General features: G+C 39.1%; 3 protein-coding genes and 1 long non-coding RNA gene across 11 annotated transcripts; 2 read left to right on the top strand and 2 right to left on the bottom strand.

The window, feature by feature from the left end:
* Nucleotides 1-1,511: 1,511 nt before the first annotated feature.
* Nucleotides 1,512-32,189, bottom strand: AREL1 (apoptosis resistant E3 ubiquitin protein ligase 1). 6 transcript variants are annotated; one of them, XM_081313220.1, is made up of 22 exons: nucleotides 31,681-32,051; nucleotides 29,723-29,923; nucleotides 26,547-26,754; nucleotides 25,325-25,384; nucleotides 22,652-22,881; nucleotides 21,864-22,101; nucleotides 13,981-14,150; nucleotides 13,721-13,901; nucleotides 12,620-12,663; nucleotides 12,416-12,526; nucleotides 11,990-12,067; nucleotides 11,430-11,571; nucleotides 10,473-10,594; nucleotides 8,160-8,235; nucleotides 7,564-7,673; nucleotides 7,101-7,280; nucleotides 6,854-6,979; nucleotides 6,210-6,339; nucleotides 5,965-6,023; nucleotides 4,930-5,019; nucleotides 4,367-4,542; nucleotides 1,512-4,147 (listed from the first exon to the last, which is right to left on the bottom strand). In XM_081313220.1, exons 4-22 carry the CDS (start codon nucleotides 25,338-25,340, stop codon nucleotides 4,045-4,047), a joined length of 2,382 nt encoding a protein of 793 aa, XP_081169346.1. In that variant the 5' UTR covers nucleotides 25,341-25,384; nucleotides 26,547-26,754; nucleotides 29,723-29,923; nucleotides 31,681-32,051; the 3' UTR covers nucleotides 1,512-4,044. The 6 variants fall into 6 exon arrangements, with proteins under 6 accessions (XP_081169346.1, XP_081169343.1, XP_081169341.1 ...); XM_081313217.1 differs by having other exon boundaries at nucleotides 12,416-12,663; nucleotides 32,039-32,128; XM_081313215.1 differs by having other exon boundaries at nucleotides 12,416-12,663; nucleotides 31,681-32,049.
* On the top strand, nucleotides 32,176-44,705 carry FCF1 (FCF1 rRNA-processing protein). Of its 2 annotated transcripts, none has more exons than XM_081313221.1 (8): nucleotides 32,176-32,298; nucleotides 35,329-35,396; nucleotides 35,569-35,640; nucleotides 37,216-37,364; nucleotides 39,829-39,901; nucleotides 42,088-42,175; nucleotides 43,586-43,680; nucleotides 44,405-44,704. In XM_081313221.1, exons 1-8 carry the CDS (start codon nucleotides 32,296-32,298, stop codon nucleotides 44,451-44,453), a joined length of 597 nt encoding a protein of 198 aa, XP_081169347.1. In that variant the 5' UTR covers nucleotides 32,176-32,295; the 3' UTR covers nucleotides 44,454-44,704. The 2 variants fall into 2 exon arrangements, with proteins under 2 accessions (XP_081169347.1, XP_081169348.1); XM_081313222.1 differs by lacking the exon at nucleotides 32,176-32,298 and adding an exon at nucleotides 32,384-32,402 and having other exon boundaries at nucleotides 44,405-44,705.
* Nucleotides 32,863-39,820, bottom strand: LOC308659546. Of its 2 annotated transcripts, none has more exons than XR_014024552.1 (3): nucleotides 38,003-39,820; nucleotides 36,256-36,370; nucleotides 32,863-34,499 (listed from the first exon to the last, which is right to left on the bottom strand). It is a non-coding gene; the product is annotated as an uncharacterized lncRNA (long non-coding RNA). The 2 variants fall into 2 exon arrangements; XR_014024553.1 differs by having other exon boundaries at nucleotides 38,042-39,820.
* Nucleotides 44,706-46,952: 2,247 nt separating the features above from the next.
* On the top strand, nucleotides 46,953-96,811 carry YLPM1 (YLP motif containing 1). The gene is made up of 21 exons (XM_081313214.1): nucleotides 46,953-48,061; nucleotides 58,595-58,822; nucleotides 59,492-59,686; nucleotides 60,485-61,758; nucleotides 64,087-66,144; nucleotides 67,052-67,172; nucleotides 69,426-69,918; nucleotides 70,540-70,632; nucleotides 71,884-72,061; nucleotides 73,172-73,305; nucleotides 74,937-75,091; nucleotides 76,216-76,278; nucleotides 76,614-76,733; nucleotides 78,466-78,642; nucleotides 80,597-80,680; nucleotides 81,055-81,138; nucleotides 82,254-82,337; nucleotides 88,984-89,035; nucleotides 94,356-94,486; nucleotides 95,993-96,173; nucleotides 96,425-96,811. The coding sequence occupies exons 1-20, from the start codon at nucleotides 47,048-47,050 to the stop codon at nucleotides 96,137-96,139; spliced, it is 6,885 nt and encodes a 2,294-aa protein (XP_081169340.1). The 5' UTR covers nucleotides 46,953-47,047; the 3' UTR covers nucleotides 96,140-96,173; nucleotides 96,425-96,811.
* The last annotated feature ends 25,085 nt before the right edge of the window (nucleotides 96,812-121,896 follow it).

Here is a 121,896-nt window from a genome sequence, read left to right as displayed (position 1 = left end):
AGTTGGAATTAAGATTGCTGGGAGAAATATCAACAACCTAAGATATGCAGATGATACCACTCTAATGGCAGAAAGTGAAGAGGAACTGAAGAGCCTCTTGTTGCGGGTGAAGAAGAGTGCAAAAGTTGGCTTCAAACTTAACATTAAGAAAACCAAGATCATGGCATCCGGCCCTCTCAATTCCTGGCAAATAGATGGGAAAGAAATGGAGGTAGTGACAGATTTTATTTTCCTGGGCTCCAAGATCACCGCAGACGGGGACTGCAGCCAAGAAATTAAAAGATGCTTGCTCCTGGGGAGGAAAGCCATGGCAAATCTAGACAGCACACTAAAAAGCACAGACATCACCCTGCCAACAAAAGTGCGTATAGTCAACGCTGTGGTCTTCCCAGTTGCAATGTATGGCTGTGAAAGTTGGACCACAAGAAAGGCTGAGCGCCAAAGAATTGAGGCCTTTGAACTCTGGTGCTGGAGAAGACTCCTGCGAGTCCCTTGGACTGCAAGGCGATCAAACTGGTCAGTCCTAGAGGAGATCAACCCTGACTGCTCTTTAGAAGGCCAGATCCTGAAGCTAAAACTCAAATACTTTGGCCATCTAATGAGAAGGAAGGACTCACTGGAGAAGAGCCTAATGCTGGGAAAGATTGAGGGCAAGAGAAGAAGGGGACGACAGAGAATGAGGTGGCTGGATGGAGTCACTGAAGCAGTAGGCGTGAGCCTAAATGGACTCCAGGAGATGGTAGAGGACAGGAAAGCCTGGAGGAACGTTGTCCATGGGGTTGCGATGGGTCAGACACGACTTAGCAACTAACAACATCACCTAGAATCTTATGATCAGGCGACAGACACATTTTGGTAAATGAAATAAACAAAAAATATACTACTACTATTACTCAAAAATGATAAATATTTTTTACATCAAATACAGTCCCAAAATAAGTAGAACTCACTTTTCACTATAAAAAATTAACTGCATTTTAAATTACCTAAACCACAGGTGTCAAACTCGATTGTGTCACACGACGTATTGTGACTTTTTTGCCTTTGTGGAGCCGGGGTGGGCATGGCCTGCACATGACACATGCAGCCCATTGGCAGCCAGTTGGATGCCCCTGGACACATATTCGTAATTAAAGCAAATTGTAATCTCTGTGGTTACGATCCTAAGGATATGAGATAGTAGCAATTCATCTCTAATCATAAAAGTAACTTTTATCATAATGACAGCAAATTATCCAGTCCATGTTGGGAGAATGCCAATTAATATGAAATCCACTAAATGATACTTAGATCAGTGTCAGGCAAGGCACATGCACATTTTTCAGAAGGGGTGACAAATGCATGGCTTGCTGTTACTTTACTTGTGAAGTTTAGAACTGCATGATAGTAGTTAGCAAACCAAAGTATGATTGAAGAAATACCTGAGGAAAGATCTTCCCTACCCACCCATTCCATCATATCCCACTTCATTATTTAAAGCATCCTGTCTTAGAAACACTGAGAGACAAATCATATTTCAAATATTTTATTTATTGTACAAACTATTTACATGAGAGGCTAACATAATCTTGCTGAACCCTACCTGAAACTGGCCACTGGGAACTAGCCCTGACCAAGCTAAAGTAACAGGTCTTGATATTAAAGCATGCAAGACAGTCTTATATGTAGGGCATCCTATGGTATCCAATCCAAGAGACAGAGATCTATGGGAGCCTACGCCACAAACTAAATCTCTATCCCTGGAATTATTCCATATTGGGTGAAACAAACAAGGACCAAATAAACATTAAAACTTATTCAACACTCACATGTGTGTGCATACACACTAGAGTTGGTTTACAGCACAGCCTGCATCATGACACACAAGAAGAACTGGAGTATTATGACAGGTTTAGGAAAGAATAAGCAGCAAGGATTTAGGAAAATGCACTGAAATTATAAAGTACAGGGACAAACATGACCCCGTTAACTAAGGGAATGCTGAGATGCACAGAGTATATTATTAGCTAAGAACAAGGGGCGTCTACCACTGTTTTGACTCTGCTTACGTAAAAAGAAAATCCTTGGCTTCTGCAAAGAGGCAAGAAGTGCCAAATACATTTATTAATAGAGTGGTTTCAAACAGAAGGTGTCTGCTGAATATCCAGCCACTCAGTCCTCAGTTTAAAAAAAAACTGAGCTCTAGAGAAGAAACAAAGGGATTCCTGAGGAAGATGTAGCAGAGCCAGCCTTCAGCCATGCCTGGGAATGCCCTTGGAAGGTCATGGAGCAAAAGAAAACACTGGAAGAGCATCAAGAAACACCCCACCCTCTAAACCATCACCTGGCTGAGCTGTGCAGCATAGGCTTTGTTTGGTCCCCTGGATGAGCAGTGGGCAATGAATGTTTCAAGGCATTTACAAGCCTTAATTGCACTGTCCAAAGAATTTATTCCTAATACAATCAAGATGGTACCTACTTGCTTTAAGCACTTGCTTAAAGAAGAAAAAATGGCTGCCAATGGAAAAAAATACAGTGTTGGTCTCTAAAAATGCCCCCCAAGGAAGGGATCCCTGAATTGTTTCAATACTCAGTATTCCAGCAGTTTTGGCAAAATAATGGCTTGAACTTCTTTATAAATGTGGTACACATTCAAACTAAGAAAAAGTTTACAGTATTCAATGAGGCAGATTTGCAAATTGTCTTCTTTCTTATAATTTGCAAATGATTCAAATGATGATGGAGAAGTAAAGCACAATATTAAATAATATCATAAGATATGCCCATTCTTCTCCAGAAAATTGGAGCCTCAGTGTGTAGCAGAATGACTTATTTTAGCAGGTAATGACACTCTAATAATCTCTAGTCATTGATATCTGTCTCCTTTGACCAGAATAAATGCACTTTAGGTGCCAACAAAATACTCGGCTTTATTATCCAATCAGAGTTTGGCTTTGTTGACAAAAATTGGTTAAGTTACCAGCTGGGATCCCTGAATTCCCACTCATTATTGCCAAGGAAATGGGAGTGCTAAGAGTGTTGCAGCTGCAAAATACTCATCAATAACTTAGGACATTTCACACTGCTGTCCCATTCTAGTTCAAACAGTAGTGCACTGTGTTGCCTTGCAAGCCCATTTCCTCCATGTCAATAATAAACACCTTCAATATCATCTCCTAAAAATATCATGGAATGCTTCTGATGCAGAACACAGGAAAGAAAAATGCTGGAATAACTGCCTTCTTTAACTACTCTCTGCCTGACTCAAGACACAGAAATAACATTTTTGCTACCATTGCCTGAACAGAGGTTGCTAACAAGTGGCTCCCCAGAGTTTCTCAATTCAAACTCTCATGAGCCTTAATTTCCACAATCAATTAGTGAGCATCCACAGGAGAGATTGCAGCATCTGGAAGGCCACAATATTCTCTAACTTCACTGGCAAAAATCAGTGGAAACCCTTCCATCTTTTTACCAGCTTCTCCTCCACCTACTGGGTGGAGGACCAAAATCACTGTCAAGGATTAGCACTTGTGCTCCAGTAGTAGAATTCTTGTTCACCAACCAGAACAACAAGTGACAGCATGCAATGCAAGGTGGCTAAGAAAATTAAAAGCTTTCCTGTAACATCCAAGTAAAAGAGGATTGCTTACATGAAAACTTAGACCAACGCATGGAAAGGTATGAAGACTTCCTGTAATCTGGGGATTCAGGGCTCCCAAACTCATCTAGTCATCTCCTCAAAGTAATGAGTTATATAACTATCCTAGTCTTCTCCTGTACCAAGCTGCAACACTGGTTTGCGTGGTTCCTCCCTTCAGAAATCCCAGACACACCACGCCCATGAAATACAACTCCAATCTCACTCCATAGGGTGAACCCCTATTCATGACAGGTACCATGCTGAGAAGAGAGCGATCAGCATAAGACTCTGAATTGTTCCAATTCACGTGGTGCCTTTCTCTGTCTCTACTGCCTTTCGGATGGGCGAGAGAAGGATCTGTGAAGTAAGACTCAGCCTTGCCCTGAAGAATTAAGGAAGGTAGTGGGTTCCTCCAGTAGGTGTCAGAGCATACCAAAGCCCTCACAGCCCTCACTGATGGCCAGCTGCAACATCTTGTGCACCTCTTCATAAGAATCGTAGGTTGGGAGGCACAGCTGGTTAAAACTGAAAGAAAGAATACAGCTTATAGTATTTATAGTATAGAATGTAAAACATCAAAAGCTATGCTTTCAGTATTTCCTGTGCACAAGAATAGATATTTAACTACTCACAGTACAATACACCCCTGCAAATCTCTAGAAACACTCTAGCAATGAAAAACTTCTGATTATCAGAATGAAGCTTGCTACAGATAACAAAGAATCTCTTAGGTAAGATACTCACCAGGTATGGGCTGTAGGAAGGGTACTGTGTGTTGGAGCTGCAATAATTTGGAAAGATGGACAAAGTGCAGCAAATCCTCCAGGAGGCAGCTGAGAAGAACCAGTGGTAAATTGCAGCAGTCTAGCCAGCTCCTCTTGTGTAAAACTAGACACCACTGTCCAAAACCAGCGCATCACCTGGAAGGTTCAGGGAAACAAAAAAGAATGCCAAATTATTAAGTGAGGAGATGGGCACGTTACTAAATTTATAGCAAAATAAGCACCACAGGTGCCATGGACAGCCAATTCTGAAGATGATCTAACAAGTGAATTAAGATGTCATGCACACACAGATACATACATACAAATACATTTAAATTACAAAGAAAGTACAAATGTTTAATGAACATTTTTAGGTTTACACATAAAGAAGAAATCTATAGAAAATTCAGCAACACAGCTTATTGTTTAATACTTATATTTTTAATTATACCTCCCCTAATTTATGAAGTATTTTTCTCTTTTTTTATAGAATATCAACTTTGTTTTTATCATCACTGAGATGGAGGAAGGAATTCACGCTACCTTCTCTCGGAAGTGCCACGAACCACCCACTACCACAGCGTGTGCTTTGAAATCACAGACGTTGATATTCCCTGTGCCGCACATCAGCAACTGGAAGAAAAGTAAACATCTTCTTAAAAAAAAAAAACCACAAAAACCCTTCCGACATTTTCCTTTCAAACCGCACATTCGGTGAACTTTAAATGCTCAAAATTAAGAATAGGGACGTTTAATAGCAAACTCCGATGTCGAATTGCCTACATAATTATAGCCAAACAACATCAACCAATGAATAACAGAGAAGGTCAGCATTTTCAGAAGTATCTGTAATTTGCAAAATATTCCTTTACAAAAATCCTTTTTTAAAAGTATATATAAGGACCAAGCATAATAATCTCACTTTCTTCCTTACTGTAATAATTTTATGTGAAAGTTATGCTGAGCTAAACTACAGTTTTTTTCTGCTAAATTTCAACAGCACAAATTTTCAAAGTGTGGGGTGGAGGGCAAATGGGTAGCAGGGAAAGATTTCCCACTTGTGAATTAAAGCACAAAGAATGATTCAATTTTCCAGCTAGGAAATTACTCAGATGTCACAGAGATATATATAAAACTCTGTACTTTCCAAACCACAGTAGATTTTCTGCCATAAAGCACTAAGCATATGGCAATTTGAATAAATGTTTAAGTTATCTTCAAGGGCAGGGTTTTCAATTTTTTGCAAGTTGTAAAACCTGCACCCTTACCATTAAGCATTTGAAAAATAATTTAAAAGCCCCTGGCTCCATTTGAGAGATTTTATTTATTTATTTTTTAATCTCGTGGCCTTTCAGGAACCCAGGGTTCTATGGAATACAATTTCAAACACCTGAATGAATTTACAGTATAAAACAATACTACTAAAAAGCAATGCAAGGCAAAAATAATGTTGGTTAAGTCATATATTTTATACAAACAAGACAATCATTCATAAATGGGATTCCAGCACCAACTATTCTACTGTCTCATATTTAACTGAGAATATGCTCTTGTTAATGACAAAGTCCAATTTCTCACCTCAAGTTCATTTTCATCAAAAATAGCCAAGAGGTTTTCAGGAATCAATTCATTGAGACCTAAAAGAGAATAGCATAATAGATAAACAACAACAACTCGCAAAGGGCATTAAAACCCAGATCAAACTTCCTTTTTTTTCTTTTCTTTTAAACAAATAATACTAAACTCTGGAGGAAATAACAAAGCAAAAAAAAAGGAAAGGAAAGGAAAGCAAAACAAATCAAAGAACACATTTTGTGCATTACCTTTCAAAAAATGTTCAACTTCTTCTCTAACTTGGTTGGCTAATCGATACTGCGCAAGCAGATTCAGGTACAATATTTTATTCTCATTGGTCACTGGCATTTGAGCACCCCCAGTTAACAGTTCAACTATCTGGAAAAAATAAAGAGAGAATGTCTGGTGGGTGAAAAAAGTATATCTGTTTCATATGATATCCTTTCCCCACTCTAAATGGGAGACAACTAAACTGTATCTTTCTTGTTTCTTTGTTTGTTTGTTTGTTAAATTTATTTATTGTTGATCTCACCATGGGGCTACTCTAGGCCAGCAATCCCCAACCTTTTGGGTACCAGGGATCGGTTCCATGGAGAGAGGTTTTTCCATGGACCAGAGGGAGTGTGGTTTTGCATGCTGCCTGCATCCCACAGATGGGGCTTCGCTTGTTTGCGTGGCCCGGTTTTTGTCATGCCATGGACCGGTGCCAGTCCATGGACCGGGGGTTGGGGACCCCTGCTGTAGGCGGCTTACAACAATAAAAAAAGAGAAATGAAAAGAAATGTAAACATAGTGAGGTAATGGAACAGTAGAATAAACAATGGAAAAGAAAGCAATGGTACAGCAATATGAGAATAAAAGAACAACAGCTTATCAACAACTGATTTCTCACCTTCTCAAGCTGTCCAGCTCTGTTGTATTTTTCCTCAGCAAAAACTAACTCCATTTCATTCACATCATTATTCAGAATAAAGCAAACCTTAGATTTATAGAACTCTGGGTCATCTGTCTCAAAATACTGAAAGAGAAACAAAATGGAAAGAAGGACAAAATAGTAAACAGATTTAAGACACAGTGCAAAATCTTGATCTCTCCTTCATTTTCTAAAAGAAAATCAAAAGTTTAAGAGTGGTTTTTACCTTGTAGTGCATTCTTAATCCTATGATCTGAGCCAAGAACGATCTTGTAAATCGAGCTTTCACCAGCTGCTTATAAGCTCCTCCCAGAGATGACTCATAAAGACACTTTCCAACCAAGCGCCCTGCAAATTCATATATCTTCAGTCTTAGATAAGAAGGTCGATTAGGATTGGGGTGTACCTACAAACAAGAAAGCTCACAATCAGAATGACCATCAGTAGAGCAGGGATGGACAATTAAGCTTCTACATAAGAATCTAGAAATGTTATGTGGGGCTGCCCCCACTGCCCCGAGTCACCGCTGCCACAGGCCAGACAGGGACAGTCGAAGGGGCAGATGTGGCCTGTGGGCCGTAAAATGCCCATGTCTGAACTAGACTTAGAACTTGGGAGAAGTAAGCCTCTGAACAACAACAACAAAAAAGACACACTATTTCCATTATGATAAATAGAAAGATACCCACCAGTGCTTGATTATTATCACTGAAGCGAGTAAATAGTTGGTTGGTTGTGTCAAACAAAACTTTACAAATCAGTTCAAACCACTCTCTACGAGGACCTCCCCAATCCAAGGCTGCAAGGAAAAAAATTAATTAGATCTTAGGGGAACCTATGCATTCAAGAATGCAGTGATCAAAGAAAAATATATTTCTAAACATGATGTCTTTTAGCAGGGTCCAGAAGCAGGGCCTTCTCTTGCATTGCTCCTGCCCTGTGGGACTTTTTGCCCACAGTGTGAGGCCGGTTCCAACCCTCCTGACCTTTTGTAGGAGCCTAAAGAACTGGCTCTGCCAGTTAGCTTGGGGCCCCAATGGGGAAGCATCACAATGGAGGTACTTGATCAATTAACAATAGATCCCATCTCCTCCTCCCCACTCTGCCCCTGTCTTCCCCATCTGTAACTGTGGTAAGACAAGCAGCCAATAAATATTAAGTTATTTAAAAATAAATAAATAAAAACAATAAAAATAAAAAAATAAAATAAATGAATGCATTGCAGGAAGCCAAAACAGACAGACTTTAACTTTGCTTCCTTCAATATCACAACAAATTAACACACCTTCTTCATCCTGAAAAGTCACTTCAAAATTTTTGCTCCAATCAGAAACAGAAAAATTCCGTGTGGCTTTCAGAGACTATGAATAAAATAAAATCAAGACATATCATGAAATCCAATATTTAATCTATAAATACTGTCACTGTACGGATTTTCTCCAAAATTTCTATCTTTTATCTATAGGAGGATTGGATCTACCTGATCTGAAATTGCACTTTGTAGCCTACTGTGTGGTTTGGTTGAAGGAATGCATGATGCTGAAAATAACAAGGCTTTTGGAGATAGGAGGGCACATCCTGAGATTTGGGTGTCATGGACAGTTATGGTATGATAATGTCAAAGTTAATGTGGACCATTTTAAGTATACAGAATAGGTTGGGTCCAAAAACAACTTTGTGGTTCTCAGCCAAAATGCATTTTATAGACAAGAAATAATAGGCAAACACAAATGGCTAAGTTATTGTGAGATACAGAATTTTATCAAGGGGAATACAAAATAAAATCAAGAGAACAATTGGAGGCTGAGGGATATAGTTGCCAATGGGTTTTTTTATTTATAGTTATCAGAAAAATTTAAAGTAGACAAAGTTTTGTGATAATAAACAGTGTAAGATTGATTTTGAAATAGAATTATGTATAGAATTTGTGTAAAACAGAAAAAAAATCTTATGTTTTCATGATTAGATTATAGAAAGCAGAGTCATGAACTTGAAAAAAGACGTAAATTTATAATTGAGCTTATAACTGTTGTCAGTGCTTTTTTTCTAAAAAAAAAAAAAAAGTTCCCGGAACTCTCATCTTGGCGAACACAGGAGGCAGGGGGGCAGCACTGATGTGGCCGGCTGCTCCCGGGGCCGGAGTCGGTGCGTCTGGTGCTGTGGGAGCAGTGGGGGCCGCTCTATACGGTGGGGATGTGCAAGCTACATTAATTGAACACATGGCACACATCACAAATCAGATTCCTCTTTAATGCACTATTTCTTTGCATGACCGTAGGACATTTTGAAACGCAACTTCATTCTTATGCTTCCAAAGCATTCTTCCTTATCTTCCTGATACATTGATCACCATAAAAATACTCAAGGTCTCTTGGAATAAGAATAAGTATGGTATTTAAGGAACACAAGAGAAAGCATTCACAATGCACAATGTATTTAAATTTCATTTTGTTTGAGGCAACTTCTTATAAAAGAATTGCCATTAATTTGTTTTAATAAAATAATTTAAATCAATTTTTCACTTGATTTCAAATTAAATGAATTATATTGGTTGACAATGAGATAATTTTTTTTAGTACAATTGCCAAATGCAATAAACTGGTTTTAGGTATATGTGTGCACTAATTATTTCAACACCAATACATTTTAACAACATATTCTAAATGCAAATGAATGCAAATGCAAATTATACAATTTTTTTGTGCAAAAATAAAACAAAGTAACAGATTTAAGAGCTGTTATCATTAGTTATCCTTAGATAAAAAATAATTCCATTATCCAAAACTTTGTTATACTGTATTTAACGAACAGATGCTTTGGGATTAAAAAAAAGACTGACTACATTTGATTGTGTATCACCATGGCATTAAAACAAAATTTGAACAGTGTATGAAAAATAAAGGTTCCCTAAACGTCTGCTGGCTATATCCATACATTTTCCTTAATAGCACTCTATTGCCTTTTTTAGCATTTTTTTCAACTTCTCAGCTTAAAAAAGGCAAGGCATCCCGCACCAGGAGCTGAAAGTTTGTTTAAGCAGGTTGCTAGGCAACCTGTTCACACTCAGCCCTTCTTACCCTCCCACTTTTGAATTAGCCCGTACGGAATGCATTTCCTTCGATCTGAGCCATCTGAAGGCCCATCGCTGTGATTCATTCTGCTGCTCTGCAATCTGGCTGCCTCCTTGGTGTGCTGCTGAGGAGAATTTGGCTCTCCGGAACAGTTTCCTTCAGCTTTTTTTTGTGTGTGTGTGTGCAAAAAAAGGTGCCGGAACGCCGTTCTGAGCGTTCTATGGGGAAAAAAGCCCTGACTGTTGTAAAGAAAAATGAAATCATTTCTTTGTATCTTTTTTCTTTTTTAGTTTTCTTTTACTGTTTCTTTCTTACACTTCTATCTCTTTGTTCTTTCTTTTTCTTTTTTCTTCCTTACTTTCTATTAGTTTATATTAGTTTTTACCTTTATTTTTAAAACTTTTAAATAATTATATAGTTTAAAAAGAATATGTACTCTAAATAGTAATATATTTTAAATTATATATTGTTGTTATTCCTTCTCTAGAATAAGTATTTTCCAAAACTTCTACATTAGACATACTCACTGAATCCAGAAGATTAGGGCGGCTGACTTTCAAAGAAATTTTGGAATGAGGTTTCTTCATATGCACCTGACGCAATTCCCTCTGGAAGAAGTTCACTTTATCTTGAAAAGTCTCAGAGCCTCCTAAAATGTATAGGCCCAGAATCATATCTGGAACTTTTCAAAGTCCTCATGAACATTTTTAGTGCAAGATAGAGATTTCTCGGCCATAAGAACCTTAAAGCAGCAATTATGCTTTATCTCTGAAATATATTAACAGATAACCTATGGCAGGTCATACATAATTGTATTTAATTATCTGATTTATACAGCTGCCCATCTGAAGTAAATGACTGCAAACACCTCACAACATTAAAACAATTAAAACATATACAAATATTAAAATAAAACATAATTGAAACAATTTATTTTTCAAAAGATTCATTAAGTAAGAGCAAATCATGACAAAAATAGCCCTAAGCACTATCTTATAGAATAGGGAAATAAAATTTCTATTTATTAACATTTTCTGTCCCTTTTTTTCTCTTTCCCCATCTGAATTTTTATGCACACAAACATCCATTCACACACATAAGTTCTGCGTATTAGAGCAGTTTATATTCCCCATTATGGAACCACTAGATTTTTACAAATGCAGAGAAGAGATAAATAATCTCTCCAAGTAAAGAAATATCCAAATGGGATTAGAAAGTTTATATGGTATGCAGAAAGATATATAATTGGTCTATAATTATACATGTCTTAGTTAAAGCATTCTACTCATCTTTCACATTGATGAATTAATGTCATGCCAAGTTTCGCCTTACAAAGTCGCCTTGCAGCAAGATGGGCAGCAAATGAAAGAATGAATGAATGATGAATGATGAATGAACGAATGGTACAAAATCTATCAGTGGCACAAATGCTTATGATTCGTTACACACCAACCAGTATAGCCTTCTGCTCTGACTCCTTTTACCTATATTTTTATGCAGAGAACGTATAAAAGTGGCCGCCAAGATGTTCCTCTCTTTGCAGCTCAACTCCACAGGAGGCTGAATCCCATCATCCACCACCAATGTCAGCAATTTGTGTACAGGATCAGGCCCATGATAAGAAAACTAACACCAAGAAATGCAAGAAATGGGGGAGGGGGATGGAAGAAGGAACCATCATTCACCAGAAAGCATAGCACATAAAGCAAATGCAGTTAGCAGTGTTTGTGCATATTCTCTTGCCCCACCCCTTGTTCTGGACTGGCTAGCAAAAAAAGGTGATTTATAAATTCCACTTCCCACAGAATGAACCTGTTTGCTCAGGGAAGAAAGAGAAAGTTACAAGGAGAATGAAGTTGAATGACAAGGTGCAGGATGTAGTACCAGACAATACCACAGCAAGTTCCCCAGAATAATCTAAAGTGCCATCTAAAAATCTCATTTAGGCTTGCAAATGAAATAAGCTATTTGAATCCCCTCATGCCACAAACTTTCTCAAAACAAAACATGTCCCACCACTTAGCAAGGTGTTCCACAAACTCACTTTGGTGCCAGGACATACTCGGAAAGTAAAAAGACGCCAAGGAATAATCTTCAAGTAGAATTCCTTCACTGAGAATTGCTTTGAGGCAAAGAAAACAGAAATCGTATTTTCATGAATACATTATTCTGAAAAGATGTCAACAATGAACAAGTCTATTCTTTTTTTTTAATGTGACAAAGGTAATCTAAAGTAGGCTTTAGCCACAACTCAGATTTGTAACTAATATAGAGATGAGCCATGACAACGTGAATATTTCTGTCACCTTGTAGAAAAACTCTGTAGCACAATACACCTGCCCTCCTAACAACCACACTGAGACAATTCTAGAAGATAATTGCTAATTAGAAACATAACAAACAGTGACAATGAGAATCGTGTAAACGTAGTTATTGTCTGAATGGAAGACTGATAAAGCAGCATTCTTACTTTGGGTGAAACGTAGCAATAAACCTTTTTGGGTTTCTTCAATTTTTCAGGGGTCGGGCTATCAGAAGGAGAGTCTTCATCCTCATCCTCAGTAGCGGTGGAAAGTCGTCGCTGAAAGGAGCCCAAATGCAGGGGTGGAAGTTGCCACTGGGTGTTGGTATAGCTACTAGCATTATACAGGTAGGCTTCAAAGTAGATACTGACCCCTGAGGTAGAAACATTACGCTCTACGATGTTCTTTTCATCCTCTGCAAGATGGACAGGTGTAAAGTGTAACACAGGCAAAGCTCAGAATGGAAACACAAGTTATGCAGCTGGGTTTTCAAAAAGGTTGTGGATCTAAAATATTATTTTGCAGCGTGTATATTTTATTGTTAATGAATAAGGATATTTCATAGAGAGCCAATTTAGTCTACAGTGGTGGTTAAGGGATCAGGCTAGAAACCAGGAGACCATGAGTTCTAGTCCTGCCTTAGGCACAAAGCCACCTGAGTAACCATGGGCCAATCTTTCTCTTGGAACCTTAGGAAGGAGGAAGCAAAGCACTTCTGAAAATCTTGCAAAAAAAATGCACTTTTTTGAGTGGGTTGGTTTTAATGTGGGTTGAGTTACAGGCTGTGCCCACTACTTCTGACTCTTCCAGTCATTTTCTGTTTCAAATCTTGCCACTCCATGATGAAAGAGGAAGGAGTAAACATCCAGGAACAACTAAGGAACATTGAAAATATTTGCAAGCCCAAATATATTACCTTAAATTTCAGATGCATTCAGATGCATGTCTAAACAGTGCTGTACTGATATCAATGAAAAATATGTGTACATTTTCAATATTTTGGAAGATGGATTCAGAGAAGCAGAAGAGGTAAATGAGATGGAAATTCCACAAACCCACTGCTTTTCCACTATAGATTTTTTTTAACCAGCAAACTATAAACTATTTTGAAATCATTCATTTATAATTTGCCAACTTTTCTTTATACTTCATATGCTTTACTTATTCAAGGAATGCAGGCAACAAAGTCTATGAAGTTTTATTTTAAATATCTTTCTTTATCATTAACAATTTCAGAAAAAAACTAGCAAGGAAATAATGACAATGCAATTTTCAGTTTCTGTTGCTTGGAAGGTCTTATTTTTATGACAGGACACAAATTAATCAGAAGCCAAAAGGCAGAATGGAAGCATTAGATTTGAGAAACCCAGATTTTTAACCACAGTATGAAGTGCACAATGTTGTTTTGAAGATTATATACCAGGCTGAAGTTCTGGAAGAGCTACACAATGTATAAAAAACTGTTCACTTACCACTGAGAACAATTATGTCAAACTCTCCATTACTAATAGGCTGGTTTTGGTAAGAGATGCAGGCACGGAAGCAACCCCTACGCAGTAGGGTGAGTCTCAGGAAAACTTGGCAAGTCTGTTGATTGGACATCACAGACTTTTCAAACAAAACATCAGAAGGCTCTTCTTCCTGAGGGCCAAGCTAGACAAAATAAATATGGGTTAGGAGACATTGGTATGCTCTGAAGTTTTATGTGAGAAGACATACAGAGTCCACCTACTTCATGGATCAAGAGGCTGTAATTGTGCTCATCTATCAATGATACTGAGTTGCTAGTAGGGTTATCATATTCATCTCTGGGAACTATTTGCAAAGTGTGTGGCTGCCCACAAGTCAGCACCAGAGTGGAGAAATGGCAGGCAATTTTGGTTTTTGAGGGAACTACCATCCCTGAAATAAGAAACACGTTGCATAAATCCCTTATAAAATTACGGTATTTGCAAAGACGTAATGACATGTAGAAATAGGACTGGATACCAAATGAAGCAACCAGTGTTGGCTAACAAACAAAACCAAACATTTCTACACCCCAAAATGAATAGTGAAGAAATCACTATTTCTGGGTTATGGTAATAGGCACAGAGTCAACCCAATGTTTCATGGAGTAACACATATGATAGAACTAATTTCACATTTACATAGCTAAAAAATAAGATTATCTGAATGTGGCAGAATTTTTCGCTTCCTTGGATAAAATTATTCATGGTGATGTGCACCATAAATATTTAAGGACAGAATACGTACCAGGAGACCAAATGTGTAAATTATTAATTCCAGACAACTATAGCGAGTACTATGATTCAGGTTATAGCTAAGTTTGTTTCTGAACCTCTTCCCAGTGGATTGTATTTATTCCATCTTTTTAATTTACAAGGAATCGGACCCAATTAAGCAGATAGTTGACAGGCAAGATAGAGTGGTGAAAACCACAACATGAATCTCTGTAGTCATTGGTGCTCCCTGAACTTGTTTTATTGCAGACATCTCATTACCCAACTAGGTAACATCATCAGTGATGGGAGTGGGGTTTGCTCTGTTTATATAGTAATGGCTTGACCTATCGGTGTTGGTGGTTCCTCGAAAATGATGTTGGTGGTTCTTCTTCCTCCTTTAAATTTCTGGGAGTCTACCTCTGTGAAGATCTGACCTGGAAAGTTAACACAACCCAGGTGGCTAGAAAGGCCCAACAGAGGCTTCACTTTCTTAGGGTCTTGCGGAAGAACAGGGTAGAACAATGGCTAATGACCCTCTTTTACCGGTCTACTATAGAGCGCGTCCTCTCATATGGTATTGTGGTTTGGTATGCTGGTCTGACAGCCGCGGACAGGAAAGTATTACAGAGGGTAGTGAGCACAGCACAAGACATTGTGGGCTGTTCCCTGACACCACTGGATGACATCGCCAGGGCACGTTGCCTTGGAAGAGTGAGGAAGATTCTCAGGGATGATTCACACCCTGGACGGTATCTCTTTATTTATTTATTTATTTATTTATTTATTTATTTATTTATTTATTTATTTATTTATTTATTTATTTGTTCTTATATACCGCCCTTCTCCCGAGGGACTCGGGGCGGTGTACAGAGTAAGGTAGGTATACAGATTGAACAATAGTGAAAAACAATAGTAAAAACAACTGAGACCCCAAGAGCTATCAGGCCAGGCCGGACTGCTGGAACAGGTAAGTTTTTAAATCGCGCCGGAAGGTGCGGAGGTCGGGGGCCATCCGGATTTCGGTAGGCAAGCAGTTCCAGAGGGCTGGCGCACCCACTGAGAATGCCCTCCCCCTGGGGGCCACCAGCCGACATTCCTTGAGCGGTGGCACCCTGAGGAGGCCCTCTCTGTGGGAGCGCACAGGACGGAGGGGTGTTGACGTTGGCAGAAGGTGCTTCCGTAGGTAGTCCGGACCCATGCCATGTAGGGCTTTGTATGTCATTGTTAGCACCTTGAATTTCACTCGGAAGGCAACCGGAAGCCAGTGCAGCTCACGGAGGATAGGTGTGATATGGGAGTATCGGGAGGCCCCCAAAAGTGTCCGTGCAGCTGCACTTTGCACCAGTTGAAGCTTCCGAGTGGCTCTCAAGGGCAGCCCCATGTAGAGAGCGTTACAGTAGTCTAGGCGAGAGGTCACAAGTGCATGGGTGACTGTACGTAAGGCATCCAGGTCCAGATAAGGTCGTAGTTGGCGCACTAGTCGAACCCGGGAGAAGGCTCCCTTGGTCACAGCTCCTATGTGATCTTCCAGGGATAGCTGCGAGTCTAGGAGGACACCCAGGTTGCGGGCCCTATCAACAGGGGGTAATAACTCATCCCCGATGTTAAGGGATGGAATGATCTGAGTATCCTGGCTTGCCGGTACGTACAGCCATTCAGTCTTGTCCGGGTTGAGTTGAAGCCTGTTCCTCCCCATCCATTCCCGGACCGCTTTCAGGCAGCGGGACATCACGTCGAGGGCATCACTGATACTGTTTGGAGTTGAGATGAAAAGCTGGGTGTCATCAGCATACTGATGGTACCCTACTCCAAAACCACGAATGATCTCACCCAGCGGTTTCATGTAGATGTTGAACAGGAGAGGCGAGAGGACCGACCCCTGAGGGACTCCGCAAACAAGAGGCCTCGGGGTCGACCTCTGTCCCCCTGCCAGCACCGACTGCGAGCGACCCTGGAGAAAGGAGGAGAACCACCGCAGAACCGTGCCTCCCACTCCCAGTCCCCTGAGGCGCCGCAGCAAGATACCATGGTCGATGGTATCGAAAGCCGCCGAAAGGTCTAATAAGACTAGGACAGAGGAATGGCCCCTGTCCCGGGCTCTCCAGAGATCATTCATCAGAGCGACCAATGCCGTCTCCGTGCTGTAGCCCGGCCTGAAGCCCGATTGGCACGGGTCTAGATAAACCGCTTCATCCAGGACCTGAGGAAGCTGATGCGCCACCACGCTCTCAACAACCTTCGCAAGGAAGCAAAGGTTGGAGACTGGACGAAAGTTATTCAATGAGGTTGGGTCCAAGGTGGGCTTCTTGAGGAGAGGTCTCACCACCGCCTCCTTCAAGGCGGTAGGGAAGTGACCCTCACTCAGAGAAGCAGAGATGACCGCCAGAAACCAGCCTCGTGTCCCCTCTCGAGCTGCATAAGCCAGCCAGGAAGGGCACGGGTCCAGTAAGCATGTGGAGGAGCTCAACCTCCTCATAATCCTGTCCACTTCCTTCGGAGTCACAGGATCAAATTCCTCCCAGATGACGTCGACAAGACTGTCCATGTCCTGTTCCTCCAACTCTGCCCAGTTGGAGTCCAGGCTGGTTCGAATCCGAGCGATTTTATCCAACAGATATTGACCGAATTCCTCGGCTCGACCCTGTAAGGGTTCCTCTCTCACCTCTTGGTTCAGTAGGGAGCGAGTCACTCTGAACAAGGCAGCCGGGCGATTATCTGCGGACGTGATGAGGGTGGAAAAGTAGTTGGATTTCGCCACCCTTATCGCTGCGAGATAAGACCTGGTGAGGATTCTTAGTCGCAATCGGTCGGATTCGGATCGACTGGATCTCCAACGGCTCTCTAGGCCCCGTCTCCGACGCTTCATCTCCCGGAGCTCCGCGGTGAACCATGGGGCTCGCTGGGATCTGCGCCGGGTCAGGGGCCGCAGGGGTACAACTCGGTCCAGAGCCTCCGTGGCTGCCCTTTCCCAGGCTTCCACTAAGGCGTCCGCCGAGCTGTGAGCAGGGAGTGCATGTGGGTTCCCAAGTGCTGCCTGGAACCTATCAGGGTCCATTAGGCGCCTAGGGCGGTACCATCTGGTTGGCACCGTGCACCCACAGCGGGGGGTGGCAAAGGGGAAGTCTAGCCGTAGGAGGTGATGATCGGTCCATGACAGGGGCGTAACGGTCGTGGCGCCCCCACCGATATCATCACGCCACCGTCCAGACAAGAAGACCAAGTCGGGGGTGTGGCCTCCCTCATGAGTCGGTCCAGAAATTATTTGCGACAGGTCCATGGCCGCCATGGAAGCCATGAACTCCCGAGCTAGTTCGGACGATCCTCCCAGGGATGGTAGGTTAAAGTCGCCCAAGACCATGAGTTTTGGGAATTCAACCACCAACCCTGAGAGGACATCGAGTAGCTTGGACAGGGCTGCCGCTGCACGATTAGGTGGTAGGTACGCCAGCAGCAGGCCCAACTGCGCCCCTGGGCCGTATCTCAGAAGGAGAGACTCACACCCGGCTATCTGAGGGACGGTGGTCTCTCGCGGGCTAAGGGTCTCCCTGATGATTACTGCCACTCCTCCGCCCCTCCCATGGGCCCGAGGCTGGTGCAGCACCTGGAAACCTGGCGGGGCAGAGGTCAACCAGAGGGACACCACCCTCTGGGCCCAGCCAGGTTTCCGTGATGCAAGCCAGGTCCGCGTGCTCACTCTCCACTAGGTCACGAACAAGGTGAGCCTTGTTAACTACGGACCTGGTATTTAGGTAGACCAGCCTGAGCATAGGAGGCTGCACACCTTCACTCCCGGGTCCTCGGGGGAAGTACAGAGGGTCGGAGCGTCTCACCGCTTGTACAGAGCGGAGATGACTCTCCCGGTGACGATACGGCCCTCTGCTTGTGCACCTTCTGCCGTTCCCCACCATCCTGGGAATTAGCTGTTCGTCAGCTTGCCACTGGGCTTTGTCGGCGACTGGTCCTCGTTCTTCACCTTCGTGAACGGTCGTAGGCCTGGCCTGCGCTATGGTAGTTGGAAGGCCCCCCTTCGCCGAACAACCATAGTCTTTTCCCGCCCCCCTCCCTAACCCGACAAAGAACTTAGATAGGAACTTAACCAGGGGCCTCTTGTTGGACTTGTGCTGGAGGCCCCTGACCCTGCCTGGCCATCTCTCAGAGGCCCAATGGTTGGGCCCGTCATCGAGATTCGATGTATTGTAGGCGGGACGCACCCAGGAGAGGGGGGAACTCCTGAGGGCGTGCTCGAATATTGGAGAAGCATAGTCACAGGGTTTTTTTGGGGGGAAGGCGGTCCCCTGGGTGGAGAATTGGAAGGAGGGTCGAGTTGGGTAGGTGGGTATCTGGACCGTCACCCAGCCACTGCCACTTGGCTGGGTGAACCCCAGAAGCAGGCCACTCCCCATCCTCTCACGATGGGTTGTGAATCTGTTTCCGGGGGTGGTCCAGGACCCACTCTGGGTGAAGCATACCCCATAGAGCTCTCACCTCTATGGGGCTGCAGGTGTAAGGTCAAGCCACTCTGCCACCGTGGCTTGCACCCAGGCCCATCATGTCCTGTGGGGCGAGGGTGGGCAGGGGGGTTGAGAGTTGGTAGAGGCAAGATGATGATGGCCTCGGTGGTCCAGTCGCCGCTGTCTCCACTGATCAGCTGCATCGTGGCGTCTTTTGGTTGAAGGTCGGCACGGAGACATCGTCGGCACCCAGGGTGCGGGCCGGAGACGCCACGCCGCGTCTAGTAGTGCTGCCGTCGAGGGTTCTTGGCAAAGGTGGCCGACCGGGGTCTGGAGAAGCTTTCGCTGATGACACTTTCGCTGCTGCTCCGTTGCATAGCTGCTCCCCTGATCCGCGGCGTCTCCTTGGTGTAGATCGGAAGTGCCGCCGCCTAGGGCTAGGTCAAGGTGGTCGAGGAAGGACGAGGCGCTGGCCCTCACTCAAGACGGCTGCAGCGGTTCGGGGGGTGGGCCGGAGACGCCAGGCCGTTGCTGCTAGCGCCGCTGTCAAAGGCCCCTCGGAGGTGGTCGATCGGGCCTGCATAGCCGGTCTGCGGCGTCTCCTTGATCCCATGGAGACGCCGCCGCTATTTAGGAGCAGGCCAGGAGGCCGAGGCAGAGCAGCGACTCCGGTCCTGCTCAGGGTAGCTGCAACGGCTGCCACTTCCGCCGCCCAGCTGATCCAGCTGATCCGCGGCGCCTTTCTTGATCTTCGGAGACGCCGCCGTTGCCCGGGGGCATATCAGGGAGCCGAGGAAGGGCGGAGACGCCGGCCTCACTCCAGATGGCTGCAGCAGCTGCAGCGGCTCAGGGGCGGGTCGGAGGCGCCACACCGCCACTGCCTCCGCTGGTGTTCAGGCCCGTGGGGAGACGTCCGACTAGGGCCCCGCGGAGCTCTCACCGTCGCCGTTGTTGCCGATGCCGCTGCCTCCGCCACCCAGCTGGTCCGCGGCGCCTCCGTTGATCGCTCGGAGACGCCGCCGTTGCTTGGAGTCGATCAGGGGGCCGGGGCAGAGCAGAGCTGCCGGCCCCTCTCGGATGGCTGCAATGGCTGTAGTGGCTTAGGGGGCGGGCCGGAGACGCCTCACCGCCACTGCCACCATCGCTGTTAGGCTCCTGGGAGAGATGATCCGACTGGGGGCTGGAGAGCTGTCGCCGCCGATGTTGTTGTTCTCGTTGTCGGCGTCTCCGCCGCACAGCTGATCTGCGGAGACGCCGCCCTCGCCCGGCAGTAGATCAAGCGGTTGAGGCAGGGAGGAGGCGTTGGCCCCATTTACAACAGCCGCCAACGGCCCAGGCGACGGGGCGGAGATGTCCCGGCGCCCCTACAGCTGATTCGGGAGGCAGCGGGCGGCACAATTGCCCAGCTCATCTGCCCAAACTTCTGACCCCACCCCAGGGGTCAGATGACATCCCTGGGGGGCTCCTGGGGGGACGCCTTACCACTGGGGGCTACGGAGCTCTCCCCAGCACGTCCGCCATCTTTACTCTCCTACCATCTGGTAGGAGATATAGGAATATAGCCAGCCGTACCAACAGGCTGAAAAATAGCTTTTATCTGTGGGCTGTTAGGCTTTTAAATGGGACATAGTCTCTGTGAACTTATGCAGAATTGACTTGGGAGGCCGGTGTGTGGTGTAGTTGGTTCACATGGTGTGGTAGGATGGAGGGTTTGTTGTCACTGTGTGTTGGGGGGAGAGAGCACGGGGGGAGGCTCAGCTAATCTCAATGTACACATGTTGTACTTTGACAATAAAGGTTTATTATTATTATTTGGTAGCTTGTTTGTCTGAATTGATAATTCCTTGATTGGGATATTGTTTACTGCTTGACTGTTGGTCTAGTTCAGGGGTAGGCAACCTCGGTTCTTTTATGACTCATGGACTTCAACTCCCAGAATTCCTGAGCCAGCCATTCTGGCTCAGGAATTCTGGGAGTTGAAGTCCATGAGTCATAAAAGAGCCGAAGTTGCCTACCCCTGGTCTAGTTCAATTTTTATTTATTATATTTATGTGTGCCCATATCATTCAGAGGCGACTCTGGGCAGCTTAAAAACATAAAAATTAGTAGACATTAAAATGATAAAACAATAAATAACAACAAGAAGCAGAGTGAAAAGATGGGAAGGAAAGGAGCACAAAGTACACAGTCTTGGTGTTAATTTCTGCTTATCTGGGTGTTGATTGCTGGCAAGGTGTTTTGTTTGTTTAACAAAGAAATATATATATAAACAGAAAGCAAATCCCATTCTCTTCTATCACTGATGATAACTAGTTGGGTAACAAAATATCTTCAAGAAAAAAACAAGTTTGGAGAGCACCAAGGACCCCACAGCTCAATCCTGAGCTACAAATATTCTCTTCTACAGGTAATATGAATCTCAAAGAACACAAGTTAAGAACTCATTTTAGGGTTGTTCCATTATGAATATGATGGTAGCAGCAAAGAACTATTGCTCAGTCTTCTAATATAATTAGTTTATTATTTCCCATAGGCGTGGAATATATTCTACATTCATCAAAGGGAAAATATTAAAAAAAATCTTGAATTATATGCATCAGTTGGATTGTCTTGCATAAGGTCATTAATCAGGATAAACATGTTATTATCATGCAGGACAAAATGGAGTGCAGAGCTATTAAGAAAAATTCTAGAAAGTAGACTAGTAAAACAGATGAACAAAATTTGTCATTTTTAAGGTTCCACCATACTAAAAAAATAGGGTGTTTTCCCAAGTAGGTATTCTATATTTCAGTGTGTTCATTAATTAAATTTTACCATAAATTAATGGTTTAATCCCAAAGCTAGTAAAGATGTAATCTTCTGAGCATCATCTAATATAGCCATGGCACTAAATAAATATCCCCAACTATTTGTTTTTGCTTTAAGCAAAAACTTACCTGGTTGAAATACTTTGTAGTATGGACTATACGCAACATTCAAGCCTCCAAGTTTTACACTTATCTCATACCGCCCAGCTCTGCGCACAGTGAATGCCACCTTTACCACATTGGAACTGGGTTCTTGAAGCACTTCCTGGGTGACAGGAATATCTATTGCTAACTCCACATGGCAGATGTGAACTCGCAGTCCAACAGGATGATGAGCAGGGAAAGGCTGGCCATTCTTATAAAACAACTGTATGGGAATTAAGAAGCCAAGTGAATAGCAGACTGCAAAGATATTAAGTTCTTACATTAGCCATTAAAAGATGCAGTAAATTAAAATCTTCTTCGTGACATTACATGAATAGTGGTGAAAATCTTTGCTTCAATATACATATAGATACAGTACAAGATCCAAATTTGAAGTTGCCACAATAAATTAATAAAGAATAAAGAAAGAAATATTCTTACAAGGGTTTAATAAAGTCTCAATTCAGCACACACAACTCTTAACCAAATCTGTGGTTAAAGACATTTGCAGCACAGAGAATGTTCAATACGTATAATATCAAAAAAGAGGTGCAAGAGGAAAAGGAGAAAAAAATCACCCTTATTAGGTTTTTTTTAAAGTTTTGTTTTGTTGTTGTTCAGTTGCTAAGTCATATATGGCTTTTTACAACCAGGTCTCCCTTTCCTTCATTGTCTCCTGAAGTTTGCTCAAATTTATGTTTTTAGCTCTGATTGCCTGGATTTTTTGTTCTGCGCTTTCTCAAATTGTCATAGAAATGAAAACTTCCTCTTACGTGCACTCGGAAGGCCATACTACGTCCCACCTCACAGGGATCCTTCCAATCCCAGAAGACTTTACAAGAGCGGGGGTCCAAGTAATTGCCTCGCACATAGTCATAAATGGTACGTTCTCCTCGGCGTTCCCGGTCCTCATGCTGGAGGAAGCTGACTACACGTGCGGCAAGCTCAAAGAGGAATTTAATGGTGAAAAAGAAAGCTACCACAGATACCACTGTGATCCCACCTGCCAAACAGAAAATAGTAATTACAAAAAAGGTAAAGGTTCCCCGCACATGCGTGCTAGTCGTTTCCGACTCTAGGGGCCAGTGCTCATCTCCGTTTCAAAGCCGAAGAGCCAGCGCTTATCCGAGGACGTCTCCGTGGTCATGTGGCCGGCATGACTAGATGCCAGAGGCGCACGGAACGCTGTTACCTTCCCACCATAGTGGTCCCTATTTTTCTACTTGCATTTTTACGTGCTTTCGAACTGCTAGTAATTAAAGGATCCAACAAAACTCTTAAAATCCATCACCATGGCTATTTCGTGTTACAAGTAATCCTCAACTTACAACACTGTTCGAAGTTACAACAGCACCGAAAAAAGTGACTTGTGACCATTTTTCATACTTAAGATGGTTGCACCATACCCATGCTCAAATTATCAAAATTCACACTTGGCAACTGATTCATATTTATAACGGTTGCAGTGTCCCTGGGTTATATGATCACCTTTTGTGGCCCTCTGACAAGCAAAGACAATGGGGAAGCAGTATTACAATCATTTTACTAACTTAACAACTGCAGTGATTCACTTAACAACTTTGGCAAGAAAGGTTGTAAAATGGGGCAAAATTCACTTAACAACAGTGTCGCTAAGCAACAGAAATTTTGCACTCATTTGCAGCGTTATAGTAACTTTGGATGAGAATTTACAATATTTAACCTTGAAGTAAAAATTTTATAGGGAATCATTTCAATTAACAGGACTAAAATAAAAATCAAGCCTTCTGAAATATTAAAGTTCCAGAATATCCATTTTTTATTCTACTATTAGATTTTTATTACATCTTTATTTAATTATGTATAAAGAAGACAGCTCAAATGGTAAACATATATAATACTCCTGCCTCCTGTTTTACCCACAACAAGCAGCTGGCTTTCATGCCTATGGCAGGCCTAGAATTCACAATGAGACTTTAACAACTATACCAAACTGGCTCAAGCAATAGAACTGAATAGGCTCAATAGTGTTAGCATAACAGATTCCATTCACAAAACTACAAGTAGTTCTTGAACTATTGCCACAAGTAACAACATGGAATTTTGGTCAATAAGTAAGTCTTCAAGTGACCAATTTAACAATCATTTTTACTGCAATTGTTAGGTGAATCATGTGGCCATTAAGGGAATCATGCAGTCATTAAGCAAATCCAACTCCCCCAATTGACTTTGCTTGTCAGAAGCCAGCTGAGAAGTTCACAACTTGTTATGATCATAGTCACGACAATCATTTGACTACAAACTGGAAATACTGTAAACATGAGCCAGCTGTCAAGCACCCAAATTGCGATCACGTGACTATGGGGGGGGGCTGTGCAATGGTCATGACTTAGAGCAGGGGTCGGCAACCTTAAATGCTCAGAGCCACTTGGACCCGTTTCTCACAGAAAAGAAAACATTGGGAGCCACAAAACCCTTTTGTCATCTAAAATGAAGATAACACTGCATACATCCTTTTTTGCCTTTATGCTATGTATAAAAAAAACTATAGCGTGTTGCATTTATGAAATCAATGAACTGCTACAAAGAAAACAATTTTTTATGCCGGAGAAAGAGGGGGGGAAACCCCTTTCTCCTTCATCCCAACAGGTGAAAACAATTTTAGTAGCTTATCTACCATCTTTAAATACAGCATAAATATCCCCATACCTCATCTCTTAATTTTAAAAAATTGAAATATTTCATTAAACGTTCTTTACTAAAAGTCCAATAAGGACAACATATATTCATAGTCTCTCTCTCTCTCTCCCTCCCTCCCTCTCCTTCTTTCTCTATTTCCTCTCCCTCTCCATCTCTTTCTCTACTTCCTCTCCCTCCCTCTCCCTCTTTTCCTCTCTCTCTCCCTCTCCCTCTCTCTTTGGTCTCCCTCCCTCTCTCTCTCTTTCTCTCCCTCCCCTCTCTCTCCGTCTCTCCGATCTTCTGCTCACCTGGCCAGCTGGCCTCATGCTGTTCTCCAACAAGCTGACACACATTCTTATTGGGCTGGCTCTCTCCTACCCTTGGTTTGCCAGTCCTCTTCCCCCACTAAGTAAGTGTGTGTGTGTGTGTGTGTGTGTGTGTACGTACATGCACACTTGCGCTTGTGTGTGTGTGTGTGTGAGAGAGAGAGAGAGAGAGAAAGAGAGAGAGAAGAGAAGCGCAAGTGCCTCTCTCTGTCTCTGTCTCTTTGCAAATGGCGGAGGAGGACTGGGAGCCGCAGTAGAAGGCTGAAAGAGCCACATCCGGCTCCAGAGCCGCAGGTTGCCAACCCGTGACTTAGAGGATGGGTCATAAGTCACTTTTTCCAAGGCTGTTACAACTTTAAACAGTCATTAAATAAATGGCCATAAATTGAGGGCTACTTATAAGTTAAAAGAATGAAATCTTGAAGGCTCCTTTTAGATTCTATGAATAGATTCTTCCCTTACCAATAATGTAAAACATTAGGTCCTTTCAATGAGACACACAGCCGAGGATTACAGCTGCATCTAGAAAGGAAAAAAACAGATCTAGGTCAAATCAAAAAATCTAAGTGGATCTACAAAATGTTTAGTCTCCACAAAACACACTAAGCATTCTTTGATTCTTTAACTTGGATTTTTTTTTAAAAAAAGAAACAAGGTGAGGTCAGTTGTAGTTTTTGGAAATAGAAGTTAATAGTTTTAAGGGTTAAAAAAACTGACTACCAGCAATAATCCCTGAGAACTCTTTTAGTTATTTATTTATTGTTTTTATATACTACACTTTTCCAAAAAATGGCATCCTCCTCCTCCTATTCTATTCTCAGAAAAACAAACTTTGACCATATTGTGCCACTCATTCTTCATTCTACCACTTGAAAGAATATTCAATGATTAAGAAGATTTTAAGATGATAACTATTATCCAACAGACTTCAGAAGCCTAAATAAAACTTGTAAATCAAAATCACCACCTAGAATATTAATATTTAATATGCAGAAATGTCTGCCAGGTAGCTGAAGACTGCCAACAAATCAGATCTAGGAAAGAAGGGAACCCCAAGATATACATACGTAGAAGAGACCTCTTCCCATAACAGATTAAGAAAGGCACCAAACTAAGATTTTAATTTTTATGAAGGTCATTATGGGGAAGGCAATATTTTAGATATCCAAGTTCTGGATATTCGGTAGAATAGAAAATGTTTCACAAGCAACATTTTGATGGTTAAAATGTAAAACATAGACTAGCAGAATACTGTAGATTTCAGCACCCAAAAATGCTGAATGAAAATGCTTTCATCTTCCTTCTCATATAAAGGAAGGCTCTGGTATTTATTTGTTTGTTTGTTTGTTTTATTTATAAACCATGTACCCCATCCTCATCCAGAGAATATTTAAATCTTCAAGACACTAAAGCAAAGCATAGATGCCAGCAAATCCCATGGCAATAGGAATCTAACTACTTGCTATCAAGAGAACAGGGTTCAGATGTGTCAATTCAGGGGACAGTGAGACTTACCAATACATTATATAACCACAATATCTTACAATAATGCCACCTAGTAACAGTAACACCTTCTATTATGTTGGAAATCTGTACTGGACCTATTCCTATTCTCTTTACCAAGCCTTACTTCACAGATTGCACAAGCATGTTCCACATCCCTCCAGCTCATTGAAAGAATTACCTTTATTCAAACTCCCATGTCCAGAAAGTCAAAGTGGGAGTGCACATTCCTCTGCACCTTTTATTCAGGATAGACACCAGGCAGTATCCATAGGATCCTGGAAATTACAATAGGAGCTCAGAGCCAGGCAATCAAATGTAGCAATGAAGTGAATCATCTCAAGAAGTGACTCTGCATCATCAGACCATGAAGCTCTCAGATCATTTTCCTGAAATGAAAACAAGGAGTTGCAATCATTATGTATATTACATGTGATTTTAAAAAATTATAGAAGAAATTGGATTTAAAAAATGGTCATTCTTTGATTCTTAAACTGAGAGAGCCAAAGACTAAGCATAATATCAGTGAGAAAAAAGGCATTATGATCATACAGAAGCAGTATAAAATAAAGCAGATTCTCACTTGACTCTTATTTATAAGTAATTAATAATAAATTTATAAATCAGCCTCACAGTATTTTGGGTGGGGCAACTAAAAAAGTTAAAAAGTCCAACAAAAGGGCTACAGCAAACCACTTCAGACCTATTACCAAGAAACGTACAAGTGGGTCAAGCTTCACCTGAAGGAGGCATGCTGACAGATGTATCTGAACTGAACAGAGAGAGAAAGGCAGTTGTGTTATGCACACTCCATGCAAATAAAATGAATGGTGATGGTTCTTCTCCAAGCCATGAGCAAAGGACTCATCGCTTTAGTAACAATTTAACATATAAAATAATGCAAGGCAGAATGAACCTGTGGTTCCTTCTAAACAGCATTTAGAGTACAGGTAATCCTCGACTTATGACCGAGCTCACAATTGTGATCGTACGTCGTGATGGTTGTAAGGCAGGTCACCCACACGATCGTACCCAATTTTACAACCTTTTTGGCAGCAGTCATTAAGCAAACAAGAGTCACCTGGAGGCAAGATGGGTGACAATCAAATCAATCAATAACATTACAATCATAAAGAGAATGCCATAGTAAACAAATCCATTTTTCCCTGTGAGGCAGTTTTTGTTGGAAATTGGAAGTAACCACTGGTTTCCTGCAAAAACATTGTAAATTGCAGTCACATGACCACTGGTTATTGCAAATGGCTGTAAAGTTGCCAAGCATCGAAAATGTGGTCACATATGGGGTAGGGTGGGATATCTGGATATCAGAACTTTGAATCTGGGTCATAAATCCCTTTTTCAGGGTCCATGGTAACTTTGACTGGTTGCCTAGGAATTGGTCATGAGTTGAGGACTAGCTGAAATCAACTGTCTTCAATATTTGTTCAATACCAGTAAATAGGATAAGCATAAGGGCAGGAGGTTTGTCCTGTTCTCAGAGATTTCACAGTATTATTATAAAAAAAAACCTGTCATATATAATCTTTAGAAGAGCTCTTTGATTTAAAAATGTTAATTTCTGTGCTCTTTCTCAATTTAATAAAGTTAAAAAAATACTGATTTGTCAAAACAGAGTTATTACATGTTCCTCCCTAAGCATTTCCAAAAGTAAAAATACTTAGTTCTTGCTGTTTCAATAGAAAGGCCAATAATTTATCAGATTTTTTTCAGTTGCTTCCTATATCTTTGGTTGATGGTTCAATGAATATTCTGTGCTGATTGTCCAAAGGCAATAAGATCCATTTTAACAGAAATATAAACTTTATAAAATTCTAGATTAAGGTGTCTTATATATAACTCAAGAATTTCTTACCTTTAGTTTCTTACAACTAACAAATTTTATCCAAGGGCATCAGAATGCATACATGTATTTATTCAAAGTTATGTGTTGTGTGTGCCTATGTACACACACACACAACTTTGAAGGTTATTTTTGAACGCCAAAGCTGAATAAACGGTTAAATCCTGCAATGCCATTAGAATGATTTAAAGATTAAGATTGTGAATAGCAAAAATAAGGAATATAAAGTTAGACTATTGGATCAGGGATAAATTATATGTTTATATTTCTGGTAACTTCTAATGGATTGCATAAAGATAAAAGTAAGACTACAAGGGAGAAGAATATTTTTTTATTTGTAACTTTAAAAGAGGATGAAAAAATTATTATGTCAGCTTATGCTCAGCATGATGAAGGTTGGAAGTCACTTCTTTGTTATTATCTTTGTTGCCTTTTTCTTTTTAACATTTTTATCTTGTTCTTTTTTCTGTAACTTCTGAAGTTTCATTTTTTTCTTTTTTCTCCTACTTTACTTTGTATTAAGTTTTGCTATTAAAAAAATGTTTAAAACAGGGGTCCCCAACCCCCAGTCCATGGACCGGCACCAGGCCGCAGCATGTCAGAAACCGGTCCGCGCAAACAAGCAAAGCCCCATCCGGGGGATGCAGGCAGTACATGAAACCACAGATCTGCAGAAAAACCTCTCTCCGCGAAACCGGTCCCTGGTACTCAAAAGGTTGGGGACCTCTGGTTTAAAAAAAAAGTCCAGAGATTAAATTCCGATATCTCTCCAAGAAAGAATGATCAAATATAGGCAAGTTATTCCAGTTTGCCTGGATTTTTTTTTGTCTGTACACACAACCAAGGAAGCTAATAAAATGTTTGAGTCATTAGAAACAGAACACATTAAAGAATAATTCAGGATAGGCAGAAGATCAAAAATTAGATGATTGCAACTGTTATTTCTTAAGTGTAATTAACAACTGACATTATGGATCCAATCATAATATAAACAAACTGAATACTCCATTCAATAGAGAGAGAAAAATATTTACTATATGTAGGTAAAAACTTGATGCATTGATATTCATAATACAACAGATGAGAATCTACAGGCTTTAGATACTCAAACTAAATCAGAATCAGCACTGTGATGCAAAAGCTTAAACAAACTACACAGTTTCGAGATTGCATCAACGAAAACACAATGTTCACAAAAGATAATAATTAAATTGCACCAAACAAAATAGAATGTTATCAAGAGATCAAAAGGTCAGGCCTGTCATGCCATGCTTCAATTTCCTGCTACCTCAGTCATAAACACTCCTTTTTTTCTCTTTGAAAGTTATTAGAAACTAATAAAAAGGTTTATTTTTATACGAATCATTTTGAGAGGACATTGCCCAGATTAACGAATTGCCCAAATTCATTTCAAATTTGACCAACAAAAATGTAGGTTTAATTCACATAGCACAAAATTCACAGAAAGAGATTATTTAGGCCATCAAATCTAATACCTTGCTCAATGCAGGAATCCAACATGAAATATCAACAATAGATGATTTCTCAGCCTTCTTTTAAACATAACCAATGAAGGGAAGCAGGTTAATTTTCTGAGTAATAGTTTCCACTATGAAACTGTTTTTACTGTTAGGAAGTTTGTTCCAACTTTCAATTAGAATTTTTCTTGTTAAAAAGTATCTTTTGGGTCATACATTCTGGAATGACAGCAAATAGATCCTTTAAAGGTTACAATAATTGGAAGTTTCTATTGATACAATATTTACAATCAAATTCTACAAATGAAAAGTGTGAAATAATTCCGATGTTTTCTTCTACACACCCACTTTCTAGTTGACAACACAACACTCTTTTCAATATTAAGAGTTTTTCACAATTTTTGATAAACCTCTCAATGAATATTTATTTTGCATTACCACCTGCCTATTAGTAGCAAGCAGTCTGACTCCAGGCAGTTTCTCTACCATGCAGAGAATGCCGAAATCACAAGCATACTCTGACATATGCTATTCCACCATATTTCACCAGATATGCTGGGAAAACATTCCCAGTTGCATTTTTCTATTGAGTTTGTACAGTGATTATAACATTGATGCAGATTCCCTGTTAAAAATATTTCTGAACACAAAATGCAGGTTGCGAGCAGTCTGTAAATAAAGTGAGATTATGTCACAATAATGCAAGTGGTGCCAGGTCAAATCTGAACACTAAAATGGAAAAATACTATTAGATACATAAGGTACTTAAAATACAAAATTAAACATTTGTTCATACACTAACCAAGCCCCTTGTGGTATAGGCAATTAATAGTTCTTAAGTGAACAGTTGGATAAACATAATTAAGAGTTCTGCTGAATTGTCAAAATAGATCCAAAACTACCTGCTGCAAGTATCACTTCACCTGCCATACCACTGCTTACAAAATATGAAATATTAGGAATGTTTTCATTAATCAGTATTTATCACAATAATTTTACTTCAACCTATGTTTTAGACCCACCTTAGTAATTTGCCATCTTTAAAAAAAAGTGGGGTAGTTTTTAAATGGATAAAAAATGTAACCCTACTTAAAATCAATTATTTATTTAAAACCAATTATTATTTAGTACAAGTAACCAAGTGGATTATTTAGTACAAGTAACCAAATATTGCAAGAGTAACTTTACAAGTAAGAACAAATTATTATAAGTATCTAAAAATTATTACTTTATGAAGTAATATCTGACAAGGACCAAGCTGATACCTATATTATACAAGAATATAATAAATGAGAGTAAATTATAAGAAATCAATTGGAAATGATCCAATAGACTATCTAACTTCCTGCAATTTGTATGCTAATTTTTTCCTGAATGTCACAAAAACAAGATCAATGTAGGACAAATTCTATCTGGCAAGTCATAATATATGTCATACAATGAAATACCACCTTCATAAACGCTAATAGTAAGATAGCGTGTTGACATTCCATATAATACTTTCAAGAGGAAGAAACCCTGAAACAGAACTTTTAGTAAAGGTGTTTTCCACTCACTTACTAAGAAGTAAAACCGTTTTCATTACTAGCCTGACATGCAGGGCAATTTTGACACTAACCAAATTAGAATTGCACACCACTTTTCAGAAGGACGAAAAATATCTCACTGCATAAAGCTTACAGACCACAAGACAGAACTAATTATAACAGCAGTACACAATGAAACAATATTAAAGACTAAAGCAACACCTAACAAGGCTATCTGCAAAACATGGAAAGAACATAGTTTTCCAAATCAAATAATGAAAAATATTAACTGGCCTTTCGGGACAAATTAAAAAAAAAAGGAAAGTGATACTTTCCAAGGGGAAATTATGAACTGATAAATTTAAGGACACCTCTGCTTTCCAGTTCCTCCTTTCCTAAAGACACGAGCGGGAGAGGATATTATAATTATAAAATATTGTAGCAACACACCGCTTTCCCCTCTTCTCCCGGACGGAGGGAGGGAGAAGTACACTCGTGCGAGGGGAAGAAAAGAAAGCGAGAGAACCAAGTAACCCCCGAGTCAAATTTCCTTCTTCTTCCTGGCTGGTTAGAGAGAGAGTTTGGAAACAAACGAGCCAACTGGGAGGATTCCCATCTGAGATCCCTGCAGCCTCTTTTAACTCTGCGTGCGGTCGGTCCTAGCACCTGTTGCTTCCAGCAATCCTATTGCCTGCACTAACGAAAGCAAAAAGCCAGAGGCTGCCCGTTTCTTCCAGAAGGGCAGGATTTTCTTAAGGGACCGCCCTCTTCCTGCTGCAGCTACTTCCCTCTTCTCCCGTCCCCGTACCAGGTCCTCCTGTCTCTCGCTTTCCCCTGAAGAAAGAACAGACGAAGCGGAACAGAGTGGAAGCCGAGGTGAAAAAATGCAAACAGTCGATTCTGACGTTCCCTTAGCAAAACGGAACCAGGCTGCTCTAGCCTCCATTTGACAGCAATGACCGGAAGTGATGTACTAAAAGCGGGACACATGTGCCGCGCGGCGGAAGTAGCTGTGGAAAAGTTTAGTGGTGTTGCCCACAGCGGCTGCATCGTGGGAACTGGGAGATGGTGAGTATTGATCTTGGGTTTTAGAGCTATAACTGGCAGAGCTGTAGTCTTAATGGGAGGCTGGACATACGTGTGATCTTCAGGTAGTGCCTCCGTTGGAAAAGGTACAACAAAGCAGTTCCCTTAATTTCTTTTATTAGATTCCTACAGCTCGCTATTACATTATGTGGCTTGGTGTGAACTCATTTCCCCATCTCAGTATATTTTAGGGAGGCTCATTAGCGCTGAGAAGAAACGTGAATAAAAGAAATAAATTGGTGTGTATAAAGAAAATAGGCTTCGTAAAATAATCATGAACAACGTTCACCAACGCCGATCTCACCAGCCATAGTGGAGAATACAAGAAAGTTGCACTCTGGGGTCATTGTAATCAGTTTCCAAAGCATGAAGATAAAGGTGGGATATACTGGCCACATCGTGCCAAGATTGATTGACATAATATCTTTACTGATAATACAGAGTAGTATGGGTACAACTAAGAATGGTAACCTAGTCTTCACTTTTTATCATACTTAAAATAATCATGCAAAAGCTTTCAATTGACCAAAACCATGATGAGTGGCAGAGATCAATATTTATTGGCCGTTCTGATGACAAACATGGAAAATTATAGTTTGTAATGAAACACTAATATATGGAAAAGTACACAAATTAATGAATGGAAGGAAGAAAATAGATCTAACACTTAGAATATAGAATAGAAATAGAAATAAGAAGAAGAGAGTAGAGTAGAATAGAATAGAATTCTTTATTGGTCAAGTGTGGTTGGTCACACAAGGAATTCGTCTCCGGTGTCTGAGTCCCTCGGGAAAAGGGCGGTATATAAATCTAAACAAATAAATAAATAAATAAGCTCTCATAAAAGTAATACTGACAATCATGATCATATACAACATGAAATACAACATGTCATCATAAATTGTACAAGCAGCAAAGTTATAGTCATAAGATAAGGATAGGTAGGAAACATGAGGGGTACCATAGTAATACAGCTTTACTAAGTATTTTGACAGTGTTGTAGGAATTAGTTGTTAAGCAGTGATGGCATGGGAGAAAAAAACCCTGTCCTTATGTCTAGTTCTGGTGTGCAATGCCTTATAGCGTCATTTTGAAGGAAGAAGTTGAAACAGTTTATGTCCAGGTGGTGAGGGGTCTACAGATAATTTTACAGCCTTCTTTCTGGCTTGTGCAGTAGACAGGTCCTCATTGGAAGGCAGGCTGGTAGCAATTATTTTTTCTGCAGTTCTAATTATCCATTGAAGTCTGTGTCTGTCTTGTTTGGTTGCAGTTCTAAACCAGACAGTTATAGAGGTGCAGATGACAGACAATAATTCCTTTGTAGAACTCTATCAGCAGCTCCTTGGGCAGTCTGAGCTTTCTGAGTTGGTGCAGGAAAAAATTCTTTGTTGTGCTTTTTTGATGGCATTTTTGATATTAGCTGTCCATTTTAAGTCTTCAAATAATATAGAACCTAGAAATGTTAAGGTCTCTATTGTTGATACTGTGTTGTCTAGTATTGTAACAGGTGATAGTATAGGAGGGTTTCTCCTAAAATCTACTATGATTTCTACAGTTTTGCGTGTGTTCAGTTCAAGATTGTTCTGGCCGCACCACAAGGCTAGTTGCTTAACCTCCCATCTGTATTCAGATTTGTCATTGTATGATCTGCAAACTTCAGTACTTTAACAGAGGGATCTTTTGAGAGGCAGTCATTGGTATATAGAGAGTACATCTATCTTACTTAGCAACAGAGATTTTGGGCTCAATTGTGGTCATAAGTCAAGGATTCATATTGTATTTGAATTTTCTTTACCTTATTTGCATGTCCACAAAGCATGATAAAATGTTCTTCCATATTCATAATTTAAGCATACATTTAAAATCCATTTATACATTTTAGACAATTTCTCGTCTCATATGCCATTGATAATAATTTTACAAAAATTCTGTTTAAGATCATAACAGAATGTAAATTTCAACTTTTAACTACATAATTTCTCACTGATTCCTCTGTATATTATAACTGAAATTCTTAGCCTACCTTATCATATGCTTGATTTATTCCTCCCATTTCAAAATTCAAAAGTTTATAGTTTAGCAATTACATATTCATCATCATCTGTACACAATTGTACTTCAAATTTTGTGTTACGTTGCTCTATACCATAAGTGTTTTTATTTATTTCGAATATTTCTGATAACTGTAAATAAGAAAAACATTGACAACTATGACCATTCCCCTTGATAAAATTCTAGTATCTCACAATAACATTTATCTTTGCCTATTATTTCTTGCCTTAAATGCTTCTTATGCTAAGAGGAATGAAAGTATTTTCAAGCATAGCTTAGGTTTTTCAATGTGACACATCTAATAAAATGATTATTAAAATGCACATTAATTTCAGCTTTATCACCAAAAGTATCCATGCCATCCAAACCTCAGGTTGTAGTCTTCTAACTCTAAAAATCTCGTTTGTCAACTATACCCATTCTTTTATCCAAACCAAACCACAAATACAATTTCAATCTTCCTCTTTCCTTTGCATCTTGTAACACTTTATATTTAACTCTTCGCTTTTCCCCTTGCCATACAGATATATCTTTCCACCATTGTTTGAATTGCACATCAGTTTCAAAACAAGTACTGTTTGAAACAAATTATTCTAGCAAGCATTCATTTTTATCACAGAAATCCTGCCTAAAAATGACAGTTTTAATTTCTCCCATCTTATTGTGTCCTTAATTTCCATGTCTTAAAATAAAATAAAATTATTTTGAAATAACATAATCCATATTTGTCATAATAGCACTCATATTGTACTTTGTCAATCTTAAAACCATTTTGAATACTATTTCAAAAGAATTCATTTATTATGAAACTGAAGAATGGAATGAGAATCCACATTTAATCTGGGTAAAAGCTTGACTTTTGGAATCAATCTGAGAAATTAAGCTTTGTAGTATAACATTAGTGAAGACTTTTCATCATTTCTTCACAATATTAATTTATAATTAACTTTTCCTTTCTAGGGGAAACAGAAGAAAGCAAGGAAATATGCTGCCATGAAACGCATGATCAGCCTTCGTGATCAGCGCATGTGAGTTTTTTGTTATCACTTAATGGTGACAATTTTTGAAGCATTTAATACAAAATACTCAAAGTTTTATACTAATTATATGTATGATTCTATTTCTTCCCAAATTTTGCCTCTGAGTAATTCAGTCAATTTTTTAAAATAGTATGTATTTATAAATCTTTTGATATTTTAGTAAAGAGAAAGACAGAGCAAAACCTAAAGAAAAGAAGAAAGAAGATCCCAGTGCAATCAAGGAGACAGAAGTGTGAGTACCAAATGATTCCTACCTTTATTGACTGATCAAAGAAGTTTTATGAGATATATTAACATCTAAGTTCAAACAATTTTCTGTGCAATTTTGGCAGTAATACAGTATTTTAAACTCATTAGTAAGTTTTAAACCAGGGATCCCCAACCTCTGGTCCATGGAGCAGCAGCAGTCCGCGGCATGCCAGCAACTGGACCAAGCAAACAAGCGAAGCCCCATCTGCGGGATGCAGGCAGCATGTAAAGCCACGCCCCCTCCAGTCCACAGAAAAACTTCTCCATGGAATCGGCCCGTTGCCCAAAAAGTTGGGGGCTGCTGTTTTAAAAAGTTCATGATACACTGCTTAGATCTAGCACAACATTGTTTCACATAAAGGATTACACTGCAAGATTAATTAGTCTAAATCCCATTCCAATGCATGAACCATTCATACAACTCTTTAGATCATAGATCAATTTATGTAACAGTTTAGTTCATACAATGAATTGGGGTATCCTGTAGCTAAGAACTATATTATAATTTAGTCATAGTTAAGAACTAAATGAAACCCAGTTCGGTGTAATGATTAATGCAGCAAGCTAGATTCTGGAAGACCAAGAGTTTTAATCTCACCTCAGGCAGCTGAGTGACCTTGGGCCAGTCATTTTCTCTCAGCCTTAGGAAAGAAGCAATGGCAAGCTTCTAAAAAACCTCCCAAGAAAATTGCAGGGATTTGTCCAGATAGTCTCTGAAGATTTGACGCAAATGAAGGAAAAAGAAAAGAAACCATCACCAATGAAATACGCTGTCCAAAGCAAACAGTGCAGTGTATCAAGCCTTGCAAAGTATTAGAAATAGCAAATTGATATTGTGAAGTAAAGGTGCTTAAAAATAGATAGGTTGGGATGGCTTGAGCAGCCAACCATATTGTGCATTGTAAGAAAAAAAATATTCTTTCATCATTCTTTCAAGTGAGATCTAAATGGTTAGCTACATGACTCTGAAGGAGCTGGGATGGCATTGCAGCAGAGATGGGCCAGACAGCAAATTCTGGTCAGAAAAGTCCCTCTGAACAAGGAGAGGCCATGAGATCAGGAGACAGCTGCTTCTTGTGAGGAGACCACAGAAATCGTGGCTTTTGTGGTTGACTCAAGTGGCTGGGAGTCATGGATTTCATATAACTACAATCTGGGCTGTGATGAACATAAGGGTTGCAAAAGCCTTACCTCTTCTAATCACTCTAGGTAGTCGTAGACTTATGGCTACAATTGGGACTGGAATTTCTGTTGCCAAGTGATGTGGTTGTTAGGCAAAACATCATGTGACCACAGGGCTTAGTGAATGAAAAGATATATTCCAAGGAGTATTCTTATGGATTTAGGAAGAAAAGTAAAGACCACATTCTGTAGCATTTTAATACTACATTGAAGTCTAATATTGTACAGTAATTGTGCTTAAAAAACATCCAATTAGAATACTGCAATAATAGATAATGTGAACATGCAAAAAATTGATCAATATTACCCTAATTTACCCTAATAGGGTATATGTTTTATATGAAAAAGTATTAAAATCAGTGTTGCTCTTTTTCAGCCCCAAATATCCTTCATGCTTATTCTTCCAATATAACACACAACTGGGACCTCCGTATTATATCTTAGTGGATACCAATTTTATTAATTTTTCCATTAAAGCCAAATTGGATCTAGTACAATCAATGATGGATTGCCTCTATGCCAAATGTAAGTATCCAGATCTATATCATTTGTTAAGATTTACATTGATTTTAATAGTTGTTTTATATTTATATTAATATTTGCAAATATTTCCATGTTTCCTAAAATAATTAGACTTGAGTATTATAAAATATCCTGATATTTTTTTTAAAAAAAGGAAAGGGCAGCCAACAAGCAAGATGTTATAACTAAAATAATTAGTTATTTTTAATTGGTAAATGGAACTGGTAAATAACTGGTAAACAGAACTGTTTTGTTATTCATTCAATCCTGATTCTTCATGACAACATGGATATTATTTTCCCAGAACTGTACAGCAGAGGTCCCCAACCTTTTGGGTACCAGGGACCGGTTCTGTAGAGAAAGTTTTTTTCATGGATCGGAGGGTGTGTAGTTTTGTGTGCTGCCTGCATCCCGCAGATGGGGCTGTTTGTGTGGGTCAGTTGCTGGCATGCTGTGGCCCAGTATTGGTCCATGGACTGGGGGTTGGGGACCCCTGCTGTACAGTATGTGTGTAATTGCTTCTTTCAGTTTTTTTTAAGGGCAAAAAAAGTTTTGATTTCTGCATAGCATCAAAATAACTTAGCTTAGAATACATAGATTTGCTATCCTAATGAGACTGAAACAGCACTGATATTCCTCACCTGAGCCATATACTTTGACTTTGAAGTTCATATACATACTTATTTTCACAGTTAATCAATTTTCTTTCAATGGCATATCCCATCTCTTCTGTGAGGTGTTGGCTTTTCGTGCATCTGAGGTCACGGTGAAAAGAAGAGGGGCTCATCTGTTGGTAATAGGCTTGTGTGTTTTGGTTTCTCTAAACTTTTCACAGTGGTCTGTGGAGAAGGCATTTTGTTCGCTCTCTGTCCTAGTTGCAGTCAAGAAGCTCTGACCTTCAGCTAGTACCTGTCTCACAGTCACATTAATACGGGATGCTTCCAAATATCTGGCACACGTTTGCCAATCGTCATCGGAGCAGGGCTCAATCACAGAGTCTGCAGGCAGGTCAGCAGAGAGAGGTAGCTCTAAGGAAGATGGCAAAGGCTTTCCTTCTAGATTGGGAAGGATCTTCTTTCAGTTCTTGTAAGCTCAAGCTTCTGTCATCACTGATCCTATCTGTTGTTGTTAGTTGCGAAGTCGTGTCTGACCCATCGCAACCCTATGGACAAGGAAGGCCTGGAGGAACATTGTCCATAGGATCCTATCTAGCCACCTTCTATTTTCTACCCTTTTGCCAATTACCTTTGATTTTTCCAAGTGCAGGAACTTCTTTGGTCCCTCTTGCTCTTGAAGTATTTACTCCAAATATTTAAATTTTAGATTATTTATTGGTGTTGTCAGTGAACAGACTGGTTTTAGATTATATGTTTAATATTCATCCAATCGCAGATGGAGGGGGGAAAATTCAAGTCAGTCAGCATTTCAATAAGGATGCTCGGCAGAATAGTGTTGAAAGCCGAGCTATAATCAATGAAAAGCATCCTGACATAACAGCAGTTGTTTTATTTAATGGCTGCATCTCTGGAATGTTTGGCCCCTAGGGAGATAAAATTCTGTTCTATTTCTTCAATTCTTTCTTAATGTTTATCTTCTTGTAGTGGGTTGGCATGATCTCTTGACATATTTTTTTTAATAATAAGCAAACCAACTTCTTACAGTCATATTCAGCAAGATTCCTTAAGAGATCTTTGTTTCCATCATTAGCATATCTGAGACTGTTGTATTTGCCCAGAAATGTTTATTTGCTTTCTATATTAAATCACATGTACATTTTACAAGATTTTTGTAATCATAATAGGGAGCTCCAACATAAGAAATGTCTATTAGAAATTTTGAGCTTTCAAATAAAATTTAAGACGTCTTGACTTTTCTAGCACTAATAATGACTATTTTAAAAGTTTCTTTTAAAAGTTAAATATACATACAGAATGTGGTTGTAAGGCTTTTTTATGCCCTTTTGTCTCTAGACCAGGGGTGTCAAACTGCCGGCCCGTGGGCTGGACACATCATCCCAAAACCGCGCCTACCCCATTGCAGGCAATGGAGAAAAAGCTCCAATACATTGCGCAACATAACATGATGTTGCAAGTTTGACATGTCTGCTCTAGACTGTACTATTTGAATGTTTATATATCATTTAAGTATGTTTTTCCTATCTAATACTTAATTGTATAGTATCATCAAATTAACAGTTCAAGCACACTAACAAAGTTACTAATAAAATTAATAAAAAGTTTTCATTTTTAACCTAATTCTATATTAGTTATAAATCCCTCATTTATCTATGTACTTTTTCTTTATTGCTTGTTTTTTATGTTTGGATCTGTGTATATTTTCTCTTTTCCTTTTCATTAAAATGCTTACTAAAATTATTATAAAAACAATAAACTATAAATAGTTTAACTGCATCATATGTAAAATTTTGTTTCAGTGCTAGATAGTTATAACATGTACATTTCTGCAGGCATTCCTTGTATCACAGATTGTGTCATGGCTGAAATTGAGAAACTGGGACAGAAGTATCGTGTAGCTTTAAGGTAATAATGTAATAATTTGGCTGTTCTTTGATATGATTTATCTAAAGTAAAAATATGAAAAATAAAGATTCATGATTTGTTTAGAATATAAATCCTATACTCCCATTATGTTTTAATATTTTTTCCATCACTTTCTTTTTCCATGGGTTTCAACATCAGAAAGTTCTTAAAAGAGAATAAGCCAAGGCAGTAGATCTTCCTAAATTCCTGTAGTAAAGAGGCTCAGTTCTGCTTTCAGCTACATTTGAAAGAATATTCATGCCTGTGGAAAAGGTTCTCCCAATTTTTCCTGGTGCAAAGAGAAACAGGAGAGCATTCAAAATATACAGAATAACAGAGTTGGAAGGAACCTTGGAGGTCTTCTAGTCCTATCCCCTACTCAGGCAGGAAACCCTACCATTTCAAACAAATGGTTGTCTAATCTTTTCTTAAAAACTGGGACATTCACAACTTCTGTTCTAATTGTCAAGAAATATTTCCTTAGTCCTAGTTTGTTTCTCTAATTGATTAGTTTCCATCCACTGCTTCTTGTCTTGCCTTCAGATGCTTTGGAGTATAGCTTGACCTCCTCTTCTTTGTGGCAGCCCGAGATACTGGAACACCGCTGTCATGTCATCCCTAGTCCTTCTTTTCATTAAACTAGGCATACTCAATTCCAGCAATCGTTCTTTATATGTTTTAGCCTCCAGTCCCCCAATCATCTTTGTTGCTTTTCTCTGTACTCTTTCTAGAGTCTCAACATCTTTTTTACATCGTGGCGACCAAAACTGGATGCCGTATTCCAAGTATATACCAAGTCATTGTAAAGTGGTATTAACGCTTCACACATTCTTGATTCTATCCCTCTGTTAATGCAGCCTAACACTGCACTGTCTTTTTTGGTAGCTGCAGCACACTGCTGGCTCATATTTAAGTGATTGTCCACTAGGAGTCGAAGAATAGTTACTATTATTGAGCTAGGTACCATGTATACTATACCTGTACATTTGGTTTTTCTTGCCTAAATATAGAACCTTACTTTTTTCATCATTGAATTTCATTTTGTTAGATAGCACCCAATGTTGAAGTCTGTCAAGATCCTTCTGTATCTTAAATTTATCTTCTGGAGTGTTGGTATTCCTGCCAGCTTGGTGTCGTCTGCAGATTTGATGAGTTGCCCATCTATCCCCTCATCCAAATCATTGATGAAGATGTTGAAGAGTACTGGGCCTAAAACAGAGCCTTGGGGTACCCCACTAGATATTTCCCTCCATGTAGATGCAGTTCCATTGAGGATAACATGTTGAGTGCAGTTGGTCAGCCAGTTACAAATCCATCTGGTGGTGATGCTGCCTAACCCTCTAGGTTTTCGCTAATTCGTTGCTTGATTATCTTTTCCAGAATCTTCCCAGGTACTGAGGTCAGGCCGATAGGTCTGTAGTTTCCTGGATCTATTTTTTTCCTTTTTTGAAAATGGGAACTACATCAGCTCTTCCCCAATCTTCTGGTAGTTTTGAAAGATATAGTTCAGTATTCTGAAATGACATTTGCTATCCTATAGAGTTATACAAAATAAAATATGTTTCCATCTATCTTAATTATACAATTGAGATGTTTTATAGATATCATTGAATTCATATTCATAAAAATTGCATTGCATTAGATAGCAATTAACCATTTATATTGGAAGAAAATAGGACTGTGCCTTTCTTGAAAATAAGTGGTAGAGAGGTGTTGTGCTTATATGAATTTTAAACCACTTTTTCCTAATTATTTTCAAAGCATCCACTCTCCTCATAGAAAAGTATCTTGAATGTCTCCTGAGAAAACCGGCAGCAATAAGTTTCCATCTTCAAATTATATAATACTAAACCAGAAATTGGCATTTTTCCCCTTAAGGGTTGCACTTTAATTATTTTCCTAAGTCTTCCAATACCCCAGGAGATATGGCAAAAAGTTGGAAGCCTTTTTCTTAGTTTGGTACAATTGGGTTACGGAAAATAGATGAATTAAGCTCTTGCATATCTTGTTCATGAACCTCAGGATTTATCAGAAGAAAAAAATCAAATTATCCTCAGAATTCCTATTTTCCTGATGAACGTATAGCAGCACAGAGCCCGTTTAATTAAAGACAAAAATGTGATTTTTTTAAAAAAAAATTGTTTTTCATAAAAACTATTCTATTTTTTTCTGTTATCACTGTACAGGATAGCAAAAGATCCACGATTTGAGCGCTTGCCTTGTACTCACAAAGGAACCTATGCAGATGACTGTTTGGTACAGAGGGTCACCCAGGTTATTTCCTGTTCTATGAACTTCTCTTGTTGTTCTGTTGACAGAAGAGCTCTTTAATTTGTTTTCATTACAATCTTTTTCTTTGCCATCAGATATATTTTGCAGACCTAAGGGGTAAAAAGGTCTTTTGCATTTTCATTGTTATAGGGATATAGGGAATATAGGAATATAGAGCTGTTAAGGGAAATGTCACAACTTGAGAGACAGGAAATGAAGAGAGAAATGGGGGGGTGTTTAAGGAATATAAATGGGTGGAATTCCCCCCCAAAAAATACCCTACCCAAATTGTTTTCCTCATGGCAAGCAATTTACACAAAAATAGAAAATTCCTGGGCAATCTAATTGCCCTGGCTTGGAAAGCAACTTGGCAAAGAAAGAAAGTGAGAGTCAGATATTTTTAAAATCTGACTCTCACTTTCTTACTTTGCCAAGTTGCTTTCCAAGCCAGGGCAATTAGATTGCCCAGGAAGTTTCTATTTTTCTGAAAATTGCTTGCCATGAGGAAAACAATTTGGGTAGGGTATTTTTTGGGGGGGAATTCCACCCATTTATATTCCATTTATATAATTAAGATAGATAAAAAAGATAAAAAAGTATTTAAACATATAATGCCCCCTTTAGAAGGTCAACTTCTAAAGGGGGCATTATATGTTTAAATACTTTTTTCAATAAGATTAAAAGAATGACAGACTTAGATATAATTAGACCTTTACAATGAAACATATGATTTAGAATTAAGGTAGCATTTTTTTTCTTTTTTTGATATGAGAAATATGAAGATAGGAGGATTGATTTGAATAAAACTTTTAGCTATATAAATGTAATTAATATTGAAATCATGATAAAAGATATTTCAAATACTGATGGGAAATCAAACTTTAACAAGCATACAAAAAACAGTATATTGATTAATGAATTGACATTATTGACTTATGAATTGATATTATTATTTGTATATTAGTAAAATATGATGAAGATGCTTATATCTAACTTTGTATACATTAAAAGTACCAAAAATTGTAATGGTGTAATGAAGGGAAAATGGAAAAAATATGAAGAAGGATCAGGGGAAAAATACTGGATTGTGTTAATATTGAACAGATTTATATTGGCAAAGTTAATGTTAAATAGTTGAACTCAGACAACATGTTTTTACTAAGCACTAAAGACTGTAATTTTTTAAAAAATAAAACTTTTATTAAAAAAATAATTTGTTTTCATTACAGTGGACCCAAGAGAAGTTAATATTCAATTAGGTGTTGGCTTTAGTTAATATTTCACATATCAGAGAAGGCCATGTGGCATAGAATTAGTTTAAATAATTCATCATAGCTCTCAAAAGTTTGCTTAAAAAATGAAAATTACTTAATTTGGGTGTTCTTTTAACCAGATTGCCTCTTTCTCCTATAGCATAAATGTTACATAGTGGCTACTGTAGACAGAGACCTGAAGCGAAGAATACGAAAGATCCCAGGAGTCCCAATAATGTATATATCTAATCACAGGTATGTGAGAAACCATTATCTGACCAAATAAAATTTAGTTTATGATGTTGCTGAACTTTCAAGAGCATGTATATATTTATGTAACACACACACACACACACACACACACACACACAGAGAGAGAGAGAGAGAGAAAAAGACTTTTGTAGACAGTGAATCAATGTAAAGCAAACTGCAAACTCAAAGATATGGCTTTGCGCAGGATTACTTGTGTACATGAACTTTATTATTCAACTGCATACACAGCCCTTTATGTCAGAAACATTCTGCTTAGATGACATAAAACTAGAGATTAAATAGTAATCAAAGCCACAATATAATTACATTTGTACATTAATTTAGAAAACTGAAACTAGCCCATGTACACACACACACACACACAACTTCATTTCATGCCCTTATTTTATATTTCTATATTACTAATTTAAATAAATGTATGTTCATGTATTTATTAAATTTGCTGCCTGATTCACAGTAACAGGATATCTGATGGCATGGAATAAGCAATAGTATATAATACTCTTTTATAATTTGTAATTTTTCCTGCAATATTTAGTAATATGTTGCTTCTTCCACTTGCTTAGCCTGAATGTGCAGCACCTTGAACTGCTGTCTTAATTGCATAATGATAAGTGCTTCTAAGATTCTAAACTTATACTGGCTTAGTACATCAAGGAAAATATAGCGGACTTCATAATTTTTCAATTTTTCTCTCTAATTTTAGGTATAACATTGAGCGGATGCCTGATGATTATGGAGCTCCTCGATTTTAAATATGATAGAAAAAGTGCTATGTTGAATTCCAGAACACTGAGCCAGTTATAATGTACTTCTAATCTGGGTTTATTTCTTATGGTGCTTGGAATTTTAACTAATTCATTAGACAAGTCTCTTCCAGATAAAATGCACGTTCTATTCCATATTCTGGGATCTAGAATAAATATTATTACTTGTAAATAAGCTTCTGAGAATTACTTCTTTACTATTAAGAAATTTTCTTATGATACAGCCATTTTACAAATGTTCAATATTCATATATGAACTGTGAAGTGTTTCAACAGGGTTGATGTAAAAAATCAACACTTGCTTAAAATTGTCAAAACACTCAATATTTTGAAATTTGTACAAAGAAACCTCTATTACATACATATATGATTATTTAATATAAGTGGAAAATTAGAAGCATTGATCCTGGCATTAATTCTAACTGACATAAAGAAGCCAATTTAATCTGCATGTAATATGGTTGTGTTCAACACAGGAAGCTTCTAAAGAAAAACGCTTTTCAAAGTGACACTTTGAAATATTATAGAAATATAAAATAATTACAAGGGCATTTATCCTATAACAAAGTGTTTATATTTTAGAAAATCTTAAATGATAGTATAAAATTGTACAGATAATGGAGCCACTTTTTTCATTCATAATACTAAAACTGAATAGTAAAACTGAAAGGTTTAGATTTTGTTTAAGAATATGTTTGTGATGAAAATAGAAGACAAAAGTGGGGGGCTGGTAAATGGAATTAAATTGTAGTTGCTAAAGAAAGCAGTTTTGTTACAAGATCAGGCCTGCATGCAAAAGCAATTAAAGTTTTTTTTCTCTGAAAACCATCTTCAGCATTTCAAAACTGGATTAAAGATAACTTCTCACATCATGATTTTTTTTCACATTACAAGGTATCTATAATTATTTTTTCCTTCCTCAGCTCTCTTAGCAAGAGATGGAACATTACATGATGGAAGCTAAAATTAAAGATAGCTGCCAGAATACAGTGTCTCCAAACTAAATTAATTGTTTTAAATGATGTCATCAATCTACTGAATTTTGAGGCATGGGAGATTCCAGAACATTTCCCAGGATGGCTGCTTAATAATTCTGTAGGTGATTTGCAGTGTCTTCCAGCAACCACCAATGTTTTGAGATACTGTACAATTGGAGGAAAAAGTTGCAAAATACCAAAATAGTATTTATTTATTTATTTATTTGATTTATATACCGCCCTTCTCCTGAAGGACTCAGGGCGGTGTACAGGGCAATAAAAATAAGAATACAGGTTACAAGATTTAAAGTTAAATGATTCTGCCCAATGTTGTAGGTTAGTTAAAATAATGTTAAAACCCAAACCCATCAGGCCAGGCCGGCTTGTTCGAATAGATAAGTTTTTAGATCACGCCGGAAGGAGCGAAGGTCAGGGGCCATCCGGAGTTCAGCTGGTAAGCGGTTCCAAAGGATTGGTGCACCCACCGAGAATGCTCTCCCCCTGGGGGTCACCAGCCGACATTCTCTGACCGGTGGTACCCTGAGGAGGCCCTCTCTGTGGGAACGTACAGGACAGAGGGAAGTTGACGCCGGCAGTAGGTGCTCCCGTAGGTAATCCGGACCCATGCCATGTAGGGCTTTGTATGTCATCACCAGCACCTTGAATTTCACCTGGAAGGCAACTGGAAGCCAGTGCAGCTCACGGAGCAGAGGTGTAATATGGGAGTATCGAGAGACCCCCAAAAGAACTCGTGCAGCTGCATTCTGTACCAGCTGAAGCTTCTGAGTGGTTCTCAAGGGCAGCCCCATGTAAAGAGCACTGCAGTAATAAGTTACTGAAATTTTTTGCCTCAGCATGAAATAAACAGCCAGGTAGTAATAAACCTGATTTAAATTGGGAGTAAAGAGAGAATATTTTCCAATCTGGTAACCTCCGCCCCATATCTAACTCAAGATTATGCCAAGAAATTGGGCTTAATTGTCCTGCTCAAATGGAAAGCATTTTGCCTGTAAATTTAGCAGCAAGCAATGGAACAATTTAGGATCTTTGTTAAATAAGCAGGTACTGCATCCAGTATTGGTGTATATGGTAAGAACCATAAGCAAGAAATGCTAGAATATTCACTGAGGGATTAGGCTACTATTTAGCAACTAGAGAACAAGAGGCCGGACTGTCGTACACCCTTAATCCAAGCAGGCTCTTACATTCTTTTAGTCAGCATTTTACAGAACAAGTTTTCATCATGCTTATAACCTCGTTGGGGAAATTTAAATGCATGCCTCAGACTTGAAAAAAAGTTTATATGAAGCGTTTACTACTCGTACGGCAACAAACTTACTCGGTTTCTTTTGATATAGAATCCCGCCTCAATGCATTTGGCCGGAAATCAGTCACAAGCACCAATGCCGTACTTTCGTCATTCCCTTAGCCGAGTGCTGAGCCGGAAACACTCTTGCTTAAAGGAAGTCACATCTCTATGACTCGAGGGCGTTAGGCATTTTGGTACGCAGGCGCAGAGGAGCGCGCGCACTTCGTCGCTATTGCGGCCTGCGGAGGCCTGCGATTTTCCCAGCCGACGCCCTCGGAGACCCGTTTCTCGGCTCTATGTTCCCGACGTGGGGTCTGTATGGGGCAACCCCAGGGCCCTATCCTCCGCCCCCTACAATGCTGTTGCCGCCGCCGCCTTTGCCTGGGCCTTTACCGGGCGTGCTGCCTACCGCCATGCCGCCGCCTCAGGTCCCGGTAGTCCCGCCGCCTGTTTTAGGTAGTTACGCGACCAGTTCGGCGACTACTGCCGCTGCCGGCACCGGGGGATTTCTGAGTCTACAAGAACAGCACCTGGTCCAGCTCCAGCAGCTCCAGCAGATGCACCAGAAGCAGCTGCAATCGGTGTTGTTAGGCGGGGGGCCTCCACCCGGCGCGCCTCCCCCGAATATGCCACCGCCTCTGCCCAGTTCCTCTATCGCCAGTACTTCCTGGCAGCCGCCGGTGCCCGCCGGACCGCCGCCCCCGCGCAGCTATCAGAAACAATTCAAACACCGCGATCCCCTGCCTCCGCCTCCGCCTTTGCCTCGGGAACCACCGTTCCGAAATCCCCCGATGCCGCCGCTTTCGTCTACAGATGAGGTTGCCGAGTCATCGCAGCCCCGCAATGAGTGGGAGCCCCTGGTTCCTTCGGCCAGTCCTCGCATGGATATGGACATGGATCTGTCTTCACCACCACAATCACCTTCCCAGTCTTTCGTGCCCCAGTTAGAAGCTGATCCCTATGTACCCCCACCTCTGCCAGCGCAGAGTCAGATCCCGCCACCACAGCCTTACCAGTCCCATTTGCCCTTGTCTCAGGCAGTTCCCAAGGCATTTGCAGACCCATCTTCAGCTGTTTCTCAGTCTTACCCAACCCAGTCCCAATCTTATCAACCCATCTCCCAGTCATCCTCCCAGCTGGGCCAGCCCATTGCAATATCAGCCTCCCAGCCTGAATCCCACTTCACTTCATCCCAGATTACTCAGACCACTTCTGAACCACCAGAATTAAGACTGAGCAGTGGCCCAGAGAAAGAGTGTGAGCAACAGCAAAGCACCTCACGTGCAGATCTATCCACAATGACCCCCCAGGTAAGGATGAAGTAACAATTGCAATTTATCTCTGGACTACAAAAGCTTTTTCCTTGTTCAATTAAGTGTTCTAACTATGAGATGTGTATATATAGCAGTAGGACAAAATGTGAGTGACTTATAAATGGGAAGAAGGCATTAAATGCTTAAATGATATTCCATAAACTTTCACATGCCATTTGTGGAGTCCTTGGTGCACCCTAACCTTGCTTGTTTCACTTGTAAACATTTAATTATCCATCTAGATAAAATCACGGTTTTAGTGGCACTCATTGCTACAGTGCTGTGATGTCACTGATCAGTGCCCTACAATCAGGGCACTGATAAAACATCTTCAAGTAACAACCAAAACTCGGAAACCATCAAGAACTCAACACTGAGGTACATATATTCTCTTCTTTTGGATACACTATTTGCTCAGTGGTTACTGAGACCTTTTCAATAGCATGGCCTCAATTTTGGAATAACCTGTAATGACAACTGACATAATCTGTGCTATCTTTGGGGAGAGGAGGGTTGTTGCACAATGAATACCTCAGACTTTATTTTTATCCTACCTATTATTTTTGTAAATAATTCAAGTTAGCAAGCATGCCTAATACTCCTCCTTCCTCCCATTTTCCCCAACAACAACAACTGTGTGAAGTGAGTTAGGCTGAGAGAGTATCTGGCCCAAAGTTGCCCAGCGGCTTTCATGCCTAATGCAGAATTAGAACCAATGAAGGAGAATATTTGTAGCTCAGGGTTGAAATGAGGGGTCCTTAGTTCTCTCTCAGCTTGCTTTTTTTCTTGCAGATGTTTCATTATCCTAATTAGGTAACATCAGTGCTGGTGATGATGTTACCTAGTTAGGGTAATGAAAATCTGTAAGAAAACAAGCTCAGAGAGCAGAATTAGAACTCACAGTCTCCCAGTTTCAAACCTGATGCCTTAACTACTAGGCCAAACTTATTTTTTATTTAAAAATGTGGCATGATATGTGCTGAATGCTATTTTGATAAAAAAATGTCCATGATGATATTTCTTTTAAAGCAACACTATACAAATAATTACAAAATAGTAAACTAAAGAATTCAGCTCATGAAGAAAAGGAAATACATAGTTTATACAGATAAGATTCAATACATCTCTATTCTATACTTGCAAACCATCCTATCTTCTAATATGTTCATGAACTGCTTGATACTTTGCCTTTTCATATTTAAATATCTGACTTCTGAGGGTTCACCAATTCCATCCAAGCACAAATTCCAAGCCTTTCTTGTTCACTCTTCCTTCATATATTTATTTTGCAATTTTCTCCTCTTTCATTCTCTCGCTTTCATCCAAAATGTTTCAATATATTTCTTTTGTACTTGTCACTCTGATATTCAATCCATGTTTTACTGAACACTCATTAATTCTTGACCTATTTTTTCTTGTGTTTAGTTGTCAACACTGCTAACATCGAATATTATTGCTTGACAAGAGATGAAGAAGTAGCCATTTCATATGTTAAACTTGTGTATTACTTGAAGAGATGGGGGGGTCCTCAAGGCCATCTGAAATAAAAAGATAAGAGCTTGGCGGTTTTTCTAATGGAAAAGAAACTGATTCTTTAAATTAATAGGAGAATATGATTAATGACAAAATTAGAAAGGTGGAGAATTGTGTTTTAATATATTGTGCAAGGGGGTGGAGATTTCAGATTCCAGCTTCGAACAAGCATTTGCTGGTGTATTAGGCTGAATAAAGGACTTTTAAGGTAAACAGTGCCTCAGAGTCACTTGAAAAGCCCATATGTTGGAAACATGACATCAAGCTGGAATCCCCACTACTTTTTAAACTAATTAGGGAGTCCCGACCTCCTGTCGCTGTCTCCAAGTTTGGGAGGCAGTCTGGCAAAGAGTTGGGGAAAATCCCATAATGGAAGGAGAAAAATTGCCTGAAGCCAGCTCCCCGGCATCAGCAGCCACCCCAGAGGGGGAAGGGCCAGAGAAGAAGCCGGCAGGGAAAGAATTTCAGCAATCCTCCCAGCTGGGAGCTAGACCCAAACAACCAGGAGAATTAGTCTGGTCGTCAGAGTGGATTAAGCCCAGCGGAGACTCCAGGCGCCTCGGAGCAGCCAGGCCAGATGAGATTTGAGTACTCGGGTGAGTGGAAAATCCTGTCTGCAGATCAGACTGCCTGCCAGACCCAGGAGTCCCCTGCCAAGCCCTCCAGACCCATAGAGACAGAGGACCCCAGCCTGGGGCCTCTGCAGCAATGGGAGGTTGGGAAGCCCCCACAAGTGAAAGGCCAACAACCTCTGAGCTTGCCCCAGCTAATAGAAGTCTTGCAACAGCTGGGGGTTATGCAGAAGCCTGGAGTTCAGGAGCTGGTGGGAGGTGGCAGCAGGACCCAAATGTGCAACTCCTGAGCGTACAGCAGTACCAGTGGGGCCAGCAGCAGGAGGGGCCCTGGCAGCCATTAAATCAGCAACTAGAGTGGGGCCAGCAGCAACTGGAGACACAACAACAGCAGTGGGGGCCCTGGCAGCCAGTGAATCAACAATCAGGAGGGGGCCAGCAGTAACTGGGGGCACAACAGCAGTGGGGGCTACAGCAACCGTTGATCCAACAACCAAGGGGGGGACAGCAGCATTGGGGGCCCCAGCAGCCGTTGAGCCAACAACTAGGGTGGGGTCAGCAGCAATGGGGCCCCCAGCAAGCAATAATGAACCCACCCTTCAGAGCAACCTTTGATGGGGACCCAGAGAAATTGATTTTTTTCCTCAACCAAGTACGCTCTCACTTGAATCGCTGGGGTCACATTTACCCGGACCCGGGTGCGATGGTCGATGTGATTGCATCCAACCTAAAGGGAGAAGCATCTGAATGAACAATTTATATAACAAGCAGGCCCCTGAATGGGAGGACCCCCACCTTTTCCTCCTGGGGCTGAGGGAAAGATTTGAGGACCCATCCATTGCCTTCAAAGCGAAAGAAAAAATCCATAAGATAAAGCAAGCTGGCCGGCCTGCCCTAGAGTACGTGCGGGAGTTTCGAAAGATGGCAGGTCAGATAGAGAGATGGTCTGAGCAATCAATAATTCATCTTTCTAGAGAAGGATTAGACGGCCACCTTTCTCAGGCATGTATCTACCGAGCTGTACCCGACCAGCTGCATGAATGGTACCAGGCAGTGGTGAAATTAGATGTCCAGCTCGCCCGCTATAAAATAACCAGGATCCATATGGCTACCACCCCCCCGAAAACCCCCAACGACTGCTACTGCCGAAAGACCTAGACCACCTATAGGTCCGGCAAGTGCTTATGATGTGGACAGCAGGGACATCAAGCAGCGAACTGCCCAGTTCCTTACCCGCAACAACAGAGTAGACCAGATCCAACAACAAGGAAGAAACCTGCACAGCAGCCATTGAGAGAAAAGTCCAACTGGGCCACCCAGGAGCCTGTTACCCAGGTTACGTCCCTCACCCAGGAGGACGCTGGCCCACCGACCAGACCCACCCCCACTTTACCCGGTTTTGACAGCGAAGATGAAGGGGAGAACAACCCGATGGAAAGTCAATGCATCCTACCTTTTTTAATTGCCTGCTAAACTCATAATCCCTAAGTCAGGGGCACAAGTAGACCTGAAAGTGCTACTCGATACTGGCTGCTCCCGATGCATCATTAGCCTGTCATGTGCCTTGATACTGGGCACACGGACCAAGCCGCTCTCCAAACCTGTGAGGTTCGAGCAACCCGATGGCTCCCTAATGGAAGGGACTTTAGTCACGCAATTAATGGAGCCCTTACACTGTTACCATATGTAAACTTCCCCAACCAAGAATGTACTTTATGTCCCCCCTTGAAATGGAGGAGATGCAGCGATATGTGGATACAAACCTAGCAAGGGGATTCATTGAACGGGCCAAGTCTACTGTGGGAGCCCATATGTTGTTCAAAGAGAAAAAAGATGGGTCTATACGTCTCTGCGTGGACTATAAAGGCCTAAACGCTGTGAGTGTGGAAAATAAATACCCTCTCCCTTTCCTGAAAGACTTGCTAACCCACCTGGCGAAGGGGAGCATCTTCACCAAGTTAGACCTGAGAGCGAGAGGAGATGGACAGTCTGGGAGAAGGAGGCCTTCGCTATTAGGTGGGGGCTATTAAACTGGCGGCACTACTTAGAAGGGAGCAAGGTGCCTTTTGAAGTATGGACAGATCACAAAAATTTAGAGGCACTGAAAACTCCCTTCAAACTGTCCCCAAAACAAGTAAAATGGGCACAGTACTTCAACTGTTTTCACTTTACTCTAAAGTACATACCAGGAAGAAAAAACTTCCTAGCTGATGCGCTCTCCCGATTGCCACAGTACAAAAGCGAACGCGAAGAAGTTCACGAGGCAATTATCCCCGGTCCACAAACTGCGGCCCAACGCACACCTCACAGGACCCCTAATCCTGATGACCCTGGGGTAAAGAAAATAAAGCGAGAACTCCTCACTGATCAATGGTTTAAAGACAATGAGACATCCCTAACATGCAGGGATGGTCTGGCTTACAAGGGAAAAAAATTGTACTTGCCTGAAGCTCTTCGTCTTAATGCCCTCAAACGCAGCCATGATGTCAAACAGGCTGGACATTTCGGATATCTAAAAACTCTACATCTCACTCCCCGGCAATTTTGGTGGCCAGGACTAAAACGAGACGTAGAAAACTGTCAAGAGCTGTACTGTATATGCCACCATGAAAAGAATCCCAGGAAATACCCCTGGGTTACTGCAACCAGTGGCCGAACCATCTCAACCATGGGAAGAAATAGCTATGGACTTTATAGTAGACCTACCCGACAGTAGAGGAAATACTGTCATTTGGACTGTGATAGACCTATTTTCAAAACAGGCTCACTTTATCGCCTGCAAAGGACTTCCATCAGCTCAATGCTTGACTAAGTTGTTCCTAAAACATATCTATCGGCTTCATGGCGCCCCTAAGCAAATAATTTCGGACAGGGGTGCAGTTCACAGCTAAATTTTGGAGAAACTTTTTTAAACTAATTGGATCATCTCAAGGCCTATCAACTGCTTTTCACCCGGCTACTAATGGAGCCGCAGAATCCGCCAACAAAATGGTGAAACAATACCTTAGATGCTACGTCTCTTACCAACAAACAAACTGGACCGACCTCCTCCCTTTCGCAGAGGTGGCTTACAATAATTCATTACATAGCAGCACCAGCTACGCTCCTTTCTGTGTAGCCACAAGGAAAGAATTCAACCCCATACCGGAATACCCTCAGTTACCCTCCACTTCCCAGACTCTTGATCATTGGGTGAAGGGTTGAGAAGAAGTTTGGAAAAATACAAAGGTGGCCTTAAAAAAGACTTTTGAGGCCTACAAAAAGCAAGCTGACAAAAATAGAGCTCCCCGAAGAACATTCCAAGTTGGGGAAAAGATCTATTTGTCGACCAAATACTTAGGCCTTAAACTACCCAATAAGAAATCAGGACCAAAATTCTTGGGGCCTTTCCCCATTGTGAAAATCATCAACTCAGTCACAGTAAAATTGTAGCTTGCTGAAACCTTTCCGAACCTCCACTTTAAGACCTCCCCCTAAGAAAGCACCTGGACCCCTCGTAGTAGTAGGCCAGACCCATTATGAATTGAAACGTATTCTTGACTCTAGAATCTTTAAGGGAAAATTGCAATACCTAGTATAATGGAAGGGATACCCATTGTCTGAAGCCATTTGGGTGAAATCTACTGATGTGAAAGCTGACAGACTTATCAAAAGGTTTTACGAGAAACACCCCAGCAAACCAAAAGCCAGTTCCTAAGTTGTGTTTTGTTTATATTACAGGATCTGTCCTTTTTGTAAGGGGGGCTGGATGTCAACGCTGCTAACATCGAATGTTATTGCTTGACAAGAGATGAAGAAGTAACCATTTCATATGTTAAACTTGTGTATTGCTTTAAGAGATTGGGAGGGGGAAAGAGGAGGATTGTTCCTCAAGGCCATCTGAAATAGAAGATAAGAGCTTGGCGGGTTTTCTAACGGAAGGGAAACTGATTCTTTAAATTAATAGGAGAATATGATTAATGACAAAATTAGAAAGGTGGAGAATTGTGTTTTAATATATTGTGCAAGGGGGCGGAGATTTCAGATTCCAGCTTCCTTCGAGCAAGCATTTGCCAGTGTATTAGGCTGAATAAAGGACTTTTAAGGTAAACAGAGTCAGAGTCACTTGAAAAGCCCATACGTCGGAAACTTGATATTAGTACGTATACTGTACCTCTTAAGTAGCTATTCGGCTGCAATCAACTTACATTGATCTTTCTTCGCATGTGTCCAATTCTTCTATTTCACAAAGTGGCAGAACTGTACGTAGTTATTTAGCTTTGTTTGACAAACGTTTATCCTTTGCAACAGATTCTTTTCATTTTCTTTTTTTATTATTAAAAAGTTTTACAGATACATTATAAACGTAAGATCCACCCCACCCCCACCCAATTTCCCCTCCCTCCCCCTCCCCCCCGACTTCCCAGAGCGTAATACAGGGTATTAACCCTAACAATCTTAAACTATAATATGCTAACTAACTATAATAACACTTTAAATCCTAACGAACTTTAACTCTCATTTACTTTTTATTTTCTTTACACCATTTCCATGTCTCAAATGCTTCCCTCCATTTTCAACATTGAGTAAACATTCTACCAAAGTATACAATTTACTCCATTTTCTATGTCACACACAATTGCCTTGGTCTTTAATACATTAATTTGCAGCTCTGTGTTATTTGTATATCTTCTTGTCCAACATATATTGAAAGGTACTTGGGTTCTCATCTAGCAAAATAACATCATCTGTAAACAGAAATATTGCCTCTTATCTACCCAAACAATGCTTGGTAATTAGGTTGCATTAGGTTCCATTGGGGGGTGGGGGGACATCTTCAGTGCGGTTTGAATTGTGCTTGGTTTGTTTGAAATGTTGCTTTCAGTTAAAATAGCTTTCTCGCTCTCAGTCGTTGGTAGGCGGGGTCAATGTCAATGTGTCTGTTCACTGATTGGTTGGTGGAGAACCAAGCCTCGAGAAATTCTCTTTCTCTTCTTGACTTTGCTTGGGTTATAATTATGGTCCGGGTTAGATCGAAGTTGTATCCTTCTGAGTCCTCATGGATAGACATGAGGGACAATGGGTCGTGTCTTTTGATAGCCAGGGAGTGCTTGTGCAGTCCCCTTTTTTTGAAGATGTCCCCCCAAACAGAGACAAAACATTTGCAACCTAATTACCAAGCCCAGAGATCAATCCAACAGCTCAGCTACTAACCCGTGCTATTAATATTCAAAACACATCTCAAATATAGTTGTGTGTGTGTAAACAACAAAGGTGTTCTGTGGGAATTTGGCTGCGTTGATAGAATTTAGCCTTGAAAGCTATTACTATAATCAGTTATTTTGTATTAGAAATCAATTCACTCTAAAGGAGGGGTTCCCAATCCCCAGGCCGTAACCCTGTACCGGGCTGCGGCCCATTCGGAACCAGGCCACACAAGAGGCAGTCAAGCGTGTGCATGCATGCACAGCTCCTCTTGCATGAGTGGTGAACAAGCGTGTGCTTCCCACCATTCATGCAGAACCATCTCCCCCCCCCCCCGCGCTGATGCCACCGATGCCAGTCCACAAAGCCAGGGCCACTGCTCTAAAAAGTCTCATACACATTGAGCATACAGGGACTCTTCAATGTATTGAGAAATTAGCTTACTACTCTTGTTTTCTTCATTATTTCTTGATAAATTCTAATCTAATACATTATTGAAAGTCATCTTGTAACTATCTTGAAAGAGAACAGTAGAATAAAAAATTCTTTTTATACTAGCTATGCGTTATTCAGTTATAGTTGCTAATAATTATACTAGTGTTATTTACATGCTTATGCCTGGAATCAATATAGATTCATGAATTAATTGTTTATTCTTGAATTAATACTGTTACAGTCAGATTTCGGGCCAGGGTACAGTTCCCAAATGGCATTGATTGCACTTGTGGATGACTTCTGGTGAGACCAAGATGGAAATAGTATATCCATCCTAGTGTTGTTTGATTTCTCAGTCACTATCAGTGCCATCAATCATATTAACCTTCTGGGCTAGCTGAAGGGATTGGGAGTGAGAAGCACTATTATTCAGCGGTATTTCTTCATCCAAGACCCGTTCTTGGATTGATAGCAGAGAGAGGTCAGCCTTTCCTTCCCTACTCTTATAAAACCATTGAATTATGTCATTGATCAGTGATCTAGGTGAAATATCAGTATGATGATGATACTCGGCTGTACAACACTGCCCCAGACCATTCAAGTGATTCCATCAAGGGGTTTTCCTAGTCCAATGATGGCGAATCCTTTAAAGACCGAGTGCCCAAACTGCAACCCAAAACCCACTTATTTATCGCCGGGTGCCAGGTGGGCGTGGCCCACTGAGTGGGTGTGGCCCACTGAGTGGGCGTGGCTGAGGTGGTCATAACAGATTGGGTGGGTGTGGCCAAGGTCGGTGTGTTCACCTCCATGTTGCTCGTGGGAAGGGACACCTTTGGGGGGTATGCAGGGATAGAGGAGATCCAGGGGGTCTCTGGCAGGTGGGGAAGGAGGCTCATCCTTCAGGGTGAGGCGAGGCAGGGCAGGGGTGCCATTGCCATGGGGCAAGGCCAGGGCGGCTGCTGCCTGATACCATCGGCACCCACACACAGAGGCCAGTGAGCGCATGGGGCCCAACGGTGTCCATCAGCAGCCATAGCCTGCTGGCTCCTCAACCGGCACACTCTGGGGCTCCGCAGCCCGCCGCGAGCAGTTCAAAGAAGCCGCCTTTGAGCTGGATGGCCGGCCAACAGCTGAGGAGGCGATGCAGTGGGTCGTGCCCAGGAAAAGGAGAGCATGAGAGGCCAGGAGGGACAGGATAGGGGGGGGAGGGAAACCAGCCGTGCCGGGATGTATCCGGCCACATGGGGCCTCAGCGAGTTAGCGGGCTGCTTGAAGAGGGACAGTTGCCATCTCCGGGGCATGGCAAGCATGCCCACAGAGAGGGCTCTGAGTGCCACCTCTGGCACACGTGCCATAGGTTCGCCACCACTGTCCTAGTCCCTGGAAGCTGAATGGTCCTAGATGTGGAAGTACCAGCTTTAGCTCAATGCTGATAAAAATGGGAGGCTGTGGGTTTTAGGGTCCCCTGTGTCTAGTGGTTTGCCATCTTTAACTCTGGCTGGGATGTCACTCCTGACCATTGGCTCAATCAAGAGGTGGCATCTGTAGCCAAAAAGGCCTTTGTACAAATACACCAGTTTGCTCTTTACTAGTTTAGGAGGCCTTGCTCACATTCACTCATGCACTTATGCATTAGTCATCTCCCAATTAAACTATTACAATGCAGTCTCTATAAGTCTGTCTTGAAAAATAAGTGCCCATGTAACATTGTTGCTGTGTACATTTTGGGTCCAGTGCAAGGTATTGGTATCACTTTTAAAGTCCTACATGGCATGGTACCAGGTTACCTGTTGGATTGCCTATCCCCAATGGTTTTTACCCCTCTATTATCTCTGACAGAATAGGCAGACTTTGGATCCCCTCAGTGAAACAATTATCACTTGGTGGAGCTTCAGAACTGTACATTTCATATTATGCTATTTGTCTTGTGGAACAGCTTCTCTCAGAAATACAGATAACCCCAAATCTGTTGACTTTTAGGAAACCAGTAAAGATCTCGCTTTCCCAGTGAAAATCAGACACTGGGGCCAGAATGTTAATGGAGCTGGCATGAGGGTTTGATGGATAAACGTTGAGTTTTATTTGGGCTCATTGTTTGTTATTTTAAATGCTTTTTATTTTAGTGTAGTGTGTTTTTACTCAGTGCCGAAAATTCCTTCTAATAGAAGGATATCCCTACAGGTTTGTTTATAAATCAAATAAATACATTGAAGTAAGCTATTACTTTTATTTATACTGTAAACATTGTGAAGTAGGCATAAGAACCAACTAAGAATTTGCAGAGACTGATTCTTTGAAGTCATTCTAAGTCATTCAGCTGCTTTATGAAAGCAAAGCCATTCTCTTAATAGCTGAGGAAATTGTACACATGTAGTACTTAATGACCGTAATTGGAACCAGAATTTCTGTTACTAAGCAAAATCTTTGTTAAGCAAAACAGCATCTGTCCATGCCGCTTAGCCATGCCTTGCACAAACTCCCCAATAATTTATAGGGATGAACTTGGGAGACAAGGAGAAGACGCCCTAGTTTCCTGGGCTTTAAGAAGGAATGAGGTAGGGAAAGAAATGTACTTTCAGACTTGCAGGATTTTATTAATATAATTCTACAGGCAATCTTTGCATACCTGTCATTCGTTCAGGTGACCATTTGAAGTTACAGTAGTGCTAAAAAAGAATCTGGTGGGCAATTCAGCCAAGGCCTCGGTTAAACATGAATTTATTCTCTATTTTACAATAGATACTGTAGCTTTCTTCAGATTCTAGGATATTCTATGAAAATACTATACTTCTCCTACCTATTGTAGGAACAACAGCAATACTGGTATCAACAGCATCTACTTACTCTTCAGCAAAGGGCAAAAGCACATGCATTGGGACAGCAGCAGCCACCTGTTGTTAATGATGCCCCTGAACAGAGAAAAGAAAGAGAAATACCTGTTTCTAGTGGCCTTTCTGAACCCAGTTTGAATTATGAACCCATGTTACCACATCCAACTGATGGAGAGCCTCCTGTGTCATCTGTTGAACATAAGGTATGCTATTCAAAGAAGTGTTATTATATATAACTGTTCATTGATAAAAATTTCTCTTATTTATTTCAGATATTTAAATGTATTTGTTATTAATGGAAACATGGTTAGTAAATCTTGGGGGGTCAAAAGGTACAGCAGGAGTGGGTAACTGACAGTGCCAGTCTTCTCCTTTGGGCTTCCTTGAACCTGCCCTGAGATTTATGGTAACATTTTTCACAGTTTGGAGACATTGAACAGAAAACTACAAGTCCTATAATAGTCTCAACAGAGTTTAAAAATAATATTAAGTCTGCAAAACTCCCCCTCCCAAATCAAGAGATTTGCATCGTTCCCCATCATTTCTGTTCTCACCATGATACATTACATATGGAAATGACCTAGGTCAGGGGTGTCAAACTGCCAGCCTGCGGGCCCGACGTGTCATCAGGAAACCGTGTCCACTCCATTGCCGGCAATGGAGAAAAAGCTCCAATACATCGCACGACATCATGTGACGTCGCGAGTTTGACATGTCTTGACCTAGGTTAAGCAACAACAAAGTGACACCTAGGATGTAACTAACGTTAGTCTTTCTTCGATTTTTAAAATCTTTTTAATCCTGGTGTTTCCTTTTATTTAGAATTCTAATCACTGATTGAAATAAATTGTGACTGATTCCTTCTACTCTAGCTAAACATTAAACCTCCAGAAGATCCTGAAGAAAGCTTGAGATTACAGCAGCTACAGGCAGCAGCAACACAATGGCAGCAGCATCCACAACAAAGAGTGGGTTTCCAGTATCAAAGAATAATGCAAAAGCATTCACAGTTGCAACAAATTTTACAACGCTATCAACAGATTATACAGCAACCATCACATTTGTCAGTAAGTTGTTTAAAACAATATCATTTTACTTACTTCCAACTGAGTAAAATTGTTGGCTTTTGTTTTTGTCCTTTTGAGTTAATGTTGACTCCTAGCAACTGCCTGAAAAGTACCTAGCAGTTTTCTTGACATTTCAGAGGTGCCATTGCCTGCTTTCTAAGGCTGAAAGAGAATGACTGGCCCAACGTCACCCATCTGGCTTTGTGCCTAAGGCAGTACTCACAGTCTCTCAGTTTCTAGTCTGATGCCTCAATCACTATACCAAACTGGTTCTTGAGTGAAATTGTTATTATATTTTAATTATGAAATACAGAATTAATAGTTATTTACTTGTTCTTCATAGTTTGTTTGTTTTTTCCTGTGTCTGGGTAGACACAATTTGTCACCCCTCGGGTGTCTTGGATCTCGGTTCACATAATCCCACACCAGTAGGGTTATTTCAGGCTGAAATGGATGGAAGTTGCATTTTGGTACTTTCTATGTCAGAGAATGCTGATAACATTTTTGCCTAACAGTGAAATGTTATGTTCTTGTTCTTATTCTAGAAACTATACATCAATCTTAGAAGTAGCACTACTGATACTAATACCACTCACTTCCTAAGGAAAAGTAAATTAAAAACACTTTTTACTAGAAAATAGTAATAAATTGTTGGTTAAACTAATGAAATTGTAGAAAGTATGAAATTTTATTTAAGTTTAAAATGATATGCTAATACATTAGGATAATGTGAGTGCAGATCCTGGACTTTAAAAAAAAAAATCCAAACACACAGTATCTTCCATTTTTTCCTGACAGACAGCAACAGTAGAGGTGCAGCTACAACATTATGAGACTCAGAATAAACAATTCCAGCCACTTTACAAAGAGTGGGAACGTGAATATCAGCAGTGGCAGGACCAACTTCAGACCTACCCTCACAAAGACCAGCTTCATGAGTGTGAGAAACAGTGGAAAATGTGGCAGGAACAAATGAAAGCCACTTACACTCACCTTCAGGAGAAGGTGAAGTCTCTTCAAAACCTGAATACCCAGTGTCCCGGAAATACGTTTCCATTTCCTCCGTACTCTCAAACAGTGCAAAGTAGCCTGCCTGTTTTACCTGCGACTACACTTCCTCCCTCAACTACTGGGTTTTCTGCTGGCCCAGGGGCATCTGACACGACTGTTTCAAAAGAATCTGGACCTAATAGCACTCAAACCCCAGAAACGAGACCAACTCTGTTTCCCACTCCTAATTCTTTTTCTTTCAAAGTTAGCGAATCGCTTTCCAGTTCTCAGGTGACAGAAGGGATCAGGCCAGCTCTCCTTCCTACCCCTTCGTCTGGTTCTTTCACATCCAAAACAGATGATTCTTCTACCGCTTCCCAGAGCATGGAGACGAGGCCAACTTTGTTTCCTACCCCTACCTCTTTTACATTTAAAGTTACAGAGTCAATTCCCTCTTCTCAAAATACAGAAACAGCCAGGCCAGCTCTTCTTCCTACCCCTACTACTACTACTACATTTACATACAAAGCAACTGAATCTCCTGCTACTTCCCAGACCATGGAGGCAACAACCCGACCAGCTTTGCTTCCTACCCCTGCCCATACTTCCTTTCCTTTTAAAAATAGTGATTCGTTGGTCATCCCACAGGCAACTGAAACAACTAGGCCAGCTTTGCTTCCTACTCCTACTTCTGCATCTGCTTTTTCATTTAAGGTTGATTCAAATGCAGCTGCCCAAGTCACTGAAACCACCAGACCAGCCCTTCTTCCTACCCCTTCCTCTGCTTCTTTTTCTTGCATTGATACATCAGCCACTTTGTCTTATCATTCAGACGTGACAGCATCTGCTAGCTCTTCAGACCAAGGTGATTCTTACGCTCCTCTGGCCAAACAGGCAGTGGCATTTGGGTCAGCCTCATCTGACCATGCTTCTGTAAAAGTGAAAGCAGATTCTACAGTAGCTTCATCTGTGTCCACCACTACTATCACTACCACCACTGCTTATCAGAACAGATCATTGAGGCCAGCTGGGTTTTCTGATTCCCCCAGGGCACCATACTATGAAGGTCCCAGGGGCCCAAGGTAGGTATTCTTTTTGTTTTGTTTTCACTTGGAAAATCCTATATTATATACATTTAAAGATGTGATATGTTTATAGAGATAAGAATATGCTTGTCTGATAATCAGATTGGCAGATCTGATTATATTAGCTATTGTACATCCCCAAGTCACTTCCCATGAGATGGGCTGCTATATACTGTAATTTAATAAATAAACAGTTATTGCCATATTCCCACATTGCCAAACTATGCTTTACATAGATACACCTTAGACATTCCTAAATAATTTAGGAAACTATTCTTCCTGGTATTCTGTTTCGTTCTGATAAAAAAGGATGCTTCTTGAAACAGGGCTCTGAGGTCAGGAGTACACTTAAAAAGTTGTCTGTCAACAACTTAGCAGCCAAAATGGTTTCATAAACAATCCAGAAGAAAGAATCCCAAATAATGCAGAAGAAAAGCAGAAATTATACAGCCAGATAGCTCATATTTACACTTGACTTACAACCTCAGTTTCTGTTGCCAAGTGAGACCTTAGTTAAGTGAGTTTTGTCCCATTCTACGACTTTTTGCCATAGTTGTTAAGTGAATCACTGCAGTTGTTAAGTTAATAACCCAGATTGTTGGGGGCAATAAGCTGACTCTGTAATAATGCTGCTTGGGGGAGGGGCCGAAAGCCCTAATAAGCAGGCATATACATAGAATGAAGGCTATTGCTAAGTACATTGGTTTGTGCTTAGATTGTAAGCCGCCCTGAGTCTTCGGAGAAGGGCGGGATATAAATGGGATTTTTTTAAAAAAACATGCTTGTTAAGTGAATCTGGCTTCCCCATTGACTTTGTCCGAAGCTCACAAAAAGTGATCACATGACCATGGGAATGCAGCAACGGTTGTAAATGTGAAAAATGTCATAACTCATTTTTTTCAATGACATAACTTTGAACAGTCACTAAACAAACTGTTGTAAATCGAGAACTACCTGTATAGAAGGAAGAGTACATAAATTCACAATAGTAACTAGAATTGAAGCTGATATATCAGATACTCCAAAGTGTCTCACAGCTGGAGTACTGGCAAACCAAATATAAAGCCTACCTCAGAAACACCTCTAGCAGTATTTGTTATAAATTCCCTCTTATTTAAATTAGCGGCCAGCATCATTTGATAATCAGAAATTATCTGTAGTCATTTCAAGTACTCTCTTGTTTCATTACAGTAAAAGGATTTGTACAAGTTTTGTTTGTATTTAAATTTGATGCCTTTAAGTATTTTGCCATTTTAACTGACTTGAAGTTGAATTTCACACTCAAAGAAGGAATACAGAATAAATAATGCATAATATAATATTTTTACAAATGTTTATTCAAATACCAAATCCCTGGAGTGATCATTCCATTCATGTGCCACAAATTATATCTTTAATACATTTTTATCATATCGCCATTGTCAAGTGCAGTGTAGTGTATTGTAAATCATGTACTACATAAATATGACATAATATACTACTAGATTAAAATTATGACAAGGATGAAAAATGTTGGATGAAAAATCAGTTTGCAATTCCCAATGAGAAATATTTAAAAATCTTTATCTGGAAACTTAATAAAATATGCCTATTTCCCAGTATAATACTTTAGTACTCAAGTTAACATAGAGACACATGTTAATATAAAATGCTGGCCCAGAACAAAAAACCCTTTTCAATTAGAAAAAAATATCAGACTATGGGCTTGACACAGAGCAGCTCTAACCAGAGCAAGATTTTGAGTTTCTGGATTCTGTGGTAAAATGCAGGCAGTTTCATCAAGTACCTTATTCAGAGAACATACGTACATACATACATACATCAAAGAAGATACAAGTAATATCCCCCCCCCCTCTCTCTCTCTCTCTCTCTCTCTCTCATACACACACACACACACGTATATACACATATATACATATATGTATATATATACATGTGTGTGTGAGAGAGAGAGGGGGGACATTATTCATATCTTCTTTGATTTAAAACTATATGCTTTTGTCAGAACGCAACTTTTAAAGTCATTAATTGATAGGACAGCTCACTGGGACCCATCAATCTTACCTTCTCCAAGATACAAACATGTAGGTAGTAAAAAAGAAGACCAGGCTTATAGCTAGCTGAACCCATCCAACTGAGAACTTCCTAACTTGATCTGATAGGAGTCAACGTCCCAGGAGATTATCTTATTTTATTTAATACAGTTGCTTTAATCAATAAACAAATTTTAAATTTTATATTTATTCCTCTGACCAGGAGAATTGTTTTATAGAAAAGTCTCACCAAAGCTGTTAATTGAATAAAACATTCTGTCTAATTCCACAGATTCGATGGACCCCGGGGAAGAGGCTTTGAACCTTCAAGGCAACGAGGTCCTCATTTTCAGGGCCAACGCTTAGAAGGTCCAAGGGCAAGAGTTCAAAATCAGCATATAGATGGATCTTCAGGAAAACAGGGGACAATTCCTCGAGGGCCAGCAGCAGCATTTTACACTTCTTCAGGAACATCACACATGCAGTCTTCTCAAGCAAGTGGACCATGGTGGCGGGGACCCAGACCTCCTTTAGGACAACAAAACCATCAAGGAGAAAATAAAGAACTATTTACTGATACTGTCAATAAATCTAAATTTATCCCTGATGTGAAAGTTTCTGGCCCAGTTCAGCCAGACACATCCAGAAAGGAGGCCATAGAAGGAGTGTCGGAAATGAAGAAACCAAGTGCCATGGATTCTGGATTACAAGCAGAAGCATCCAAAACTTCTTGCACTTCCACAAGTCTGCATCAATCCAGTATTCCTCCAGCACCAGGAGGAAAGAAAACATTACTGCCATCACCAGTCACAGGAAATAAAGATATGAACTCTACGGAAAATAAATTGGTTTCTCCAGACAATAATCAGAATAAGGAATCCTCTAAACTAGAAAACAGGGAGAAGGGACAAATGAAACCAGGAGATGACCAGGGAATAGGGCCAGCTGCCAGAGGCAGAGGCCAGTACAGAATGGAAGATACTAGAGGCAGAGGACAGGGTCGATTAGAAGATATGAGAGGAAGGGGAATAGTAAATAGAGGGAGAGGTCAATCAAGGGATGTTGTTGGTAGAGAAATAAGCAGCGGGCTAGGAACCCATGACAAACTTCCAGAAGGTCAGTTAGGCAATTGGGAATCTGGGATGGGTAGACAGGGAGGTAACCAGGAAAGGATACTGGGCAGGCAGTCAAATAGCCAGGAAAGGGGATTACCAGCTCCTCGGATGGGCAGCAGGGAAAGAATCCAAGCAAATAATCAGGAAAGAGGTACAATCAGGCCTCCCAGCAGTCAAGAAAGAGGACTGGATTGGCAAATTGGAAGCAGGGAGAGAGGCCCAGGTCGACAACCTACTAATCGAGAGAGGGACACAGATAGGCAAGGTAATGGTCGGGAAAGAGAACCCATTAGAAGGCCTAGCAACCGGGAGCAGGACCTACACAGGCGTGATACAGGACTTGGGGAAAATACTGAAAATTTACCACCATTTTGCGAAGAACCACCAAGGCCTCCATGGAGTTATGAAGAGGAAAGCATAGAAGAGAGTCGTTCATTTGACTTCAGAGATATTGCTCCTTTAGAACGCAGACGATTGGATGATTGGGAAAGAGATAGATATTGGCACGATCGAGACCAGAGGTATAATGATTCCCTTGATCCATATGAGAGAGATGAGGGGGTGCCACAGCATCATCCCTTACCCCCTCTTTCGCCACTTCCCCCTCTTCCTCCTCTACCTCCTTTGATGGATCGAGAACCATTTTGGGATGATTGGGAAAGGCCATTGAGTAGAGACAGAGAGGGAGACAGGGATCTTGACAGGATCAGAAGACCCTTGGATGTGTATGATCGTGAATTGGAAAGAGACTGGGACAGGGATTATATCAGACCATCGGGGGACAGAGATGCATTGAATTGTGATATGGACATACCACCTCTACCTCCTTTGCCACCTCTGCCTCCACTTCCTCCAATAGATAGATATCATGAGGACAGATGGTTAGAAGAGAGAGACAGAGATTTCTACAACAGAAATTCTAGAGACAGAGGGGGGATTAGAATTCGTGAATATCCAGAAAGACGTGATACATGGAGAGAACAGTCTGATTTCCCTCCTGACAGAGGAGACTGGGAAAGAGAAAGGTTTTCAGAGAGGTGGTATCCTGATGAAATGGATAGATTTACATCCTTAGACAGTCGTCTGGATCCACCACCCATGCTACCACGCTCATCTGAATTGTTGGAAGAAGAGCCAAATTTAGCTTCTGAGCAGTCATTAGGTGGAGTAATGGTTCTTAGTCAAAGGCAACATGAAATAATCTTGAAGGCTGCCCAAGAACTAAAGATGCTACGGTGAGTTGATTTTTTTTTCTTGTCTATTTTAGAATAAATATACTTTCCTTAGTCTTCTGTTCGTATAAATTACCCTTACCAAGTGCTTGAAAAACTTAGTTAGGCATCAACTATACGTTTTTAATCACTTTAAATGAGAAGGCATTTTATGCAAGTTGAAATAACTGCTTTAAATAGTATACTATATCTCTTAAGCTAAAAGAGTTAATCTTTGTTTTAATTTGAACCGTCCATTAAATATATAAGCACAAAAAGTAAATGATAGAAGAGTTCAAATAACATAGCAGGTGATATTTTTTTAATTGTGATGATGAAGAAAGAATCCTATATTGTAATCTCAAATAGAATTGAGTGAGTGAACAGCATAAGAAAACAAAAGATCTGGAAAATTTACAGAATCATTCATATAGGTTTTCTTTACAAATGCGGTTCCATCACCCGACTCCATTTGAGAAGTAAGCTGAGATAATTCTGCGAAGGCTACCAATTAAATAATTCTTCCAAGAGAGTTTTATCTCGCCTGTGAATTATATCTTTAGATCCAGTATCTTAAAATATTTGTGCAGAAAATAAACAAGCTATAGAAGTCTGCTTTTGCTTTGTTTAATTTAAAGTACTCCTCCTTAAGTGTATAATTATGTAAGTATATCAATACATCATCCTATCCTATTTTGAATAGATGGTATAATATACTTTTAGAGCTGTTGTGGGGGCAAGTGAGCCACATTTAAAGATTCCAGGTTCAGTTTTTGGCATCGGTTCTTTTTAACTTATTGCCTGATAGGGCTATAAACTGAAGTTGGAAGGTCTCCTGGAGGCAGTATTTCACAGTCTTCAATTAGAAATGTGTACATTTATATCCTTAAAAAGACCATTTGTGACAAACCATATACTTTTCTGATTATAGGGAACAAAAAGAACATATGCAGAAGATGAATGAATTTGTTCCTGACACACAAATGTCTGAACTCCCATCACAAGAAATGTCTAGGTCACAAAGTACATCTGCTAGGAAAGATAACTTTCAGGTAAATTAAAATATTGCCTATAAATGGCTTTCAGATAGACTGTATGTTTTAAAAAGTATTTATAGTTTGGTTTTCCTATAAAAAAATCCTAAGATAATTTGCAAAGTGTCCTAAATCATCATAAAATGTAGAAAAATACAAGCGTGTACACCCACACCTCATTTAGCAACCAAGTTCCTTTGTGGCAACCAGGTCATTAAGCAGAATGGTTGCTAACAGAATATGTGACAGAGAGACACCGCAAGGATCTCTGGATGTTACCATCTTATTCAGATTAGGTTCTCTCATACAACTACACAAGCAATACTCCACTTATCAGCATTTGTTGTCAAGAATGCAAAATTTGGTCATACATGTATGCCTTGGTTGGAAAATGAGTGTTTTATTGCTGTCATATATGCAAATGGTCGCTACCAAAGTAGTTGTTAAATGAAGACAGGGTATAACAACATATCAAAGCATGAAATCTGAATGGCCTTATATGTTTGACTGAAGCAATTTTTTATGATTTGCCTGAAGCTATTTGCAATAAAACCCTTGACCATAATGCTGAGACATAGGAAGATAACTATGGACCACTGAGACTATTGTTGCTAATAAAAAGATTTTTGCATATGTATATAGCCACTCAAGTTACAAATTACAGCTCTCATAGTATTAAAAACACAAAACATCTAATAAATATAAACAAATACGAAACAACTAAGGCAAACTCAAAATCATATTAACATTTATTTATCCTGCCTTATCATTTTTATAAATAACTCAAGGAGGCAAATACACCTAACACTTCTTCCTCCTCCTGTTTACCCTGTGAGGTAAGTTGGGCTGAGAGAGCATAATTGACCAAAGATCATTCAGCTGGTTTTCATGCCTAAGGCAGGACTAGAATTCATAGGTTTCTTGGTTTCTAGCCTGGTGCCTTAACCACTAGACCAAATTGGCTCCCAAACAAGCATCCCCCAAACCATTTCAAGATGGATGGATTTGATGCTCTGGCTCAGTGTTCACAGAAAACCCAGGTGCTCATGGCCTTACAGAAGGCCAGCACATGCCCATTTGAATTTCAGAGATATGCTGTTCCAAAAGAGAAGTGCATGTTTGATTTTGTTTTATTTTTGTGCCTTCAAGTTGGTCTTGACTTTTGGTATCCATATAAGCAGGTAGGTCAAACCATTTTTGGAAGGGGTTTGCCATTGCCTTCTTCCTAGGTATGAGAGCGGGTGACTGACCCAAAGTCAACCAACTAGTTATATGTCTAAGGCAAGACTAGAACTTACAGCCTGCCAGTAATTAATCCAGTCCCTTTAAATTTGCTAGTTTATAAATAACATTTTTAAAATATGTCCTAATTTATATTTGTTTTGTACCATTTTTAACACTGTACACATTTTAAAAAAAGATTAAGTCATATAGTTATATAGCATTGGTTCCCTATATGCCTTGGTGGAGCAGTGGGCTAATGCCTCCTTAAGTAACACCAGCTGCCTGCAATTAGTGCAGGTTCGCATCCCACCAGGCTCAAGGTTGACTCAGCCTTCCATCCTTCCGAGGTAGGTAAAATGAGGACCCAGATTGTTGGGGGCAATTAAGCTGACTTTGTAATAATGCCGCTTGGGGTGTGTGTGAAAGCCCTAATAAGCAGGCATATACATAGAATGAAGGCTACTGCTAAGCTTGTAAGCATGTGTGTGTGTGTGTGTGTGTGTGTGTGTGTCCTATCATGCTTAACAATAGCTTCATGTAGCCTTCTCCAAAATTATAGTTATGCTGGTTGGGAATGAAGGAAAAAAATTAGCATGCCAGCGACCATCGTTTAGCTTAGTGAGATTGCATTAATAGGTGCAATCACAATGAATACGAAGTCATGCATTGCCTTCTCTCGTCTTTCTGCAACCCAGGCTTAGAAATTTGACCAAACTGATTTGGTTGCTTGTTGAATATCTGGATTTGGGCCTCTGATTAATTAAAAACATTAGCTTAAAGAAACCACTGTTTCAGATCACGTTTTTAAAAATAACCGATGTCAGTCGATCAATCAAAATCAATTTCCTCTTATTTTTGGCCAAGGAATCCCAGCAGTCCTTGATTAGACTAAAGGTGAAAGCTTCCAACCTGGCCCTAACTGGAGAGGAAAAGGAGAAGCATGGAATCCCATGATTCATGGTGGTTTGTGCAAAAGAAATCATGGCTGATAACGTTGATATAACAATTATTTTTACAAATTTTATTTTCACTTTTCCCATTATCCAGGCCTCTTCTGAAATGCAAGGTAAAATGACAGCAGAGGAACAATCTATTAAGCCTACTCCAGCAGTAATTATAAAGCCCCCTGTCTTGTTTCGGAAACCTCCTCCAACCATTAAGCCACCTCCTATAAAATCTTCTCCAATGACGAGACCCCCTGTTTCAGCTGCAAAGATTCCTATCCCAACAGGGAAACCATCTGCTCCACCATCACAGTTAAATATTCCAGTTCCCATTTCAACTGCAGCAACAGCTCAGGTTTCAGTTCCCTTGGTAAAGACATCAACTGGTATGAATCAAGAACGTTGGGATGAGGACTCTTTCCAGGGACTTTGGGACAGTAGTGAGGATAAAGGGTTGAAATCAGAATATGACTTATCTACATCAGATTCTTCATTGCCTTCATCAATATCCCTTGTGCCTAGTATGGCACCTCATGGCAAACCACCAATTATTCATCAGACTGTTGACTATGGACATGGACACAGCCATGGTCAAGGTAAATGCTGCTAATGTTTTGATTGCTACTTAATAAAACATTTAAGGAGCTTTCTAAAGAAGCCTGTCCTGGGTCTCTTAGTGTAGGACAACTATTGTATTTCCAGTCTCACCTTTGGGGGGAAAGTTGTAGAGGAGGTTGTGGGATAACAATTACAAATACTGTGAAAGAAGCAGATTTAGACCTCAGGCCTGACAAGGGGACAAATCACATCAGTCTTCCTCATGAATGACCTATACTGGGATTTGAAAGGAAAGAATATGTCTGTGCTTGTTCTGCTAAATCTCTTAGTGGCCTTTGATAGTATTGACCAGTGTATCTTTTTGGATTGCCTGTGAGGGCTGGAGATCAGAGTCAGTATATAGTGGTGAATGTGCTTCCATTTGAGCAAGTAGTTGCAGTTAATCTTTGAAAGCAAAGGAAATTCCATTATGCCACAATACTCAACCCTTTATCCTGTTTAATATCTGTATGAAGCCACTGGGAAAATCCACCAGTTTGAAGTGAGATATCAGTATGTTGACCAGTTCATCCAGGCCAAATTAGGAATGTGGTGGAAGTCTAGAGCTAGTATCTGGAAGCTGTCAGGGTCTTTAATTATTATCATTTTGTATTTAACAGATATAACCACCAGTAAAAGTGGACAACAAATTCCTTACGGGGAGCGAATAACTCTGCGTCCAGAACCTCATGAAAGGCAACCCTTTTCAAAAGGTGGATTTATCTTTCTTGTCACAGAAATATCTCTTTGAGAAAAAAGAAATCTGGTATTTGATAGCTTTGTTTTTTAAGATGAACTGCATTTTTCTCTTTGTGGTATGATAATTTAAATGCTTTGGAATATTTTAAATATGGGCATAACATTAACATATGAAAGGAAATATAGTTAATCCTCGATTATAATAGTTTGAAGTTACAATGGCACTGAAAAAAGTAATTTTTCACACTTAAAACCATTACAACATCCCTGTGGTCACATGATCAAAATTCAGATGCTTGACTCATATTTATGACGGTTGCCATGTCCCGGGGTCATGTGATCACTTTTTGTAAGCTTCTGACAAGCAAAGTCAATGGGGAAAAGCCACATTTACTTAACAACTATGTTACTAAATTGACTAGTGATTCACTTAACAACCTTGGCAAGAAAGGTCGCAAAATGGGGCAAATTCACCTATCAGATGTCTCACTTAGCAACAGAAATGTTAGGCTCAATTGTGGTCATACTGTTCTGTTCCAGCCTATGACCATCCTTGTTTGCGTGTCAAGGACAATCCCTTTTCTTGTAATCAATAGGCTGGAAAAACCCAACCCTTTTATTTATATACATTTCAAATACTTAAGTCCAAAAAACAACAGAATATTTTCCTTAGCAAATAGATGGTTCAAACAACAAAAACAGGAGTTAAACAAGACATTCAGCAAGAACATAAACAGACCAGGATTTCCTTTGAAGTTCTGCAAACGGTTGCCTTCAGCACTGCCCACACCTTCCCCTTTTATTAGCAGTCCCAAGGCATGGCTTCTCAATGCCTTCTCCTTTCGCTGAGTTGCCTCATAGTCTTTCTCTGATTTGCTCTGCTAAACTGCCTTCTACTTCGAGCATCTATAAATACATTCATCTGTGAAGCCTCAGAGTCCGAATCCTCCTCCCCACACAGCTGAGCCTCATACAGAACACAATTGGAGGGGCCCAGCTCTTCCATTGACTGAGAGTCCTGAAATGCATCAGAACCTCCCTCCGACTCCGAACGCTCTCCAAACCCCTCCTCCTCCTCCTCAGATTCCTCAGACTCAGGTGCTGGGAGCACAGGCTGACACAGAATCACAACACACATCGAGGACTACCTGTAGTGGGTTCAACTTTCCCTGATGTGATCCTTTTACTTGCAATCTGGTTCAGCTTAAAAAATTTTTTTATTATAATACTCTAGTCCTAAAATTATTTTGATTTCTTATTTCCAGAACACTTAGGCCAGCGGGATCGATACACCAAGGAGAGAGATAATTATTTTGAACGACAAAATAATAACAATCCAGACCACAGAGATTTCAGGAGGGAACGAGAACTGTATAGAGACCGAATTTCTGGAGATCATGATCGGGAACGATTTGACAAAGAACGATACTCACGAGAAGACAGGTATGTGAAACTGTAATACCTAAATAAGAAAATGTGCCTTCATAATGATTATTGAAACTTTTATATAGTCAGTTTTCTGTATAAATAAAAATCATGTTATAAATAAGAATAAAATCCTATTCTGTGATGGATGGATGGACAGATTGAAATTCCTTTTATTCTTAGTTGTGGGGCAACACATATCATGATGCCATTTTGATAGACTCTTAAGTCTCTTTTCCTCTGTTGCTACTATCTTGCTAATTTGTTTCTCTTGCATTTTTTTTGCTAATTATTTCTAGTTATACTAAACCACTTATTGGGCATGTTGTGGTATTAAATTGGTTTAATAAAGATGTTCATTCATTCTGGACCACTTCAGAAGTTGCCTGTTTATATCATGCCTGATCTGAAGAAAAATTTATGCCTCACAGAAAAAACACCAAAGAACAAAAGTCAATGTAGTTTATTTTTCAACAGAATCAGATGAAGCTTTCAGGAAAAAATGGCATTTTTAAGAGCATGTTAAGCATGGAGCAAGGGACCCTTAATACATTTGTTTTCATTTGTCTTTAGAAAAATTTCTATACCTTAATTATTTTGGGACTGGTTTCTGTAACTGAAGTCACCTCTTGGCGAGATGGGCATTATACATTTAATAAATAAACATTTGCTTGATAATTGCTTTTGGGAGAAATCATAATTTCAAATTAATTGAGGGTAATATATAGATTTTTTTTTATTTTAAAGGATCTTTGCATGTAGAGGAGATATAAATTTGAGAAATTAACTTCTAGTAGATAATGTTCACTAATTGGTAGGAGATCAACCAGGTTTTTGCCCTCTTCCCTAAAATCACTGTAGGATGTACTATACAGATGTGCTATTTACAGTGGTCCTACTAAATATATATATTAATTGCATGCCGTAGCAGTAACGAATGAGGAAATCAGAGACGCTCTTCCACATTTTTAGATAATTTGTGTAGCATGCTGAGCATTCATTCTGGACACTGGCTTTATTGTCAGTTTGGGGGGTTATTGCTGTTTCGTGAGCCACCCTAAGTGTTGGCATATAAAATGAGCATAAAGTCGTTTAAATAAATTCACGAGTGCTTTCTCCATTTGACAGGCCATCTCCTTCAAGGAATCAGTCTTACCGTGACAAAGATCATTCAGTCTCAAGAAGGGGAGGATTTGAAAGACAGTCATATGAGCGGAAGCCTGATCGTCCCCCTTATGATCATGGGCCTTCCATGTTTGGAGGTATAATTCCAAATCATTGAGAATTGGAGTGAGTTAGAATGAGGCTAGAAATGTAAATTCGATTGATATTACTTAACAAATACAATTGAAAAGACCAATTGCAAGGGAGGGATATCCATTATTCCCAAATATCTGTTAAATTGCAAATTACATCATTTGCAAGAACTGACATGCTATTATTGAACATATCTATTATTGGGAAGACAGTATCTACAGAGAAGTATGACTTTTTGTTTCTGAGGAGGTTCCCTGAAGATGGACTCCAGCATGAGTCCAAAAATGAGTCCAAAAGCTCGGAAGAATAAACCTCTAGTCACGGTTACTGAGCCAGATTGGATCCTGCAGTATTATCCTGGGACACACATATTCTCCTTCATTTGTGAAATGAAGTCTGTCAAATTAAGGTTTCAAGGTCGATTTAAATTATTTAATTTTCTAATTAAAAAGTAATTGTAAGAATAATTATATAAATTATATGCATCAGTATCATATAAATAGAAGAATATCTGGAAACTCCAACTGGTGCAGAATGCAGCTGGATCAATACGCATAACACCTGTGCTCCACAAGCTGCCCGTTTGTGTATAGGTCCAATTCAAGGTGGCTGGTTTTGACCTTTTAAGCCCTTCATGGTATAGGACTGGGTTATCTGAGGGACCTCCTGTCTCCTTATATCAGCTCGACAGATGGATGGATGAGTATACATTTAGATATTATAGTAAGCCAGTAATGTACTGTATAGAATTCTGACTTAACTTGTGAATAAGCAAAAGGTTCATGCACATTGCTCAGTTTCACTTGAGTTTTCCTCAGCTGAGGCTGCAAACAAACTTGCGTAGCTCTTCCTGACTTGCTTAGAATTATGCACAAGCATGAACATCAATAGGCGTTGATATCTACGAGAAAGGACCTATATAAATACACTAGCAGGTTAGGCTTATCCTATATATTGACTGCTTAGTAATCATTAAAAACCTTAGTGGATTCTCATGGAAGACACTGGTCATCAATACAATGCCTGCATTCATCATGGCACAGATGATGCCTTCCCATAATAATCATTACAGAATTTGCAGAGTTAATAAATTATTTTTTGTAACATTAAAAATGACAACTATCATGAGAAGGCAAAAAACTCAGAATTTCACAATCTTGCACTAATTGATCCATTATTTATATGTTTATATTCATTTTTATACCTGCAATCTAGACAATCTATAGTATTTTGGAGAATTATTGACATAGATCATTCATGATAAATTAATGATTCAGCCTGTGCAGGCAGAGATGGATCTGATGTTAAAGCTGCAGTGGTGAAATGCCCCATAGCAGAATTTATCCTTTTCCCAATGAAAGCCATTCTTATGCTCATATATTAGTCTTCTAATCATAGGCAGCTACCATATCATGAGCATGAAGCTACTAAAATGATATTTTAAAGAGATACGATAGAGATGTGAAAATCAAGATTTCCTTTCTTGCTTTATTGTGCTATCTTCTGGTTGCTTATATTTGCAGTGGTAGAATCATTAGGAAGAAAATGTCAAATTACTGGACAAAACATATTATTCTATCCAGATATTTATGTCTTACTTTTTCCCTCTTCTCTTTCATGTAAATTTGATTGAAAGGTGATCGGAGAAATTACGGTGAGGATAGAATTCCCATTTCTGCTCCAACAATACCACGACAACCGCCACCTGCCCCACGTGTAGAGAGAAAACCAGAATCAAAAAATGTGGATGACATATTGAAACAGCCTGGACGGGAAAGTAGACCAGAACGGGTAAGTACTATGACTCTGGGTTTCTAATTATGTGTAAGGAGCTTCATACTTTTGTTAATATTTATGAAACAGTACTTTCTAAAGCATTCATGGCTTCCTTCAAAAGTCTTTGGTGCAGGCCTAAGTCCATAATTGTCCAATTATATTGTCATTGAATTTTCTCAGCAGATGCTTTTCTATGAAGAATTAAATTACTGAATCTTGTATACTTAGCTATCAGGAAGGATTACAATTAGAGCAAAAGGTGAGTCCACATGCACAAACTGCACAAACATGCAGTTTGTGCATGTGGACTCCTACATATGCCAATAGTTTTGTTATTCTAACAGTATCTTGATTTCCAAAGATATTTTCCTTTTTCCTTCTGTAACATCTTTTCTTGTCTAAATAATTTTCTCATTCTCTGTTTAAATAATAATTATTGAAAAGTAGTATTATCCTAGTAACCAGAATTACTTAGGTCATAACTGGTTTCCTTCAGTATTATTTTGATCCTAGACTCTGGTGGGAGAAAGATGTGAATGGTGAGTGAGTTATATCATGCCAAATCTGAAATCTAGTCCACATTGCTACAAATATGGTTGTCATATTTCATTTTCTGAATTTTTACAGATTTTGAGGTCGTTCAGTAACAGTTCATAGTTACTGAATAAGGGGGACTTAACAAACATTTTTCATAGTTGCAGCTGTTGCAGCATCCCCACGGTCACATAATTGTTATTCTGGTGGCAACCAATTCACAATTACAATGGTCACTCCATCCCATGTCATGTAATCACCATTTGCAATTTTCACTGCCATTTTTCAACAAGCAGAGTCAGTGTGGAAGGCAGCAGGTGGTTGCAAATGGCAATTACATGACTGCATGACACTAACTGCACAAGATTCACTTCATGATAAGCAATTGGGACTGCCACATCTGCCATTTTATGACAGTGTAGTTACATGGCACCACACTTTACGATGGTGTTGCTTAGTGACAAAATTGGTTGTCCCAGTTATAGTTAAGTGAGGACTATCTATAGCTTGCCAGTCTATAGTCATAAAAATTACTTGGTCTACTGAATCCTCATTATTCAGCTTAATAAGCATGCAATATTTCATGTTTGTGGTCTCTGTTTTAGATTGTCATAATCATGCGAGGATTGCCAGGCAGTGGAAAGACTCACGTTGCTAAGCTCATCAGGGTAAGTGGATAATTGTTTTCTTTGTCTTCAGTCTGTACTGAAGAATAGAGTTGAATTGCATGTTGTTCCAGTCACTTGTTGTATCTCTTTTCTCCCACAGTTTCATTTCTTTATCCACCCACAAGACAAAGGGAAGTCATTTTTATGGGCATTCTGGACTTTGCACCATACATATTATTAAAGATTACCTTGTGTAACTTTCTTCCTGGCCTATCATAGATAACAACCAGGTTAATTGAACTGGATATGGAAATAGAATGCTTTCTTAGAAATTGGATGAAAATTTAGCTTTGATGTTATATATTTCAGGATTTTTCTTTATTTTTTCTTCATAGGATAAAGAAGTTGAATGTGGAGGAGCTGCACCCAGAGTACTCAGTCTGGATGATTATTTTATTACTGAAATAGAAAAAGAAGAGAGGGATCCAGACACAAAGAAAAGAGTAAAAAAGAAGGTATTCTTAATGTATATTCCAATTATTGATTATTGTAACGAATTAAAAATGAAAACTGTAGTCAACAGCCAAGAAACTATGCTCATCTACACACTATTTTAGAAAAAAAATAGATTATGATCTGGGAGTGCAGAGTTGACAACTTTTTTAATTGAACAAATCTTTTGATTATGTGTCATTAAATTAATGTCTGTTACTCTACAATTAATCTGTATTTTCTGGATTAAGAAATTAGTTCCTTTAGAATCAAATGGGTTTTAGAAGATTTGGAGAATTTTCCTGTCAGAACAGTTTGTATTCTTCATGATTCCCTGATTACTTTCGGAATGTAAATGTGTTTGATTATCAGTTATTGCTTATAGGTATTTTATTGATGGGTCATTAGTTTTTTGCCTCAGATATAACTCATACAAGGTAGAAAGAAAAATATGCAGCAAGCAGGTTGCTGTACACTTTGAATGCACTTTAAAATTCTGCAAAATTCTGTTTTGAAACCACAAAGCAAATATAGCAGGTTTAAGCATTGAGAAGTTGGAAGAGTCCACAAGGATCTTTTGAAACTCTTGTAATGTTCAGAAATACCAATTAAACTAGAAAGATTCTGAACCTGTGTTTGGAATTAGTGATGGTTTAGACCAGGGTAGGCAACCTCGGCTCTTTTATGACTCATGGACTTCAACTCCCAGAATTCCTGAGTCAGCATAGTCATAAAAGAGCCGAGGTTGCCTACCCCTGGTTTAAACAAGATTAAGCAAAATGTAAATCCAGGAAACATAAGTATAAGGATAGGATACCTTGAGTACCTTGGATTCTCTTTAAATGATAGCACAGCAGTTCTCCTGTGCTGTATGACTGTATCGTTAAATCAATAGCATTGTTTGTGGCTGAGATAAATGCTCAGATATGTTTTTGTTCACTTCCTGATAAGATGTGTACTTAGATATAATATGTATTGTTTGAACTATTATACTATGTTCTAAGCCAATGGATGATTTCAACTTGCATAGAATATCACTATAACTATGCTTAATTAATATGATGAATTTAGTGCAGTGATGCATTTGAGATATTGTCTCAATTTCTCTGCGACAAAAATGTTGGAATATGTTCAAAAGAATCCTGGTTAAAGCAGAGATAGATAATGCAGCCCTCTCCAGATTTTTGAATTTCAGCTCCCATCCTAACCTCCCATTCCTAATTGTCAGCAATATTGATTCTCATTTATTAGAGCAAGTGATAGTAGCATTTTCTGGCATTGGTAGACAATTCTGATCTCTAAGTTTGACTGTCAGAGTGGACTTGTAATACTGAGAAATTTGCTGGGGGAAGTAAGAAGAGAACAAACCTGTTAAGTTTCTTGACTTGCCAGGATCTTTCAGTACTAAGAACCATAGTAGCCTTCTGTATAATCTTAAGAAATGGGAATTAGGGTGAATTGTACCCCACTACTTCAACACATGTCAAATGTCTTTGTCATTGATCTCCTCCTACCCAGTATTTGTGCCATAGGCTTCCTAAGGGACCATCTTATCCCATGATGTTTAGGAATCTGCATAAAACTGATGCATGGGTTTATCCATGATCGTAATTGAATGCCAATAACATGCCCTATCTCATTCCTTTTCATTTCAATTTCATAAATTTTATCAGTTATTCATTCCTAACATAGGACAGCAATAGATAGCTTTAAGTTATTCAGGAAAAAAAGTTTTGTTCTTTGCCTAACGATCAGGTTTTGGAGTATGAATATGAAGCTGATATGGAAGAGATCTATCGTGCCAGCTTGTTTAAAACTTTCAAGAAGACTTTGGATGATGGATTTTTCCCCTTCATCATTCTTGATGCCATCAATGATAGAGTACGGCAATTTGAGCAATTCTGGAGTGCGGCAAAAACAAAAGGATTTGAGGTAAGCACCCCTAGATAATTTCTGTAATTATTAATACTTCTAAAACAAACTTCCACTGGTTTGGAATCATAAACATTAATATTTTGCAAGATAGGCAATAATAGCAGATTTAGGTTTAGGTATACAGTGAGGGGGAAAATTATTTGATCCCCTGCTGATTTTGTACATTTGCCCACTGACAAAGAAATGATCACTCTATAATTTAATGGTGGGCTTATTTTAACAGTGAGAGACAGAATAACAGCAAAAAAAATCCAGAAAAAAGCATTTCAAAAAAGTTATAAATTGATTTGCATTTGAATGAGTGAAATAAGTATTTGATCCCCTATGAGAAGGAAGGACTCACTGGAGAAGAGCCTAATGCTGGGAAAGATTGAGGGCAAGAGAAGAAGGGGACAACAGAGAATGAGGTGGCTGGATGGAGTCACTGAAGCAGTAGGCGTGAGCTTAAATGGACTTCAGAAGATGGTAGAGGACAGGAAGGCCTGGAGGAACGTTGTCCATAGGGTCGCGATGGGTCGGACACGACTTCACAGCTAACAACAACAACCCCTATCAGTCAGCAAGATTTCTGCCTCCTAGGTGTCTTTTCTGCAGGTAAACGAGCTGAGATTAGGAGCACTCTCTTAAAGGGAGTGCTCCTAATCTCAGCTTGTTACCTGTAGAAAAGACACCAGTCCACAGAAGCAATCAGTCAGATTCCAAACTCTCCACCATGGCCAAGACCAAAGAGCTGTCAGGGACAAGATTGTAAACTTACACAAGGCTGGAATGGGCTACAAGACTATCGCAAGCAGCTTGGTGAGAAGGTAACAACAGTTAGTGTGATTATTCACAAATGGAAGAAACACAAAATAGCTGTCAATCTCCCTCAGTCTGGGGCTCCATGCAAGACCTCACCTCATGGAATTTCAATGATCATGAGAACGATGAGGAATCAGCCCAGAACTACACGGGAGGATCCTGTCAATGATCTCAAGGCAACTTTTTCATGAAACCACCTGGTGAAGTCATTTGCTGACATGGAGTATGGTATCAGTATACTAAGGATATCAAATTATACCTCTCCGCTTCTGGCCAGGCAGATGAGGTTGTTTTGGATGCTGACCAAGTGCCTTGAGCTGTGAGAATCTGAATGGGAAGGAACCAACTTCAACTCAAAACTGGCAAGACAGAATGGCTTTGAATCCCCCTCCTCCCCCCAGTATCTGCTAATATCCCAACTGTGGGTCCGGATAGGGTAGCAGTTTTCTGGACAGAGCTGATGTACAATTTGTGGTGCCTTATAGACTCACAACTACTGCTTAAGGAGCAGGTGGGAACCGTGTCTACGGAGGCCTTTTTATACATTAATCTTACATGCCAATTGCATCCTTTCCTGGTTCCAGGAGACCTTACTCATAGTCACCGATGCAGAATGCAGCAGTGCATACAGTGTGGGCACCCCTAGGTTCATCCATATTACATTTCTGTTGTGTGAGCAGCACTGGTTCCCAGTTTTCTTCTGGATGTAATTCAAGGTGCTGGTTATGGCCTTTAAAGCCTGATATGACATGGGATCAGGTCATCTATAGAACCACTTCTCACTGAGGGTATTTGCCCTTCCCATCAGAGTAGATAGCATAAACATGCTTCAGGTTAAACATCGCCACTTTGCGGGTTCTTGTAGGCATACCTTTCCATTGCTACCCCTGCCCTATGGAATGCCATCCTTCTTAAGATTTAATAGGCTCCAGGCTGTTTAACCTTACAGAGAGCACTTAAGATCTGGCTCTTTCCCCAGACTCTGGGCTAGAGTGAGGTCAGAGCAGGGTGAGAATTCTGTGAGTTGCCTCAAAAGGGAGGGTTTGGGTACCAGATTTTTCTGTTTCAGGTTTTATTGTGTGGTGTTTTTTTTACTTCTGCCATGGGTCATATATTTTCAAATACATTCCCTCTTTTTCATGTATCTTAGGTTTACTTAGCTGAAATAACTGCAGATAACCAGACTTGTTGCAAGAGAAATGTCCATGGACGCAAGCTCAAAGAAATCAATAAGGTAACTTTGTAAATAGATTTCCCCAACATTACAGTACTAAAAATTTTGTGTGCTGGGGAAAGTGGAAGAACAAGCTTGGTTTAAGAATTTTAAAATGATCTTATTTTTATTGAATTTATTTTAGAAGTCAGTTTTTCTGTTAAGTGTCTTTCTTTTGCTTCTCTATCATTTGGAGCAGATTTTGTTTGGAAGTATTTATTAATATAACACAAATTAAGCTATAACTAAGCCATCACCAGCATTTTTAATCTGAAAGCATAGGACTAGATCTCTCTCTCTTACTTAATTATACTAATCAATCTGTACCCAGTCAAAGACTGTGTGTACTATATAAATATTGTAGATTTTTTTTAATTTTAATTTTTCATTTTCAGATGGCTGATCATTGGGAGACAGCACCCCGTCATATGATACGTTTAGATATTCGCTCTTTATTACAAGATGCTGCTATTGAAGAGGTGAGATTTGCAAACTAGTAACTTAGGCAAATTAGTAAAGAAAATCTATGAATTATACTTAGAAAGGTAGAAATTGTTTTTTTTAATATGCGGTGATTATAGATTGAGTTATTATTTAATAAGATAAGCTACTAAAATTAGAAGTTTTGAAGGTACGTAATTCCCTTAAGTTGATAGACTTTGTCTTATGGGCATATACACAGGATCTGTTATCTAAAAGTGAATTTTCTGAATAAACATAATAAAATACAAATCAGTTCAACCCCAAAACTGTGTACTGTGTTTAAATATCCATCTTTGGTGAAGTCTTCATAAGTGGTATATTACTATACCAAAGCATAAGAATGGCCATTCACCAGTGAATAGCATGTAATGGTAACTATTCACTGGCAGAATGTGATTCATTCATATGACAGTACATATCTTTTTTGGAGGTAATCCTCGTGCCTGAGCAGAAGTCGTGATTGCAATAATCACAGATATAACCTAACAATTATATTCATTTTGATCCTCTTTCAAAAAAAATGTAAAATTTGACAGTATAATAAGATTTAAAATCTAGACTAGCTCGGTAGAAAATAGAAATGTTACCTGTGAAATATGTAACTAAGTGAATTCTCTCAGAAAGGTTTTGTGTGTTAGTTTACATTTATAGTCTCTGCTGCTATTCTTTTATACCATAAGTAGCTAAGGCCAAAATAGGTTTCCAATAATACAATCCTATAAGGGACGCGGTGGCTCAGTGGGTTAGGACGCTGAGCTTGTCGATCAGAAGGTTGGCAGTTTGGCGGGTCGAATCCCGAGTGCTGCGTAGCAGAGTGAGCACCTGTTACTCGTCCCAGCTTCTGCCAACCTAGCAGTTCGAAAGCACGTAAAAATGCAAGTAGAAAAATAGGGACCACTGTGGTGGGAAGGTAACAGTGTTCCGTGCGCCTTTGGCGTCTAGTCATGCCAGCCACATGACCACGGAGACGTCCTCGGACAAGCGCTGGCTCTTCGGCTTTGAAACGGAGATGAGCACCGGCCCCTAGAGTCGGAAACGACTAGCATGCATGTGCGGGGGAACCTTTACCTTTTAACCTTAATACAATCCTGCTTATTATATATTGACTTAGGTGGAGATGGAAGACTTTGATGCAAATATTGAAGACCAAAAAGAAGAAAACAGAAAAGATGCAGAAGAAGAAGAGAGTGAACTGGTAGGAAATGCCCCTGCAACATTTTTTTAATATAATCCATAACAGAGTTTGTACTTGCTGAATTCAGTTTGCTTTCTCACCACCACATTCCCAGTCACTGCTGCTAATTCTATCATTTTAAGAGCACTGAGTTGAATATATAAATTAATATTTAATAATTCCTTTGGGATATTTAAATCTTGAGTACTAGGGATCAACATTCTGTCTTCTATTAATAGAAGATACAAACTTATACAAACTACAAGTTAGTGAGAAGTCAATTTTCAGATGCAATAGAGAAATTCACATTTGGATACCCAATATAGAAGACAGATAAATTGTTTGTTTCATTAGCCATTTTCATAAGTATATGTAACTAATCTTTGTTACAAATCAGGATATCTCTTAACACATGAACATAAACTTGTGTGCTCAGAAATAAATTCCATTACGTTCAGTGAAGCTTATTCAGAGGAGTTTATGCACACAGTATTAAACTTTTAAGGAGTTTGCATAGAATGCTTATTCATAGGAAAAGAAGAAAGGGCTAATTAATTCTTTCTAAAGTTGGGCAGCAATTCACATTCAAAGGGAAAAAGGCAATTGTGTGGGTGTTTGTCTTATACCTGACAGTTGCTTCTTTAAAAAGCTGCACCTTCTCTGGGCTTGAACAGCTGCCACATGCAATCCCAGCCAAAATGTGTTTGATTGAAGGATGTGAAATGTAAATCACTTTTTCATCTTTGAGTCTAGATCAGTGCACACAGTCCTGCACGAAACAGCTCATTCCATCAATTGAAATTCCAGTTTCAATTCAGCTTTCGGCTGAAGGGCAGGACTCCTTTGACAATACAATGTGAGGCAAAGTTATAATCATAAATATATCAGGGGATAGAAATCTGTGTATTTCTTTCCTCTTAAAACCATGGACTTACAGGGTAAAATAGGAAGGGATACACTGGAACATGATACCTCTACCCATTCTAAATTATTAGATTTGATCCTTGTACTCTTTCTGGCATCCCGTTTTGGCTTGAAGACTAAGAATGTAGTTTTTTTTTTATTTTGTTTATTATATTTACCTCCTGCCACACTTGAAAATCCAACTGACTCTCAGCAGTTCTATTTTGTTGAAGCTACACCATTTCTACTTTGGGGGAATATGTTTCATCTTGCTGGAAGCTGCAGTAAATGTTTTCAGGAAGGGGAAAAATGCACCAATACAAACCACAAGTGTTTCTTGGAAGGGTATAAATAAGGGTATTTAGGTATACCTGAGTACAGTTTTCTGTATGGCTCATGTTAGCTGTTGTGATAAACTGAAGAAATATATGGCTAAAACTTCTAACCAATTCCAACAGCAGCCAACTACTAGAGAGAAAGTTCGATAAGTACTTATGGAGTGGGAAAGAAGGGAAATTCTGATCAACATGCAATTTTTACAACCTCAAGGAAGTCTAGAAGATCCAAGCCTACTTGGTCAACAAATTGTCAGTCCTTAACACTGATGCCCTTCTGTCTGAAAAAGTGGATAATTGCTATTGAGGTGTAGGTTTACTACAGCTTTTCAACCATATATGGGAGTTCACAACCAACATTTATCCTTTAATAGAGTACAACTGGATTGTGCTTGAGAATTAGCTACTAATCCATAAGGTAGGTTTGTTCTCCCTCTTTCAACCAAGTCAAGCAAAACGTTGCTGAAGGTTTTTTATGCTGTTACTTATTTGTTGGATAAAAGAACTTTCAAGGAAATTTTAGCACCTCCTCTTTCCATTCACAATACATATTTGTTTGATATTTCTAGATTTCACTTTTTCAACCAGTTCTCCAGGAAAATAAAGAGTATACTGTCTGACATTGACTGAAATGGTAATGGTAATAGTTGGATCCTTCCAGGATACCCAACTGAATTGTTAGATGGTTCATCAAAGGCATTAAGAAATAATTAATGAATCCCTATTATGGAAACAAATTACTTTGTCTATTGTCAACATGAAACATTTTTTATCCAAGACACTGAAGTCCAAATAGATGTTTTCAGTTGCCCTCCTTGTACTTATTTCTACTGATAACATTTTATGAGGATGTAACCAATCAGAACTGGAGCGATTCTGTTGTTTCATGTTGACTGCATAAATTTCTCTCCTATCACTACTTCATTTGTGTGTTTCCATCTGTGTACACACATATCTATACATATACATGCACATATAACAGTTTTGAATGAATCCCCCCTTCCCCCCGAGCAGCTAAAGAATTCATTTGGATGTTATGAGATAAGCCGTTTGGCCGATGAGCAGCATTAGCTGGAAATGACAAAATATTTCTCAAATGTAATCAATTTTTCATTGATAACATTTGGTCTCAAAGCATCTACCAGTAGAAAATAATCCAGTGTATTAATTGTTCTAGGAAATTAAAGTCTGAAAAAAATTACTAAGAATAAAAAGGAAAGTTAACTATGTATCTTTTACCTTTTGTATTATCAAGGTTCTTCTCATACACGTACACAAGGAAACACAACATTTTTTATTTCTTTGCAATATAGCTGGACATAATCTTTTTCAGAAGCCTGCTACTGACTTGGTTTTATGATTTGCTCTTATTTTGAAATTAAATTTTTGAAAAGATAACATTTAAAATAATTTCTGCAAATAAAATGAATTTGTAGTTATTTTTGCAGAACACTACCAACATAATCTGTCACCATTTTAACAACTAAACTATGAAGGATGCATAGTGAATGCCCAGTTCTTTGTAGATTGCTTATTTATATTACATACTGTTTCCACATTATTGAGTCACCTGTTTTTATTTAGGTACTTTCATGTTAAAAGCTAATGTGTTATTATATTTTGCTCTTTATCCTACTACACAATCTTTGCACCAAGATGGTGCTTATTAGATAAGACTTAGTGACAGGCATCTTGAAATTTTGAAAATGGAGGTGAATGCAAAAGATTCATATAATATATTCCAACTCTACATACCTAGATGCATGATTTTGAATATTCTAGCTTCAAGTTTTACTGTTTACCTTGGAAGGACATCAAAAACTTTTTATATAAATTACTCTGGACCCAGACCTAGATTTATACAGTTCCTTGCCATCAGATTGATTGAGAAAACATGTAGATCCTCCACATATTTACTGTCATGTTGTCTCTCTCAGAGCACTGGCATATTATATAGCATTTCCTATTAATTCTTGCATGAATATTCACTACAAAGAGTAGATATCCTGGAGGAAAACAGGTGTTAAAAACCCAAATATGCATAGAATTTTGAAAATATTTTTTTGCGGAAGTTTACCAGCATATGGAATCAATGAATTTCTGAAGTGTTTGGGAACTACTTGATGATCCAATGAAGAACAGAATGACAACTTGTCTACATTGCTCCTGAAATATATTCAGCTTATTAAATGGATGGTCGGATAATAAGCTTGATAGCAAAATATCTACAACTTTGCTAAAGAAGGAACAGCTTGGATTAACCTTTTCCCCATGCAAAGATCAATAAATCAAGCTAACTGGAAATACAGTTTTTGTAACTTAACTTCTCATTCATATAGTTTTTGCTAAAGTTTGGGAGTTTTCATTGCTATTATTGGAACCATTTTTTATTTTATAGCAACTTTGTTATCAAACACAGCTTCTATTGCTATTCCAATCTGCTGAGAAAATGAATTTTATAGGGTGATTTTCCTCCATAATCACTGAGGCCTGAGTCTTTCTAAATCAAGCAGAAGATGGAGAACATTTGTGCAGTAGATTGCTTCAGACATAGTGTATTCCTGAAAGGATTGTCCATTTCTTAACCAAAGTTACAGTTGCTGTACATCCAATAGTTGGCTGTTCTACCTTTTGAACTAGAAATAGAATCTATACTGATTATCAGATTCTTTTCTGGTTATATGGAAAGAAACCCATTGGTCTCAACTTTGATCTCTAAATTTCACAATCCTTTTATGATAGCAATTCTTCTTTTGCTTTTCTTTTTAAAGCTTCATGGATAGCTAAAAGTTTTGATTTCAGAAATTAAAGCCTTTTCTCCAGGATTCTGATGATCTGCTCCCAAAATGGGCAGAAATTTTATTGTGAAAGGACTTTGAAACTATTTCTTCTGAATGGACAGAAGAGATAACCATCTTCACAGGCAATTTCTCTTTAGCTGCCTGGATTTTCTTGTACTAAGTACTTATTTTCATAAATATTATGACTACGTCATTGGAAAAGCTGCTGGATCACATCAACATCTTGAACCCAGTATCTTGGTTTCTATAGTACTCAAGAAAATGCTATGGAAAGCCTGTAGAACATCCCCTCTGATCACTGCTGTGCTTCAGTCACTGGTCAGAAAAAAATGTAGTCTCTGATTCTGGAGATGGTTACTAATAGCTATGTCTATATATGCCTTGAATTCCTTTCTTCCGTGAACGGATCATATACTCTTAAAACCTTCAAGATTAGTAATCATCATTCAGGTAAATGAAATGTAAAGATAAGTAACACGAGCTTTTTTAATTATGCAATGCTTCTTTTAATTGGACCAGTGATACAAGTGTTTTTATTCTTACGGTTTCTACGTTTCAAGTTCTTAAGATTTTTATGTTGGAATCATGTATCTGCTGGCCTGAAAGTGGATGCTAATTTTATTCCTTCCAAATTGTACTGTTTCTTTTTAGAAGACAAAAATGATCAAGAGCAAATATACAAAGAAAAGGCAGAACTGTAGTTGCAGTACAGATGGGAAAAATAAACACTTTCCTATACTGTTTTTTCCATTGTCTGCTTTTCATCAAAAATTACCAATGTTTCATTTTTCTTTCGGAGTTTATTCTTCCAAATGAATGTATTCTTATCAAAAAGAAAAAGAAAAAATACTGAATTCAGATAATGTACATATAAATACCAACATAAACACCCATCTCCATTATAGAACAAATGTTAATGTTATGAAATAACACAGCTATTTCGATTCTTCAGAAACCAGAATGATAATTGCCTATGGAATAATACATAGGAAGAAAAATAAATAAATGGACAGTACAATCATTCCACCCTAAAGTGCCAGGATTTTAACTACCATCTGAGAATTAAGTATTGTGATATTCTATACTGCTGCTACCTGTAGTAAACATATCCCATTTCTCTTAGACAACTGCCAAATTTCAGATACTGAGAGCAAAAAGAACATAATCTGGTGGTATGTGTACAGGACGGCAAGAATCAGCCTTTGAATCTGAAGCAGAAACCAACAAATAACCAGGGAAATTAATCAATTTGCTGGGCCAGCAACTTTTTCCTCAGCCTTTCCAGACATTTTTCAAGAGCAGCTTGTTAAAGAAATGGAATATGGAAGTTCGTAGAACATAAGCATACAGTTCCAGAAAACAATGTTGCTAAAGTCTCAGCCGCTATAAAGTGTTCATGGTTCTTGCAGTTAGAAGTGGCTTCAGATCAAGCAGTGCCTAAGAACTGCAGTCTACATTCAAAATAGTGGCACAATCTATTTCTAAATCAGGCAGCCTATCAAACAGCAATATTTCTATACAAATTATAAAAATGGTACTTTAAATCAATTTGAACTAAGAGTTGTATTGAATAAAATGTATTAAACAACTGAGGTACTGGGTTATAATTCTACTATTAGTCCTAACTCCTAATTTAACTAGGAAACAAGTACATGTCCCTGGTTGGATGAGGAATCCTGCGCACACACATGTGCCCCCTTGCTGCATTGGTTTTCCATCCAAATACCAGAGTTCAGTGGACAAAAAAGGTGAAATATGCCATCAGCTGTTCAGAAGGAAAAGCAAAATTTGGATCTAATCTCTAAATAGCTGATGAGTGAAATTTCATCTTTTTGAAAACGTGGGTCGCTTGTGGTATCCTGCCTGATAGATATGTACTCTGCTCGGTCAGACTATGAAGTTCATGTGTTACATATTTTTGATAACTAAAAATGTGAGATTTCCATTAATAAATGCTTTCTGTCATTTCTAGTGGTTTTAACTGGTTTTTTCCAATCAGTTCTTGTATTCAGCAATACATGTTTTTTGTGATTCTTTTCTGATTCTTAAAAATACATATTGAGAGCTGAATCTTTTCTGATTCTTAAAAATACATATTGAGAGCTGAACTAAAATGCAGAAACCCATACTAATAAAAAAGAAGCAATTTTAGAATACTTTTTTAAACATTTGTGGAACAGTCCCTAAAAATAAAACTCAAACAATTGTCAGAGGTATTGATGCTTATATAATGGGCTTCTGAAGTCTTCATCCCACACTTTTCCCATATAGAAAGATGACCTGTGAAGATACTATTATAAAATACTATGTGAAAATCCCTGATGCACATATATGAATTCTGATCATCCAACACAAGCAACACTGAGATACTTATTATTGTGAGATACTTCCTATTGTGAAATTATTGTAAGATACACTCTTATTGTGAGAAACAATCTTGTACTGGATGCAGAGTGACTATGAATATTTTTCATATTGCAGCATCTTACAATTTCAAATCAAGTTTACAGTTCTGATTGAGTATCTTAAGAAAATGTTTGCAGTATAATTCTGTTTCAGGATAAAATATGTTATATGCTTTCTGTATCTCTCTCTAATCCTTCGAGCTTCTCTCTGTATATGATTTAGGGTTACATTCCGAAAAGCAAATGGGAGATGGATACTTCTGAAGCAAAATTAGGTGGGTATTTAATTTATTTTATTAACAAAAAATCCTCATATTCACACAATATGGTCTGATCACATGCTTGAGCAAAATATACTGAATTTGACATTTTTGATGATACAGCTGCCTCTAGGCAGTGTAATATCCTTTTATCTCTGCAGCTGCAATGCTATAATAATCAGATTTTTAAAATTTAGTTACTTGAGAACACTTTTGTGATGCAGTTTCTTATATATTAATATTCAAATAAATGAGCGGTGAGTAAAAGGAATTATTTGTAGTGGCTTAGTATTTCCTACAGAGCTGACCAGTTTTATGTATGCCATTCTTTAGACCATTATATCTATATATTAAAGTCTGATTAGACTAACATTATTGTTCAACATTATGCCTTGGTTTGGCTTGATTGGGATTAGCACATATGGGTATCATTTCAAAGCATAATTAATCTTTTATAACATTGCTATGTGTGAGTACATTCTATAATTTAATGGAGCTCCAATGCTTCTCAGAGAAAAGAAGCAGAAAGATAAGATTTTACATCCTTTCTTATTTTCATTTAAGCCATTTGCTATGTTCTTTTCTTGGAAGCCATTGCTTTAAAACAATTATTTGACCAGCGTAAGTATGTGCTTTTGTATTTTAAAAGTACTATTTTAAATAGTTTCAGCCATTGAGTTATAGCATTTGAAGAGTAGAAATTTTCTAGTAGAAATAATAATATATCAGATTAAAAAGGAAGATAGTTTGAACACAGAAATATATCTTTATCAGCACTGTGTGTTCTGGTATATCCATGGCAAGAATATAATATAATAATAATGTGGCTCTCCCAGTTTGATGCTTTTAAATTTGTCTGGACTACAGCTGGTCATAATGATGAACAATGTCATATGAAGAGACATCAAGGAATTTTTGATATACTTCAGTTTCTGTAACATATTGAGTTAACTCAATGGTAAATGTATCTTACTAGTCCTGGAGGCTTTATAGGACAATATATCAATAAGTATTCCCTTTCAAGTGCTTTGATTTTCAGAGGATAATAACATTCAAGGCAAATACAGCATTAGGAAGGATTCATTAAAAGCTCACTTTTAATATAGATCTGTTTGTTTAACTTTTTCACTATAGGGAACAACTTGAAGAAATCTGAAGGATTGGTATAAGATTATACATATATAAGGGTTTTTTACATCTCAAATCTGTTCTTTTAGTGAACAGTTAAAATGTCAAAAAGAACTCCACCATCATGCCTTTCTAATATATGACTTGTGCTCAGCAAGAAGGCCGAAATAGAGTACTGAGTAGTTGAAAAAGATTTGATTAAAGCAAGTATGTGCTTTCATTGAATATAGAATTTACTATGAAGCCAATGCCTTCATATCATGATTTTGTATATTTTATACATATACATATTTTATAAATTAATAATTTGATTAATTCATCAGATAGTTATCAAATGACTATAGAAAAGTATACGCATTTTGGCACAATTAAGGAATTGTTCAATATTTAACATACTGCTTATTTAATTTTCTATATCCAGGTATACCATCTTAAATTCTTTGCATGTTTATTCAGATCATTCTATTTCTCCCTCCTCCCCCCCCCCTTTGATCCTGGAGGCTACATTATCTTCCTTGATGCATGACCTAGTTTCCCAGTAATGCCATTATCTGTAAGTTTTTCCTTCTAAGATAAATTCAATATTTTAAGCAGAGGCAACGGGTCCGGTGGCATTGTATAAGATATAAAAATGAGAAACCTTAACATAACTTGATTCAATAAAATACATTAAAATATTCACAAGCAAAGAATTAGTAATATGGCTTTCTACCATATTATGGAAACATTCCTTGCTAACTCTGTGGTGTATGTTACATATGGTGAATCTCTAAGCATTCGTGCATCATAAGAGTTTACTTCATGCATTCATGTGACATGGTTTATTTTCATGGATTGTTCTAAATAGACATATAATCTCATAAGAACTGATGTCACTTTTTGCAATAATATTTTTAAAATAAAAAGTCCTGAAATGATTTAAAATATTTCTATTTCACTTCATGTTGTGTTTGTGATAGCTTTACCATATAATCAAAATGAACAATAAATAGTTCAATGCCAAAATAAAACTGGAAAAAATAAAACCATTTTAACCTGTAAGAGCTTTAGTGAAAACAAGCTTTAAAAAACTCCCAACAAAAGCTGTAGCAAAGAAGGCTTCCTATGATTGCAATTCATCTCACCAGGGTGTATGAATGGAGCTATTAAACATGATCTAAAATCCTTGTCCTGAGCCTATTTATTTATTTATAATTGGAAGCTACTGAATATAATAAAGTTATTTAAACAATGCATAGATGATTGTTACAGTAGATTACATTTTTGATGCTGCATTCTGAATTAATTTAAATTACTGAATAGGATCTTAATGTAGCCCCAAATAAGCCAAATCATTTTAGTCCAGTGTTTGTATTGCCATGGTGTGGAAACCTTCCAAGAGGGCTACCTTTGGTGTATCAGCTGTAGTTGATTTAAAGAAATGAGCTATGAAAAGTATATAGCTTATTTATAACAGTTTGTAATAACACACACGTGCAGGGGATCTGATCAGTTAAAGGTTGTTAAACTACTCAGACCATCCTTTTATATTTTGGCAACCAATGTGCTGCAGTCTTAGCTGGCTGTATTGAGTTTGATGTTGGATGGCACATAAATAAACCATAAATAAGAAAAACTAAACTGTAGTTTTTCTTATTTACAGTTTATATATTTTATTTAGGTAACAATGAGAATGAGCTATGCCTTCACTTTTAATATAATCTGAGAGTTGTTACATACTTGTTAACTTCTGCTTAATGACTTTCTTCCAGCTTATCAAATCTAAACACCTGGTTCAGAACATCTGCAGTCTTTCTAAACTTAATGAAAAGACAGCAGAAAGGTTTTGGGTGGGGTTTTTCTTTGTGTTATGGCAAGGGTGTCAAACTGCTGGTCCGCGGGCTGGATGTGTCATGCTGAAACTGCGCTCACCCCATTGCCGGCAATGGGAAAAAAGTCGTGATACATCGCGACACGTCATGTGACATTGTGAGTTTGACACCCCTGTGTTACGGTACACTAATAAGCATTTACTGTAGATATCCTGTTGACATTAGTAATGTCAAGTAGATTTTAAGTACTGTCAGGCAAATGAAGTTTTGTAGAAATCAGAAGCATGTACAACATATAGTGGAGCAAAGCAGCAATCCTCCAGTACAATCTTTTGGAACCAATTGGTCATATTGAATTGTAAACACAGAAACCTCCAATTTCCATTGGAGATGAAGAATGTAAACATGTACTCTGGTCAGTATTATTAAAAACTGATGAAAGGTACAAAAACACTTCCACATCTTCTTAGTTATATAACTTGACCACAGTCAGACAATACAGTGATAATGTCCATTTTCCAAAGTTCTTCTGAAATTCAAATGCTGTTGCTCCCGATGCTAACAAGATCAGTAACATGTCACTAAGTATTAGCTTCCTGATTCTAAAAATATATTTCAGATGTTATTTGTTTCAAATATTACCTGTAACATAATACAGCATGTTATATTAGTGTCTCCTATATATTTCCAACTTTTTGCTTATAAAGGAATAATATGTGAATTAAAATGTCTAGTGCTGCTGTTAATTCTTTGGATCGCTTACTTCATAATAATTCCTTTCATGCATCAATCTTGCCTTTATTGCAGTAGTAAATCAAACTTGATGGAAATAGACACAGTACTACTCATATAATTTGGTGTCTTAAAACTTTGTTCCTTAGAACTTTTTGTTTTCTAGCTGAATAGTGCATAAACTATTTTTGTATCCATTGAACAGAAGAATTAACTTTCCATGTTGATCAGATGTGCCTGTTAACAATTTGTGGTTGCAGCAGTAAAAAGCAAGGCTTTTATACCCTTTTATACATACTCTCCTTCCCATTCAACTTTTCCTTCCTGAATCTGTTCTTAAAGGCAAGAAGAATTAGCAAATAGAACCACACACAATATACACATACCTAATTAGTAATATTTTTGGCTTCTATGCAGGATTATTTGGATTATGATCTGAGTTTGTGGCAGTTTCTGTATAGTTATAATATAAATCACATATAACCTGAAATGTACATATCACTATATTTCTTCATGGTTTTTACACATTATTTCATGCTGCTCATAATCTATTTCTTAAATGAAATTGGTTTTAGTAAGACACTTTGTGAATAATGTTCAATAGATTTCAATACATTTTACTATGGCAAACTAAAGATCTTAAACCAGATTAATTTTTTTTCTGTTAACAGCTAAATTAAACACAGGCAGAAAATGTTTAATTGGCTGTTTAAAAAATCTTACAATATGTTTAATAGCTCACTTATTGGAATTTTGCTAAGTTTTTAAGTTCTTCCACTAAAAATAACAAAAACATATACATTATTAGGAGAGAGATAATTCTGATATAGAGAAATGTAATATGTTAATTTTCACATCGGTGCCACTTTTCTGTCTGTTTTGCTAAGAAATAAGTATGTAAGTTATTTAAAACTCCATTCAGAAAATAGCATAATATGGAATTTGCTATTTGTAATAGACTATGATCATCATTTAAAAGTTACAGTGCTCCATTTTGCATTAAATACAGGTGTATTTATAATAATAAATGAAATTAGAAAAACAGTTGTTTTGTGTAAGAAAAACACCAGTTTTACTTATATATGCTTGCATGTAGTTTATAGAAGTGGCTTCTTAGGAATAAGATTGAAAGATACTGTTTAGAAAAATGTGTTGATCACATGTTGACCACATATTTCAACTTTATATCAGCTCCTGAAGCAAAGGCAAAAAACTCTGATCTGCTTTTGGATTAATTCCTCCTTAGCTGGTATTCTGCATTACATTCAAGTTCTTTGTCTGGTGATTGTTCTGAAATAATGTTCCATTATTTGTGGAACATCTCATGCATCTTCCATAGGTTTGGCTTAAAATATAGTATGGAACTTCTAAACTGGTCATCAGAAGTGGTTGAAGTGTCACCATTGTACATGGATTCTGCTAGCTATTCAAGGCAATAAGTAGTTTCTCTTGCACATATGCATGTTTATATTTTTCCACACAAAAGACTGAATTTCAAAAGGGTAGAATGGCTGCTCCATTTTGAATTTATGCCACTCACAAAGACATCCACCAAGACATCCACTAATTGGCTATCACCACTATATATTGTCAATGATCTGTTTAAGAAAATGTTTATGTATACAAAATTTTATTTAACCATAAGGCTATGTGTTTGTTCTCAGACAAATTGGATGGGTTGCGAACTGGTACTAAGAGGAAGCGTGACTGGGAAGCAATTGCCAGCAGAATGGAAGATTACCTTCAGCTTCCAGATGATTATGATACTCGTGCTTCTGAACCTGGGAAAAAAAGGGTAATAAATATCATTTTTGTTTAACATACCCCAGCCACACTGAGCTTCAGGAAAGCTCTTAAAACTTGGCTGTTCTGATAGGATATATAGTTATATAAGGTTATTCCCTCTTGCAATGGTGATATGTTTGTTAATGGAATGCTATTGCTAAAAAGTATATTGGATAGGTTGTGTTGGTGTATGATTCTTTTCTATCTGGAGAGAACAACCTTTCAGTATACTTAACATTGTTATATTAGGTGGAGTTATGTTACATATGGATGGAGTTGGTGAGGCAATTTTTTTTCCAGCATTGAACCACCTATTGGAAGTTTTACAGTTTTATGTATTTGTTATCTCAAAATGGCAATAACCATTCAGTAGTTATGGTTAGTGGAGACTCCCAAGAGTTGTGAAAAGTGACTGTGGGCTGACCACTCTAGACCAACACAACCTTATTTTTCAGTAGAATACATTCCTCTCCCATTCAAACTAGTCAATTAAATGCAGCTGGATCAAGACAAGGGAGCATTGTGTTGTTGTCTCAACAGTTGAGAGTGGTCTCATTACTTTGTCAATATCTTCTTGAAATAGTTTTTCACCTTTTTACCAAGGGGTATGCAAAAATTGCTTAGATTGCAATAAAAGAAATCTTTATGAGGTTTTCCTGCTTTTGACTGTGCATCCTACCAACAAATTTTGTAACTTGCAAAGTCAGTGGAACAAGATTCACTGACATGTCTTTTGCCCCTCATTACTTCAATGTTTTCTTTCTCAGTTTCATTATAATCTAATTAGTATAGTTTTTACAAATAAATAATATGGATGAAAGAAAGTTGAACTTGTATCCCAAGTGCTTAGAGTAAACTTGGAAATCAGACTGGTTATGATATGATATTGGTAGTATATATCTAGAATGAAGCTTAATAAAAGAACATTTAACTTCAGTAACCAAAGAAGAAAGTATCAAAAATTCCAATGGTAATAAATTAGCAACATTCCCATATATTCAGAAAACAGATGCATATTTGATGCTTTTGAAGAAGGCACCAATATCCTCAGAGCTTCTTAGAGGAATTCTAAAGGTGTGTGGAACAGTCACACCAAACTCTAAGAGAATAAATAGCTTCTTCTCCAATAAGAGACTGGATTTAAAATATAAGTTAGCAAGCTCTGAAAAATAAAAATGAAACCTTTTGGGGAAAAAAATCAATTTTTCATCCATTTTTCCAAGTAGGAAGGTTTGCGAAAGGGCAAGATTAAAAAGAATATTCTTATTCTTTTTCCCTTTATAAGTATCACCTTCATCCAAATGCTTGATTTTTAAAATCACAAAATTAAACATGGGTAAGACTTAAATTTTGTTCACCTCTAAACACATTAGGCAGCTCAAGTGAATTGATGGCTAATCAGTTTTCTTAATTGTCTAAAATCTCTGCAGGGGTTAAAATTGTATCAGGGATTTATGCATGCTGCTTCTCTTTCCTAAAATTACTGTTACCCAAGCAGTGTATCTTTTCTTTATAGGTAAGGTGGGCAGACCTTGAAGAAAAAAAAGATGCAGACAGAAAGAGGGCCATTGGTTTTGTTGTGGGACAAACAGACTGGGAGAAAATCACAGATGAAAGTGGTCATTTTGCTGAGAAAGCCCTCAATCGCACCAAATACATCTGAATCAGTTGGCACATGGAAGATGTCTTCCTTTAAGGTTAGAGCTGAACTTTCTATGTCTTCATATGTATTTAAGAATGAGCTAAAGAGCACGTAGGGGATGGATCTGGATGTTATTTTAATCATTTGGTTAAAGTCAGATGTCTAATCTCGGACTATATGCAGTTTGGAGAAACAAGAATAGCACAGTTCAAAAATTGGGGAAATCCTGGTTTACTCTCAGCTGTGATTACTTTTCCCAGGCCCATACACTGGCTCATCATCTAACCTTTTTGTTTTTCTCTACAGGTTGTTTGCTTTGGTGAGAGATGTACACAAGGTGGTATGGAACATGTCATTGCCCATCTACAGAGCTTTGTGATTCTTTCCTTTTGAACTTTTTATTTCATTGTGTTCCTTGCCATTTAACTGGTGATATCCAGGATCCCCAAATTATATAAAATCCTCTTGCATCTCAATGTGAAAAAAATTTATGTTAAAATCAGTAGTCTTAGCTTTTATGTGTACAGTAGAATTGCAAGACAGTACTGAAGCCATTTCCTCTGCTATACCCTGACAGAATGTCAGCATTACTTTGTATTGTTGCTTTGTGCTATTGTCATTTTATACTGTACAAACTTGGTAGTTTATTGTACTAGGAAACAGAACAATAAACTTTCACTATGAACTTAATAATGTGGTTGACCATATATTTATGTTGGTTATTATCTCTGGATTTGATTTTTAAAACAAGAACTTCTCTAAATAGCGTGTTGGAGATTGGCAAGGAAAAGATAAGTAAATGAAATCAGGATGGGCCCAAAATGTTTCTGGTCATTAAAGTGCCCTATTTCCTTATACACAAATCTCTTCAAAGCATTTTTATTCTCCTCACAGCTTTATTCTTCACACACTCATCAATGCATTGGCTTAAAGCCATCTCAGCTGTCACAGAGAACTTTAATTCATATTTGAGTGAAAATAATCTCGCCAAATAATTTGGTTAAGCAACTTTCGGAATTTGTATATATCCTACAGGGTGGGTTGATATATTGCTTTTTATTCTTTGCTGCTGTTTTTGTTTCGAATTGTAGGTCTAGTATTGTATGTTTTATGGTTTCAATTGTGCATCACCCAGTGTGTGACAAGAGGACTATCCATTTAAATTGAAATAAATAAGATATGTATATCTTATTTATTTTCCATGGTTATTAATTAACAAATGCAATTAACTTTTTTGTCCTTCAAATAGTTTCTGTTCATAGGCATGTTAGTATTGATGTGTTTTTCCTCAGTTCCTCTTTAGTACTTAAGGAATAGCTGCTCCTAAAATGCATTTATTTACATGACTTTATCCAGTTTAATTAAATATGTATAATTAGAAGCTATGGATATATCTGAATGTATAGAATGATTGCAAAAACATTCATTTGCATAATTTATCTTTATGCCATACAGTAACTTTTAATATTGGTAAGTTATTTTGAATCTTCATCTCACAGCAATTATGAACACATTACACATTTTTATGATTGCCTTGCAATATTAGAATTACACTCTATTTGGTGCTAAATAAAACCCATTAGTGGATGAAATAGCAACTGGCTCCAAATATATACAAAAAATCTCTTGTTCAATCCAAATGTTTTGTGCACTTATTTTTAATATGATCATGCTTCTCGCATCTATAAAATTCTTCCGTTGAAAAATTCTACCTTTTTTTATCATGGGGAAAATACTGTTTAGTTTCTCAAATTTAATTAAACAGGCAAATGTGAAATGAAAAAAAGTTTGACATAACATACTTGGTGATGTTTTCAGAAATTGTGAAATTCCAAAATTTTCATAATGTTGATTTATTTAAAAATTTTCAACTCTAAATACTTAATTTTTTTCTCTGCCCCTTGCAGAGTTAGCAAAGTCAGAAGCAACTCAGAATGCACTGAAAATTGATCAAGTTCGTTAACATTCAGGCTCAGATAAAGAAAGTGGATTGTATACTGTTTTGGCTTGTTTTACTGATGTTTTTATGAGTGTTATACTATTCAGTTAGCAGGAATGGACAGGTGTGCATAAATATTTTCCACACGGCTGGTATTGGTTATATGGGCTTTTAAAAATATCTCAAAGCTTATAAGTGATGATGATGTTAAACCATTCAGTAGTGACCGACTCTTGGTGATTTTTTGGGGCCAGGTCTCTCCTTGTCTTTTGATCTTGCACTATTTCTTTGAGTTGTTCTATGCTCTGGCTAGTGTCAGCTTTGATGGTGTCCAGCCACCTTTTAACATTAACTTTTCCAAACATAATGGCTTTCTCCAGTGAATTCCCCTGCGTGACATGGCCAAAATAAGTGAGATGCAATTTTGTGATTTTGCTGTCCAGTGATAGGTCTGGTGTTATGGGCTCCAGTACTTGTTTCTTAGTCACTTTTACTGCCCAAGGAATATGCTTTGCAGAAGCCTCCAGCATCACAGCTGAAATGAGTCAATTTTCTTCCTGTCTCAGTTTTTTAAAGTCTAACCTTCACAACCATATATTATCTACTCTGTTGCTACAAACAACAAAACTTCATTGCATGATAACGGTCAAATAGCTCTTAACTTCATGAAAACTGCTTTTCCATGCACCTCATCATTTTACTGTAGAATTTAAATTTTCTAATCACATTTTCCAAAATAAAGATGGTAGCTTTTATTCCTTTACACAGGATATTCAGTAAATATATTTCTTAACAATTATGAACAATTTACTTAATTAAAACTGGTGTAAATGTTATAAAAACAAATTTTAATAAATAATAACAAAATTAACAATCCAAAAGCTTTGCTGCCGTAATAAATGTCTTGTTTTAACTGTGTTATTATTTAAGGAGAATATTTCTTTTTCAAAAATTCTCATGCTTAACAGACTGATGAACAGACATGTATACGAATACACATGTATAAACTTTATTTCAATTACTTTGCCATCAAATGGGAATTAAAAATTGAGTAATTTTTGTTCTGAATAATAATCACAAAAAAACACTACACTGAATATTCATATCATTTCAAACTACACTTTTTAATAGATACACATTTCTCATTCATTTTGGTGCTACTACAGATGTATATGTGAAGCGGCCTGAGACTAAAAACATACTTCATCTTTTTTATATTTGTGAAGCATCTTTCCAAATCTAATTTTATACTTGTATTTTCTGTTTGTGTTGAGTACATTTATGTTAAACTGGAATGTATTTGGAAGCTAAGAATTATGAAAAATGCACTATAGTTCTCTTTTCTATATCATATTTTTCTTTTTATACCAATACATGCAAAGTTTGTAAAGCAAGGAAAATAATTAAAAATCCATTAGGGACAAAGAAGAAAAGGAATAGCAATTTATTTTCACTACCTACAACAATAACTGCAATGCACATTATGGAAAATGTGTTCCAATGTATTATGGGGGAAAAAATATCCCTTGGTCTTTAAATCTGCATCCTCCCCCCAATAACTTGAACTATTAATTCTTGTTGCTTTGAATATTTTCATATTGTTTTCAGTTAATCAAGTAATTTTTATTAGATTTAAATTGTATATACTCCAAAAAAAATAGGAGATCTATTATGGGTACTAATTAGTACTACATAGATTACAGGTACGAGAATAATTTATACTATCTTTTTATTCTGATAACTGAAATATGGTAGCAATGTTTTAAATAATTAGGTTAGGGGAGAGGAATGGACCCAATCCAAGCATTTTCCTATGTACAGAATTAGTTCTGTATCAATAAAGTTGTGCATTAGACTCTTAGTGAAGCCTGAAGAGCCTGAAAAGTAACAGAACGGACCCAACAATTCTTTGTACTATTCCACAAAATTGGACAAACATTTATCACTATTAAAATAGGAATAGCTTTAGCTTTGTAAAGTTTTGCTGGACACTGGATGATAGGTTCTCAATGTAACGATATGGAAATGTAAACTGATAATGATGGTTTTCCTTGGAAAGTTTATTTACAAATATTTGCATGTCACAGCATATTTTCATGATTCTGGACAACTTAACAAAAAACAATAAAATATCTACAGCTGTTATTTGCTAGCTACAGTGATCTCTATACTAGTTTAATGCTGGAAAGAGTGGCAAGTTCTAAAGAGGCTGAGAACCTTCTCTAGGAAACTGTTCATTCCTGTAGAAAAATGAGACCTTTAAAACTGGATACAGCAAACTACTAAGAGTTAAGAACAAACGGATTGTTCCGCAGAAAAGAAGTGGAAAATAGGAAAGTGATCATTGGGGGCTTCTTAAGACATTTCTGGAGATTGAAAGAGAAGTAACTCAGGCAGCACTTAAAGAATGTTTACAAGCTTTGGGGGTGTATGTTTTGGATCTAGAGAATGGAAAAACGTCAGGATTCCATCTGCAAGAAAGAAAAATATCTGTTTTTGTTGGACATCCTTTAAAAATCAGTGGCAAAAATAAATTGAATAATTGTTAACAACAAGTTCTGCTAGATTAAAGTAATTAGTCCATAGATGAACTGCACAACAGCCTGTCTTCTTTGAACCAGAAGGACTACCTATATAAAGCAGCTAATTAGAGGAGCACCAGATGAGAATTAAATTATTTGAAACTCAGAGGCAAAAAAACATTTGTACAGATGGAAGCTACTAATCAAGCCCTTTGTTGTGACAAAAGTTTGTTATGTAATTAGATGGAGTTATTTTTTTCAACTGTACAAGCATAAAGTAAATTTTACAAGCATGAAGATAGACATTTTGCACTTTGTCCAAGGGATCTTCAAAGGCAACCCCATGAAGTGCATATTGTAGTAATTCAGTCATGTGATGATCAGAGCATGAATGACCATTGCCAGATCCTCCCACTTTAGATAGAGCTGCAACTGGTCCCCTGCTAATTCCTGGCAGCAGTCTCAACAAGCTCCTCTGGCAGAAGCCGTGAATCTTGGAGGATCCAAAGTTGCAGATCAACTTGAGGAAATTTGCCACCCTATCCTCAGTTACAACTGGAATAAATAGAGAAATCTTCTGAACAAGTAGCACAAATAGTAACTACATCTTCCTAGAGTGAAGAGCAGCCTGCATCCATCTAACTCCAAACTCCCAATCAGGACTTCAACAGCATCTTAGACTGGGTGGAGATGTAAAGCACACTGCTAATACCTCACTGATATCCAATGGTTTTATATGGATAGTGAAAAGCAAAGAGAATTTGGGGGCACCCCACCAGTCAATGCTCAACAGCTCTGCTTCCTCGGCACCATCAGCTTGAAATGCACACTCAGGAAGCAAGGCAATTAATCTTTTTTTAATACAAGTTTTAATATTTTTTTAATTTTACATCCAGGTATTTATGAAGCAATACGGTGGTTGGGTAGTTAAAAGTAAACAATAGCAAATAACAAAATCTTTTGTAGATAGCTCAGGTTACATCAACAGGAATTCCTTCTCCGATTCCCTTAGTAATGATAACATAATCAAATTAATACATTTCTAATTGTGACACAATCAATTAGAACAATTTTCAATATATTTTCACTTATACATATCCATTTCCTGTTTTTTAATTTTACCTAATTGCAATAAAATATTTCAAAGTAGCCTGTAATATATAAAATAAAACTTAATTTTTGGGTAACCCCCATTTCCCCCATTTCATTATATAGTAATTATCCTGTCTAAAATACATTGTTCATTTCAGTGCATTCTTATTCTATACAAGTATATTCTGTTTATCATCTTAATAGTTCACCAATTATTGGGAAAAAATATCTTTTGTTGTATCCTTCCAGATTCTATAATATAAATCAATTCTAATAGCTAACTTTCCTTTCCCTTAGAAGTCTAGAAGTTAAAGATAAAATCAGTTTATATCTTTTAAAGGTTCCTCTTAGCCCATTAAGAGAAATTTTAAGCTCTATCATTACAACAAATATGTTCTATTTATCATCTTAATAGTTCATCAATTATTAAAATAATGTTTTTTATTATATCATTCCGAATTCTATAGTATAATTCAGTTATGTTCTGATAGCTATTTTTGCTTTCCCTTAAAAACCTAAAACCTAAATATAGAATCAGTTTATATCTTTTAAAGATTCCCCATTAAAAGAAATTTTAAGCTCTATCATTACAAGTCCCAACAGAAAGACAAATCCAATTTTTTAAATCTCACTCTTGCCTTTTTGTGCCAATCAGGCTACCATATCGGTGACTTTAGATTCTCAAATGTGTCTCCCTTTCTTCCTACACACATTGTTTGAATTCAGGGAGACCATCCAATTGTCAGTTTTGGAAAGAAAGTGTCCCCTTTGTAATCATTAAAATATTGCTTTAATAGATCAATTCTCGATGTTTGGTATGGTATAGTTGTCATTAGTTCAGTCTGGTCTTCTTCCAATTCAATCTGGCTTGGATAAGAGGAGGTGACCGGTGTTATGGTTATTATTTGGTTGGCTAGGTTCTCAACGTGCTGTATTTGAAAGCCTTTGGTATCTTCCATCTTAGTGTTGCTCTCCTCGGCTTCTATTGTTTTTTGAATTGTAGGTTTTATAGTTAAAATCGAGATTTGGGCATCAAGGTTCTCAATAGATTGTATTTGTTGTTCTTTAGGGTCTCCTATTTTGATGTTAATTTCCTCTTCTATTTGTTTTTGGATTGTCAATTCCTCATTTGAAGTCAGAGTTTCATTTGGTAGATTTAAGCTGTCAGATTTATCTTGCAGTCTGGCTTTTGTTTGCTCAGTCAGTGCCAGAATTGTTTCAAGAATCAGTTTATAGTTAAGTGGTAGAATATAATCCTCCATTTCTTTGATGTTTACAGGTAGGTCTTTCGTGGAGGCTATTTTAATAAGAGTCAGTAAGTGTCCACCTCCACTATTCCTAGAGATTGTTTTTGGTGCCAGGTGTTCCCAATTCTTATCTTTAAAGATAGTGTCAAGGACAAATCTGTGTTTGAACCAGCTCTCACAATAAAGAAAAGGTTTACTTGCTATACCAGGTTTCGCCACAAGATGTCATCAATACCATATAAAATAAGATGTAAAATCTTTTTCCAGACTTATATGAGGCTTTTATCCAATTAATCGATTTTTTTTCTTTTCCTCTTCTTTCACAGCTTAAGCGGAAAATAGGGTAGTAGGTCTCCGCAGAAATAAAAGCTTTTTAATAGCCCAGGAATTTCAAAGGTACAAATAAGGTTGCTTAATTTTTTGGCTTAGTCATTTGGTTTCTTTTAAGGCTTTAAAATTTTTGTTCCCCAAGTAAGCATTCGCCGATCTTTCAACAGAGGGGGAGGAGATTTTCAAGAAGGTCCCACAGGAAAGTAGTTAGGGGAATAAGAAAGGTAAGGTCCTCCAGATTGCTTCGTTGTACTTGGTAATGTTTTTGGCTTTCCGCAGGGAACAGCTTAATGATCGGCCATCTTAATGGCCAATCTCTTCTTCTTTGGGCCAGAGGAGCTGCTCCGGATCAAACAGAGGGCTGCTGCCCTTCCGTGATCACAAGGAGGGCCTCCTCACGGTGGTCGCCCTTCCAGGGTGACTTTCGACCCTTTTCAGGGTCCTCCAAAGAAGGAAGATCGGACGGCGGGGAGGGAGCTCTTCCCGCACGTCCGCAGGCGCCGCACGCACAAACCAGAAGCCTGGAAGCAGGGCAATTAATCTTAACAGAGTCTCCAACTCCCAATCCTCATAGAGAGACCTGAAGAATATGATCAATGGTGTCAGATGCTACTGAGAAGTCTCGTAAGACCAGAAGAAGCACCTGCCACATTTTAGATCACAAAGGACATCCACTAGACTAGAGCAAATGCTGTTATTTCCATCCCAAGTTAAGTTGCGATCAGACTGAAAGCTGTTTGATTAATCCATCTGGGCACTGTGCAAATGGATAGATACTTTGCCACTTTATTGACAGCTTTCCCAAAGGGAAATCAGGAGACCATATGATAATTTCCCAACAGAGCTGGAGCCAGGGAACCTGTTGAGAAAGAGGCATATCACTACTGCTTTCAAAGTGACTGTCCTCACTCCCTACGTCCTGGACTCAGCTACTCAGCTTCCTCTCCACTACCACTACCATCACGTGAAGGAGCCAGGAGGAGCATGGATTTAACTCGCAAGAGGCAAAGGTCACCTAATTAGAGTCTACAACTGAAAAGGAGTTTGTTTACTTATAACATTTATAAAGTTGCCCATCTTATATCAAATTTTGTCAGTTCCCAAACAGCAATTAAATAATGTAATAATAAAACAATATAATTATAAATATATTAAAACCATAAACATTAAAAACATTGCACCAAAGTTGAACTTCTGACACACAGTTCTTTGTAACATCTTTTCAACCACCTCGCCCTATTCAAGAGGAAAAGCCAGGTGTTCAGTGCTTTTTGGAGGGTAGAGGCCTGCTGAGCCTTAGGGAAGAACAGGGACTGCTACAGAAAAGGCTCCATTTAAGAGTGCAGGACATTCCTCAGGCAGCACTTCAGACTCCACAAAGAAAAAAAACTATAGTAAAGAAGAGCACCCTTTATCAGCAAAGTGTTGTAGTCACCACTCACAGCAGCTGGAAGCAGTTTCTGATCATCTTTCCCCAACAGAAATTGAGCACCAATAAACAGAGCCTCTGGATGGCAACAGATTGATTCAATAACAGCAGAGAAAAAGAAAAAATTGATGCCTTTATCACTATTGTGTAGGTTCACACATGAACTCATAGCTGTGCTTGATCAGTATTTATGTTTATCTTCCTCCACAAGTAATCCAGATTTCCTGTGATTTCATCTCTCGGGTGCTCAGTAAATCAAGACATTCTCTGATCAATAGAAGATTGGTCAGCAAAGGACTTTTGGTTTTGCACCCTAGCGCATGGCTGCGCGAGAGCAGACCTCCGCTCCCCTGCCAGGGGGACTCTAGATGGATCCAAAGTTGCCCCAAAAGGTGACCATGAAGGAGGGGTGCCCCGTTGATCACGAAGTAACAGCAGTAACTTTGTTTGATCCTGGGGAAGCCCTCCGAACCAACAGAAGAAAGGCTAGCATGAGATCAGCATCTAGCCCAAGCTACTTGCAGCCGAAGTCCTAGAGCACAAACCTGAACATCAGTGAACAGCATGCTTGGAATTGGTGAGATTACTGATCTTCTTTCTTCTATCTACTAATTGAATCCTTGAGAAAGTTCCCCAAAGCAAAAAAAACCTCCGGAAGAGAAGGGAGGGGACTATATCCCCATTCCCTTATAGACGGAAGCAGCGAATTAATATTGAGGAAAGAGATATACTAAAATTTGATTTAAAATACTACAGTATGGACAAATCTAGGAACTAAAAAACTGTCAAGATTATACCCTAAAGAGTTTTTGACGGAATTATAAAAATATACAACAAAAATAGCTTTTTAATTGAAAAAAAACTGAAAAAAGAAATAACTGCTGACATCTACTGGAGAATCAGAGCATAGAACATTAACAATAAGGACTCAGAAATTGGTAGAATGCCTAGAAATAAAGAAAAAGCTGTTACTTTGAATTGCAAATAACCTTGAAGACAGCTGGGAACAAAGGAAGAGCCAGCTGTAAAATTAAAAAGTGTCTGAAAGAAAAAAAACACCTGGACTGTTGCTTAAATCTTAGAACTGTTTATAGAAAAGAAAAACCTTGGCTTTCAGCTTATCTTTTAGAGGAGAATTTACAGGAAGGATTTAAAGTGACTTAACACACTGAACTGTAATTTTGACTGACTGATAAAATAGCCTTTTGAATTAAAACATTGATGAGATTAATTGAAGGGGGGGAGACAACATGGACATCACATATGTATCAAAAATGACAGGATGCCACATTCAATATTTTCTCCTGAAGGACTTAGCCTGGAAAATCAAGAGCCTCCAGAAGTAATATTTCAAGGCAAGATAAATACTTTCCAGGAGGAAATATATGTAATGTTAGGACAAATACTGGCCTGGGCCAGACAGCTTGAAGAGCCACGTTTTCAGGTCCCGGCAAAATGAGCGAAGGTCGGGGGCAGTCCTAAGTTCCATGGGGAGTTGGTTCCATAGGGCCGGTGCGCCCCTGGGAATAACCCGCCGGCATTCCTTAACCGGCGGTATCCTGAGAAGGCCCTCCCTGTGGGATCGCACAGGATGAAGGGAACTTGATGCCGGCAGCAGGTGTTCCCTCAGATAACCCGGACCCAAGCCATTTAGGGCTTTATAGGTCATCACCAGCACCTTGAATCTCACCCGAAGGGCAACCGGAAGCCAATGCAACTCGCAGAGTAGAGGTGTTACATGGGAGTATCGGGAAACCCCCATCACAACTCGCGTGGCCGCATTCTGCACCAGTTGAAGCCTCCGAGTGGTCCTCAAGGGCAGCCCCATGTAGAGAGCGTTGCAGTAGTCTAAACGGGAGGTCACAAACGCATGAGTGACTGTGCGTAGGGCATCTCGGTCCAGATAGGGTCACAACTGGCGCACCAGGCGAACCTGGGCAAAAGCCCCCCTGGTCACGGCTCCTATGTGGTCTTCAAAATTGAGCCATGAATCCAGGAGGACGCCCAAGTTGGAAACCCTATCAACAGGGGTTAACACCTCACCCCCATCGTTAAAGATGGAATAGTCTGGTTGACCCGAGATGCTGGTATGCACAGCCACTCAGTCTTGGCAGGATTGAGACGAAGCCTGTTTCTCCCCATCCAGACCCGGACCGCCTCCAGGCAACGGGACATCACGGCGAGGGCATCACTGGGTTGGTTCGGGGTGGAGAAAAAAAGTTGGGTATCATCAGCATACTGATGATACCCCCACCCTGAAACCATGAATGATCTCGCCCAGTGGCTTCATATAGATGTTGAACAGGAGGGTAGAGAAAACCGACCCCTGAGGAACTCCACAAACGAGAGGCCTCGGGGCGGACCTCTGCCCTCCCGTCAACACCGACTGCGAGCGGCCCAGGAGATAGGAGGAGAACCACTGCAAAACAGTGCCTCCCACTCCCAACCCCCTGAGACGCCGCAGTAGGATACCATGGTCGATGGTATCGAAAGCCGCTGAGAGATCTAATAGGACTAGGACAGAGGAACAACCCCTGTCCCGAGCCCGCCAGAGATCATTCACCAGCGCGACCAATGCCGTCTCCGTGCTGTGCCCAGGCCTGAAACCCGATTGGTACGGGTCCAGATAATCAGTTTTATCCAGGAACAGAGGAAGCTGATGCGCCACCACGTTCTCAACAACCTTCGCCAAAAAACGAAGGTTGGAGACCGGACGATAGTTATTTAAAACAGCCGGGTCCAGGGCAGGCTTCTTGAGGAGGGGTCTCACCACCGCCTCCTTCAGGGCGGCGGGGAAGATACCCTTCTTCAAGGAAGCAGTTATTACTGCCTGGAACCAGCCTCGTGTCTCCTCCCGAGCCGCATAAACCAGCCAGGAAAGGCACGGGTCCAACAAACAGGTGGTGGAGCTCAGCCTCCTCACCATCCTGTCCACATCATCAGGGGAAACAGGATCGAATATGGCTAAAAAAATAGAGAATTTTAAACATAAAGGGGCTGTAAACAAGAGACATAAGAGATTTAAGTAATATAGTATGTTCCATAATATATGAAATGTAAAAATAGTAGGTTGATGTAACTTTTATTAATATAAGTGAAATATAAACTGATTAAAAAGGATGTTATATCTAGATACTATAAAATAGATAAAAGTATAGTATTTTTATAATGCATGACATAAAATATTGGGATGATGTACTTAAGCTAAGCTTGTAAGCCGCCCTGAGTCTTCGGAGAAGGGCGGGATATAAATGGAATTTTTAAAAAAATGGGAAAATTGGGACAGATGATTAACATGAAGAAATTATGACTGATAAGAATTGGATTGAATATAAGGGAAATTAAGCGTAAACAAAAATTACGAAAATAGGATGCATGCTGAACTAATGAGATGAGGGTTATAAGAATAATATAAGTTGAAAAAAAGTCATACATAGACATTATTACTATTTGTATAAATATAAAAAATGCCTATAATCATTTATATATTGAAAATATTAAGAATTATATTTTGGTTAAGGTTGAAGAAGGAGAATATAAATGGGAGAAGGGAAGATCAAAGAAATATATCATTAATATATTAACTATGGAATTATCAAACTTAATCATTATTGATTGTTAATTGTTAATAAAAAGCTGATGATACCCAGCTTTTTATTTCAACCCCAAACCACCCCAGTGATGCCCTCGACGTGATGTCCCGTTGCCTGGAAGCGGTTCGGGTCTGGATGGGGAGGAACAGACTTCAACTCAACCCCAACAAGACTGAGTGGCTGTGCATACCGGCATCCCGGGATATCCAGAATATTCCATCTCTTTCAAGGGGGGGTGAGTTATTACCCCCCGTAGATAGGGCTCGCAACTTGGGAGTCCTCCTAGATTCACGGCTTACTTTGGAAGATCACATGGTGGCCGTGACTAGGGGGGCCTTCGCGGCCCTATCTAGACCGGGATGCCCTGTGTACGGTCACTCATGCGCTCGTGACCTCTCGTTTGGACTACTGCAACGCTCTCTACATGGGGCTGCCCTTGAGGACCACTCGGAGGCTCCAGCTGGTACAGAATGCAGCCGTGAGAGTCGTGTTGGGAGTTTCCCGATACTCCCATGTTACACCTCTACTCTGTGAGCTGCATTGGCTACCAGTTGTCTTCCGAGTGAGATTCAAGGTACTGGTAATGGTGTTCAAGGCCCTACATGGCATGGGTCCGGAGTACCTTAGGGAGCACCTGCTGCCGGCATCAACTTCCCTCCGCCCTGTGCGTTCCCACAGAGAGGGCCTCCTCAGGGTGCCACCGATCAGAGAATGTCGATTGGTGGCCCCCAGGGGGAGGTCCTTATCTGTGGGTGCCCCGGAGCTATGGAATCGGTTGCCGGTTGAGCTCCGGATGGCGCCCGACCTCCGCTCCTTCTGACGCGATCTGAAAACGCATTTGTTTGAACAAGCCGGCTTGGCCTGATAGGGGGTGGGTTGGTTTTTTTTTTATTGCTCTTAACATTTGTATTTATCGTTTTTATTTGGGCATTATGTTTAATTCCTTTTTAACTTTTGTATTTTTTGTATTTTATACATCTGCCCTGTTCACCGCCCTGAGTCCTTCGGGAGAAGGGCGGTATATAAATAATAATAATAATAATAATAATAATAATAATAATAATAATAATAATAATAATAATAATAATAATAATAATAATATATTATTGTCTTTTTTCTTGTTAAAATATAAACCAAGACAACACGCTGTACACCAGGCACTGGAAATTGTTATAGTTAAAAACCAATAAAATATTTATTAAAAAAAAAGATTGGTCAGCAATAATCATGTAAAATGTGTCTATTTCCAGTGCTTAACAGAACTGCCTGTCAGATCACCATGAAAATTCCCAAGTGTTCTATAGGATTCATCTCACTTCACTGGGCACCTGGAGCTGGCCATCTTAATGGGTCACACCACCCTGCAAAACTAGGGGACAACAACACATCTTATCTAGACCAAGAAATGATGTGTATGATAAAGGACTGAATCTAACATCTAAGAAAAGGCCATACTTGTTGTGGAGGACTCACACTGGCATGAAGGACTAGTATTGGCAAAGAGTTTACTTTTTACTGTAGTAAAAGTCAAGGGAAGACTAAGAATCAACCTAGCACCAAGTTGCAGGTGCTCCAGAAAGGCAGCAGGATGACAAACAGTACATAAATGCGATCCCTAACCTGCTCCTCTTACCCAACTTCAACACAGGTATTCATTTTCTATTGGGTGTAGGCAGGAAGTGTTTCTATGTAAAAAAGATCTCTGCATTACCCTGTCATCCCCAAAAGGACATATCATTTGACAATTGCTCTGAGTAAAAATATGAAATCATAAAGGTAAATTAATATTGCCCCCCCAACAACGTTCACAGATATCAGGAAATGAGATCAGAAACATCCCCAAAAGGAAGTCTTGTAAATATGGGAGATTTCAATTACCCACATATTGACTGGGTATGTGGGTTTAAATCACAAGAGGTAGTCCTAGATACTTTAATGATGTGCACTCGAACACTTAGTTGTGATACCAATGCAGCAAAGATACTCTTAAGTACTGCTCAGGACTTGGTGAGAAGAATATAGTCAAACCAATTAACTACAATGACCATAATGCTATAAAATTTAATGTTCAGGTCTACCTACAGTAACAAATCCTATATATATAGTTGTTGTGGGTTTTTTTGATGGGCCTGTTCTGTAGTTATATTTGACGTGGGGGGGAAGAACTCAAAACTGAGAAAACTGTTTAAAAGAAAACTCAAAAGGAAGGTGAAAAGGGCAAGAAAGAAAAGCCTGCAAATAATCACTCTTTGTAATTCATCTCTGGGCAAGGAAAGGAGACAAGTGCTCCACACATTGCTCCTCATGAGGAGACTGCAAGACAGTGGCAGTCTCTGGCAGGCTTACAGCTCTAAGGAAATGAGGGAATATCCACCTTTTTGCTCAAGCCATGGTGAAGGCTTTTATTTTTTTAATATGTTTTATTGATTTTTAACATAATCACCTTAATATTTGGTAAACAGCATGTTGTCTGGGTTAGTATTAAAAAACAACAATTAATTTCTATAATTCTATAGTCTATATAATGACTTTGCTTGGTTTTCTTTTCTTCCAATAATATTCTCTTTTGCCAAACTTAAATTAATACAGTTCTTATTATTTGAATAAATGACAATTAAATATAGACATTTTTTTCATTTTTCTGCAAATAATAACTACATTAATATAAAGCTTCTTTTCTAATTGATCATTTTGATTGCCTCATCATAAATCCTGTTTACAGAGTTCTTATTTAAATTCGTTTTCCCCACAATATTCAATGCATTCTTACTGGTTAAGATTTTTTCAAAATTAGTTACACTTACGTATTTAAGTCTTTTTTCTCATACAAGCCATCCCAACACTTTTACATTTCTCCTATCTTAAAAAAAAGGAAAAACAGAGAAAACATTTCTTTTATATAAACCATCCCAACATTTTTATATTTCTCATGTCAAAAAACAAAACACAAAGGAAAAAAGAAAGAAAAAATACTATGTTACTTGAGGGGTTCATCCCTCTTAAACTAATCTTCATTTATATCCAAAATCTTTCTATTTCTTTAACCATATTCAAGCAGATGTTTAATTTTTAAATATTCCCTCTGGTAAATCCCATCATCTAATTTCTTAATTATCACTTTAGCCTTTTTTTTTTTGCCAAACATCTTTCCTGATCAGTATGCTTCGCTGAATCAAAGAATCTTTCCATAATCTTAAAAATGTTGTTGCAGGTACAAAAGGCAAAACAGGTAAGATGTTTTTATAGGAAGGTTTCGCCCCTTTGTATTCATTGAGAATCTTTTCCTTTCTTTCTTTCTTGATTTTATTTATCATTTTTTGTCTCTCAAGTTCTCGTAGTTCTCCTGGCAGAATCCATTTTGTCAAGTCCTTTTTCTTGTTCTCAAACTTATTTTGTAATCTAGAGTATAGGTTACCTTTTCCATGTCCAGCATTTCCTGTAAGTTTTTTTCCATCTGGGTTAAATCATACTTTCTTCTATTGTTAAGTTGCATCTTGAAATCTCTCTCCTCTATCTCGTATTCAGTTGTCCTTTTTTTCTGGTCACTCTGTTTTTATTTTCTGAGTGTGTTGTAAAGTTAAATTGGAGATGTGTTCATTTGTATTTTCAAAGTTATTTTTAATTTCCTCATGGTTTGAGATCATTGTTGTTTGGATTAATTGCAACATAGCATAGATCTCCTTCTGGAAAGTATTCGTTTTTTCTTGGTATATTCTTTCTACAGATCTCTGGTTTTCCATGATAGCTAAAAATCAGGGTTTTCCTTTCTCTGCAAACAGCTTTAGAGTCACAGTTAAGTTGGTATTTATAATCCAGAAAGGTCAATTCTTTTTTTTTAGAGTTTATACTTCTCACTTTGTAGATAGCCCAAAGTGTTTTCCTTCTTTTTTGTCACAGCTGTTCTCTGTTATTAAGACATTGAAGATCACCAAAAACAAGTTATCTTTTCCTGGGCTTTGCCAGTCCCTGTAATAAAGCAACTGCTGTTGTATATTTTCATCCACCACTAGATGTCAGCACAAGTTAGTAATAGACAATTGTTTACTTCTATTTTCATGATTTAAAAGGAAAATCTTAACATATTCTGCCAATTTCAAACTTATCCAAATTAAGTCTTATATTCACTTCATTTCAGTATATTTCTGTTCTCCCTGAAAAGTTTAATTTGCCACTTCCATCTGTAGGAGGGTGGGGCAAAGTTCCCCCCCCCCTTTTCTCACTTTCGAAGGCTTTTTGCTTCTTGTAGTGCTTTTGGGTTTCGGCTGCTTGTAGCTTGGGGTAGACTCTGAAGTTAAGTTAGCCTTTCTCCTGCTGGTTTCTGGAGGGCTTTTCTCAAACCGATTGGATCAACCGCCATCTCTCCGCAATTGGTGGGACTTACTTCCTTCTTTGTTGCCTATACAGGGCAATTTCAGGCCTGTTTAGGGTCTCCTAGCAGGCAGAAATCAGCCGTAGGGTGCGGAGCCCCGTGATCCCTCGGCTGCTGCACTACTGCACAAAACCAGAAGCCTCCATGGTGATGGCTTTTAAAAGAACACTGAACTTGCATGCTTTCTTTTCTAATCACTTTTGGAAATTCATGTTGTAGATTTGAAGGGACTAAAGATCAAGATTATTAAAAGTAAAAGGAAGGAATAAAAAATTACCTTACTTGCCGAAGGGTAAAATTGATACTTTGTTATTTTTGGTAACCCTTAATGGACTTTTGTTGATCAGGACTGAATGATAAGGCTTTAAAGATTTTTTTTACAGATAAGAGATCAGCTATGGAAAAGAAAAATAATTTGTTGTATTTAAGAGAAAGTGATAAGTTAACAAAATTGTTTATATGTCTTTTCTATTTTTTTTTCTTTTTTAGTTTCTTTATCTTTTTAATTTATACTTTTTAAATAAATTATTATAAAAAAAGAAGATCCAGAAAAATATAGGCCTGTCAGCTTAACATCCATTTAGGTAGTGGAAAATGCTTTAAAGATAAAATTGGCAAACATTTGGAGACACTGCCCTTGCTCAAGAATACTCAATATGACTACGTTAAAAGAAGATCTTGTCAAACTAATCTACTAGAGTCTCTTTGTGTTAATAATTATGGTAAGAGTATGTGATTAAACCTACTTTGTTTAGATTTTTCAACTAATAACCTTAACAGCCATGGAATAAAAAGGCAGGTCCTCTTCTGGATGAGCAAGTGGCTAAAGCATAGAAAATTAGGAGTAAATGGACAGTTTTCAGAATGGAAGGGTCACCCAGGGTTCTGTCCTAGGACTGGTCCTTTTAAATGTATTTATAAATAATCTGGAATCAGGTATGACTGGTGCTATAGCCAAGTTGTGGATAACATCAAATTGTTCAGAGGTAAAAGCAATCACAGACAGTATTATTAAGCTCCCAAGAAATTGCAATGCATTTAGGGCAATGGACATCAAAATGGCAGATGTCATTCAACATGAGCAAGTGTAAAGTGATACACATTGGAGCCAAAAATCCTAACTACTAAGGCAGTCAGAGCTAATAGTGACTGATGAAGAAAGAAACTGTGGAGTGACAGGAAAACAGTTCAATGAAAGTGTCAATATAATGTAAAAAAGACCAACAGCATGTTGGGGATATTAAATGGTATTGGAAATAGAGATGCAAGTATTTTTTTCCCATTCAATCAGAACTCACAACTCAGAAATACTGTATACATTACAATAAAATCTTAAAAACAGTAAAACCATTAAAACACTAAAAAATTATTAAAACATCTAATTCAAGTACATTTGATTCACTGTGTTCTGTTCCAGCCTACGACCGGCCCTATTTGAATGTCAGGGACAACCCCTTTTTATAGTCAACAGGCTGGAAAAAACCCAACCAAATTTATTTATAAAGAAATCAAAAGTTCAAACGAGTTAAACCAAAAGTTCAAACAAGAGTTAAACAGGAATAACAGACCAGGACCCTAGCAGAAGATCTTCAAACTGTTGCCTTCAGCAACCAGCACCTCCCATACCTTCCCCTTTTATCAGCAGTCCCAAGGCGTGGCTTCTCATTGCCTTCTCCTCCTCTCACCGAGTTGCCTCATTGCCTTTCTCTGTTCTACTCTGCTGGATTGCCTTCTTCTCCTAGCGTCCCTGAATAGATCCAGCTGTGAATCATCTACGTCCAATACCTCGTGCTCACACGGCTGAGTCTGATGAGGAACATGACGGGAGGGGCCAGGCTGAGAGTCCTGCAGTGCATCAGAGCCTCCCTCTGACACCAAAGGCTCTCCAAACCCCTCCTCCTCCTCCTCTTCAGAATCATCAGACTCAACTGCCGGTATTACAGGCTGACGCTGAATCACAACACTATCCCGCACCGCAAGACCCTTCCCCTGGGTCTGCCAATCCGGATGTGGTCGGGATGGGAATTGTTCATGGAAGGCAGACACCAAAGCAGGATCATGAATGGTGGTCGCATCTTCCCAGGTGAACTCCTCTGGTCCGTAGCCTTTCCATTCAATCAGGTACTGGAAACGACCTTTCAGCCAATGGGAGTCCCGAAAGCTGGCAACCTTGTACTCGGGGGCACTGTCTTCGTCATGATGTTCCAGTGGGGGAGGTTCTGCTTGGCGGAGTGGACACGCCGGTTGCTCGGGGACCAACAGAGACCGATGGAAGACTGGATTCAGACGCAGGGAACATGGCAGAGTTAAACGATAGGCGACTAGAATGATGACAGCCTTGATTGGGAATGGTCCTAAATATCAATGGTCTAACTTCTTGGCTGGCTGGGTTGACGGTAGGTTCCTGGTGGACAGCCAGACCTGATCTCCCACCAATAGTGGAGGCGTATCCCGCCTCGACCGATCAGCAAATCTTTTGTAATCGGCCTTGGCCTTCTCTAACTGTCGCCACACCAATCGATGGATCGTCTTAACTCTGCCATGTAGTCGTTCGCTGCTGGCTCCAGTTAACGGGGAAAGGGGGGAAAATCGGGGGTGATATCCCACATTGGCCAAGAACCTTACTCGGTTCCATGGTGATGCCCTCAGAAGAAATGCGGTGACCCAGAAAATCAATGGTCACCCAGTAGAACTGGCACTTCTCCAATTTAGCATACAACCGATGTTCTCAGAGTCGCTGCAGGACCTGACGGAGATTCTGATGGTGCAACTCTCGCAACGGGGTCTAAGTAGATCACGACAAACTGATCTAACAAATCCCGGAAAATATAGTTCATGAAATGCTGGAACACAGCATTTTGGTCAGGCCAAACAGCATCACTGTGTATTCAAAGTGTCCGTATCGAGTACAAAACGCCGTCTTCCACTCATCACCTGACCGAACTCTGACAAGGTTGTAAGCTCCACACAAGTCCAGTTTTGTGAAGATCTTTGTTTCCTGGAGTTGGTCCAAGAGTTCGGGGATGAGGGGCAGTGGGTAACGATTGTGCACCGTGATGGCATTTAATTTTCTATAAACACAGCAAAGCTGCAATTCGCCAGACTTCTTTTTGATGAAGAGCACAGGTGCAGACACTGGCAAGGACGAGGGGTGCATGAAACCCCGAGCCAAATTCTTGTCGAGAGAGTCCTGCAATGCAGCCAACTCTGGGTCCGACATGGAGTACAAACGCCCCACTGGGAGAGGCGCATCAGGGACTAAATCAATGGGGAAATCATAGGGCCTGTGTGGGGGTAATTGATCCCCCTCCATCTCGCTGAACACATCAGCATAATCAGTCAGTTTGGAAAGCAAGGAAACCCCTGGGGAACCCTCCACCTGGCTGGCACAGATATGGCGGGTGTGGTCAACACACTGCAAGCTTGGGAAGGTGACTAAATTCTGTGACCAATAAATCTGTGGGTCATGTGTCCGGAGCCACGCCAGTCCCAAGACCATGGGGAAATGCAGATCTGAGGTGATATAAAACTGGATGGCCTCCCCTCATGGGAACTGATGGCCATACACAATGGTTGTGTGGCGGCCTTAATTGGCCCAGACAGGAGCACTCAACCGTCGATAGTCTCCACTAACATGGGCGGTTCCACCAGGCACTGGGGAACAGCCCATTTGGCCACAAATGCTGAGTCCATAAAATTTGTGGTGGCTCCAGAGTCAATTAAGGCATGGACTGGAATCCCCTTCAGCTTTCCGGGGAGGATCAGATGTGCCTCCAATATCAGATGCCGTGGAGGTCCACAGGCAGCATCGGAAAGACGTCACTCGGTGTTTTGGGACACCCGACCTAACACACCTTTTAGATCGGGCTCGGGGCGTTTCCCAACAGAGGAGTAGGGGGCTTCTTGGGGCAGACTCAGTCACTGACATCCGTTGCCGCTTCTTTGGGCAGAAGAAGCCAAATGCCCAGGGTACCCACAGTAAAAACACACAAAAAAACCCCGAACGTCTCCTGTTCATTTCTGCCACCGATAGATGAGGCCTGGCAGCACCTAGCTCCATTGGCTCCTCCCTCTGAACCGGGGTCTCATGCACAACAGGGGCCGCAGGGGTCTCTGGGGTGGCACGGCGACTCCTTCGCTGCTGCAGCTGAGTGTCAATCCACAGACTGTCACTGCACTTTTTTTTTGTTCATCAGAAAAATTCATTTCTAACTGTACATTTCCCCTGCTCTCTGCACCTGTGGTGATAGCTTATCTGGTAACCATAGTGACTCTCATATGTCCAGCTATGTTATGGTTTCAGACTGTTTTGTGCGCATGCCTAGAAAAAGTTTCTCACAGTTATTCTTTTATTTTCTTTCAATTTGCTGTTACTGTCTGTTATGTTAGGATGTAGTCAGCTAGCTCTCTTTATAATATATAGTTTTTGTAATTAAAAGGTATTTAGTAAGATTATGTGTCGTGTTTTATTTCCTTCCTTCATGCACATCATGCATCCTCTGAAGCACGGTCCTTCGCCCTCTACTAAGGTGATTTATACCTTGACATTTGGTATTGAGGATGGTTTGATTTATGTTTTTAGAGATGCATGTTTCTGCGGCTGTTATCAGTTAGTTAGTTCTAGCGAAGCAGCGGTGATTAACTGCTGAAACATGTCAGGAAGGAAGCCACAGATGAAAAGGGAGGCTAGGAGCCTGTCTGTGGGGCATCTCCCTTCAACTTTACAAACTCCGATCGCTTCAGCCACACGCCTTGGAGAAGACGCACCTGCTCCTGTCGACGATGCAAGGTCAGTCACTCTTTTTTCTACTATTCCAAGCTCCCTGGCAGCTGCCCTTGAAAATGTTCACACTCCAGGGGCTCAAGATGAATTTCAAAGGCTTGGAGCGAAACCTAAAGTTAAGCCGAAGAAAATTCCTTCTGCTCCTTCAAGCCCCAAGCAAACTATGCGAGATAGGGTTATGCAAGGCTACTGTGAACAAATTGGGGTTTTTGAGAAGCGATTGCAGCAGGCAAAGGAATATGTATCAATGATTCAGCAATATGAGAGGAGTTATGAGCAAGAATCGGCCATATTGCCACACCCACAAGAAGAAGCCATATTGCCTCCTTCTTCCCCAAAGCCAAAGTCATGCCCATCATTGAGTGCCATGCCAGACAAATGGGAACTGGAGGCTCCTATGTCACATGATTATGGGCTGTCCCAAAGGACATACAGAGCCACAGTGATGCCTGAAGCAAATGTTATAGCACCATCTACTGGTGAAGCTGCATTAAGACATGAATTGGAGCTCTCACTCTCGCAATTGTCCACGCAGGAATCTTTGCTCAGAGATGCAAGATTTCTGCCGTTATCTGAGGCTCCAGCCCCTGATGGTGCTAGGATTCCTGTTACTATTGCTTCTCCTGTTAATATTGCTTCTATGCAAGTCCCTTTACCTGACAGAGCACAGCCATATTTAGCCCACACGCAATTGCCACTGGGTTCTCATTTGCAAAGGCCAGTGTCATCTGCAGGTTATGCTAATGCACCAGCCCCGGCGCCAGCGCCTTCTGCTGGCCAGGGTGGAATAGCAGCTCAAAGACAGTCACAGCCAGCACCAATACTACCGGCAGCTTCAATGCAACTGCCACATGTCCAGGCACAAACGCCACTGATGCCCCCTGCAGGTTATGGTCAGATTGCACAACCTGCACAGCCAATGCCTCAATTGTATGTTCCTCATCAAACACCTTCTATTGTACCACTGGCTGGTGACTCAAAATTAAAGAAGTCAGGACAGAATTACAGGGCATGGGTCAGTGAGGTTGGACTTTTGCTACGCAGAGAAGATACTCACATGATGGTGTTTAATCCTCCTGCCCAGCCATGGACTCCTGACATATGGGACTTGGATAATAGAGCATGCACAACATTATTGATGTCAATGGACACTGAATTGCAGCTCACGTTTTCACAAGATGCAACTGCCCAACAAATTTGGACTCAGTTAGATACATGTTATCGGCCTACATCAATTGAGTCTACATGTTTACTTTTGTCTGAGTTCCATGGTTCCAGATTAAAACCTGGTGAACATATTGGAGCACATTTGACTAAAATGAAAGGTATTAGAAAAGAACTGAGTGAAAAAGGCTATCCTATTGATGATTTTCAAATGATCAGCATTATCATCAATTCTTTGAATCATGAGTGGAAAGATGCTATTTCCAAGATTAATCAAGTGCCTATCGCTCAACGCACAGTGGATCATGTATGCAGAATTTTAACCGAAGAAGAGGCACTTATGCAAGCTGCGCCACATTTAAGGGAACCACCTGCATCAAAAGCTCCAGTGAGGCGTCCCTTCCGTGAAAGGGCCTACGTTCCAAGGATGCCAAGATGCTACATCTGCAATCGTGTGGGACATGCCACCCTGGATTGTCCCCAACGAGTTCCAGCGCCCGTCACGTACCAGCCCAGAGGAACAGATTCCAGAGGAGGCAGAGGTAGAGGCGGATGACAAGGTCGTGGTCGTGGTTCCAGGCGTGATCCACAAGTCCACTTGTCACATTGGTTGTGACCAACGATCCACAGTCTCAACCAGAGTATGACAGACGACTACTTTGGACTTTGGACAGTGGAGCAGCATTACATGTTACCTACAGAAAAGAGCTTTACACAGAGATGCACGAGCCTGAACCTGAACTTCATGAACTTTACTCTTTTTCAAATCATCCTGTTCAGGTCATGGGAAAAGGAACTGTTTATATTGAAGAGCTCGGTGCATTCATTCCTGATGTTTACTACGTTCCGTCTGCCAGTAGTAATTTGCTTAGTCAGAGTCATTTGTCTAGGTTTTCTCATTTTCAGGTCCATCATCTTGAAAAAGCAAGTTATGTAGTTAAAGATGGAGATATTGTTGCTGAAACCATGTTGATTGGTGGTGTTTATTACATAAAACCAAAGTCTAAGCAGCAAGAGCAGGCAAGTATACACGTTCCAAAAAGCACAGGCCCAGAGAGAGATGCCACAGAGAGAGATCCTGTTGCTACCCCAAAGGTTCCTAAAGATAATAAAAATAAAAAAGACACAGGTTGCTCATGACAAGCCTGGGGTTCCTAATAAAAATGTTGAGAATTCACTAACAGGTAAACCTTTGCATTCCAGGTGTATCCATAAGTGGCATAGAAGATTGGGTCATGCCAGTTTCCGTGTTCTGAAGAAGATGCCAGAGTTCGCAAGAGGTTTGGATCTAAAGGGGTGTAAGGTGTTCTTGGACTGTGCTGTCTGCAAGAAAGCCAAATCCAAAGCAGCAGCAATTCCAAAACACGCTACACATCTGTCAACACGCTTTTTTGATTTGGTACACACTGACATAGTAGGTTCTTTTGCACCAACACTTGGTGGTAAAAGATATTTCTTGACAATTGTTGATAATTATTCTAGATATGGATATGAATATCCTATGAAAGAAAAAACTGAGACCTTTCAGATCTTTAAAGACTTTGCTAGTCTTGTCTATACCCAATTCGAGGTCAACATTGCCAGAATCCAGAGTGATCGCGGTGCTGAATTCATGTCTCAGCGTTTCCAGGACTGGATGCGTAAGACTGGGATAGTACATCAGACATCTGCTCCTTATACTCCAGCTGAAAATGGAGTGGCAGAACGCAGAAATGGGGTTTTGCAAACTATGATGCGTTGTCTTCTTGAAGATGCCAACCTTGGTCTTCCATACCGGGGTGAAGCTATCAAATATGCTAACCATATCATCAACCGTACTTGGAGTAGTGTCATAAATCAGACCCCTTATTTCATGTTGTATGGACACAAGCCTGATCTCTCACATCTCCATATTTTTGGTTCATATGCTATGGTGAATATTCCTTTAGCCCAAAGAAAGAAAGGGGGTCCTGCAGCAAAAAAAATGAGATTTATGGGTATTGATGATAATTCGAAATGGAGCAAATTTATTGACTCTCATCACGTTATTGTGGTTTCACAATCTGCTACTTTTGAGGAAGATGCTGACTGGTCCAGGATTCATTCTAACGATCCTGGAGTTTATTTTCCTAGAGATGATGTTGCTGATGCCATGCAACCTGATGATCAACATTCACAGGATAATGTTCCTTCCACGAGTTCTTCTCAACCTACTGTTCCGTCTTCACAAGCCGCCGATGCTGCCGCTAGCGACGATGATGAAGACGAGGACTACACGGAAGAGGAATGGACGGTTGTTCCAAGACATTCCAAGAGGTCCACAAAGGGAATCCCTCCAAAATGTTATTCGTGGCAAGTAACAAAAACACCTGTACCTTTGATTTGTAATGTTACACTTCCTCCTAAGAAGTTCACACAGATCAAACATCTTCCTGAATCAGAGCAAAATAAATGGTTTGAGGCAATGCAATAAATAAATAAATAATTTATTGTTAGAACCTACACATACTGACTATGCAGAGTTATGTTGTTATGCAGATTCAGATTGGGCGAGTGATAAGAAGTCACAGAAAAGTACTTCAGGTTACATGATGTTCTTAAATGGATGTCCTGTTTACTGGCATGTGCGTAAACAGAATTTTGTTTCTTGTTCCCCTACAGAAGCTGAGTATGCTTGTGTGTCTGATGCATGCAATTCTTTAACCTGGTTTGATGCTTTAGTCACAGATATCTGGACACATCCGATTCGACCGATCACTGATGGAAGACAATGAATCTGTGGTTTATATTTCTGAAACACGTTTTACAGGTTCAAGGTCCAGACACATTGACATCCGATATCAAAACATAAGACAACTGGTTAAACAAGGTTTTGTGACATTACAGTATGTGCCTACATGTGATCAAATTGCTGATGTGTTGAACAAACCACTACCTATGGTCCAGCATGAGATGTGCCTTACCTGAGTCTTCACTTTGCTGGCGAAAGAAGGGGAATGTCACTGCACGTGTTTTTTTGTTCGTCAGAAAAGTTCATTTCTAACTGTATATTTCCCCTGCTCTCTGCACCTGTGGTGATAGCTTATCTGGTAACCATAGTGACTCTCATATGTCCAGCTATGTTATGGTTTCAGACTGTTTTGTGTGCATGCCTAGAAAAAGTTTCTCACAGTTATTCTTTTATTTTCTTTCACTTTGCTGTTACTGTCTGTTATGTTAGGATGTAGTCAGCTAGCTCTCTTTATAATATATGTTTAGTTTTTGTAATTAAAAGGTATTTAGTAAGATTATGCATCGTGTTTTATTTCCTTCCTTCATGCACATCATGCAT

The sequence above is a fragment of the Vipera berus genome (genome assembly GCF_964194415.1).
Source record: "Vipera berus genome assembly, chromosome: 1".
In the NCBI taxonomy this organism is placed as follows: domain Eukaryota; kingdom Metazoa; phylum Chordata; class Lepidosauria; order Squamata; family Viperidae; genus Vipera; species Vipera berus.
Note: the sequence above shows the minus strand (reverse complement) of the source record. Positions and strands in the feature narration are given on the sequence as shown.

Coding starts and splice junctions, on each gene's coding strand:
- YLPM1 (XM_081313214.1), top strand. CDS start 47,048: ATGTTCCCGACGTGGGGTCTGTATGGGGCAACCCCAGGGCCCTATCCT. Junction 72,062..73,171: donor CGATACTCACGAGAAGACAG/GTATGTGAAACT, acceptor TCCATTTGACAG/GCCATCTCCTTCAAGGAATC. Junction 80,681..81,054: donor AGCTCAAAGAAATCAATAAG/GTAACTTTGTAA, acceptor TTTCATTTTCAG/ATGGCTGATCATTGGGAGAC.
- AREL1 (XM_081313219.1), bottom strand. Junction 10,595..11,429: donor TTCTCTGCATAAAAATATAG/GTAAAAGGAGTC, acceptor TATACATTTTAG/GAGGCTCTGAGACTTTTCAA. Junction 7,281..7,563: donor GTGATAATAATCAAGCACTG/GTGGGTATCTTT, acceptor TCTTGTTTGTAG/GTACACCCCAATCCTAATCG.
- FCF1 (XM_081313221.1), top strand. Junction 37,365..39,828: donor GGATTGCCTCTATGCCAAAT/GTAAGTATCCAG, acceptor ACATTTCTGCAG/GCATTCCTTGTATCACAGAT. Junction 42,176..43,585: donor TGGTACAGAGGGTCACCCAG/GTTATTTCCTGT, acceptor TTTCTCCTATAG/CATAAATGTTACATAGTGGC.